The sequence below is a fragment of the Poromitra crassiceps genome, assembly GCF_964638095.1.
Source record: "Poromitra crassiceps genome assembly, chromosome: 3".
Lineage (NCBI taxonomy): Eukaryota > Metazoa > Chordata > Actinopteri > Beryciformes > Melamphaidae > Poromitra > Poromitra crassiceps.
The window spans coordinates 4,968,174-5,106,600 of record NC_139625.1 but is presented as its reverse complement, the minus strand read 5'-3'; the positions used below and the strand labels follow the sequence as shown (position 1 = coordinate 5,106,600).

General features: G+C 45.2%; 2 protein-coding genes across 2 annotated transcripts in view; one reads left to right on the top strand and one right to left on the bottom strand.

Annotated features, from left to right (window-relative positions):
* wdr25 (WD repeat domain 25) overlaps positions 1-10,966 on the top strand; it is a gene marked incomplete at both ends in the record, with an annotated part of 62,429 nt that extends 51,463 nt beyond the window's left edge. Inside the window, 2 exons of the mRNA XM_083634306.1 lie at positions 833-973; positions 10,745-10,966. Of these exons, the coding sequence (XP_083490432.1) occupies positions 833-973; positions 10,745-10,966 (363 nt within the window). The remainder of the gene's footprint in view (positions 1-832; positions 974-10,744) is intronic.
* A 7,122-nt stretch (positions 10,967-18,088) lies between these two features.
* Positions 18,089-74,098, bottom strand: LOC310774174 (brain-enriched guanylate kinase-associated protein-like; the record flags this gene model as incomplete). The annotated part of the gene is made up of 6 exons (XM_083634252.1): positions 18,089-19,705; positions 25,293-25,376; positions 33,450-33,557; positions 57,696-57,762; positions 61,331-61,492; positions 74,028-74,098. The coding sequence occupies 6 exons, from the start codon at positions 74,096-74,098 to the stop codon at positions 18,089-18,091; spliced, it is 2,109 nt and encodes a 702-aa protein (XP_083490378.1).
* Between the last annotated feature and the right edge of the window lie 64,329 nt (positions 74,099-138,427).

The window sequence follows — 138,427 nt, the reverse complement described above, 5'->3', positions numbered from 1 at the left end:
GGACCTTCTAGCTGTGAGGCGCCAGCGCTACCACTGCGCCACCGTGCCCCCCTGAATTCTCATTTCTTAAGCTGCGATCACACCGACCTATTTCGCATCGAGTTTACATACAAAGTCAATGCAACGAGCGATTGAGCGTATATTCGCCCTGGAGAAAAATCGCTGGGCGTCCAAGCGGCAGAGACAGAGCGATAGGGAGAGAATACGCTCGTCGCCCGAGATGAAATATCCCAACTCGAGCGAAAATACGCTGGCATCAGTCGCTCGCTGTTCAATGCTGATTGGCTGCCGTATGAGAGCGAGTCAAGGATCACACTGGCTTGGAACAAACCGCTGGTTTATTGTGTGGCAACAAACCGCATTGACAGCTGACATGAAGTGAAGTCTGTACTACCGGTATGGAGCTCGCATTAGGAGCACGCTGATAGGCTTAGCTTGTAAACAACGACGGGGGCTCGTAGTGGACAAACATCATGACATTGCGTAACGTTATAGCCCCCACATGTCCGTCAATTCGTGTGCCTGTTGATGAGCGATTTAAACAGAGCGACAGAGCGATTCCAAAGGGTTGAATCAAGCGACAGAGCGAAAAATAAATATCTCGGTGTGAACACAGCTTTAGTTGGTATTATTGTAGTTGCATTGAGCATATAGGGCTGCATTTACCATTGATCATGGATAGCATTGATCACACTGTACTATACTGTGCACAAGACTGAGTGCTCCATACATACAGTGCATGTGTGTGTGTACTCTCTCTGTGTAGTCAGTCAGCACCAAGTGAAGTCAACTGAAGTCAAATTGTGAATAATGTCCCCTTCTGGCCGCGCAGGAGCGCTACACGTGCCCCAGCCTGGCTCTCCACCCGCTGGAGGAGTCCTTTGTCGCCCAGACCAATGGGAACTACATGGCGGTGTTCTCCTCCCAGCAGCCCTACAGGATGAACAAGAGGCGGCGCTATGAAGGACACAAGGTCAGTAAAGGTCATGTGACCCCTGGGCTTTTTCTCATCACTATGCAAAAAGCGCTACATGCTGCTCTCTATACACAAGCACAGAGACACACATGTTCAACAGCATGGCACATGCTGCTCTATATACACAAGCACAGAGACACACATGTTCAACAGCATGGCACATGCTGCTCTATATACACAAGCACAGAAACACACATGTTCAACAGCATGGCACATGCTGCTCTATATACACAAGCACAGAGACACACATGTTCAACAGCATGGCACATGCTGCTCTATATACACAAGCACAGAGACACACATGTTCAACAGCATGGCACATGCTGCTCTATATACACAAGCACAGAAACACACATGTTCAACAGCATGGCACATGCTGCTCTCTATACACAAGCACAGAGACACACATGTTCAACAGCATGGCACATGCTGCTCTATATACACAAGCACAGAGACACACATGTTCAACAGCATGGCACATGCTGCTCTATATACACAAGCACAGAAACACACATGTTCAACAGCATGGCACATGCTGCTCTATATACACAAGCACAGAGACACACATGTTCAACAGCATGGCACATGCTGCTCTATATACACAAGCACAGAAACACACATGTTCAACAGCATGGCACATGCTGCTCTATATACACAAGCACAGAAACACACATGTTCAACAGCATGGCACATGCTGCTCTATATACACAAGCACAGAAACACACATGTTCAACAGCATGGCACATGCTGCTCTATATACACAAGCACAGAAACACACATGTTCAACAGCATGGCACATGCTGCTCTATATACACAAGCACAGAGACACACATGTTCAACAGCATGGCACATGCTGCTCTATATACACAAGCACAGAAACACACATGTTCAACAGCATGGCACATGCTGCTCTATATACACAAGCACAGAGACACACATGTTCAACAGCATGGCACATGCTGCTCTATATACACAAGCACGGACACACACATGTTCAACAGCATGGCACATGCTGCTCTATATACACAAGCACAGAGACACACATGTTCAACAGCATGGCACATGCTGCTCTATACACACAAGCACAGAAACACACATGTTCAACAGCATGGCACATGCTGCTCTATATACACAAGTACAGAGACACACATGTTCAACAGCATGGCACATGCTGCTCTATATACACAAGCACAGACACACACATGTTCAACAGCATGGCACATGCTGCTCTATATACACAAGCACAGACACACACATGTTCAACAGCATGGCACATGCACACATCTCTGTGCAAAGGCAGTCACATGACAGCAAGTGTGTGTGGTCAAAATAAGCTACACACAGATGTATAGCACTCTGTCTGTTCCCACTGCAGCCCCCAGCCCCAGAACAAACTACATACTACACATATTCAATACAATACAATACAATACAATACAATACAATACAATGCAATGCAATACAATACAATACAATACAATACAATGCAATGCAATGCAATACAATACAATACAATGCAATGCAATGCAATGCAATACAATACAATACAATGCAATGCAATGCAATGCAATGCAATACAATACAATACAATACAATACAATACAATGCAATGCAATGCAATGCAATGCAATACAATACAATGCAATACAATACAGTGCACTCCTCTTATAGTGATCGCCTTGGACGGGTCTTTATTTTCTCATGCAGATTAGCATCTAATTGTATTGTATTTGTATATTTATGACATGAATACAGTACATGTAAAGTAATGAAATTGACAGTTTGGCTATTTACTGAGTGTTATTGACTTTAAAAATACAGTAAGTTAGGCCTCCAGCTGTTTCAAACGCAGCAGTCTCTCAGAGACAGAGACACTGCCAACTCTCCACAGACAGACAGACAGACAGACAGAGATGCCGTGATCTCTCCATATACAGTACAGAGAGACATGTGCCTAGTACCACTGCTGTATCTCGTTGGCTCATTTTTGGCAGTTTGTAAGTAAATAATAAGAATACAATTAATGTACGGTAGTTTAAAAAAAAAATCCATTGGTCTCAGGTGGGACAAGGCCGAAAATGATCACTATAAGCAGATTATTTAAACAGCATGTGTATAGGAATGATTCGGGACCAAGCTTTCTGATCACTATAAGCGGTTGATCACTATAACCGTGATCACTATAAGCGGTGATCACTATATATCGGACTGACCCATCCTGCCTATTTGCCTTGCTCAGTGGAGTTACAGTGGAATCCGCTTATAGTGATCACGGTTATAGTGATCAACCGCTTATAGTGATCAACCTATAAGCGGTTGATCACTATAAGCGGTTGATCACTATAACCGTGATCACTATAAGCGGATTCCACTGTAACTCCACTGAGCAAGGCAAATAGGCAGGATGGGTCAGTCCGATACGACTCGAGACTTATTTTAACACATTCACTGCCAACAGTTTTTTTTTTACTGTAGGTAGCTTCTGCCAAGGTTTTTTTTTGAGGATTCTGGCTCATCTTTCAAGAGCCGAGGATTATTTTCTGTTAGGATTTTGTGAACACAAAATATCTCAAAAGAACTAATAGAATGTGTGCTTTCTCTGTCTAAAAGAGTTAGTTTGTAGAGTTAGTAGTTATGTAGGCATTAGCAGTTGAATACAGCATGGTTTCAGCATCTGAAAATTTAAGCTGAGATAAATGCCTTTTTGTGAAATTCGATAGAACAGTCACTTTAACCATTTATTTTTGGCATCAGTAAGACGTCAGACATCTAAACAATAGTTTTGAACAGTAATTTCCTCCATAACAGCAGGAAACCCCCCTCTCCTTCAAACTCCTCCCTCCGTGTGTGTTCTCCTCCTCCCTCCGTGGCTGCAGCGGGCGGGTGTGTCACAAGCGAGTTTCTGCTGTCTGTGCTGCCTGGCTGCCCCTCGTCGGGCGAGTCTGGATGGGCTCGCTCGTTTCTTGGGGTTTCGGTTGAGAGATTTGATGAAGCTTTTGCGATTCTGGGCTTATTTATGCTGCGTGTTTCAAAGTGTGTTGCACCCAGTCTATTTTTGGAACCCCCCACCGTTGTGCGACCACCGTTGTGCGCCAGCGCGAAAGCGTTTCCGCCAAACCACTCTACAGTATGAGAATGGTTTCCTCGCGCTTTCCCCTGCAGTTTTGGCTCGGCTTTTTCTAGTCTGGAGAGCACTGTCGCCACTTAGTGGGTCGGTGGAATGGGTTGTACACGTTCGGTGGCTCCCATATTTTTATAGGAGATGTAAAAGGGTTAGATCCACGTCCCACCGTCAAAAATTTATCTCGTCCACGGCAGTCAACCGCTGGTTTCTGCTTGACGAGATATCTCGTCCACGGCAGTGAATGTGTTAAAAGCCGCTGCTGCGTCTGTTGATTTTGTAGGAAAACAAATGTCACTGTCCACCAATCACTAATGAGCTGTGTTTCACTGTCCACCAATCACTAATGAGCTGTGTTTCACTGTCCACCAATCACTAATGACACCTGTGTCAATTATCATTTTCTAGAAGTCTAAAAAGAGAAGATTGGTCATTTTCAGTCGTCGCCATGTCTCCTGTAATTAATACAGTCCGGGTAGTGTAGCGGTAGATTCCCTGCCTGGTACCAACACGAGGGTCGCAGGTTCGCGCCCCTCGTGTTACCTCCGGCTTGGTCGGGCGTCCATACAGGCACGATTGGATGTGTGAAGACGGATTCGGGCTATGTGTCCTGGTCGCTGCACTAGCGCCTTCTCTGGTTGGTCGGGGTGGAAGGGAACTGGTGGGTATAGCGTGATCCTCACGTGAACTCACATTTCATTCTCAAGCTTTCACACAGTAGCCCTGTTCAGGAATCGCTCCCTATGACAGAAATAGTGGACTATTTAGTGTGTCGCCATTTTCTTTATAGTGTCCGAATTCTCAACTGTTAATTTGATTCACTATTTAGTCCACTATAAAATACCCACAATGCACAGCGATTTCTAGTGAACAACGGATGTACCCTACATTTTCACCGGTATACCACAATGCAATGCGGTTGTCTTTACCGAATCTGTGTAGTGTCCGAAACTAATTTTGATCATTCCCCATATAGTTCACTATATGATAAACACTATGGCTCTGTCTGTAACTCAAGTGAGCTTCCTATCACCTAGCTACCTAACTAGATTATTGTTTAATTAGGTATCTCACTTTAATATAGGTGATTAAAAAATAACTTGTTTCAGACATCCTCATTCTTGAAGGTAGCATCGCACGCGACAGGTCACACTGTAGTCCAGGCAAAGTAACTCATTTTGGAACCAAAAAACAAACTAATTGTAAAAGAATTTTTTGCAGCTTAGATCATTTCTATGAGGTGTCCAGAACAACATACTAAAAGTCCTAAGAAATCCTAGTTGAGGAAATATGTTTAATTCTCATCAATCCAAGATGTGTGCCAGTAAGGCCAGACAACAATACACCCCAATGGGGCTATTTTTTTCCTTTACTCCTATCAAAATAAAACTTTATACAATGAAAGTATCCATGAAAAGTAACATTTTTTGTATTACAAGTTGCTTTGAAAATGAATTTGAATATGCAAATGAGCTATACACTAATCGAATATAGGCTATACCCAAAATATACCCGCATAGGAGTAAACGAAAAAATGAAGCCTATCACAATCAAACCTCACACAGTGAAAGTATACATGAAAAGGAACTTTTTTGTTTTACAAGTTTCTTGGAAAAATCTATTTTAAATATGCAAATGAGCTCAACACTAGGCCTAATTGACGTGTCCAATAAGCCATAAAGTCACAAGTAAAACAGGGGCCAAATAACTAACACATTCATGTCCATTCAGTAAGTTAACCTATGCATAAACAAGATAAATTTGAAGTCACTTGCCACACTTACCTGGGTCACTTGCCACAAAAAGACTTATATTGACCTTAAGAATTGATTGCACAATCTTGCCTCCAGTTGCTTTCTAAATTATTATTTTTTATTTACGAACAAGCCTAACCCAATGACATGACAGAAAGTCAGAATAGCCATCTTAGTCATTAGTAACGTGGTGAGCCTACTATTCAGTAAGTTAACCTATGCATAAACAAGATACATTTGAAGTCACTTGCCACACTTACCTGGGTCACTTGCCACAAAAAGACTTATATTGACCTTAAGAATTGATTGCACAATCTTGCCTCCAGTTGCTTTCTAAATTATTATTTTTTATTTGCGAACAAGCCTAACCCAATGACATGACAGAAAGTCAGAATAGCCATCTTAGTCATTAGTAACGTGGTGAGATTACATTTTGGGCTGGTAGATTTACAAATAATTGGTATTGTTGGTAAGATTACGAGATAACAGGCAGAAGTCATTCTTTTTTTTTCTTTTCTTTTTCCCCCCGATTTTTTTATCCCATTTTATTCCCCATTAGTGCTCACTTGATTTCTCAATCCTGGTTGCTACTCCATCCTCTGCCGATCTGGGGAGAGCCGAGACTGGCTCCATGCTTCCTTCGAGACATGGGCAGTTAGCCAGCCGCTTCTTTTCACCTGACAGAGGAAGCTTCACCGGTAGGACATAGCACGTGGGAGGTTCACGCTATTCCAACCAGTTCCCCTCCCTCTGAACAGGCGCCCTTAACGACCAGAGGAGGAACCACATTAGCAACCAGGATATTGCATGTTTTTGTGAAGGGGGTTCCTATATGAAGGAAACCCCCGGGAGGCACGGGGAGAACATGCAAACTCCACACAGAAAGGCCCTTTTGCCGACCCCACCCGGGCGGTGGGCACTCGAGGACATGCGGAAGGGCACGCATTCCTTCAGCGTTCACCTCGTCACCAGGTGGGAATCGAACCCACGACCTTCGAGCTGTGAGGCGATAGTGCTTACCACTGCACCACTGCACCTCCCTAATGGCAGAAGTCATTCTTACCAACTAAACGATTCACTCTCACACAGAAGACAGATGAAAAACCAGATAGACACACTTTCCAGACATTCCAGCTCTTTAAATAATTTTGCCAGACACCAAAACTGCTTCTCTTTTTGTAGTAAGCAAGTATTTCAGACCAGGCGGGCCACACATCAGACTTCCACCGTTTGTAAAGTAGCTTTGCAGTGTTATGAGAAGCTAGCAACAGCAATATCTAGGCTAGAAACCCAATCGGAACATTTTAAGTTACCAACTCCTTTCTAACTAGACATTTTACTGTAGACACATTTTGCTTAAGGTCAAAACTACTTTTCATCTTGAAGTAGCATCGCATTGCCTTTTTGTGGCAAGTGACCCAGGTAAGTGTGGCAAGTGACTTCAAATTTATCTTGTTTATGCATAGGTTAACTTACTGAATAGACATGAATGTGTTAGTTCTTCTTCTTCGAGTCCGTAGCAATCTCAGATGTCGTTCTGCCAATATCGGGCACAGGCCACAGCAGATGGGGAAGGTTCTGCCAGGTCTTCTGGACTGCACTGGGGGGCATCAGCACATTCCAGTAGGTGGGACATTGTCTGCACAGATCCACATCTACACGTGTTAGTTATTTGGCCCCTGTTTTACTTGTGACTTTATGGCTTATTGGACAAGTCAATTAGGCCTAGTGTTGAGTTCATTTGCATATTTAAAATAGATTTTTCCAAGAAACTTGTAAAACATAAAAGTTCCTTTTCATGTATACTTTCACTGTGTGAGGTTTGATTGTGATAGGCTTCATTTTTTCCTTTACTCCTGGGTAGCCTATTCGATTAGTGTATAGCTCATTTGCATATTCAAATTCATTTTCAAAGAAACTTGTAATACAAAAAATGTTACTTTTCATGGATACTTTCATTGTATAAAGTTTTATTTTGATAGGAGTAAAGGAAAAAAATAGCCCCATTGGGGTGTATTGTTGTCTGGCCTTATTGGCACACATCTTGGATTGATGAGAATTAAACATATTTCCTCAACTAGGATTTCTTAGGACTTTTAGTATGTTGTTCTGGACACCTCATAGAAATGATCTAAGCTGCAAAAAATTATTTTACAATTAGTTTGTCGTAAAACGCTACTTTGCCTGGACTACTGGTGCTGTTTCCATTGAATAGACAGACCTTTTCTGACCAAGCTTGATGAAGTTGTTTCCCAAAGCAGTTGGCAATACATTAGTATAAAACTGCATGGCTGATGGCTGTTTTCTCTAACGTTATTATAATCCAAACAGGTCGAAGCTTCACAGGGGAACGTTTCATTGTTTTTACACTTTTAATTTGAAGTCGAAAAAGGGAAATGGTACGTGTGAAATGATAGAATTGACAGACCAGTGTCAATTCAATCTACTCAAACCATTTCCCGTTTCGGCCTTCAAATTAAAAGCGTGAAACCAAGCTAACTTGGAACGTTGCATTTGACAAACAAATTGGTAACGTTAGTTAAGCAATGACAGCTTGTCATTTAATAAAGCACAGTTAAAACGAACTCCACTTACCCTTGAAGGTCTGCCATGCTGCTATCCTCCTGGCTGTACAGTGTAAGTCCTGCTTTGGGGAGCGGGTTTTCTAAAGTAACGTTAACGTTAGCTAGCAACCTAACTAGCCGGCTGCTGTCCACAACAGAGTCAGGTAAGATGCTTCCTACTAATGTTCAAAAGTGACTTTCCTGACACTGTACAAACATCTGACTGCACTGAAATTAAGTAAAGGTTGACGTTATTGACTATTCTAGAATAAAAATTAAAAGAAAGTGACAGATGTTTGTTATTTAGCCAACGTTGTTTCACTTTTTTCTGATGCGGTCGGCTTTGTGGGCGTCGCCATTAGGGGCTTGCTCGGGCTCGCTTCATTCTTCTTCGTCGGTTGTAAGGGGCGCAAGGTATCATGGGATACCCTAACCCACCAAAGTGTGCATGGTATGGTTCCTCGAAAATGATCCATAACTAGGTACCTAGAAAGGTTGCAAATTCAGTTAACTTCTGTATCAAACTGGTTTCAACTACCGTAATAATTACAACTTCTTACCTAGAAATGCCACCTATAAAGCTCGTTCACTTGAGAATCAGACAGGCCCTATATGTGAATAGTGAGTGAGTGAATGAGTGAACGATTTCGAACGCGGCTAGTGTTTGCAGTGAGCGCAAGTCGGGCGGGTGTACTTGCCTTGATAGACAACTCCTTCAGCCAATCAGCTTTGGATCCAGTCAAACCCAAATCCACTCGGGAGAACAAAAACATATTTTCTGCCGAGAAACTCAACTGTTGCAGCGATACTCCTGTACTTGTTTAATTGTTGTTATTAAGTCTATTTCCGCAATAACTGCACTTTATAGCTGTTTAAACTCGACAAACGTTGACGTTACTCCTCGAGGCGGACAGGCATGGAGGCAGCCATTACCGTTTTCCCAGCGGCGTTCCTGATTGGCCGGTTACGATGTCATCTACGAGGCAGGTCGCTGATTGGCTCATATGCTTTGCAGTTTCTGCAAATACCCTCCCAGGGCTTGAGGCCAGACGGTCTGGTAGAACCAAATAAAATGTGAGTTCACGTGACTGGCTGGTTTACCAGGCTATGATGCTACGTCCGGCCGGTGAAGCTCCCCGCTGTCAGGTGAAAAGAAGTGGCTGGCAACTGCGCATGTGTCAGAGGAAGCATGGTGCTAGTCTACGGCTCTTCCCAGATCAGCAGAGGGTGGAACAGTGACCGGGGCAGCAAGTGGAAAGGGGGGGGGGAATCAGAAGGAAAAAAAATCATAATAATACAGTGCGTATTTTGAGCCAAACAGTCTGATTGGTCAAAGATGCGTTCCACCTGTGGCAATATTTCCCATGAGGCACAGCTACTTAGCGATTGATCCTGTTTTCTATGCGTATGCATGTATACTACTTTGAAGAGAACTTTTCAGGCAGTGCAATTGTGTTCGTAACCAGTGTAAAAAAGATATAAAACATAAACCAGGAAACATTGCGGGCATTGTTACTGTGATTATACATACTGTTGTGCTGCCCAAAACTCGTAGAAAAACAAAGGCTTCTCACACTAATAGATGATTGACACTCGCTATTGCAATCAAAGAATAAAAAAAATCATAGTAGATATTTTATTTAATCAGGTAGAGATTGAAATCTCTTTTTGAAGAGAAACCTGAGATTGCTGAATTTTTCTCAACTATCCTCTAAATAAAGATTTTTGGGGGGGGGGGGGACAGGCATAAATGAAAGACAGGAACAGTTCAGTCACACGTTCCAAAAACGTTCCAACAACAAAAAAACGATTATATGATATACTTTGATGAATCAAGGCAAAAATATTAGGGATTAAATCTTTAAAATCAGACTAGATTGAAACAGTTACAGAAATCAAAGCAGACCTCGGAAATGACATTTTTTCTTTTTCTAAGATTTTCATTCTACATACGGTGGTAGGCATCTTGAGGTTTGTCTTTTGGTTTAGTACGTCTGTGCAGCCAGCGTATTAAATCACCATTGTACCCCCCCTAATCACAGTAGGCTATAGGTCTTCTTCATTTCTCCACTGAACAACAGGTACTCACCGCTCGCTTGAGATTCATACGCAGATTGGCCACCGAGGTTAAGCACTTGCCACTTTCATTGAGTGATTTGACAGAGTTACTGCCCTGAAATCTATACATGACTGGCTCACAGTGCTTACAGTACACTATGCTATGCTGATGCTATGCAGCATGACGTATGGCTCTCTCTCCCAGTCTCGTTCCAGGTGGAGGGATACGCGGCGCAAGCTGCCAGTTTTCTAAAATACAGTCTCGTTCCAGGTGGAGGGATACGCGGTGCAGTGCGACTTTTCCCCGGACGGAACTCTCCTGGCCTCGGGCAGCTCCGCCGGCTCCGCGCACTTCTACGACTTCCACAGCGGCCGCACGTTGCACACTCTGCAGGCTCACAGCCAGGCCTGCCTGTGCGTCTCCCTGCATCCCCTTCTGCCCGCCACTGTGGCCACGTGCGACTGGGGCGGCGAGATCAAGGTCTGGCATTGAACACGCGGGATACAGACAGCGGGGAGGAGGAGGGGAGGGGAAGGAGACGAGGAGAGGTCGCGGCGGCCTGGCTGAGAGAAGGAGACAGACTGGGAGCTCCTTCCATCTTTGCAGACTATCTTCCATCATCACACACACGTCACGGCTATGATGAGAACTCGAGGAAAAGTGCCGACAGTCAGCGAATCGACTGATTTTTCTTTCCCCCCGCTGTACTGTACGTCTCGCTATGGTTTCCAAATGATTTCAAACCGCCCACGTCTCTCCATTTCATTCCCCTTCATGTGAGCTCCTACTTAAAGGCAGCGCCGTGAGGATGGCATAACAAAGCAGTGAGTGTGCGTTACATTGCAAAGATCAAAAGAGGAAATTAACATTTCAAAGAGTCGATGGTCTGGGTGTTATCATCTAAAGTGGTAGGCGGTCGGCAAGCAGTCTGCCTCGTCAGCTACACGCACGCACACGCACGCCACCTCATTGCCTTCATAGTCTGCTTTGCACACTCCAAATATAGCTGATACTTTTTGTGTGTTTCGCAAAATCATCTTTTCCAATCGAGAGTGCTTTTAATTCCATGTTTTGTATGCACTATCTTTGCTCCGTGACTTTTTGTCCCATCTGTTCCTAACATGATGTATATATATATATGTATATATCCTGTGAGAATGACAGCTCCAGCTACAACACCGAAAAACAAAAACAGCGAAACTTAAAACGACTAAAAAGTTAAATTCCGCCCGTCAACAAGAAAGCATTGAAGGGCGGTTAGACAGATGCCTGTGATCATTAAAACATCGTATTGAATATCCATTATAACAGTCCTTAAAAAGACACTTTACTGTGTTGCTGCTGAGGGAGATTCTAATGACTCCATGTTTTGTTTTTTTATCGATGCCCTTATTTTCACATCAAGCACTCAGAGTCATTTATACAGTCGTTTTGTTCATAGTTAAAATGATGTCCCTTTTGTCTTGAAAAAGAGAGAGACTAGAAATAAGTAACAGAGAATAATAATAATAATATCCATAGCAGGCTGTGATGTATTGCCCGACACTCATCTTTATTAAGTAAATAAACATACAGCAAAAATATATAACCATGCATCAGACAGACAAACATGTGGACAGTTGGGACAGCTGGCCTGTTGCTCCTGGAAGAGGGCTGGAGGTAGAACAGGACAGAACAACTTCAGCCTCCTCATTCAGGGTCAAAACATTCGATAAATAGAACATCAACTGAAACTGGATAGAAAATAGTCATACTGTAATAACAATCATGTATGTATATTATACTATATCTCTTTTTATACAATACATCCACAACAAAAATACTTTGTCAACTTGAACTGTATATACTCTCAATCCCCTGTACAGTGGGTTAGTTTAACTTCAAGCCATCGCTCCCTTTGAGATAACTATACATTGTAATGCCTAAGCCAGTCATTCCCAAAGTGTGGACCGCGGAGGTACTGCAGGTGGGCCGCCAGGAGCAAACTTTCATTATTATTATTATTATTATTTTTAGGCGGACATTTTTGGATCAATACAACCCACCAAATGGACTGTACTTGACTAGAAAGCTTGAAAGATACAACAAACATACTAGGTTAGACCACCCAAATCACTGTTTTTATTTTACTATACTGTACATCCTGGAGCTTGGCACTAATGGCGTTAGCATACTCCAGCCACATACATGAAACAGTTAGCATTCGAGCTAACGCATTGTAACATTGTAACGGCAACATTACTAATGTGATTTGGGTGATGTACCCCAGCCTGCCAGCTTTCAAATCATGTCAGGCTCATTCGATTTTGAATCTAGCTCAAAGCAAAGACAATTGCAGTGCATTGTTTGGAGAGTTGAAGGAAGTGAAATACATTTTCTTTTCAAAATCGCCCGCCAAATAAAAAATAAAAAAGCATATCGGGAAATACCTCATCTTAGTGTGTTGATCAGAGTTGTGATTAAAGGGTTGGAAGATGTTCAGATTTCAAAGTGGGGCCCCGGCATTCTTACGTTTGGGATCCCTGGCCTAAGCATTATGATTGGGGACCTCTACTGTGGCCTGTGGGGCGGCACAGTAACACCTTCACAAACATGACATGGTCGAATGGAAGAGATGCAGCTTCTTCAACATCTTTAAAACAGCCGTAAGCCATCAACCCCGATTTTGCAGGAACGGGGAGAGGTAGTAGCATGACATTCCCCCCCCCAAAAAAATCTATCTCCGACTACTTAAGCTGTGTTCACACGAGATATTTATTTTTCGCTCTGTCGCTTGATTCAACCCTTTAGAATCGCTCTGTCGCTGTGATTAAATCGCTCGTCAACAGGCACACGAATTGACGGACATCTGGGGGCTATAACGTTGTTACGCAATGTCATGATGTTTGTCCACTACGAGCCACCGTATTGTTTACAAGCTAAGCCTATCAGCGTGCTCCTAACGCGAGCTCTATACCGGTAGTACAGACTTCACTTCATGTCAGCTGTCAATGCGGTTTGTTGGCACACAATAAACCAGCGGTTTGTTCCAAGCCGGTGTGATCCTTGACTCGCTCTCAACACGGCAGCCAATCAGCGTTGAACAGCGAGCGACTGATGCCAGCGTAATTTCGCTCGGGTTGGGATATTTCATCTCGGGCGACGAGCGTATTTTCTCCCCATCGCTCTGTCTCTGTCGCTCGGACGCCCAGCGATTTTTTTCTCCCGGGCGAATATACGCTCAATCGCTCGTTTGCATTGACTTTGTATGTAAACTCGATGCCAGCGAAAAACTTTAATAGGTCGGTGTGAACGCAGCTTTAGAGGGCAAAGCTGTGTTACTTTTATTTAGCTCGTCCCCTTGGTGCCACATTCCTCACAGATCTATTGGTACGCAGGCAGCGAGACGTCCTTCAAATCCCATCCGTCTAGCTCAAATCACGCCAAAGGGCACACAGTGAAGCAGTCTGTCTTCCTCTGTGCCAGCGACAGTAGCAGGTGCTCCAGTGTCTCCAGATGGTCCACACAGCAACAATAGCCCGAGGTCGGCGCAGCGGGGCGGACTCATCGCCGAGGCCGACCGCGGTGCTCCTCATTTTTAGCATAAAGCAAAAAAAAAAAACGGCCCTGATCGGCTCGCCTGGCCTGACTCACCATCAGGACAGGAGGCCTTTGCCTCCCTCTAAACACCGCCTACAGAGTCTACAGAGTATTTGTGTTAGTTATGAGTTGACATTCAACTGTTTAACAGATTAACCCAGGGGTTCCGCAACTTTTTTTTTTGGCCTTGTGGCCCGATTTTGACGTCACAAAAATCTTGGGTAGCCTAGACATTAAAATTCTGGTACACCGTCGATGATGTCATCAGTGACATCGTCAGTGATGTCACATGTCACGGTATGCTTCTTTTCCCCCCTCAGAATTCGGACTTAAATCTGAGAATTCTGACTTTAATCTCAAAATTCTGACTTTATTTTCAGGATTCTGACCTTATTCTCAGAATCCTGATTTAAAGTTATAATCTCAAACATTTTCATCTATTAAAACAAAAAATAAAGTCACTATCTATCTGATAGTCAGCCCATTGACACTGTTTGAATAAACAAATTAAACTTAAAAAAAAATTAAAATCGCAAGTGACCCTAATCATCTTCGCTAGTTTTAAATTATGCGTGGTGTATTTGTATTTGTATTTATTTATTTTTGAATTATTTGTTTAATTTTAGGCGACCCTATTTGAATTCCATGCGACCCTAAGGTTGGGAACCACTGGATGAACCTACATATTAAACTAGGTGCAGCAGGTGTGTGGAACAGAAAGCAAACAGAATCTGGTTGGGATCTCAACTAAGAAGCTATTAAAAACAACACCTACAGACAAAAGACAAAGAGTTGAACTGTTGCATGTCAAATAATGTCAACTAATTAGCTGTTGGAAAGTTACAAATACTCTGTAGAATCTCTGTAGGTGGACTATCCAAACAGTGTTTCCTTTGTGTCTTTCTGTGAGTCATACAGTACCTTTTGAATAAACTTGCCTATAGAGACACTGCATGAAATAGGCCACGCCCATCACGGGGGAAATCGGTCCGTTCACTCCCATACACCAGCGTCATTTTCCTTGAATTAAACATAGCTAAAAGCTGTTGTGTGGTGGGCTGCGCACACAACAAATGTAAAAAATCGCCAATTAAAGTTTTTTTGTGCTCCCGAGCAAAACAAGGAAGCCATTGAGAATTGGCGAGAAGAAAATGTGGATTTAGCTGTCAAGGAAGTAAGTTGGAGTGTTCATCTTCCGTATATACGATCTTTGTGTGCAACTATGTGACATACTGTAGGAGAACGCCAGCGCGTCTGATGCCATCTGTCTGATGTTACACCAGCGTTATTTTCATTCATTTAAACATGCCTAAAAGCTCATGTCATAGTATTTCACTTCAGGCCACTGTGTGGGATCGTTTATCCAGCATTGTTTGGGCAATGAAAAGGGACACTGCTCCAGTCCAACTGAGTTAATTTTCTCAATGTACCTTTCCCTCTCCGTTGGAGGAAGTGTACTGAAATAATCTTTTGACATTATCTAAAAAGAAAACTGTCCGAATCCCTGTAAAACCCCGCAAAACTATTTATATTTGACGAGAGTTCCTCCGTTCGCCCCGGTTTGTTTTGCCAGCTGCAGTCGTCAGGCAGTGCTTCCTTGTATTTTCCCCCGTCTTGGGCGTGGCTTCTGAATGATGACGCGTTTTGCAGTGTCTCTATTGACCCTAATGTGCATACATTGCAAGGTGGGCCAGCTTGGCCCGGAGACTTGTCCAATTCATCTTCTTCCTCAAGACTAGAAGAACAAGCGCTTTAGTTTTGGTTTGTTACAGCGGTGTAGCTAGTGCCAACAATGTTTAAGGTGTTGAAATCAGGAGGTTTGTTACAGCGGTGTAGCTAGTGCCAACAATGTTTAAGGGTTGAGATCAGGAGGTTTGTTACAGCGGTGTAGCTAGTGCCAACAATGTTTAAGGTGTTGAAATCAGGAGGTTTGTTACAGCGGTGTAGCTAGTGCCAACAATGTTTAAGGGTTGAAATCAGGAGGATAGACATTTTGGCTGCTAGTTATGTCTACGTGTGTGTGTATGTTTTGTCTTAACAGGAAGAACACGGTAACAGTAGTGTATACACACGGTAACACAGAAATATACATTATGTTACACCATTGTCAGATGCTGAAAACAAGTCCGTTCCATTCACTGAACAGAATTAAGGCAAAGTCACGAGTGTCCTGGCATGAAGGTAACTTAACTGTGCAATACAGCCCCGGGTTACAACATGTGTTCTTAATGTTCATACAAAAATAAGAAAAACTCCAACTGCAAGTTCACCTTCTGCAGCTCATAGTTCAATCCTCATGGTATATTGTATGTAAATGAATCGTTTGTTTGGGTCAGTTTATGTCTGATTAAGCATCCTACAGACTGAATGTATACATTGTTTCATTTGTTATTTAGTGTTGTATTTAGTGTTTCATCTGGCTATGTATTGTAACGATTATATTGGCTAATATTGGTTTTCCATAGCATTAGCACTGCTTTTTAATTCGCCAGAGTAACCGACGTGAAATCTAGAATCAGGAAGGAATCCTGTTATAAATGGTGTATTTTGCTATTAAGGACATTTTATTGTATGTAAATAAAATACATCTTTTCCATTATCTCTGATTGTATGTAAATAAAATACATATTTTCTATTACCTCTGATTCGACCAATTTTGCAAATGCTTAGAAGAACATTCCCTTCAATGACTGGTGCTTGCAAATATTGCCCCGTTTGAGAAACAATTTAGCTGGGAATGTGTTTTCCCAGCTTATTCATATATGTGTTACACACAGCATGCATTTTCTTCAAGAGAAAATGAAAATGACTATTTAACAGCCTGCAGTCAGCAGGGTCCTCTATACATAATGGATTACCTTCCCTTTCTCAAACACCTTAATGAAGTGGAGATAGTGGAAGGTGTAGGAAGGGAACGTGCTCGGGAGGTTCTGTGCCATTAAGCATTCAACCTATTCCATTATCCATATTGTATACATTAGAGCAGGACTTAATGGTCTTTTGCTGGTTTGACTGACAACACCAGAGACAGTGAAGATAGCAGCACAGTACAATCCAGTCACTGCGTCTCCGTTACGGCTCTATGCTCATGTGGTTATACTTCTTCATTGGTTCAATCCCAATGGCTCTAAAATGTGTCTAAATTAACATCACATAGAGAGGCAAAGTGGAACGTCACTTCCTGCTTCAGCACTGTACCGGGGATTTCCATCCACCATTTATTTTCCTATAGACATTGCGTTAATAATGCTTATAAAAATAGTTGTACTTGTTCAAACCAAACGGTTCAGATATATTTAGAAACAGGAGAGACGAAAACGTTAAAAAAAAGCGGGTTTAACGAAAATATTTTTTCAATATTGTTTTTTGTTTTTTTTTGGTCAGAGTGTAGGGTCATTTGTGATCTGTATGCTCTGATGAAGGTCTTGTCGACCGAAAGCTTATCATAATAAATGTGAAATCTGTACAGATTCAAGTGTGCGGAAATTCCTCTTATATTTGTAACTCTAGTTATTTTTCCAGCACCTTGGCCGAGACTTGGCTGGGTTGAGCGGTGGCCCTCCCTCAGTGTTTTGGTCAGAGTGAAATATTCTATGGTCTCTCCCGATTCTAAATATATAGCTGAACCGTTTGGTTTGACCAAGTCAAACTATTTTATAAGCATTTTACGAAACGTCTATGGGAAAATAAATTGCGGGAGAACATCTCCGGTACAGTGCTGAAGCAGGAAGTGACGTTCACTTTGCCTCTCTATTGAAACAAGAACATATTGAATAGCTGGTTTCGACATAGCGACACTGTACCATGACATACATACATACAGTATCTCAATACAAATCAAAGAAAAAAAGTGTTGCAGACTGCAGGAAACGTGCCTTGGCTAAGATACATGAAACGACGACATCTCAACACCCAAGCACGTCAACTATGTAGTTTGCCTGCAGGGGTGCTTAATCTGGAGACATACGGTACAGTACAGTAAGTTAGGAATCATCATCATGCATAAAATGAAGAGTGGTTTCTGCAGTGTTCCACTCAGTTCAGCAGTGTACCGTACAGCTGTGCCTTGGTCAAGCTGTCCTTCCTCGTCAAGCCCGTGCTACCAAACCTTTGGTATCTTGGAGAGGTCTTCTTGGGGAGTGCGGGGCCGACGCAGAGCGCGGAGGCCGGGCGGGGCCGGGACGTGGGCCTGGGGCACGGGTAGTGCTGAAGACTGGAGGCCTCTAGGGAGCTTTGGTGTAAGGACTCTGCGGAGCTGTTGGCGCTCAGATTCACGTAGTCCTTCTTGGAACCTGCTGCTGTTGCACCTCCGCCGCTCTCCTTCTCCTTCGAGCTCCCCGAGAGGAACAGACTACACTCGGAGTCCCGGCTGTCCGCCTTGGCCCTGTACAGGGCCGCCGGAGGTTTCTCCTGCTTACGATGCCCCAGACCCGGGTGCTTGGAACTGGGACTCGGGCTGCGGCTGGCGGCGGCGGCGGCGGGCGAAGCGGGCCCCACGGCGAAACACTGGTCCAGCACGCGGCGGTGGAAGACGTCGTCCCCTTCTTGGAAGCTGCTGTAGAGGGGCCCCGCTTTGACCTCACCGGGCGGGCCCATGGCGAAGTGGCGCTCGGAGAAGCTGTACGGAGAGACGCGACCGCCCGCCACGTCGCGATAGGAAGACGAGAACGCGTGGAAGTCTTCCACGCTGAGCTGCCTCCAGCGGCCGCTCAGCTCGTCCTCGCCGGAGGCCTGGGCGTCGCCTCTGCCGTCCGCGCCGTCGCGCGCCGCCGCTCGGCCTAACCCCGAGGCGGAGCCCGCGCTGTGCGAGGAGGCCAGGCGAGGGGTGCTGGAGTGGTACGGCTCGCTGAAGCACGACGCCGTGCGCGTGTACGCCGGGGCGCCGCTCTTCTGCGGGCTCCTGGGCGACACCATGTGCTGGATGCTGCGGGACTTGGGGAAGCTCGGGCCGTCTTTATGGTACGTCGAGGACACGCCTTTGCGCTCATACTCCGCGCCGCCGCCGCCGCCGCCGTCTCGCCAGTCCATATAGAGCGCCTGGTGGGAAGAGGATAAGGTGCTGCTGGCGGTGCGGCCGCAGCCTCCGCCGAGCCCCCCCTTGTCGTCCGACGCGATGCTGAAGCTGGAGTAGGAGCTGGAGGCGGGCAGGGAGCCGGTGCCGAAGTCGTCGTCGTCGTCGTCGTCGTGCCGGCTGAACGGGGACGGGGGCTGCTGGCGCGAACTCCCCGAGTGGTAGGCCTCTTCTTCTCCTTCGTCCGGGTTGCTGTCAGTGGAGGTCCGCTGGCCGTGGAGCTGGAGCAGCCCGGTGGTGCCGGCGGCGTGGAGGTCGGCGCTCTGCCTGCGCTCCAGGTCCTGCCACCGCTCGGGGCAGTAGAGGGCGGTGTCGCTGCAGTACAGGTCGGAGGACTTGTACGAGAGGCGGCGGCGGTTCAGGTGATCCGTGCTTCCCGTCCCCGTCGGGAATCCCCCGTCCTCCTCCTCCTCCTCCTCCCGGCGCTGCGGGCTAGGAGAGCGCGTGGCCGGCCGACTGCTCCCCGGCTCGGGCTTTTCCAGGAGCTTGGCGATGACGGCTGTGGGCACGGCATCGGAGCAATCAGAGCGGCGATGTTTCTCCATGTGGGAACTGACGCGCTCCTGGAAATCCGGCGGCAGCTGAGCGAGAGAGAGAGATTGACACACGCGCAGACAAACACACACACACACACGACACACACACACACACAAGGAGCTTGATGAGGATGGGAATTTCTTCAAACAGTCTAAACAGATGTTTTGTAGAAGTGTTGCTCAAAGTGTGGCAGCTGCTGTGTGAGACATTCTCCATATTTAGTCGGTAAAGCCGTCCCTAGACTAGAGTGATAGATTTCTGACAAGTCGTTCGTTCATTATTTCTACAACTCCAATCTTTTCCTCAAACATCTTCTTTTCTCTATGCTTTCTGCATCTGCACTGCTGGTATACTGTATATATACTGTATATATATATGTATTTTTTTTTTTAGCCTGGTTCCCTCAAGGAGCGGTTCTTCAAGGATTCAAATCTATAGTTCTGCTGTATAGAAAGTACAGTAATTCATCCAGCCGGCCTCACACAGTCCAGAGCAGTTCATGGACCCCACGGGACCTGCACTGCTCAGCTCTCCTAATGCACTTGTCAGAAATGTGCTGAACACACACAAGTCGTCATGTGTGTGTGTGTGTGTGTGTCGTGTGTGTGTGTGTGTGTGTGTGTGTGTGTGTGTGTGTGTGTCGTGTGTGTCTTCCTGCTTTGGTCCCAACCTCGTTGGTCTCATTTTCTTCTTACACCTCATTTATTTGTTTGGTTCTCAATCAATAAAAGAGGAACATGAATAATATATTGGACCTTGCGTGGCGTGCTTACATTTTTCTGTTGGACTTAATTCTTTCTTTTGTCATTTCTTCCCATACATGTATTATCTCTATCGTTCTCTCTGTCTCGTTCTCTGTGCCTCTTGGTCTCTCTCCCTCTCGCTTCTCTCTCTCACACACACACACACACACTATATTATATTATGACCACGTTTGATTGGCGCGTGTCTGAGAACGCGCTTCCCGCCAATTACAGGCGGACTCCCTCTCTCTCTCTGCCTGTTAAAAGGAGGTCAGAGTCGCGGGAGGAACTCCTCCCGTCACGCCGAGTTTTCTCTTTTATTTCCTCCGCCCTTTCTTTCTTTTTTCCTTTCATCTTTCTCCTCCGGCGCGTCTGTTTTTTCTCGACCGATACGCCCTCGTGCTATCTCTCTCTCTCTTTCTCCTCCTTTCTTCGCTCCCTCGTTCTTTCTTCTGTCTACCATCAAACGAATAGCTGTTCCCCGCAGGGAGCGACTTAGATTCAAATTAAACCAGTGCTCCGGGTCTCCAGCTGGGAATAGGAAAAAAAAAAGATAACATACTCAGTTGGCTTTGTTAAGCAATAGAAGCTCTGCTCAGGGGAGGGAGGGGGGGGGCAGCATGTTTTTTAGTCTGAGCTATTTTTAGTAGCCGCTGCCTCCCCTCTCTCCCACTAGAGGGGGGAGGCAGGTGAGGCTACAGGGGGGAAACGCAATACAATTATAGCCGACTATGCACTTCCTGTAAGCCAGCTCAGCACCAATTGATATCGGAAGCAAATCTTAATTAACATTCATACTGTATTGATATTAATGTGACAGAATACAGATTATGCAGGTCCCATTGTTCGTTGCTGAAATCAATGCTTGGCTGAGTTATGATGGATTTCACATATATATATATATATATATATATATATATATATATATATATATATATATATATATATATATATACTATTACTGACATTGATCAGCATTGTTTGAGGATTTGATTGTCTTTTTGAGTCTCTCTCCAATATTTCTTTCAAATCATTGCCAATTGTTCAATTCAAATTGCTTGTAAGAGGTTTAAGATTTCCATTTATTATAAATGTAAAAAAACAAACAAAGCTAGACCAGTATACTATGGATGCACCGATATGAAAATCTTGATCGATAACCGATATTTACCCATGTCGATATGATCTGTATAAAAACACATTTCTATGATAATCAAATGTTGTACATACTGAAAAACACATGTAAACACTGTGAATTTGAAAAACTAATACATTTCTTTATTAACAAAACATATGGAAGAGCCCATAAATAATAGATTTACCACATTGTTTCCTCTCAATGGGAAAATGTTGGCTGATACCGATAAGCGTTGTTAATATTGCAACATCGGGCCGATGCCGATATGTTAAAAAATGACTAACATCGGCCGATACCGATATGATTGCCGATATATTGTGCATCCCTAACAGTATACCACCATTCCATGTCTCACTAAATTCATTCACATTATATAGAATTGTAAAATATAACTATATTATATCTCATAAAATATAGACAATTACGATGAATTCTCTGTTGCCCTCATTCTTTTATAATATGGCTGACAATGATGAATGTGTATTTAAAGCTAAAAATGTCTTTGTTCACTTCAGTCGATTATCAACCCTGATAGAGAGTAATATCACTTTTGTTCTTAACTTGTGTGAGTCAGCTGTGGTCTTACTACAGCCTCTCCCTATTCATTATGCACAGACAAAATTAGAAGCCATAACAGACGCTACTTTAGACAGCGTGAGTGAAGAGGCTGTGAGCACCGTGACTCTAACTTAAAGTCGAGCTGAACCCAAAAATGATTTTTATTTTTATTTTAGTCAAAATACCTGGGTATTCAGTGCACCTATTTATTAATGTATGCAAAGAAAATCACAAAAATCAAAATTTCTTTAGTTTTTGTCGCCCCTCGGAGATTCCAGGCGTGCAGGCAGCACTCATGCATCGGATTGTCCGCTCCGCTCCACACAGAACTAGCTGGCTGCCTGGTACTCTGCGGATCCCACTCGCGTAGCACCACAACACGCCGAATCCCACTCGATTTGGGTAGCGGAACACGCCAGGATTGGCCAAAGCCAAATCCTGTCCCCAAAATTGTCAAATCAAATCATCGAGCTACTATGGCCCGCCTTTCAGCCTGTCATCTCAGACAAGTTTAGTTTTTAGGTCTGAAACGTGACTTTGACCCACGCGCCACTTGGGCTCCGTTGGGTTTATCTCGTCTTTAAGGCCTATGTCCACCAGCTGCGGTACGGCTCTGTGCAGCTGCATGAACAGACCCACACCCATGTCGTCTTGTCAGACGCATGCGGGAGCCGACAAGAATAGAACATGTGCGGTTTTTTTTGTTTTGTTTTTTGCCGGATCAGATGCGTTGCCGATCTATTAACTCATTCCCCGCCAGAGGTTCAAAGGAAAAGTCACTAGCCACCGCCAGGGTTTCTGATCATTTTCACTCATTTTCCAAGAGCTACAGAATATTATCTTCTATCACTATGTAAACACTGAATATCCAAAAAGAAAGAAGAGAGCCAGGGGGGGGGGGGGTTGATTCTAGCTTCATCCGTTCTTTAGTTATTGACACATGAATGTAGGTCGTGTTCACTGAAAACGTCCGTCTCTCCACAAAAAGTTGAGAAAAGGGCATTTTTGTAAATGAAGTCATCTTCACAGGCCCTGAACCGAATAAATGTATTTTGATGGCAGATACTGGCCGGTGTTACACTCAACTATGATCCCCATAATGATTTGATTTCCCCTTCCGGTCAAACACGCCCCTGGGCACAGCTTTTACTGTAACACCGGTGTGAGAAAGAGATTCACCCCCTGCTATGGAGAGAGGGGAGCCGGGTCACGCGTTCGTTTTGCAGGGGGGGGGGGGGTTGGACTGGTTGTCTGTGTATAAAGGTCAGGAGAAAATCTACCGGCTGAAATGTGCATGGTGTCAAGAGTTTAGGAACTGGATTACTAATTCCTGAGGACAAGTGACTTGTGGACGTGTTGTCATCGCCAGCAGCGTGGTGAAAAGAAAATCCTTCATGTTTGAGTGACAGACATATTCATTCATTGCGCCCAGCCTTACTACATAATATAAAGACCCAGTGGGAGGAGGATCTGGGTGAGGAGATTTCCGAGGAACTGTGGGAGGACATTCTGCATCGGGTTCACTCCTCATCTATTTGCGCTAGATTCGGTCTGACCCAATGCAAAATCCTTCACCGTGTTCACTTCACTAAGGTCAGACGTTCTAGGATTTATAATGATGTTGACCCTACATGTGACCGATGTCGCCGGGCTCCTGCTACATATATTCACATGTTTTGGACTTGCCCTTCCCTGTACAGTTATTGGCTGGACATTTTTAAATCAATTTCAGACTGTACTGGGACCCAATTTGAACCAACAGCTATTACAGCATTGTTTGGGGTTCTGCCTCACACTCTGCCGCTTCCGAAATATAAAGCAGACTTTGTTGCTTTTGTAACTTTATTAGCTAGACGTCTGATTTTGCTTAGGTGGAAGTCAACTGCACCCCCCTCTCATTCCGCATGGATCAGGGACATTCTTTATTTTGTTAAAGTTGAAAAAATCAGGTGCTCTGTAAATGGCTCACTTGCCAAATTTGATCAAACCTGGGGCCCCTTTTTTACACACGTTAAAAAGTTGGAGTTTACTGCCATTCCAGAGTAACAGTCTTTCATGCACAGATGGTGGGTTTGGAATGTATCATTCTGTATCATGTAAATTTAGTATAGATTTTTTTTTTCTTTTCTTCTTGGTGACCAATATGTACGTTTTGTGTTGTTTGTTTGTGTTGGTGTTGTTTTTTATGTTTCTGTCACCGGATTGTGCAAGATTTCGTTCTTCTGCATACTATATTTGACACAATATCAAAGCGTGACAAATGACCTTTTGAACACCTGTATGTTGTTGAAAAACTAATAAACAAATCTGAGAAGAAGAAAAAAAGACGCCAATGGCGGGGGAATGAGTTAACGGGCGAGAGTCTGTTTCAGCAGCGGTACCGGGTGGTACCGGGCAGCGGTACCGGAGCTGGTGGACATTGGGCTTTACTGTGCAGCAGCCGTACATCAGATCGCGGCAATACGTAATTTTGTAGGCGGCACATGTTCCCGCCCCCTTTTAGAGGGAAAACACAAGCCGTACAAAAGCTGTAAAAAAAAGAACGTCATGTGTGACATGAGTCACATGATTTTAGATGGGTCCAAAGTAATATTTCCGGTGTATCTTGCTCATTCTATGGCCAGACGAGTTGTAATATATTGTCATGTCATGGTGTTTTGGGGTCATTAATAAACGAGATTGATTCTGTTATTTTTCTATACTTTTTTTTTGGTACTGCTATTCTACATTGAAGTCAACGGGGAGAGGCTTGTGTTTCCCCCCTAAAAGGGGGGCGGGGCCTAATTGCCGATCGGATGTATCGTCTGTGACCACTCACTGTGGCTTGTAATGGCTCACAGTGAGCCATTATATTATATAATATATAGATTATAGATTATTATATACAGCACAGGATTATATACAGCACAGGATTATATACAGCACAGGATCTGATTCTCTTTCATCTGATCAATTATTGAATTTGAACTATCTGCAGCATTCTGCTACTGTGAACTTTTTCCACAAATATTTGCAATTCTTTTTTCTCCCCCGCCCCATTCGAATGGTGGAATTTAAAACCCATATCAGCATAGCTTTGAAGAGCAACTGGGTTCATTGCAACACAAATTTGAATTGACAACCTGCCATTGCTATTTATAGCTGGCGCACATTATATGAATGCATTGGTTGCAACGGTGCTGGGGAACTCACCTCAGACATCTTGTGGGCTCTGTAGTGAGACTTGGAGCATTGCAGCAGCTGGGCTGCCAGGTTGCAGTCTTTCCTGTACAAGTCCTGAAAGTGGCAGAAAGATTTTGTCAAAGTGATGGAGGTGGGAGGTGGGTGATGGAGGTGGGTGATGGAGGTGGGAGGTGGGTGATGGTGGTGGGAGGTGGGTGATGGAGGTGGTGGTGATGGAGGTGGGAGGTGGGTGATGGTGGTGGGAGGTGGGTGATGGAGGTGGGAGGTGGGTGATGGTGGTGGGAGGTGGGTGATGGTGGTGGGAGGTGGGTGATGGTGGTGGGAGGTGGGAGGTGGGTGATGGTGGTGGGTGGTGGGAGGTGGGTGATGGTGGTGGGAGGTGGGTGGTGGGAGGTGGGTGATGGAGGTGGGTGATGGTGGTGGAAGGTGGGTGGTGGGAGGTGGGTGATGGTGGTGGGAGGTGGGTGATGGTGGTGGGAGGTGGGAGGTGGGTGATGGTGGTGGGTGATGGTGGTGGGAGGTGGGTGATGGTGGTGGGTGATGGTGGTGGGAGGTGGGTGGTGGGAGGTGGGTGATGGTGGTGGGAGGTGGGTGATGGAGGTGGGTGGTGGAAGGTGGGTGATGGTGGTGGGTGATGGTGGTGGGAGGTGGGTGATGGTGGTGGGTGATGGTGGTGGGAGGTGGGTGATGGTGGTGGGTGATGGTGGTGGGAGGTGGGTGATGGAGGTGGGAGGTGGGTGATGGTGGTGGGAGGTGGGTGATGGTGGTGGGAGGTGGGTGATGGTGGTGGGTGATGGAGGTGGGAGGTGGGTGATGGAGGTGGGTGATGGTGGTGGGAGGTGGGTGATGGTGGTGGGAGGTGGGTGATGGTGGTGGGAGGTGGGAGGTGGGTGATGGTGTTGGGTGGTGGGTGATGGTGGTGGGAGGTGGGTGATGGTGGTGGGAGGTGGGTGATGGTGGTGGGAGGTGGGAGGTGGGTGGTGGGAGGTGGGTGATGGAGGTGGGTGATGGTGGTGGGAGGTGGGTGGTGGGAGGTGGGTGATGGTGGTGGGAGGTGGGTGATGGTGGTGGGAGGTGGGAGGTGGGTGATGGTGGTGGGTGATGGTGGTGGGTGATGGTGGTGGGAGGTGGGTGATGGTGGTGGGTGATGGTGGTGGGTGATGGTGGTGGGAGGTGGGAGGTGGGTGATGGTGGTGGGTGATGGTGGTGGGTGATGGTGGTGGGAGGTGGGAGGTGGGTGATGGTGGTGGGTGATGGTGGTGGGTGATGGTGGTGGGAGGTGGGTGATGGTGGTGGGTGATGGTGGTGGGTGATGGTGGTGGGAGGTGGGTGATGGTGGTGGGTGATGGTGGTGGGTGATGGTGGTGGGAGGTGGGTGATGGTGGTGGGTGATGGTGGTGGGTGATGGTGGTGGGAGGTGGGTGATGGTGGTGGGTGATGGTGGTGGGTGATGGTGGTGGGAGGTGGGTGATGGTGGTGGGTGATGGTGGTGGGAGGTGGGTGATGGTGGTGGGTGATGGTGGTGGGAGGTGGGTGATGGTGGTGGGTGATGGTGGTGGGAGGTGGGTGATGGTGGTGGGTGATGGTGGTGGGTGATGGTGGTGGGTGATGGTGGTGGGTGATGGTGGTGGGTGATGGTGGTGGGTGATGGTGGTGGGTGATGGTGGTGGGTGATGGTGGTGGGTGATGGTGGTGGGAGGTGGGTGATGGTGGTGGGAGGTGGGTGATGGTGGTGGGAGGTGGGTGATGGTGGTGGGAGGTGGGTGATGGTGGTGGGTGATGGTGGTGGGAGGTGGGTGATGGTGGTGGGAGGTGGGTGATGGTGGTGGGTGATGGTGGTGGGAGGTGGGTGATGGTGGTGGGAGGTGGGTGATGGTGGTGGGTGATGGTGGTGGGAGGTGGGTGATGGTGGTCGGAGGTGGGTGATGGTGGTGGGAGGTGGGTGATGGTGGTGGGTGATGGTGGTGGGAGGTGGGTGATGGTGGTGGGTGATGGTGGTGGGTGATGGTGGTGGGTGATGGTGGTGGGTGATGGTGGTGGGTGATGGTGGTGGGTGATGGTGGTGGGTGATGGTGGTGGGTGATGGTGGTGGGTGATGGTGGTGGGAGGTGGGTGATGGTGGTGGGAGGTGGGTGATGGTGGTGGGAGGTGGGTGATGGTGGTGGGAGGTGGGTGATGGTGGTGGGTGATGGTGGTGGGAGGTGGGTGATGGTGGTGGGAGGTGGGTGATGGTGGTGGGTGATGGTGGTGGGAGGTGGGTGATGGTGGTGGGAGGTGGGTGATGGTGGTGGGTGATGGTGGTGGGAGGTGGGTGATGGTGGTCGGAGGTGGGTGATGGTGGTGGGAGGTGGGTGATGGTGGTGGGTGATGGTGGTGGGAGGTGGGTGATGGTGGTGGGTGATGGTGGTGGTAGCCTAATGGCCTAAGAAGCAAGCTTGTGAGCAGTTCAGTTATCACCTACTTTTGTAAACGTAAAAAGAAGAAGAAAAAAAAAGGTACTCTTTGTTACTTTTCGAAAAGAGAACGTGATGTCATCATCATGTGATATTTCCCATGCAATTCAAACTTGAGTTCAAACTCACTTCTTTCAACTAGAAAAATTGGAAATGACAAAATAAAGTGCACATCTTTTCTGATGACTGACCTGTTCACTGTGAATGCCTCCACAATTGGCCAATTTGTCATTGTCCAATTTCTCATACTTTTATTTTATTTTATTTTATTTTATTTTATTGTTACCTTTATTTCTACAGAGGGAGTCTCACTGAGAGCAGCGCTCTCTCTTTCAGCAGATTATGATTATTATTATTAACTCCACAGAACTTTTTCACTATAATACATCTGCTATCTGGCCGGCCACAGTCTCTACTCATTACATTAGACTTGTCTGAAATAGGCCTGCCAGCCACTAATCTGCACCCTCTAGTCTAAGGCCATGTTCACACTACAGGCAAATCCGATTTGCTGCTAAAGTCATTAATCATCATTATCTTGATTGGTTTCCCAAATCTGATTTGGGAGTGTGTCCGCACTGCCACAAATCTGATTTGGGCAAGTGTTCAAGTCGGATCTGTGTGTCCAGACCTCCATATGTGGTTTGGGACAAGTGACACAAATCAGACTTGGAGCGTCCAGACTCATAAAACCAATCTGGATAGAATCATTAATAGGCCATTAAAGTTCACAAATCAGATTTGGCCTAGTCTCGGCTCCCAGACGTTTGGTGAGCTGCGCCACCAAACGTCTGGGAATTTCACTGTCAGAAACTGTCTGTCCGAGCCCGGCGAGAACGGCCGGCAGCAGACACGCCTACATTTATTATTAGAATTTTATTTGGTAGCGGCAATGCAATGTTTCATAGTTCCAATATAGAGCAAGACACCGATGTGCTGCAAAGAGAGTTTATACCTGTTGTTTATTTTACCATAATGTTTCCTACCCGGAAGTGGTCCGCTTGCTACTGTGAGTCATCAACAGGCTCTGGAACGTTAGCCCCGGGAGTCGGGTTTATCGCTGGGGGAAAGACCTCTAGCCGCCGGGGCCGGATGAAACACGTCCTATTAACAGGTTATGTTTGTTTCTAAGTGATTAATATGTTTCTCCGCAAACGCGGCGATGTTTTACGAGACACGGGTTCTGCATGAGCGTCATTGCCCCCAGAAAGCAGGCCCGCCCACAACACTCATGATTGGTTCTCCGATGCAAGGCTTCCAACAGCGCCACCTAACGTTATGCAAAGATTTAAATGGTAATATTCTCAGTCTTACAGGAGTGAAACCGATTAAGACTGAGGGCTGAGTCTAGATTTGGCCTCCTAGTCTGAACATGGCCTAATAAGCTCATGTCGCTTTGTCTCTTTCTCTCTTTCTGTCTTTCTTTCTTCCTTTGGCAACAGCGACTGTAAATGTTATTGTGCTCAGTTTTGTTGTCTGTGTCTTTGTGTGTCTGAGGTGTGTGGGCGTGTGAATGTGTGGTTGGTTGGTAGGTTTTTTTAAGCAGTAAACACCTTTCTTTCTTTCCTTCCTTCCTTCCTTCCTTGCTTGCTTGCTTCCTCCTTTTTTCTATCTTTTTCTGATTCCCTCCCCCATTTTCTCCCCAATTGCACTTGCCCAATTTCCCCCGCTGCTGCCCCGGTCGCTGCTCCACCCTCTGCCGATCTAGGGAGAGCCGTAGACTAGCACCATGCTTCCTCTGACACATGCACAGTTGCCAGCCGCTTCTTTTCACCTGACAGCAGGGAGTTTCACCGGCAGGATGTTTAGCAACGTGGGCGGATCACGCTATTCCCACCAGTTCCCTTCTCTTTCTATCTTTAAAGAGCTTGGTGCAGTTTAGTTGCATTCATATGTGGGGCTTTTATAGAGCAATTAGGATTCTTTTTTGTTTTTTGTTTTTCCCCCACACACATACAGCTGCATCTAGACTGGTTTTTGTGAAGCATCTGGCACGCGCAGATAAAAACTCTTAAATCTAGCAATAACACCTGTGATGTTTTTAATAAACAATAAACGTTCCCTCGGGTCATTACATCCATATGCCGAGCGTCTGTCCATCCGTCTTATCCGCCTGAAACCAGTCTAGAGCCGGGTTAGATGAGCTGAGATGGTCGGTCGGCTGCGGTCTCTGGTTCTCCAAAATGATATTTCCAAATAGGTGTTATTTTGAAAAACCGATATTACTTGGGGTCTACTAGTTTCAGTCCTAGTCATGTTTGACAAACTGAAACTATTAAAACGTCATAAAGTGCCATATTAACCTTAGATAGAGCCCAAGCTAGACAGTTGCCTTCGGGAAAAAATGGCGTCGCGGATTATTCTTCTGCTTGCTTCAGTGCCGAAATGCATTCTGGGCAGTGTTGAATTATCGTACCAGAGGTTCATTGATCAAATACGATCAATACGATAATTATCGTATGTCTGGTGTTTTGGAAAGTTTTCTGCTGTACACATTGACTGTATATTATTATTGTTACAATCAATACAGTAGCCCGAGTGACGTCACAGGTGTTATCTGCCCAGGTGGCGTTTTTGTGTGTGTGCATGTGGCATTATAATGCCACCTTTTTCTCCAGATTTCTGCCATGGGGGCATATTTAAATTTTGTTTTTTGGGGGGTATTTTCATAAGAATCTTGAGTCCTAACTGTATTTTTTTTTTACCTGCACCACATTCTATAAGGTCATTTCTCCCATTTGGTTTATAACACCACCACCCTGACACGACTTCCACTAACATCAAAGCCTGCTCTCCGAGAGGTTCACCTCCCCCCACTACTTATTGACCGCTTTCCAAATCACTTTATTTCTTTTCATTTTGTCACCATGGGACATTTGGGATCCCTGGCGTTTCTTGTGGCTGTTAGGCTACAGTACAAATGGCTCTCTGACTGAGAGTACATTTGGGATCCCTGGTGTTTCTTGTGGCTGGTAGGCTACAGTACAAATGGCTCTCTGACTGAGAGTACATTTGGGGTCCCTGGTGTTTCTTTCTTGTGGCTGGTAGGCTACAGTACAAATGGCTCTCTGACTGAGAGTACATTTGGGATCCCTGGTGTTTCTTGTGGCTGGTAGGCTACAGTACAAATGGCTCTCTGACTGAGAGTACATTTGTGATCCCTGGTGTTTCTTGTGGTTGGTAGGCGGCTACAGTACAAATGGCTCTATGACTGAGAGTACATTTGGGATCCCTGGTGTTTCTTGTGGCTGGTAGGCTACAGTACAAATGGCCGTCTGACTGAGAGCTCGGTGATGTCAGTCACTGCTGGCTGTGCGCCCTTTCTCCCCCGTGAGTGTCAGCCAGAGCGATGTGCTTCCAGCTGGTTCAGAGCCAAACTTAGAGGTCTTATGATGACGTCTTAACATATTGTAGTTCTATATTTGCAGTCAGGGCAAAATGTCAAGTAATTTCTGTCTTGCTTGTGACTATTTGAACAGATGGCGACAGCTCCGTGTGGCCCTGTATCAGACGGGGAGTGTCACACAGTCGAATAAAAATACATATGACTCATTATAGATTTGTTGGATTCGTCATGTCGAGCAACATAGAGTTCATAATACACCTTATTTCGTCTGACTTGTTCATTTCTCCCTCTGAGGCGTCACACATTTAGCGGGTGATTTGATTCATTCCCATGTTATGAGCGGTGAATTCAACGCTTGTTCTCTGGAGGACGCGGCTGCCTTGCTGCCGGCTCCGATGGGGCAAGCTCCCCTCCCACTCACGATGAACCTTGACCCCAATCAGCGTGGCTGGATCTGGAGGGATTGTGAGAATACTCCATGGGTCAGAAGAAGCAGTCCACCTTACCAGAGCCCACAGAGAGAAAGACCCCGAGGTAAAAGCACTTCAAAGAGAGGGAGGCACCAGATTGCCACATGGCCCTGAGCTCACATCCATTGATTTCCAAATAATCCCTCCAAATCTATCTATCTATCTATCTCTCCCTCCGCTGTGCCACCTTGGAGCTCATATAGTGCAGATGTCCCTTACAGAAAACCCCCGTGAACTTCACATGTGCAATTTCACATGGGATCACATGTGAAAACATGTTAAATTTCACACGTGACAACATGTGGAACACATGTGAAACATGCTTTGCCCATGGGAAGTGTGTGGTTTTGGAACGTTTTCACATGTGAAATGTATGAGACCCATGTAAATTCCCATGTGAAACACATGTGAATGTTGTTTTCCACATGTAGAAAACATGTTGCTATACAACATGTGGCCAAACATGTTATCACATGTTATAACATGTGATAACGTGTTTTTCCACATGTGAAAATGTTCCAAAACCACACGCTTCCCATGGGTTTCACATGTGTCCACATGTTCACCACATGTGGACATGATGTGGTGAAACATGGCTTCTTCACATGGCTATCTGTTCTTTGCCATCCCTACCCCAAACCCAAAACCTAACTCTAACCAGCCCACCACCCCTACCCCAACCCAATACCTAACTCTAACCAGCCCACCACCCCTACCCCAAACCCAATACCTAACTGTAACCAGCCCACCACCCCTACCCCAAACCCAATACCTAACTATAACCAGCCCACCACCCCTACCCCAAACCCAATACCTAACTGTAACCAGCCCACCACCCCTACCCCAAACCCAAAACCTAACTCTAACCAGCCCACCACCCCTACCCCAAAACCTAACTCTAACCAGCCCACCACCCCTACCCCAAACCCAATACCTAACTGTAACCAGCCTACCACCCCTACCCCAAACCCAAAACCTAACTCTAACCAGCCCACCACCCCTACCCCAAACCCAATACCAAACTCTAACCAGCCCACCACCCCTACCCCAAACCCAATACCTAACTCTAACCAGCCCACCACCCCTACCCCAAACCCAATACCTAACTGTATCCAGCCCACCACCCCTACCCCAAACCCAATACCTAACTCTAACCAGCCCACCACCCCTACCCGCCTTTCCCCTCACCTTGCCCGGGTCCAAAACACCTCCGGCTGAGCCCTCCTCCAGAACCTCACGCACCAGTCGGACCTGCGCAGCCCACTCTTAATTCTTTGTCAGCTTTTTGCAATAAAATCGATGAAAGTCGCTTTTTCAACTTGCTTCAACTTTCAACTTTCAATTTGCTTTTGTGCGGAAGTAGCGTAGTACTTTTTCTCTGCCACTGAGGGGCGCTGATCTAGCAGACGTGATATGCGGTCGTTTTGCACTGCTACGTGATATTTATGGCCGTATAAGTCGGATGACATGTTGTGGAGGATAGACATTGTGGTGCTGGTATGAAGTTTGAGGGTCTTTGCTTGGTGCGGTGTCACAAGCCAGGGACAATCTGCAATCGCAGATCGCAATACGATTTAATACACGATGTGGCATTCGCTATTCGATACAAGCCACGATACGACGTGATGAACGAAGGTTCAACGTCGACAAAGTGACTGCAGAATTACGCTTATTTCTGAGCCACAAACCTTTCTAGCAATGACATATTTCAAAATGCCAGCTGTCGTTACCAAGTGCATATCATATCACTTCAATGGCTGTGAATGTGAAATTGTGATGGATGAGCCACGATACGTATCGTAAAATGTTTGCATTGCGATCTCTTGAATTTCAATACATTGTCCCTACAAGCCGACTGACGGTATTGGTTGCAAGGCCCGGAGCTGTGCAGACTCACATTGTCCTCTCGGAGCTTCTCAATGGTGATCTTAGCCTCCATCAGGTGGTTGTTGAGGACGATGATCTCCCGGCTGAGGGCTCTCTTCTCCTCCTCGTGGTGCTGCGACTGGAGGGGAGGAAGAGAGAGAATCCAGGGGATGAGGGGAGGAGAAGGGATGATGGCAGAAGAAGACAAGAGTAGACGACCAGGAGATGGGTAGAAGGTACGACGAGGGAGAGGCCAGAGTTGGAGGAGCAAACGAGAGAAGTAAGATGATAGAAGAGGGGAAGAGAAATGAGAGGATGAGAGCCGTAAGTCACTATCAGTGTGAACGCCTGTGCCAGCAGCAGGTCTTAATTAAAAGAAGATTACACTTGCCAGAGCTCATCTAGAATCAATTACTCTCGGAGAGAGAGAGAGAGAGAGAGAGAGATTCCATCTTCAGTGAAAGAAATGCAAGATGACTGCGCTGGAGTGACAGGCATTTTTGACTTGGAAATAGTGATTTCTTCATTACTCTCTCTCTCTCTCTCTCTCTCTCCTGCACACACACATGCATGTACGACAGTAATTGTCAACCCTCTGCCACACAGCACCATGATGACAAATGGTTCAGCTTTTAGGGCGCGCTCTCGCTCGCCCTCGCTCTCGCTCGCCCTCCCCCTCATCCTCTAATCTCCCAATGGCGATGATTGTTTTGAAATACAGGGGGGGGGGGGGGGGGCGCAGCCAATCTAATAGGTGGCAATTAATGTCAGTTTAAGCAATAGGCCAGCATTGATATTCAAATCCAATTGTGTTAGGGTCTCATGAATCAGCTGTCGGGACACGCAGCTCGCTGGCAATCTGTCTCTGGCTCGTTACTCTCAGGTTTGTAGTCTTCACCACATGCCCCATGATATGATATTATCACCATACTTAAAGCCCATCTCCACTCACTTTTCTACCTGTGTGCAGTCCTGCTGTACAGTGGAAATGAAAAACTGCGCGCGCCGTCATCAACTACGTCACCCGTCTTAATCTTTTGCACCAAAGTTCGTCTATTGGTGAGATGTTCCACTGCAACGTCATGTAGGGATGTAACGATAACCGGTTTTAATGACAACCGTGATACAATTCCTTACGATAACCGTACCGTTTCGAATTTTCATTATCATTAAAACGGTGGTACCGTGATTACAGTGCTTTGAAAAACACCGTAAATACCGTCCATCATCAACCAAAGTTGGCAACAGTCTCTCAGATTCAAACGTGCAGCCTTGGAGAAATGATTTCAGTGAGTGTCTCAATCCTTTGTGGGTCTGAGTTTTCAATATGAAGCGTTGCAAAATGATTTCAGTGAGCCTCTCAGTACTTTTTGAACATTTTCAGATTTTTTTTTACGAATACCGTGATAATACGATAGCCGTGATCATTTTGGTCACGATAATCGTGATGTGAAATGTTCATACCGTTACATCTCTAACGTCATGGCTGGAGCAATGTAGTCCAAAAAGGAGAACTCTCTCAGCACGCTCTGCTGCTTCTGCGCTGCGCTTCCGCGTCCTGTGTGCTTTGGCCGAGCCTCGCTCCTACCTTCAATACGATCTCCGTCTCCCTTCCAGCCGGTCAGACAGGAAACAGTATGGCTGCCTCAACTCCGCTAATAGTTCACCCAGAAGCCACATATTGTTATAAATATCAGCATAACCAGCCGACAGATATCAAAGCTGGTGGGCGTATAAGCAAAAGTAATTGACAGAGCGTAACTCGAACTGGTTAAAAGTGACTATCGCGGCGTTTTGAGCCAGAACGAACCAGGTTAGCAAACGTAGCTAAGCCAAGCTAACAGCAGATTGTATTCACTCATGGCTGTATATTATTAATATGACAGGTGACGTGAGCGTTGACAACCACGTCACCTGTCTGATGTCAGCGTCTGATGTCAGCACCCCTTTCTAGCACATGAGCCAATTTAGGAGTTTGAGCCCAAAATAAGGTTATTTGTCAACAAAATACAGCGGCAACACTTTGGCTAATTAGCAGAGCAGGAAAAAACACGGCTACACATGAAATAGCTTAAAAATGACAAAACTGACTGGAGGGGGGCTTTTTTTTCATATTTTATTTTATAATTTTCAGAACATAGAAAACAAAAACAGGCTCAGACAAAAATCAAAAACAAACAAAACATACATATACCAACATTAATATGACAAAATAGCGCTACCAGCCGCATCAAGTTCCCATGTGCTTGTAAGAAATGTGCGTGGAATCCCATGCAAGGGGTCCATGAGAAGTCAGCCAAGCTAGTTGTTATTAGACAAGTTACTTGTCGTTCTTAACCTCATTTAAGTAGTCCAGAAATGGGTCCCAGATGATTGTGAATTTCCTACATGAATTGGTCCTCAGGAACCGAAGTCTTTCCATATGTATAACTGAGACCATGTCTGTCAGCCACAGCTGAAAAGAAGGTGGAGAGGGGGACTTCTACTCCTTCAAAATGAGTCTCTTGGCGATAGTCGTCCCCTGCGTCAGAGACTGTTGTATAGCCGTAGGGAGGAGCAGAGAGGACTCTGAGCAGCCGAAGATGGCGAGTGCAGGGGCTTTAAGTCATGATACGGTAGTATTGCGATATGCTAATATTGCGATATATTGAGTATTGCAATATTGCAATATATTGTGATTTGTTACATTTTTTCTAACTGCAAATGATGTCCCCAAAGGAAAAAACTTTGCCAACATCTGTTTGATCTAATCAGATAAAGTTTCCAGTCTGTTTTTTTTTTACTGCAGCAAAATGGGATTGTCAAGCAGAAAGGCTGACCAACACTGGCAGAAAAATCGTAACGTAAAGGCATGGTGTACCTTGGTTATGTGGGGGGGGATGAGCTAAATGAGCTAAAGATGAGCAAATGAGCTAAACTCCCGAAAAAGTGGTGTATCCCTTTAAGTGGCCCCCAACGATGTGCGTTTTCAAAATAAACTATGACTTAAAAGTACGGCTTAATCCACCCCCCCCCCCCCAACCCACTGTAGCTGCTGACTTTGACAGCGCTCCTATCCTCCAGTCATCTCTTGCATCCTCCATCATATCGATGCTTCGCTCAGACGTGATCGGAGGCCATATTGGAAACAGTGTCGATTCAAATGAACAGAGGGTGTGATCGTAATAGGATTAGCACGGACGTGATCTTCGTCAGTGTTTTGAAGAGAGGGAAGACGTCTAGTTTTAATTACCGGGTTATGGCCAGGGGGACGAGTCCTATAGCTCATCGCCGCTATCTCCTCCAGTCATACTGCACTGGGGATGCACAGGCTGTCACCAGCACATTGTTATCAGTCGGTGCGCATATTGAAACAGCAGCATGGGAGATTAATATGCAAAGCTTCTATCGTGGCATCTTAAGGAGATTGATCCAGTGGACGAGGAGGGATATTATTCTTCACAACATGGCAGTTAAGGCGTCTCTATGTGCCAATTTAAATATCTCTCAGCCTGCCCCGTCCGTCTGTTTTTCCCCACTGGTGCGTTATTTATTCTCGTCTCCAAGACAATTAAAAGTTTCCTCTAATTACTAGGAAACACAGGTAACCATGACCTGAGATCAGGCGTTTGTATTCTGCCTGAGCCAGCGAAGGCACAGTTGATCCCTTCGCTCCTTTATGATGCAGAACCGCAAAGTAAAAACTGTTTCACTTATTGATTTTGGGGGCGAGACTTGTTGACTTGCGAGAGCCGTGTATAAAATGCGAGAAATATGCCCTGAGACTATGTCTAAGAAACGCCAATTCATTTTCTGTAGTCTGCTGGAGATTCTGCCTCTTCACTGGGCAACAAACGAAGATCTCCCATGAGATGCAATTAGCGGAGACTGCGGTTCACAGAGGAGAGCAGAGAACTCCACTCCAGTTGATACCGTCTTCTGGTGGAGGGGGAAACCATGCACTCGGTTTTTCTAGCCTCGTTATAGAATCTTTTCAATTCAACATTCCCAGAGATGACCGCCTTCCTGTACAAAGCCCATTCTAACCCTTGCGAGTAGGGATGCACCGATCCACATTTCTTCACTTCCGATCCGAATACCTGAATTTGGATATCTGCCGGTACCGATATTATGCCGATGCCAATATTTTTCTTGAATATACAGTATAGGCAAAGATTTGGCCAATTCAAGATTAAAAAATATATATATACCTTGCAAAAAGCAGACAAAATTAAGAAAATATACAAGGCAAAGAAGGATACTATTACACATGGGAAAATTGCGGCCCGCGCTGGAATTGCAAAAAAAAAAAATCCCCCCCCTCCCCGATTCCGATCCGATCCGTGAATTAGTGCCACTATCGGCACCCGATACCGATATTGGATCGGATCGGCCCCATCCCTACTTGCGAGATGTCGTGTCTACTAAACTTCTGAATCGGCCGACCATGAGAGCCTAACGTAAACCCGTTATAGTCGACAAGGGAGTCACCACCTCTCTCTTTTTCTTAACACATTTTCCTTAATAAACTGCACTTGCGTAGAACGAAAGGCAGGAGAGCGCGGTCTCTCCCAAAGCCATACCCTGATTCTTATTCAGAGAAAATCCCCACGTGACGCGAGCAATATTCCCGCGCAGCATGTGTATAGGCCTTAGTTGTAGTGCCTGACGGAGAAATCAAGCGTTTATCCGAACATGAACTCATGCGTATCACGGAAAACAGTGCATTCTCCCAAAGAATCGTCAAATCATCTCCAACATGCACGCCAGCAGCAGCAGCAGCCACGGCTCTCCAACCCAGCGGCCGTTTGAACGATGACGTTGGCGTTAGTTGACGTTTTCATTCAAGAGCTTCGACTAACGACTGCACTGCAAATGTCACTAATTGCGTGTCGTTGAAAAGCACGGAGGAACACAGCACAGAGATGGGCACGTACTATACTGTACACACAGACAGAACACACGTTCACAACACATGTCCCTCACTCACCAGGGCTATTTTCTGTCTAGCACCTTCCACACTGCCTGGTATAGGCATCCATGAGAAAGTCATGATCTGCAATTTGGCTGTCCTGGTGAGAATCTGTGACCAATAATAAATGCTTCAGGGCTTTCAGGGTCACCATAATTACTCTATTCACTTATACCTGTAGGAAGCCAGCCAAGCACACATTCCTCACAGAACCAAGGCAATCTATCACCGAACTCGTTCATTTTCTATTGCTATCGTGCCATGATGTCTTTAACATGGATCTTTTTTCCCCTTCTCCTCCTAATTGTACCGATCTCCCTCTCTAAGGCTGCTTTCTCACTGGAGAAACGATTGCTTTCGTTCCGCCGTTCTGTTCCGCACTCGGGAACGATTGCCCCCCCGCCCGCCCCTCTCCCCCGCTGGCCAGCTTTCACATTACAGCATTTCTTCCGCGCTTGGAAACGGGCAACAGAGTGCACTTGCATCATCAACCATGCCTGGAGTTTATCGTCGCCCGTTTGTTGTCTATGTGGTTCGGAACGGTTGGCTTTCACACTCGCAAGTGTTCCGCAAGTGGGTGCGCCAAAGCGCCCCATCAGACCACCTTTTCAAGTGGATCCTGTCACGGTTCCCCGTTGGGCGCCCGGGGGTATAGGACGGAACCGTACGCAACGTTCACACTCGTCAAATGTTCCCAAACTGTGGTCAATTTGGGGACAAGTGTGCTCGGGAACGGTACCGGGGCGCCAGTGAGAAAGCACCCTAAGTGGTCCCGGTCGTCGTTGCTCCGTCCCCTCTGTGATCTGGGGAGGGTCTAGAGTAGACTCTCACATGCCTCCTCCGATACAGTGTCGCCCAGCCACTTCTATTCACCTGACAGTGAGGAGTTTCACCAGCAGCACATAGCGCGTGGGAGGATCACGCTATACCCCCCTCCCCCCCCCCCCCCCCCCCCCCCCCACACACACACACAAACAAAACAGTTATTGGTCGGATATTGTTTTGTGTCCGGCATGATAAACTATGCAGCTGAAGTGAATTGATCCTAAATCAAATATGATCGATCATGTGAATGTTTAGAGGGCTGAGGTCAGGGTGATCTGACCCCAGACTCCTGGGATCAGGCTGTGTTTCAGGAACATGGATGAATCTGATTAGTTATGGCATGATTAATACATGGAGATAGAAATGTATTCCATGTAGGAAGATAAATCGTATTTCTACTCTGGGAGAAGCTCAGAACATTCGTCCATCACCAGAGCAGTGTTTAGCTATAGAGACACTGCGGAGCGCGTCGTCATTCAGAATCCACGCCCAAAACGGGGGGAAACAACCCCCTCCCCGCCAATCCTGGCGTTCTCTTATGTCGCGTGCATGATCGTGTGTTGCACACAAAGATCATATATACGGAAGATGAACACTCCAACTTACTTCATTGAGAGCTAGATCCACATTTTTCTTCTCGCCAATTCTCAATGGCTTCCTTGTTTTGCTCGGGAGTACAAACTTTAATTGGCGATTTTTTTACATTTGTCGTCTGCGCAGCCCCACCACACAACAGCTTTTAGCTATGTTTAATTCAAGGAAAATGACGCTGGTGTGTGGAAGTGAACGGAGCGCTTTCTCCCGTGATGGGCGTGGCCTATTTCATGCAGTGTCTCTATAGGAGCTGTACTCTCACCTTTCCTGTTCCCTAAACCACTGAAAGAGTCTGGCTCTGTTGTGGTTATACGATATTTTTATTGCTTTTTATTGGTTTTATTGCTGCTGTTTCCCATCATTTTGCTGCTGCAACAAACCAATTTCTCCGTAGAGATCAATAAACGTTAAATTGACCCTACTATTTTTCTTTTCTTTTAAATAAAATAACGCGGATCAACAAACAGTTAAGTCACTAACGTTCACATGTACTGTGCTAACATTTCCTGATGAAGGGGACATTGCCCAAAAATTAAAGGTGGGGACAGAAACCACTGGATGATGCAGGGAAGCTGTGGAAGGTCTCCGGTATGCATAATCATAGATATTATATTACTATAGAGACACTGCGTAACACGTCATCATTCAGAAGCCACACCCAAGATGGGGGAAAATACAAGGAAGCACTGCCTGAGGACTGCAGCTAGCAAAACAAACCACGGCTACCCGGGGTGAACGGAGGAACTCTCGTCAGATAGAAATAGTTTTGCGGGGTTTTACAGGGATTTGGACAGTTTTCTTTTTAGATAATGTCAAAAGATTATTTCAGCACTCTTCCTCCAATGGAGAGGGAAAGGTACATCGCTGGTGTAGCGTCAAACAGATGGCATCAGACGCGCTGGCGTTCTCCACGTAGTTGCACACAAAGATCGTATATATGGAAGATGAACACTCCAACTTACTTCCTTGACTGCTAAAACCACATTTTCTTCTCGCCAATTCTCAATGGCTTCCTTGTTTTGCTCAGGAGTACAAAAAAACTTGAATTGGCGATTTTTTACATTTGTTGTCTGCGCAGCCCACCACACAACAGCTTTTAGCTATGTTTAATTCAAGGAAAATGACGCTGGTGAATGGGAGTCAACGTGGCGTGGCCTATTTCATGCAGTGACCCTATAGATGGGTCACCGCAGGCCCCGCCAATTCTAACAAATGGTATAGCAGCAAGTCTCCTAAATGGGCGTGGTCAACCATTGACTCAAACCTGCCGAAACTCTAAGTGGGCGTGTCCGTGGAAAACCATGTGCAAAACCCACGTGACAAAATGACAGGAAGTGAGTTGAAGTTGGGCCGTCTTGCTTGAATCCCATCGTCTTTGGCATAACGCAGCATTACAATAAAGATTTGGAACACAAGAGGCTGTTGTATGGCGCCGCCCACTGATGCAGTGCGTTTTGAGTAAAGCACCCATCAGCAAAAACATGACCTCGTTTAGCTTTAGAGCGGCAGTTTAGTAGGCAACCTTGCACCCTGACCTCTTTGTAGAGAGGTGCAAGCAAATCAAGGATTTCCCTATAATGTGGTTGAATCAGTGTTGTAGTAGTACTCCAGTCCAGACTCGGATTCAGGTCCTACACTTGTTTTCAGCACTCGTGACTCGACTCGGACTTGCAGCACTGATGACTCGGACTCTATTGAGATACTGTACTTTATTCAACCCTTGAATAAATTACTGTATCTCAATAGAGGATACATACAATGATGTTCAGCACCACGGACAGCTCCTTTTGCTGCTTGAGCACCGCACCACAGCATCTTGTGTGCCATCAGTAAAACAACATAACTGTATTTGCTCTATTCATAATGTCCTATTATTCTTTGATGTATGTATGCAATGGCCACATTTATCCATGGGGATTCGCTAATGTACTGTAATCTTACATAGATGTTGTGTACATTAGCCACTTAGACAAAGTAGGCAAATCATTGGACACAAAGTCTTACCTGGTTACAATGACAGTATTCAAATATGTATCTTCAATATGAGATACTGTACTTTATTCAACTGTTGAATAACATACTGTGGGCCCTATCATCCCACTGGCCTTAAATTAGCGTTTAGCGCCAGGCGCAGCCCATATTAGTGGGCGTGGACCGGCGCAGTCTCTATTTTCGTGTCGGCGCTACACGCGGCCTTAAAGGGGGACTAACCCCCCCAGATTTCCTGCAAAACGGCTCTCCACTCGATCTGAAAACCCCGCAGGCAATATGGCCGCCCACACTCCTCTCCTTACCTGGCAGAATTCTTGGCCAATAAGTATGTAACATACAAAATAAAACAACCCGTAATATCTTAATTCTATGTAGAATGCAGAGGACATGTAACGGTTTAGTTAAACTTGCATTCCAGAAATATTGTGCTCTAAAGATGACGATAGTGGCTCGAGACTGTTTCGTCCTGAAACCCACACGCTTTGCGGTGGTGGTTTTAGCGTAACCTATGTGGGATTCGAGACGTAACCTATGTGCGTTTTAGCGTAACTGTGGGATTCGAAATAACGCATCCGAGATATAAACGTTATGAATATAGCCACGTTATAAACAAAAAACTAACGCTGGTGATCCGTATGGAAACAGTGTTACTCAAAATGGTTAAAAGTTCTATCAATTTGGTCATTTAGTGGCGTTTTACTGCCATCAGTAGGGGAGGCCAGCGACACCGGTCGCGCTTACAGAGGGAGAGGAGGCCGCAGCCAGAGGGGCAGAACGTGGTCAACGTTTCCAACAGACACCTGACAACGCAGGAGACATCCATCTTATCTAAAGGTCTTTCTTTTGTTCCTTCTACCAAAGCTGATTCATTTAAGACTAGAGTCGAAATGTTCAAATTCTTAAGAAATGTTAAACTTCGTGCTTTCTTTGACAAGGGCCCCCCTCCTACACAGCCTCACCCCCCACAGACTCCGAGTCAGGGACCCGACTCTACCTCTGGGTCCACAAGACTGAGGGCCAAAAGTACATTTGTACCTCCTATGTTGAACTACTCTGTGGCCACCTTTTGCAGGCTGGTCGAACAAGACACTGTACAGAAGGTACGTCAGTACTATAAGAAGAAACTTTACTCCAACATTGAACTTGATGAAAGAAAAGCCCTACTGTCTCTGTCTAATGATTCTTCCATTGTCATCAAGAATGCTGATAAAGGGGGTGCTATTGTAATACAGAATAAAGAAGCATATAGAACAGAAGTTTTGCGACAACTTGGTATGACTCAGTTTTACACTCCTTTAATAGGAGACCCCACAATTAAATTTATGCAGAAGGTTGACAATTTTTTGAGTAATGCTTTGAGCAATTCTTTGATCAGTCAGGATGAATATAAATTTTTGATACAGAAACATCCTGTACGTCCAGTGTTTTATACACTTCCTAAAATACACAAGAGTTGTATAGAGCCTATACCAGGAAGGCCTATTGTTGCTGGCTGTGGGTCAATCACAGAGCCCATTTCTCAATACATTGATTGCCACATAAAACATAGTGTGACACAACTTCCATCTTACCTTAAAGATACGACTGATTTTTTGAATAAATTAAACTCTTTACAACGTATTGGAGAGAATAGCTTGTTGTGTACGATGGATGTCAACAGTCTATACACCAATGTACCCCATGAGGAGGGTTTGGTGGCCTTATCATATTTTCTAGAGAAAAGATCAGCTCTGACACCCCCTAGTGATTTTCTGGTGGACCTTTCTAAGCTTGTGTTGAATACCAATTATTTTAAGTTTGAAAATGCTTTCTATCTTCAATGCCAAGGTGTGAGTATGGGAAGTCCTTGTTCGCCCAATTACGCTAATCTATTTATGGGGAAGTTTGAAGAAGATTTCGTGTATCACAATAATCCTTTCTCAGAATTGTTACATTGCTGGTTGAGATTCATTGATGACATTTTTTTCATCTTCACGGGGTCTCTCAATGAACTGGAAGAATTCAAGGTATACATTAACTCCAGACTATCCTCTATTTCATTTACTTTAGATCACAGTTTAGAATCAATTTCATTTTTAGATGTTTTGGTGACTAAATCGGAACATCTTATGACCAAGGTATATAGAAAACAAACTGACAGGAACAGCTTCCTGGACTTCTCCAGCTTTCATCCCCCTAGTCTCAAGAAAGGTTTGCCTTACAGCCAGCTTCTGAGAACGAGGAGAATTTGCAGCACTGATAACACTTTTGAGGAACAAGCCTCTGAACTTTGTGAACGGTTCATACTTAAAGGATATGATAACCAAACTCTCAGTAAGAGCTTGCAGAGGGTTAGGGGCCTTAACAGACAGGACCTGCTAACACCAAAAGCCCCCTCTGTAAGGAAGTCCAATATTGTTTGTGCTACTACCTTTTCTCCTGCTTCATTAGACATTAAGAAAACCATTCTCAAACATTGGCACATCCTACACAGTGACCCCTTGGTGGGCCACGTGTTCGAGCAGCCCCCCATTTTTGCACAGAAACGTGCGAGGAACCTGAGAGATGCTCTGGTAAAAGCAGATTGCTACACACGCCCCACACATTTTTTATCACACTTACCAACTGGTAATTTTCCTTGTGGAAATTGTATCCAATGTAATGCTATGATCAGAGGGGAATTTTTTGCCCACCCCCATTCTGGTAAAAAATACCACATTAATAATAGAATCTCTTGTAAAACTAAATTTGTGGTTTATTTGCTTAAGTGTCCATGTTCCAATATTTATGTGGGTAAGACTCAAAGGGAACTCAAAACTCGTATTTGTGAACACAAGTGTAGCATTAGAAACCGTGATGAGAAGTCGTCTGTGGCTAGACATTTTAATTCTATGGGCCATGATGTGTGTTCTCTCAGGTTTCAGGGAATAGAGGTTGTTAACCCTTTAAAAAGAGGTGGTGATAGGGACCGAGCCTTATTACAAAGAGAGGCGTTTTGGATCCACACACTCCAGTCAGAACACCCAAAAGGATTGAATGAAGAGTTACTGTTGGGCTGTTTCCTGTAAAAGCATTTCTTTTTTGGTATTCTGGTTTGTATTTGTAGTGTCATTTGTACTTTCTTAAATTTATAGCCTACATAGGCGTCAGTCTGCCTTGTCACTTTGAAGACAACAAAATGGTTTCTTTGACTGTTTTATTATTTTAATTTTATATAAAGTCCAGTCCTTTTTATTTCTCTCCTGCTGTTACTTTGAAGACAACAGGTCGTTTTCTCGAGGCTGTGGTATGTTTCTAATACGAATTATATATATATACATTTTTTCTATCTTTGTACTCGTATTAATGCTTGTGTACTATGCTGGGTTACATTCTAGTATATCTCATCGATGCATAATGCACTTTTCAAATGTACATATATATATATATATATATATATATTATACCCCTTTTTTTCTACACTAATTGTTTGTACTTCCTGTCTGGCTGTATTTATACGCCCTTTTCCGCCTGACACAGCACAACGCTGACGAAGGCTAACGCTGAAACGCGTACGTTGTGGTGCAACAGGAATAAAAACCCTCAAAAGGATTCTCTGAGTGCTGGCTCCTTCTCTATTGCTTCAAGAAACTCTTGTGCCGTGCACCTTAAGACTTTAAATTATCCGGTGAGTGTGCGGGCTGATAGCTCTCCAGCTATATATCTGGTTTTACTGCCATGTAACATAACTAACTAGAGGCTAACATTAGCCACAGTAGGCATTACCCATGAATGCATTGCTCTTAAAGGGCTCGCGCCACATGAACTACAGTAATAATCAATGGGGGAAAAAAACAATTTTTCACATGAGTGGGGCGCGTGCTAAACCCACCGTTACGTCAGGATGTACCAAATATCCCATTCATTTGAGGGCACAAAAAAAAGCAGTGTTCCACCCATAGAGGGCAATTATGCCAGTTATGCTGCTGAAAAATGATACAAATGGTAGAATGGCAACAGTTTGGTCTCAAATATGGAAATTTTGACCAGAATTCTTCACACACCACCCCCAAAGTCATATATATTGGTTAAAAGCTGAAAAAAAGTGTTTTGGGGGTTAGTTACACTTTAAGTATTATAACCACGCCTTTTAAGCGTAGAATTATTCACAACGTGCTCATTGGAGAAGTGCAGTAAACGAATCACAATGTCCCTTTCATGATCCATTCCACGGAGCGATCCAATCCGGTCAGAAAAGCCCGACCAAAGCGCTCTGAGCTCCGCCCCTCCCTCTTTCATCCCCGTCTGTCTCCATATATATTATTCCATATTATTATGCTTCTCAAACCAATCTCACTGCAGTTTAAATACAGCAAGCATGTAAATACGCTACACTATAGCAAGATCAAAGTGAAAAGAATGTTCTAAATGCATCGGCTAGAAAGATATAGCCTATCCTTGGATGTCATGATGAGATTAGATTGGTGAAAGTTTGGGCAGAATGATATTGTTTTCTCTCGCTACCTTTTCTTCTCCCCCATGTCACTGCACAGGTAGGATGATGCAACAGCCTCTGAATGACAGGGGCTCAAAACTACGGTATAACAACTTTTTTTTCATCGGTCATTGTGCCTGTCTGACGCGCGAGAGAGAGGGAGTGAGAGAGAGAGAGAGGGGGAGAGAGAATGAGATGGCAGAGGAGAGCTGCGCATAATTATTAGGGGTGGGAGAAAAAATCGATTCACTTAAGTATCGCGATTTTTAATGTCACGATTTTTTGAATCGAAAAAAAGCCACTCACTGAACAGCAGGCCAGGCGCCGCCTACTGGTTTACTAGTGGTTTTATTACTTTATTAGTTAGTCTGAAGTAATAATTACACTTCAGGGTTAAAGTGGGTGCATCTCATTGTAAAATTGGACTTGGCCCAAATTGGGCTTCAAACGGACAAATTTCACGCGCGTCGGCCCATATCGGCCTGGCCTGCTTGGTATCTAATGCCCGGCCTGAATTATGATCCCAGTCCGCCCCTGTTTTTAACTATATCGCCCAGCCCTACTCATGATATAATATACAGTCTCTAGTGTATGATTCAACTTTTCCCATGTTCTAATCTAGTGTAAAAAAGCAATTCTACAACAGCATGAGTGAATACTGGATTCTGATTGGCTAGCAACAGTGGTAAATAGGCCAACAATCTACAGTTCGGCTCCAACCGCAGTATCACTCCGCTCCCTGATGCTGACTCCGCTCCCTGTGCTGACTCCGCCCACTGTTAGCCTGTCAGTCTGCAAATCTCTAACAAGGAAATGGCCGATCTCTAACAAGGAAATGTCCGATTTCGTAGTAACGTTTGATTTACTGGGTGGATTGAGTTTTGAGCAGTGGTTAGATGAAGATGAAGGTGAAGTGAACAAAGAATGACATGGTGAAATTGGGGAGAGAGAACTGGCTGAGCTTGAGTTGTCACGAGTTCGGACTAGCGGGAGGTCGGACTAGCGCCCGGACCCCGAACCTGGGACTGTCAAACAAACAAACGCCCTCTGCCGTCACCAGATATCAACACACCACCACCAAAACGGGCTGCTTTAGATAACTGTTTAAATAACTGTACTTTTACAGGCAATGTATCAATAACTGTGAATCCCGTTAAGGAATAGGTTAGTTGTTTTTTGGCTCAAAGGCAACTAAATGTTTAGTGCAATCATTGATCTTGTGTATGGAACTATATTCTGTGGCGGAAGGATAAATGTATTCTGAAACCAGTAATGATTGTAAATAAATGAATTGGATGTTACAATTGTGTATTTTTTATATTATTTGGTAGCTGTTGTAGAAAACAAATTTACCACTCGAGGTCGGGGTTTGTGGCCACATTTACCACTGGTACAGGGTTTATAGCACTCGGCTTCGCCTCGTGCCACAACCCTGTACCAGTGGTAAATGTGGCCACAACCCCATCCCTCTCGTGGTAAATTTGTTAAACAAACTGAAAAAATTAAAGAAAAAATAAACAAAAATCGCAATAAATCGTAATATCGAATCGTAATAATCGTAGAATCGCAATACTTAAGAATCGCAATATATATCGAATCGGCACCCAAGTATCGTGATAGTATCGAATCGGGAGATAAGTGAATCGGCACAGCCCTAGTAATTATGCACACTAATATCCCCGGCGCACTGAATAAGGCCTGGTTTTGAAAAGCGCTAAGCGCTAAATTAACGCCAGGGGGGAAGATAGCGTTATGCCGGTATTTAAGGCTGAAACGCCCATTCTGGCCTATTCTGGCACTGCGCCACGCCTCTTCGGCGTAAAGCACATTTTGGGGCCTAAAAACATGATGCTATCTTCCCGAGTCAGGCGCAAAGCGTGTTTTTTTGTGTTTAACGCCAGTTTAGCGCCTAAGACCGGGAAGATAGGGCCCTGTATCGCACTACAGCATGTTGGAAGTTTCCGTGTACCATGTAAAACAAGAACCAACATAACTGTATTTGCTCTATTCATATCCTATTATTCTTTGATGTATTATACTATGGCCACATTTCTCCATGGGGATTAGCTAATGTACTGTAATCTAACATACATGTTGTGTACATTAGCCACTTAGACAAAGTAGGCAAATAATTCGACAAAAAGTCTACCTGGTTACAATTACAGTATTCAAACATGTATCTTCTGCTGTCTATTCATGTATATGTATATAACATGTATCTTCTTCCTGCACCAGCAGTGCATGTCCTGGAAGATGCTCCAAGATTAATTTGAGCTCTCATAATAACTAACGTTAGTCCAAAACTGGCCACTCCCCTAAATTACATTTCAGCAAAGGGCGATTAAAGACACAAGACAGATATTCATCCGTCCATACATACAACATCCCAACATATCCAGCACTGTACAGTCAATCATAACCAATTCTGTCTCCTCTATATAGAGAGCCAAAGTGACCGCCTACTTCCTGCTTCAGCACTGTACCAGAGATTTTTATCCGCCATTTATTTTCCCATAGACATTTCGTAAAATGCTTATAAAAATAAGCATATATAAATATATAAAAAGAGTTGTACTGGTTCAAACCAAACGGTACAGATATATTTAGAAACAGGAGAGATCGCATAACATTTCACTTGGACCAAAAGGTTAAAAAAAAAATGTGAGTTTGAAGAAAATATTTTTTCGATGTTGTTTTTTAGTTTTGATCCGAGGGAAATATCCTATGGTCTCTCCCGATTATAGCGTTAGCTGAACCGTTTTGGTTTGAACCAGTAAAACAGAAATGTCTATGGGAAAATAAATGGCGGAGGAAAATCTCTGGTACAGTGCTGAAGCAGGAAGTGACGTTCCACTTTGCCTCTCTATAGAATCCAACTACGATGCAATGTCAGCGGCGCACTGTACAGCTACCAGGTCATGTGTTCATCTCTCACTTTGTTGCTTATGAAATAGTGTGATTCCTCTCTGTTTTTCCAGCTGACCTGCCAGTTCCGGCCTCTCAGAACCTTTGAATGACGTGTCCGGTTTGATTGGAGCTGCCTTTGTCACTGACTGCCTGCTTCGGCTAGTCTTTGTCACTGACTGCCTGCTTCGGCTAGTCTTTGTCACTGACTGCCTGCTTCGGCTAGTCTTTGTCACTGACTGCCTGCTTCGGCTAGTCTTTGTCACTGACTGCCTGCCTAGGCTAGTCTTTGTCACTGACTGGCTGCCTAGGCTAGTCTTTGTCACTGACTGCCTGCCTAGGCTAGTCTTTGTCACTGACTGGCTGCCTAGGCTAGTCTTTGTCACTGACTGGCTCCCTAGGCTAGTCTTTGTCACTGACTGCCTGCTTCGGCTAGTCTTTGTCACTGACTGCCTGCCTAGGCTAGTCTTTGTCACTGACTGCCTGCTTCGGCTAGTCTTTGTCACTGACTGCCTGTCTAGGCTAGTCTTTGTCACTGACTGCCTGCCTAGGCTAGTCTTCTTTGTCACTGACTGCCTGTCTTCGGCTAGTCTTTGTCACTGACTACCTGTCTAGGCTAGTCTTTGTCACTGACTGCCTGCCTAGGCTAGTCTTTGTCACTGACTGCCTGCCTAGGCTAGTCTTTGTCACTGATTGCCTGCCTAGGCTAGTCTTTGTCACTGACTGCCTGCCTAGGCTAGTCTTTGTCACTGACTGCCTGCCTAGGCTAGTCTTTGTCACTGACTGCCTGCCTAGGCTAGTCTTTGTCACTGACTGCCTGTCTAGGCTAGTCTTTGTCACTGACTGCCTGCCTAGGCTAGTCTTTGTCACTGACTGCCTGCCTAGGCTAGTCTTTGTCACTGACTGCCTGCCTAGGCTAGTCTTCTACAAAGGAACATATCCCCCCCCTTGAAATGCCATTGCATGACATGACATCAAAAGAGATGGCAATCCCAATGAGACATGCCTCTACAAAAGAAAAACCCCATACTGTCTCCTGCTATGAAGAGCGATTTGCTCCACTAAGGCTCTCGAGACAGACAAAGCCTTTGAAAAGCCAACAGTTTTCACATTCACTCCACATGACTGGAATACATTAGGTGTGTGTGTGCGCGCGTGCGAGTGTGTGGGTGTGCGTGTGTGTGTGTGTGCGTGTGCGTGCCTGTCTGTGTGTGTGTGTGTGTGTGACGTGTGTGTGTGTGCATGCCTGCCTGTCTGTGTGTGTGCGTGTGTGTGTGTTTGTCTGTGTGTGTGCGTGCGTGCGTGCGTGTGTGTGTGCGTGCCTGTCTGTGTGTGTGGTGTGTGTGTGCCTGTCTGTCTGTCTGTGTGTGTGTGTGTGTGTGTGTGTTTGTCTGTCTTTCTGTGTATGTGCGCCTGTCTGTGTTTGTGTGTTTGTCTGTCTTTTGTGTGTATGTGTGCCTGTCTGTGTGTGTGTGTGTGTGTGTGCCTGTGTGTGTGCGCCTGTCTGTGTGTGTGTGTGCGCCTGTCTGTGTGTGTGTGTGTGTGTGTGCCCCTCTGTGTGTGCGCGCCTGTCTCTGTATGTGTGTGTGTGTGTGTGTGTGCGCGCCTGTCTGTGTGTATGTGTGTGTGTGCATGTTAAGGAATGATCCATGATGAGCACACGTTTTAGACTCACTGTCACGGTATGACAAAGCACAGATGATAGGCTGCAGGTACTGCAAGACAGCTGCCGTTACAAATGGCTGACTACCTGCTGCGTTGAATTATTCCACTTTTCAAGCCTCGTTTGTCCGCCAGCATGCGTGAATCCACATATTAAAAAAAAATCCATCCCACACAAAGCTCCATAAGCTAATGATGATCTACCAAATCACCAGTAGTTTTCACTGGCCTCCCTCAGGTACTTTAAAAATAGAATTGTACTGTTTTTTGTGGATATTAAAGTGGAAATATAGTGGAAAGTAAAGTAAAACTCGCTCCCTCGGACCTCAAGAGACTCTAGTGACAGAGCCCATGGGCTTTAGCCTCCTCGCTCCTGTCCACCTCCCACGCCGAAGGTTCCCGGTTCAATCTTCAGCTGCGGGGGAGGCGGGGGGGACTACACAGGGCGGGTTACAAAAGGACAGAAGTAGGAATGGACAGGTGCCTGAAAGTGCACCGCATGCAAACCAGCTGACTGTCAGACACGAACTCACAACGTTAGTCAGGGATTTTCTGAGTTAATAATTACATTACATTACATAATAATCAAGGAACGAGAATGAGAGAGTGGTTCGAAAAATGGGCTGCGCCTCCCGTGTTGTCTGATCGCAAAGTCGTTACTGATTGGGCAGGACTGTATCCATCCCTGGCATATGACTGGCCAAGTGAACGGTTCCCTCCCATTACCAGCCGGCTGGGGGGAAGCGTCCCAGACCCAGAGAGAGCTCTGCAGCATGCAGTAACGTAGTGTATCAGCGTAAGAACTCTCATGGGTCTGGCGTCGAGACTAATAATCAAGGAACTAGCTGCTAGTTCAGTAGGAGTTTCACACAGTCTTCTATAGGCACAGGGATGATGTATGTTTGTAGGCTTCCCCAGAAGTCCCTGCCCTTCCTGGTTCTTACGCATAAAAGTCAATGGGATTTTTGCATGGGAATTTCGGTGAAATACATGAAATACGGTCTGTGGTTAAAGTCAAAAATCCATTTTACTTCTTGTTCCTTTTACTTGTGATCACTTTGTCACGAGTTGAGAGTGAGAATGTGTTGAAAGCCCGTGTTGCTGTGATTGGCTAGTTAGGTTCTAGATCACCCTGATTGGCTTTGGATTTTTAAATGAGGCAGAAGGATGCCATTTTAAGGATTTTAACAACATAATAACCTTTTTTTTGTGGGGCGGGGGGGGAACCATCAGACATAAATGATTATTTTTAGTATTTAGTATATAGGTTTATTATTAGTATGTACAGTATATACATCTTGAAACATGACTTTAGGGTGTCTTTAACAAAAGTTTAATATGAAACAGCGAACTTTGTGCGTTCAGCAAGATAATCTTAACAAATGAGGACCACTTTGATCACTTTTGAAGCGTTTTCTGAAAATCGCGTAAAAAAACACACATTAACGCTTCGAAAAACCATAAAAGTGGTGCTCATTTGTGAAGATGATCTTGCTGAACACAAAGTTCGCTGTTTCATAAACTTGTGTTAACCACAGGCCTTATTTCAAGCATTTTAACCAATACAAAAATCCCATTGACTTCCGGTACTCTATTAGCGCGAGACGAGTACTGCTGGGGCGACGACGGACGGCCCCGCGTGGATCAAACCTCCGATGAGATTAGAATCCAGTGGAATCGAGATAAGTCCTCACTGTCTCGCTAAGGGGCCGGCTCATCCTCTCTGCAGCGCTGCTGGCTGATAACATCCACACTAGCGCTGAGTGAGTGTGAGGGGCTAAAGCGCTAAACCTCTCAACCCGACGCGACCGGGCGGCTGCTGCTGCTGCTGCTGCTGCTGAGCTGAGCCAGAGCTGCGGTGGGACTCGGACTGTAGTCTAATAGTTTTCTAACAAGGTTGCATGACAGGTAAGACCAATCACTCTGGACATTGATTGCGCGCCCTCTGTCTCTGATCATGCAATTGCTTTGAGAGAGAGAGAGGTGAGTGCGGTCCTGCTGCTAAACGGCCGCGTTGAAATCGATTACACTCGATTTCTCATTGCTTAGACCAGACCACATTGTGGATGGGAGGCGAGAGATACAGAGAGAGAGGGGGGGGGGGGGGTATTATGTGTTGGTATTATTAGACCAACTTCAATCATGAACTATGCCATTCATTATCATCACCCTTATAGACCGTTTTCATCAGCTGCAACCCCACAGCACTTCCTTTTTCTCAGCTTCTTCTTCTGTGTTATATGGTGGTTGGCATCCTTAAATGTTGCATTACCGCCGCCTACTGAATTGTATCATCTTCACACAGTGCTACCTATTTACAGTGTCCACTTTCTCAGCTGTTCAGGGGGGAAACACTGACATACATCTATTAATATTTTTTTATTTTTTGCTTTGTAAACGTTTAAATGTAAATATAGGCCTATGCGTGCAATAATGTACTAATAGTCAGTTCACTCTGTAACATGTAGCTTTATTAGCCTCTCAGGCTCTGGACCTGACGACAACGCTTTCTATCTCTGCTACTACCTAGCGTAGTGTGCACGTCTTTCCAACAGAGGTGGTTGTTATGGCAACTATCAACAACAACAACAACAACAACAACAACAACAACAACTACTACTACTACTACTAACTACTACAAGCCATAAAGACCGAAATAGGCTACCGGCTTGTTACTGTGTCTGTCGGAGACACGGCCAAACGTTAACATTTAATATAAGCCGAATATCAGCGCTTAGTATACAGGAAGTAAACCGGATATTCAGGTGGGTTGTGGCCGTTTGTTGTTGTTGTCAAGTTAAAACCGTCTATATTATGTGTTGGTATTATTAGACCAACTTCAATCATTAATTATGCCATTCATTATCATAGCTGTATTTAAGGATATGCAGGCTTGCGTGTTTATCGATATTTTGTCTATCTTCGTCCCTCACAGCTTCTGACTCCAGCCAGTTACATTCCCTTTCAACAGTGGTCAAGGGTCTTGGCTTGGTTTCAAAACACTTAATAAGATCATTGATGTCTTTGCGTGAATATTTGCGTGCATGTATTATGCAGGCATATGTGTGTGTGTGTGTGTGTGTGTGTGTGTGTGTGTGTTTTGTATGCATACACACATACTCTTTGAGGCCATTTACACCTGGTACTAACATGCGTTCTGTTCTGTGATCAGATTGCAATCGGATAGTGCTTGACCACTTGAAAGTACAGGTGTAAACACCCCCAAGACACACTGAAGACGCATTGCGACCTGATCGGCCAAACCAGGTGGTCAGGGGCACATTGTGACCACATTGAACACAAGTGTAAATGCAATGTGTCCTCTCAATCTGCATGCAGCAACTGTATGCGGATTGAGAGGACACCCGTTTTGGGTGATCAGATTGCAATCGGATAGTGCTTGACTACTTAAAAGTACAGGTGTAAACACCCCAAGACACAGTGTGTGCTTATATGTGTCCTCTCAATCTGAATACAGCAACTGTATGCGGATTGAGAGGACACACATACTCTAAGAGGCCATTTACACCTGGCACTAACATGTGTTTTCTGTGATCAGATTGCCTATAATATGAACATATTGATGTACATGTACATGCTACAAGCCTGAGCAGTTCCTCTGCCATGCAACTTTTACAAGCCTTTGTTTGCAACAAATCTGCCTAACCTATCCATTTCCTCTCCATATCCAATCCTTTTTTGATGCGATTTTCTCTCTGAATTTACTGTCAAAAATGACAGTGCATGACTGCCGAGCAAACAATTACTGTCAAGACCTTTTTTATTTTATTTTTTTATTTTTGGGGGGGAGCGGGGGGGTGAATTGGGATTGTGTAAGGGTAATATGGGGTACAGAAACACAAAGGTTCCTCACCTATCGTTTTTCTAACGAGAGAGAGAGAGAGAGCTTCATACAAGAGCAAAGCAACTGGCAGCGGTTTCCCTAGTAACTACACTACTTCATGTTCTCAAATAACTGATTCCAGGTCAAGCAATGGGTGCATGTGCTGTACAGCTGTGTGAGTGTTCACCCACCACCCCCATCACCCTCATGCATATTTTATGAGAGCCCTATAGTGTAGCAGTACTCACACAGACATGTCAATACAAGTATGAGATGATACAAGCAGCGTGAACTCCCTTCACCTTCCAGGTCAGAGAGCGTGAAGAAACGGCCGAGGAGATGGGGAAAAGACAGAAGATGAGGTGGAGGTGTGATAGTGGTGCTGAGGAGATGGAGAAAAGAGAGAAGATGAGGTGGAGGTGATAGTGGTGCTGAGGAGATGGAGAAAAGACAGAAGATGAGGTGGAGGTGATAGTGGTGCTGATGAGATGGAGAAAAGAGAGAAGATGAGGTGGAGGTGATAGTGGTGGTGAGGAGATGGAGAAAAGAGAGAAGATGAGGTGGAGGTGATAGTGGTGGTGAGGAGATGGAGAGAAAAGAGAGAAGATGAGGTGGAGGTGATAGTGGTGGTGAGGAGATGGAGAAAAGAGAGCAAGATGAGGTGGAGGTGATAGTGGTGCGCGGTGCTAGTATGATGTAATGCTGTGTAACTGAAGTCAGTCGTGCAATATGCACAGCTAACCGCCGACGAGAGGGGGTGGAGCCTGGGCAAACGGCAGCAGCAATTAGAAACGTAGGTCTGTGACTAGAAAGTTGCTGGGGGGGGGGGGGGGGGGGGGGGGGGGGAGAAAACATAACTTTACATCCTAAAGCTGTAATATTGTTTCTGTAAAAATATGTTTACTTGACTATGCACCAATGTGGACTGTACTCGCAATAAAATATATATATATAAAAAACAAAAGTTGCTGGTTCAAATCTTGGGATCGATGTGGGGAAATGTGGGTGGGGATAATGAAATGAGTAAGTCTCTCTAACAAACCAGTGATACTCCACCCGAGGCTCTAGGGCCACATGCGGCTCCTTTATGGGTAGTTGTGGCTCTTTTAAATCCTACTTAACACGTTCACTGCCAATGACGTATTAATACGTCAAAAATAATCCAACGGTTGACTGCCAATGACGTATTAATACGTCAAAAAAATGTTTTTTTTTTTTTTGACCGTGGGATGTGCATCTAACCCTTTTACATCTCTTATATAATTATTGGAGCGACCGAACGTTTACAACCCATTCCACCGAGCCAATAAGTGGCGACAGTGCTCTGCTGACTAGAGGAAGGCAAGCAAAAAGCAGCCATTCTCATGAAAATGGATGGGGGAAAACGCTTTCGTTTTCGCGCTGATTGCTGGCGATGCGGGATTGCAAATTTGCATAATAGATTACAGGTGGAACACACTTTGAAACACGCAGCATAAATATGACCAGAATCGCAAAAGCTTCTCTCAACCAAAACTCCAAGAAGCGAGCGAGTCCATCCAGACTTCCTCAAACAGCGGCCGCGCAGACAGGCACAGCAGCAGCAAAGCAATGAGACTGGTGACGCGAGGTTACAGCAGCAGCAACGAGCTTGTGACACGTCCGCTGCGGCCAAGAGGACACACACGGAGGGAGGAGTTGGAAGCGGAGGGGGGTTTCCTGCTGTTATGGAGGAGGTTGCTGTTCAGAACTATTGTTTGGATGTCTGACGTCTTACTGATGCCAGGGATGAATGGTTGAAGTGACTGTTCTATCGAATTTCACAAAAAGCCGTTTATCTCTGAATAATTTTTCTGACGCTGAAACCATGCTGTATTCAACTGCTAATGCTTACATAACTACTAACTCTACAAACTAACTCTTTTAGACAGAGAAAGCACACATTCTATTAGTTCTTTTGAGATATTGTGTGTTCACAAAATCTTAGCAGAAAAGAATCCTCGGGTCTTGAAAGATGAGCCAGAATCCTCAAAAAACCCCTCTGGCAGAAGCTAACTACAGTAAAAAAAAAAAAACGTCTGGCAGTGAATGTGTTAAGATTAAAAATAATAATAATAAATAAATAAATAAATAAAGGGAGGAAAGGGACGTTTTTGGATTGTGGCTCTTGCAAAGATTCTTTTTGGGTCATTGTGGCCACTGAGTAGGGCAAGGTTGCGTACCACTGCAGCCATGTTTCTATGTTCCTTAGAGCAGTGGTTCTCAACATGGTCTAGCCTCACGACCCACATTTTTCCTTAGTTATCAAGTCGCGGCCCAATTTTCAGAATAGAGGAAGAGTTACGTCAATCGAATAAGGTCTATAGGAAGTTTGTAAAGACGACATGTTTTGAAGGTTTATTTGCTGGCGGAGACTCCCATTGCTTCCTGTGGGTGTCGTGTCGGGTGCTTGACAGTAAGCAGAGCGTAACGTAACGCACACAGGATATGAAAGCAACAACCCGGGCAGATGAAATGAAAAAAAAACACATCAAACAGAAACTTTGACAAAACCAAATGAAAGCTTCATGTTCACTGTGATGGAATCTCTTGGCACGGGCACTGTGCCAAGTCTGTGGAAGTTATTTTTCATTCTAGACAAGAACGAATACTGTAGCACTAGGTGACTAAATAAATAATAATATATAATATATATAATAATAAATAGCACTAGGTGGCTGCAGGAAGGAATAGCACCAGGTGACTGCAGGAAGGAAAATGGGCCTTGATATCTCCAACTATGCCAACCGGGAGTAGTAAAGGGGAGGAGCAACCTAGACGGTTTCAGCACAACACATAAAACACCAGTATTAAACCCTAACTGCGGCCAACAGGAGAAGATAGGTTGTACTGTGTGAAATTGTACAAAATGTGAAACAGGGAACTGCACATAAAACAAAATAAAAAATAAATTCCTTTTTAAAATTATATATATATATATATATTTTAAGTTTGTTATAAATAACTTGACACTGGCGTGACAGTTCACAGGGAATTCTATAGGATTGAGAGCTCAGTAGCAGGTGACTCTTACCGTCCTGCGCGTCTTGTCCTCCAAATCCTGGTTGATCCTCTGAAGAGCCGCATAGCTGCTCTGGATCCTACAAGAAAGAGGAGTGATACCCTTTGAAAATGGTCTGAATCTTGAAACGACAAGGTGTAATTACACTGTACATAAACCCGACTAAGCACCAGTCACCTCCACATTAAATTGGAATGGAGGTATAAAATAAACCAGGGCACTGGCTGAGAACCTCGGAGGGGATTTGCAGAATATTTTCAGTATTGACTCAGATTTGAAGATCATTGAGGAGATCAATCTGGCCTGCTAGGTTTTTTGATATGCCTATAAGCCCCACGGGGCTTACTACCAGAATTAAAGAAACCTATGATGTCATAGGCATTGTGACATCATCAGTGACATCATTATTGACCGAAATGATCGTATTATATAAAAAAGACCTTCAATTCTTGAAGGTCCTTTAAAGGAACACTCTGCCCATTTTCAACCAGCTTTGTATCATTAGAACATCAGTAGTATATCAGAAAACTGTAAACTGTTTTGAAGTCTGTCATTTAATTTGACAGTTATTGAGTGTTAAAGTGTGGACCAGTGACATCACTGGTCCACACTAACTCAAATTAATAACTCATTAACTCAAATCAACACTCAATAACTGTCAAATTAAATGACAGACTTCAAAACCGTTTACAGTTTTCTGATATACAACTGATGTTCTAATGATACAAAGCTGGTTGAAAATGGGTGGAGTGTTCCTTTAAGGTTTTCTTCACATGAGGAGAAAACATTAAACGTGCACCTTCAGACCTGTGGCGTGAGCTTGTGACGCGTCACTGAACAGAGCTGAAGACGCTGCTGAGACATTTTCTTTCTGTCTTGTTCTCAAATCCCCTTCCTTCTCTCTCTCTGGTAGACTTGCAGTGCATTAGTGAGCTTAAAGCCCCAATCAGTAAGATTTTTGACATTTTTTACTGAAATATAACAGCTTTTTAGTCACAGGACATGGTAGATTGACTTGGAATAGGGAGACCCTCGTCTTTATTTATCCCACACCGCCCTCCATTGGCCAGCACTGGGACTAAGCAGTTTGTCTGCCACGTCCCGTAGCAAGAAAAAAGAAAAGCATGCGCGCATGCGCTGTACAGCGGAAGCGCTGTGTTCATGAAAACGAGGAAGTAACTCGATTCGGATTTCCTACGAAAATGATGTTTCACGGAACTATGGATTATTATTTCATCACGTGGTGAGTACCCGATGTCACAACATGTACATAGAGCTTTCTGGCGCTGTGTTTTGTTGACTTTGAACGGCGATATCGTTATCGATACTAATGCACGCAGAGGGCGCAGTTTCTCCAACAGTAAAACTGGGGAAACTTACTGAATGGGGCTTTAATGGCTAAAGGATAATTTTCTGTCTTTTCAGCTCTGTTCAGTGTGGCATTATCACTCTTCTCAGGCCTCAGAGGGTGTGGATGAACTCTGGCATTTACTTTTCCATCAGCTAGACAGATATGGAGAGAAGGGCGGTCAAGACGTAAAACAAAAAGCAATCATAAAACAAAGACCTGAGAGCGATGCGAGTCAGGTAAAGGAGGCGTCAAATGAAAATGAAGAATTGGCACTATATGAGAGGGTGGTTCTCATCGGGATCTATCGGAGTTACACTGACGTACTTTCAGGCGTACTTTCTCCAAGTTGTGAAGTAGACCTTCCCTACTCCACCAATAGAGGTGTTGCGCATGTCAATAGAGCAGGCGAGGCCGTGCAGCGGCCGCGCCGCGGGTGAGGCCACACAGCAGCAGAGATGCAGGCGAGCCTAGGAATCGAGCGCGCACGAGATTCCAACTCCATGAAGGCACCGCCATGGCTGCTCGAAGTGACGCAACTCCAAAGCCTAACTTCGTATCACTGATGACACAACAAGTGCTCGAGTGACGTCACTCTGCGCACATTTGTTCAACTTCGGCCTCGCCCGCAGCTCGGCTGCTGCATGGCCTCGCCTGCTCTATTGGCATGCGCAGCGCACAATTGCTCAACTTCGCATCACTAATGACATCACTCGAGCACTTGAGGATGAGCAGAGGTCGTTGTCTAACGCGGGTGTTTGGTCCCAAATTGTGAGATTTCTTCTTCTTCTTCTTCTTCTTTGGTGTTTTATGGCAGTTGGCATCCTTTATGTTGCATTACCGCCTCCTTCTGGATTTATCCATCCACTGTTTCCCTAAATTCTCTCCTTCTGGTCCTCTTAGGTCACTTCTTCTTCTTCCTCCCAAATTGTGAGATTTGGCCCTGTCTCTTTTATATAATGCCTAGTTTACACTACAAGACGTTCCCCCTGATTTTACACAGGATCTCCAGTTGGGCTCCGTCTGTCTTTGTTGACTCTAGTCTGCAGTTGTTGTGCCGGTCGGCAGCACAATCTGTTGGTGTAAACTGGGTACAGATTTCTAATCTGTTAGTGTAAACTGCCTCAAGATTTTCTAGTCTTCAAGGGTAAACTGCCTCCCGACGCCAGTCGGAGCCATAAAGATGATATCAAACGTTTGAAATTCAAATTGAAAAGTCTTGTAGTGTATACCGCCTTGTCTGAGTCAGTTGTGTGTAGTGTATTTCAGTCAGTTTTTTCAGTCGTGATAAAAAATCGTAATGAACCAGTCTTGTAGTGTAAACCCCCCAGTCTAATCTGTTCAGATTTTCAAAGCCTTCTAGTGTATCACAGGCATACGTAAGATGATTTTGGTCAATAATGATGCCACTGATGATGTCACAATGCCTATGACATCATCAGTGATCATCAGTGATGTCACTCGCTGATGACATCATCCAACGTGGGACAGAAATTGAAACAAACAGAGCCCACTTACTCCCTTTTATATGATGATGATGATGATGATGGTGATGATGGCTGTAGCTGTATGTCATCAATTCAGTAGCCTAATGTTACACATAAAAGAAAATTGAATTTTCGATTTCCCCCCTGTTTTTATTATTGTTTTGTTTTTGCTCCAAGTGAAATGTTTTCTGGTCCCTCACGATTCAGTAGCTCACTGCTTGGCTTGGTCCCAACCTTAAAACGTGTTATACAGTATATAAGGATTTTTCTAAATGTCTATATGGAGAAAATGAAAGGGGAATTCTCTTCCGGGGCAAGAGACGTCACGTGACTGTTGAGCTCTATTGTTGCAAGCTCAAGGCCTCTAATGGTAAATGGCCTGCATTTATATAGCGCTTTTATCCAAAGCGCTTTACAGTCAGTAGGTACATTCACCCATTCACACACCGATGGCGGCAGGCTGCCACGCAGGGTGCCGGCACACCAACGGGAGCAATTTGGGGTTCAGTATCTTACCCAAGGACACTTCGACATGCGGAGGCGGGAATCGAACCACCAACCTCTTTTATCCAAAGCGATTAGTGGACGACCCGCTCTACCTCCTGAGCTACAGCCGCCACACCTCTCCCACTATGCAGCAAAGCCCCCATTCATATATCATATACCATCATCTACCATTTCTTTGATACATGTAGGTGAGATATTGATCTGATAGGATAGTTCCTGGTGGGGGGGTCATACATTCAATAATCATGCACAAACACACCCAGGCATGCACACACTGACACACACACACACACACACACACACACCTGCGTAGTTTCTCTGTGAATTTCTCCAGTTCCTCCTGGGCACGGCGCAGCTCTGTCTCCAGGTACTGCCGAGTGGAGTCGAACTCTGACTCCACCATCTCTAGTTTGTGGGTGGTGTACGACAGACGCTTGCGGAGGTCGTCCTTGTGGTCGAGGAAAGAACTGCACAGACAGCAGAGAGAAGTTTAGCTCAGGGTTGAAAGAAAAGACACGGCCACAAACACAGCAGAGTTCATTGCCAATTTGCCATCAACATTTTTCCCTGCTTCATCAGAGTAACAGCCAAGCAGAGAGAGACAGAGAGAGAGAGACTGACAGAAAAGAGAGAGAGAGCAGTAGAGCAAAAGTGTGTGCTAGTGTGTGACAGGGACAGATGTGTGTGTGTGTGTGTGTGTGTGTGTGTGTGTGTGTGTGTGTGTGTGTGTGTGTGTGTGTGTGTGCAGATTATGAAAGTGCAGCTTGTAAGCTTATGATGCGTCATATATTGAAATCTGAAAATAGTTTAAAGGGATACGCCAACATTTTTGAGAGTTTAGGCCATTTGCCATATTGCCAATATTAACACCTTGATTGCCAGCGACGAGTGTACTCGTCAAACACAATCCAGCTGTTAACTGCCAGCGACGAGTGTACTCGTCAAAAAAATCGATTTTTTTTTTTGACGGTAGGTTGTGCATCTAAGCCTTTTACATCTCTTATATAGGTATTGGACGTGTACAACGTGTACAACCCATTCCACCGACCCACTAAGTGGCGACAAGGAAGGAGGAAGGCAAGCAAAAAGCAGTGTGACTGAAGCCATTCTCATGAAGGTGGATTGGCGAAGGCGCTTTCATTTTCGCGCTGATTGCTGGCGGTGCGGGATTGCAGATTTGCATAGTGGATTGCGGGTGGGACACACTTTGAAACACGCAGCATAATATGACCAGAATCGCAAAAGCTTCATCAAAGCCCTCAACCAAAACTCCAAGACGCGAGCGAGTCCAACCAGACTTCCTCAAAGAGCGGCCGCACAGACAGGCACACACCCGCACAGCAGCAGCAAAGCAAACTGGTGACAAGCGGGGACTGCCCCCTAGTCCGACACCAAATTGGAAACAAATCCCATTCTAAAAGGCTTTTAGAATGGGATTTTCAACCCATTCTTTTTTGTTTCTTTTTCGCTATAATTTAGAGTAATTTAATTTCTATTCAGAAATTTATTTGAGAGGTCGAGAGTATGAGAAAGTGCATTTGCAAAGGTAGGAAAGTGCTTGTGACATGGCGCTGCAGCCAAAAAGAACGCCCACAGGAGGGAGGAGTTGAGCAGAGGGAAGTTTACTGCTGTTATGGAGGAAATTACTGTTCAAAACTATTGTTTAGGTCTTACTGATGCCAAAAATGAATGGTTAAAGTGACAGTTCTATCGAATTTCACAAAAAGCCGTTTATCTCTGAATATTTTTTCTGACGCTAAAACCATGCTGTATTCAACTGCTAATGCTTACATAACTACTAACTCTACAAACTAACTCTTTTAGACAGAGAAAGTACACATTCTATTAGTACTTTTGAGATATTGTATGTTCACAAACTCCAAGCAGAAAATAATCCTCGGCTCTTGTAAAATGAGCCACAATCCTCAAAAAACGGCTTGGCAGAAGCTACCTACAGCAAGAAAAAAACGGCTGGCAGTCAATGTGTTAAAACTAGAATGTAAATGCCGTTATTTTCAATCTGCGTGCAGTACAAACTGTAGAGCCCTCCCTGCTACTTAGCTTAGCGCTACAATGGCAGCCTATGGAACAGCTGCCTGCCTATCCCCATTCAGTCGCCCAAAATACACATTCCAACAGAGCCAGAAACACGTGTCGTGTCGTGTGCTCACCACACGATGAAATGATAAGTTAAATATGAATGCAAAGTTACGTGGAATGGTCATTTTTTGTACTAAATCCACACACCGAGAACTAACAAAGAGTAACCAAAGTTACCTCCTTGTTTGCCATGAGGCGCATGCGCTGTACTGATGACTGCACTCAGCGCATGCGCCTCATGGCAAACGAGGATGTAACGAAAATGACAGTTTCGCGTAACTTTGGATGATTATTTCATCGCGTGGTGACTACACGAGTCACAACATGTACAGTGTTTCTGGCTCTGTTGGAATGTGTATTTTGGGGCGACTGCCGGGGATGCAGCTGTTTCGTAGACTGCCATTGTAGCGCTAAGCTAAGTAGCAGTGAGAGAGGGGGAGGGAGAGGGAGAGGGATGAGAGAGGGAGGTATACGGGGGAGAGAGAGAGAGGGAGGTAGGGAGAGAGAGAGAGGGAGAGGGATGCGAGAGGGAGGTAGGGGGAGAGGGAGCGAGGGATTGAGAGAGGGGGAGAGAGGGAGGTAGGGAGAGAGAGAAAGAGAGAGAGGGATTGAGAGAGGGGGGAGGGAGAGAGGGATGAGGTGTAGCTGGAGTGTCATTCAGTATGGAGTGAGTCTTGTCACAGTGTAACTCAGTATGGAGTGTAACTCAGTATGGAGTGAGTCTTGTCACAGTGTAACTCAGTATGGAGTGAGTCTTGTCACAGTGTAACTCAGTATGGAGTGAGTCTTGTCACAGTGTAACTCAGTATGGAGTAGGGATGGGCATCGAATTTCGAATTTTCGAATAATCGTTGTTATTATCAAGGTCGACTTTTATTATTGAAAGTCGAAATTCGAAAAAAAAGTTTTTTTTTTTTTTTGTGAGTGAAATGTTGCATTGTCTCCCCTGATTCTAAGTATAGTCGAATCGCTTGGTTTGAGCAAGTAAAACAATTTTTATGAGCATTTTAAGCAAGGTTTATGGAAAAATGAATGGCTGATGAAATCCCATGAAGAGGGAGAGGGGGTGACTTTGGCACCCCTTTGGCACTCAGACCTGAGCCTACTAAATATTTAATGAACCACTCATGATTGTCAAAACTGTTTTTTATTTTCAAAAATGTCAATGTCATGTAACATGTTCTTTACTTCAGTGGTGCAATGCTTGTTTGAGCTAAAAATCCACAGCAGAAGCTTTTTCTATTAATTAATAAAGCCTTAGACTTAGAATCAGGGGAGACAATGCAACATTTCACTCACCAAAAAAAAAAAAAAAAAAAAAAAAAATTTTTTTTTACATTTTTATTTTTATTTTCGAATTTCGATTAAAAGTCGACTTTGGCCAGCGAATTTCGAATAGTGTTTTTGCTAGAAATGCCCATCCCTAGTATGGAGTGAGTCTGGTCACAGTGTAACTCAGTATGGAGTGAGTCTTGTGTCACAGTGTAACTCAGTATGGAGTGAGTCTTGTGTCACAGTGTAACTCAGTATGGAGTGAGTCTTGTCACAGTGTAACTCAGTATGGAGTGAGTCTGGTCACAATGTAACTCAGTATGGAGTGAGTCTTGTCACAATGTAACTCAGTATGGAGTGAGTCTTGTCACAGTGTAACTCAGTATGGAGTGAGTCTTGTGTCACAGTGTAACTCAGTATGGAGTGAGTCTTGTCACAGTGTAACTCAGTATGGAGTGAGTCTTGTCACAGTGTAACTCAGTATGGAGTGAGTCTTGTCACAGTGTAACTCAGTATGGAGTGAGTCCTGTCACAGTGTAACTCAGTATGGAGTGAGTCTTTGTCACAGTGTAACTCAGTATGGAGTGAGTCTGGTCACAATGTAACTCAGTATAGAGTGAGTCTTGTCACAGTGTAACTCAGTATGGAGTGAGTCTTGTCACAGTGTAACTCAGTATGGAGTGAGTCTTGTCACAGTGTAACTCAGTATGGAGTGAGTCTTGTCACAGTGTAACTCAGTATGGAGTGAGTCCTGTCACAGTGTAACTCAGTATGGAGTGAGTCTTGTCACAGTGTAACTCAGTATGGAGTGAGTCTTGTCACAGTGTAACTCAGTATGGAGTGAGTCTTGTGTCACAGTGTAACTCAATATGGAGTGAGTCTTTGTCACAGTGTAACTCAGTATGGAATGAGTCTTGTCACAGTGTAACTCAGTATGGAGTGAGTCTTGTCACAGTGTAACTCAGTATGGAGTGAGTCTTGTCACAGTGTAACTCAGTATGGAGTGAGTCTGGTCACAGTGTAACTCAGTATGGAGTGAGTCTTGTCACAGTGTAACTCAGTATGGAGTGAGTCTTGTCACAGTGTAACTCAGTATGGAGTGAGTCTTGTCACAGTGTAACTCAGTATGGAGTGAGTCTGGTCACAGTGTAACTCAGTATGGAGTGAGTCTTGTGTCACAGTGTAACTCAGTATGGAGTGAGTCTTGTCACAGTGTAACTCAGTATGGAGTGAGTCTTTGTCACAGTGTAACTCAGTATGGAGTGAGTCTTGTCACAGTGTAACTCAGTATGGAGTGAGTCTGGTCACAGTGTAACTCAGTATAGAGTGAGTCTTGTCACAGTGTAACTCAGTATGGAGTGAGTCTTGTCACAGTGTAACTCAGTATGGAGTGAGTCTGGTCACAGTGTAACTCAGTATGGAGTGAGTCTTGTGTCACAGTGTAACTCAGTATGGAGTGAGTCTTGTCACAGTGTAACTCAGTATGGAGTGAGTCTTGTCACAGTGTAACTCAGTATAGAGTGAGTCTTGTCACAGTGTAACTCAGTATGGAGTGAGTCTTGTGTCACAGTGTAACTCAATATGGAGTGAGTCTGGTCACAGTGTAACTCAGTATGGAGTGAGTCTTGTCACAGTGTAACTCAGTATGGAGTGAGTCTTGTCACAGTGTAACTCAGTATGGAGTGAGTCTTGTGTCACAGTGTAACTCAGTATGGAGTGAGTCTTGTCACAGTGTAACTCAGTATGGAGTGAGTCACAGTGTAACTCAGTATGGAGTGAGTCTTGTCACAATGTAACTCACAATGTAACTCAGTATAGAGTGAGTCTTGTCACAGTGTAACTCAGTATGGAGTGAGTCTTGTCACAGTGTAACTCAGTATGGAGTGAGTCTTGTCACAGTGTAACTCAGTATGGAGTGAGTCCTGTCACAGTGTAACTCAGTATGGAGTGAGTCTTGTCACAGTGTAACTCAGTATGGAGTGAGTCTTGTCACAGTGTAACTCAGTATGGAGTGAGTCTTGTGTCACAGTGTAACTCAATATGGAGTGAGTCTTGTCACAGTGTAACTCAGTATGGAGTGAGTCTTGTCACAGTGTAACTCAGTATGGAGTGAGTCTTGTCACAGTGTAACTCAGTATGGAGTGAGTCTGGTCACAGTGTAACTCAGTATGGAGTGAGTCTTGTGTCACAGTGTAACTCAGTATGGAGTGAGTCTTGTCACAGTGTAACTCAGTATGGAGTGAGTCTTGTCACAGTGTAACTCAGTATGGAGTGAGTCTGGTCACAGTGTAACTCAGTATAGAGTGAGTCTTGTCACAGTGTAACTCAGTATGGAGTGAGTCTTGTCACAGTGTAACTCAGTATGGAGTGAGTCTGGTCACAGTGTAACTCAGTATGGAGTGAGTCTTGTGTCACAGTGTAACTCAGTATGGAGTGAGTCTTGTGTCACAGTGTAACTCAGTATGGAGTGAGTCTTGTCACAGTGTAACTCAGTATGGAGTGAGTCTTGTCACAGTGTAACTCAGTATGGAGTGAGTCTTGTGTCACAGTGTAACTCAATATGGAGTGAGTCTGGTCACAGTGTAACTCAGTATAGAGTGAGTCTTGTCACAGTGTAACTCAGTATGGAGTGAGTCTTGTGTCACAGTGTAACTCAATATGGAGTGAGTCTGGTCACAGTGTAACTCAGTATGGAGTGAGTCTGGTCACAGTGTAACTCAGTATGGAGTGAGTCTTGTGTCACAGTGTAACTCAGTATGGAGTGAGTCTTGTCACAGTGTAACTCAGTATGGAGTGAGTCTTGTCACAGTGTAACTCAGTATGGAGTGAGTCTTGTGTCACAGTGTAACTCAGTATGGAGTGAGTCTTGTGTCACAGTGTAACTCAGTATGGAGTGAGTCTTGTGTCACAGTGTAACTCAGTATGGAGTGAGTCTTGTCACAGTGTAACTCAGTATGGAGTGAGTCTTGTCACAGTGTAACTCAGTATGGAGTGAGTCTTGTGTCACAGTGTAACTCAATATGGAGTGAGTCTGGTCACAGTGTAACTCAGTATGGAGTGAGTCTGGTCACAGTGTAACTCAGTATGGAGTGAGTCTTGTGTCACAGTGTAACTCAGTATGGAGTGAGTCTTGTCACAGTGTAACTCAGTATGGAGTGAGTCTTGTCACAGTGTAACTCAGTATGGAGTGAGTCTTGTCACAGTGTAACTCAGTAGGGAGTGAGTCTGGTCACAGTGTAACTCAGTATGGAGTGAGTCAGTCAGGCCGATGGGGAAGAGGAGATGGATGAGTGAGGAATACTAAACGTTCACCGGGAGCGAGCCGAGCCGGGAAAGCCACTGCCATCACGGTAATGGTGAATCCCATTACGCCTCTCTGTGTGCAATCTCTCTGTATACCCCCACACACACAGCCACGCCATGGCTGATTCATATACGTAGTGCTGAAAATACAGAATGAACCTAGGCCGTGTGTGTGTGTGTGTGTGTGTGTGTGAGAGAGAGAGAGAGAGAGAGAGAGAAAAGGTGAGAGGAAAAAGAGACAGAATAGCATTTCAACACCGTCACCAACCTACTAGATGTTGATACATTGGATGCAGGAGGACAACACACCCAGACAGACAGACAGGAGTGATGGAGGAGGGGATGGATGAGGTAATGAGAGGCTACAGGTGGCAGAGGACAGGAGCACTGTGCCCTCATGGATACTTTAGCATGTTGCTAGCCTGATGGATACTTTAGCATGTTGCTAGCCTGATGGATACTTTAGCATGTTGCTAGCCTGATGGATACTTTAGCATGTTGCTAGCCTGATGGATACTTTAGCATGTTGCTAGCCTGATGGATACTTGGCTCCTGCAGAGGGTCACTGCCTCTTGGCTGCCATGAAGCGCCAGGCAAGAAGAGCACCTCCAAGTTCACCTCCCAAGCCCAAGAGCCTCAGGTAGGCAGCTGGCAGCGGAGGGGGAGAAAATGATGTCCGCAGTAGACACTTAGGCCATGTTCAGACTAGGAGGCCAAATCAGATTGGTGAACTTTAGTGACCTATTAATGATTCTATCCAGATTGCTTTTGTGAGTCTGGACGTTCCAAGTCTGATTTGTGTCACTTGTCTCAAACCACATAATGGAGGTAGTTTCCGATCTGCTTCAAATGTGCTTTTGACTGATGTGACTTCAGTGCGGACGGACGCGCAGATCCACCAAATCTGATTTGAACGTCACTCGCAACTCGTCATCAAATGCTTCTGCGCAGGAAAACCACGTCACCAACGTACGTATTTACTGACGCAAACGTCGTTACCATAGCAACCCATGCAGATAGATAGGCTGTTTAGGTCTGCACACACAGATCCGACTTGAGAATCAGATTTGTGGCAGTGCGGACACACTCCCAAATCAGATTTGGGAAACCAATCAAGATAATGATGATTAATGACTTTATCAGCAAATCGGGTTTGCCTTTAATGTGAACATGGCCTTATTGACCGTGTTTTACGAATATGCGGAGCAATGGACTACCCTGTTCACCTGCGCACACGCCTGATTTACTTCCTCAGAGAATATCGCAACTAACATCAAGTAGTTACAGTACTCTTACTTCAGTAATCTTCCCTTTACCAATAAAAAGGAAAAGTCTGTTAAAAGACTATGCTGAAGAGATAAGAATTAGAACTATAGATATCTCACTCTCCCCATTTCACCCAAATCGAAAGATACTCATTTTAAAGTAATGCATGATATTATCTATCCATGTAACGAGTTTCTGAGACAAAGATTCAACTTTGATATGAAGAATTGCAGATTTTGTGATTCTGATATTGAGACTGTAGAACATTTGTTTTTTGATTGTAATTATTCTAGTTCCGTTTGGGTATTGTTTCAAAATTGGATATATCTGAAAAAGACCCTCAATCGCCCAACTTAGTTCGAATATAACGATATTCAATTTGGAGTTCTAATGAAAGACAAACAAATTTGAATGTACAATCGTTGACTTATTATGGCTAAACAATGTATCCACAGATGCAGATTCCAAAATGCCAGAGCACTGTTTTCAGTCTTCATGAATGAGATGATGAGAAGAAAATGAGAAGAAAGCATTGAAATATGTAAAAGCCAAACAAGCCTTGGGTGTATACCAAAACATCCATCTTTTGATTTCTGATCAGAACTCTTGACTCTTTCTTTTTGTTATTTATTTTATTTATATCTTGTTTTAATTCTACACTTTTTTGTACGTTTGATTCAATTTTGAATTGAAAACCTACGTGTTGTGTCACAGTTGCTCGAAAAAGGTGAAGGTTCAGATAGATTTTAGTGCTGAAAGAATGAGCCAAAATGAAGCTATTATAAGTTTAACAATCGATTAATTTATGAGGTAAAAAAAACACCAAACATTTGCTGGTTAGAGCTTCTCAAATACTAAGATTTGCGGCTTTTCTATGTTGCATCATAAAATGAATACTGGTGGTGGGGGGGTATGCTGCTCAGGCTAAGTAAGTTTATTTGAAGAATCAAAAGTGTTACTTCGTCTGCTGGTCATCTTACAGACTAAATAATTAATCGAGTAATTAAAAAAACATTTGCTGCTGCTGCCCTAAGATAGATAGATAGAGAGATGATAGACAGATCGATAGATAGATAGATAGATAGAGATATAGATAGATAGATAGATAGATAGAGAGAGAGATGGATAGACAGATAGACAGATAGATAGATAGATATATAGATAGATAGATAGATAGATAGATAGATACAGTAGATAGATAGAGAGATAGACAGACCGATAGTTAGACAGACAGATAGATAGAGACATCGATAGATAGATAGACAGATAGATAGATAGATACACAGACAGACTACTACATACTATGTTTCCAATATTATTCGCAGATGACACAAACTTATTGATGTCCAATAAAAATGTAACTGTCCTTATGAATGAGGTAAACATTGGTCTTCTCAGGTATTCCAAATGGTTTCAATCCAATAAATTGGCTTTAAATGTAAAAAAATCTAATTTTATGATATTTGCTGGTAAAATGAATTATAATTCGGAATTATTTAAAATATCTATTGATGGTGTTGAAATTAGTAAAGTCTCATCCACCAGGTTTCTAGGAGTCCTGATTGATGAGAAACTCACCTGGAAAGACCATATCAGCCAGGTCTGTAAGAAGATCACAAAATCCCTTGGAATTATTAGAAGGATTTGTGGACTTCTTAATTTCTCCTGTCTTCTAACTTTATATTACAGTCTAATATTCCCATACCTTTCATATTGTAATATTGTTTGGGCTAGTACCTTCCCCACTCATTTGCATAAACTTTTATTGCTACAAAAACGTTTTGTTAGACTAGCAACATTTTCAAAGCCGTATGCTGAAACTGCCGTGCTCTTTTGTAAATGTGGTGTAATGTCAATTTTTGATATCAACATTTTTCAAACCTGCATTTTCATTTTCAAATTGAAGTACATGAGTACTGACTTACCAGAAAATTGTAAATCATTTTTCATCTGTAATTCACAAATTCATTCTTATCCTACTAGACAAAGCAATAACCTTAATATACCATTGTATCGTACATCCAGAGGTCAATTTTCGTTAAAATATCATGGAGCCAAAATATGGAATTCAAACTTACATTTATTGACTGTTTCTCTATCCCTGTCTGTGTACAAAAAGAAACTAAAAGGTTTTCTAATGTCTGGTAAATTTGGCACTGAGTGAGCTATGGCATTTCTGAGAGAGGTCTAAACCTCATTCTCATTTTTATTTCTCTTTTTATTCCTTTTTTTTTTTTTTTTTTTTTTTTTTTCACTAATCTGAGTTATCATTGCATTGTAATGTTTGTTCAATGTTAATTGAGTACCGTAACTTGTATTATTATGTTTTTCTCTTGAGGTGAGATCTTTATATAAACCCGTAGTGGGTTTCTATCTCACCTGCACATGTTTTTTTCTCCAATGTTGTAAACATTTTTTTTGTTTGTTTCTGTTTTCCTTTAATGTGCAAATAAACATAATAAACATAATAATAAACAGATAGTTAGACAGACAGACAGACAGACAGATAGATAGATAGATAGATAGATAGATAGATAGATAGATATACAGACAGACAGACAGAGAGATAGATAGACAGACAGACAGACAGATTGATAGATAGACAGACAGATAGTTAGATAGATAGATAGATAGATAGATAGATAGAGAGAGAGATTGATAGATAGATAGATAGATAGATTGATAGATAGATAGATAGATAGATAGATAGATAGATAGATAGACAGATAGATAGACAGATAGTTAGACAGACAAACAGATGAAAAATCCACATCACGATACAATGAAAGATTTTAGTTGCTGAGACTGATTTTGCTTCTTTGACATTACAACAACAAAAAACAATCTTCACAGTCTCTCCACTGTCTCACAGTCTGTCTGTCTCACAGCCTGTCTGTCTCACAGTCTGTCTGTCTCACAGCCTGTCTGTCTCACTGTCTGTCTCACAGCCTGTCTGTCTCACTGTCTGTCTCACAGCCTGTCTGTCTCACAGTCTGTCTGTCTCACAGTCTGTCTGTCTCACAGCCTGTCTGTCTCACAGTCTGTCTGTCTCACAGTCTGTCTGTCTCACAGCCTGTCTGTCTCACAGTATGTCTGTCTCACAGTCTGTCTGTCTCACAGTCTGTCTGTCTCACAGTCTGTCTGTCTCACAGTCTGTCTGTCTCACAGCCTGTCTGTCTCACAGCCTGTCTGCCTCACAGTCTGTCTGCCTCACAGCCTGTCTGTCTCACAGCCTGTCTGTCTCACAGCCTGTCTGTCTGTCTCACAGCCTGTCTGTCTGTCTCACAGCCTGTCTGTCTCACAGTCTGTCTGTCTCACAGCCTGTCTGTCTCACAGCCTGTCTGTCTGTCTCACAGCCTGTCTGTCTCACAGCCTGTCTGTCTCACAGCCTGTCTGTCTCACAGTCTGTCTGTCTCACTGTCTGTCTCACAGCCTGTCTGTCTCACAGCCTGTCTGTCTTACAGTCTGTCTGTCTCACAGTCTGTCTGTCTCACAGCCTGTCTGTCTCACAGTATGTCTCTCTCACAGTATGTCTGTCTCACAGTCTGTCTGTCTCACAGTCTGTCTGTCTCACAGCCTGTCTGTCTCACAGCCTGTCTGTCTCACAGCCTGTCTGTCTCACAGTCTGTCTGTCTCACAGCCTGTCTGTCTCACAGTATGTCTCACAGTCTGTCTGTCTCACAGCTTGCAAGTGATGCTGTAAATGACTTGGCATTGCGCCAGGCAACTAAGCACGCGTGGAAATTGCTCTGGGCTCTTATCACCAAGAAATGCCAGTTTAATTAAGTCTGAGCACATAGTTATTGATTTATTCTTCTTCTTCTTTTTATTTTATTTTATTTTTTATTTTTTTTGGTGGGGGGGTATTAGATTTCTCGTCGGCATCCAGATACATAAGTCTAAGACTGTTGTTGGTCAAATGAGCTGCAAAGAAATGCAACTGCTGTTGAATAGAGCTTTTTGCCTCCGATATACGTATGTGTCTGTCAGGCGACACATACAATATAGACATATATATGTATGTATATGTCTGTCAGGTGACACATGCAATATATACATATATTATGTATAAGTCTGTCAGGTGACACATGATATATACATATATATGTATATGTACAGTATATGTCATTATGTCTGTCAGGTGACACATGATATATACAATACATATATATATGTATATGTCCATCAGGTGACATATGTATATGTCTGTCAGGTGACACATGATATATACATATATATGTATCTCTGTCAGGTGACACATGATATATACTGTACATATATATGTATATGTCTGTCAGGTGACACATGATATATACATATATATGTATATGTCTGTCAGGTGACACATGATATATACATATATGTATATGTCTGTCAGGTGACACATGATATATACATATATATGTATATGTCTGTCAGGTGACACATGATATATACATAGGCTATATATGTATATGTCTGTCAGGTGACACATGCAATATAGACATATATATGTATATGTCTGTCAGGTGACACATGATATGTACATATATATGTATATGTCTATCAGGTGACACATGATATATGTATATGTCTATCAGGTGACACATGATATATACATATATATGTATATGTCTGTCAGGTGACACATGATATATACATATATACTGTATGTATATGTCTGTCAGGTGACACATGATATATACATATATATGTATATGTCTGTCAGGTGACACATGATATATACATATGTATATGTCTGTCAGGTGACACATGATATATACATATGTCTATCAGGTGACACATTATGTATATGTCTGTCAGGTGACACATGATATATACATATATATATATATATATATGTCTATCAGGTGACACATGATATATACATATATATGTATATGTCTGTCAGGTGACACATGCAAGGGATCTGAAGATGGCTGATGAAAAAGAATTGACGCCAAACACGACTTTTGTAAAGACTCATGGTTGACTGACCAGCTATTTCCTTTGGTCCAAATGAATGAAATGTTGGAAAGAGACGATGATGAGGGTTTTCACATTTAAACTGCCTTGTCTTACCTTCGTTTCTGATGTTTGCAACCATTTCTCTGGGTTTTGAGGGCAGTTTTGCCAATATATATCTTTTTCATATTTTTCTCTCTGCCTCGGCTCGCATGTGTGTGTGTCGCTGCTGCTGCTGCTGGTCGGCGGAAATGTCGGAGCCAAGTTTGATGTCAAACCACCGCAAACCAACAGTCTGGTCTCTTAAGTCTTGCCTGGGGAGGCAGATAGGAGTTGACTATCTGCGATGACCCTGGCAAGAGAGCAGAGAAACACAGCCTTTGAAGTCCCACACGTTTAGCAGCACATTTAGCTCTTCTGACTGACTCCAGAGGAAAACAGAGATTCTCCGCGGATTTGGAAAGTGAGCCCCCCTTGGTACGATGGAGCAGAGCTGGGGGGGGGGGGGGGGGTTGTTCAATTAAGCTAAATCAATTTGGTAAAGAAACTATAATGGTAATGCAATTGTTTGAATGCTTGCTCTTCCAGTTGAGGGAGCAATGCACAGAGTTTAGAATCTATTTGGTTTTACTCTTCATTCTCTCATTTGAAAAGCACCTCTTGAATTTCCATGTAACAGAGATCCACCACCGCTGGTGAGAGAGTTAAAGATCCACCACCGCTGGTGAGAGAGTTAAAGGCTTAAAGCCACACAGAAAGATGAACACTTCCATCCATTCGGTCCACAGTCTAGGTCACATGACTTTCCTTTTCATCATCTGCTGCTCTCAACGCAGCCACCACAAACCTGACGCTATGGGATATTGAGTTATTGATCAGCTGACCACAAAGGTTATTCCCCAATCAATCAGTGTTATGATGAAATATGTGTGTGTGTGTGTGTGTGTGTGTGTGTGTGTGTGTGTGTGTGTGTGTGTGTGCGCGCGCGCGTGCGTGTGTGTGTGTGTGCGCGCGCACGTGTATGTGTACTGTGCACGCACGTGTTTCCATTTCCATCCTTACTCATTGCTGTCAGGTACAGAGCCTGAACTCCTGTGACATAAGACCTTAATAGCCTGCTATTAGCTTGCTGTTACCTTGCTATTAGCTTGCTGTTACCTTGCTATTAGCTTGCTGTTACCTTGCTATTAGCTTGCTATTACCTTGCTATTAGCTTGCTATTACCTTGCTATTAGCTTACTAGCCAATAAAGTCCATCCAATCCTGTCTGTTTTGACACCAGTGTGTAGTCTCGCAGATATGCAACATACCTACCCATCTGTGATGAATATGATACCATACCATTTTCATAAAGCAATCTGTCAAAAGTGTCACAAATATTCCTGACGCAAATGGAAGAATGCATTGAGTGACAATTGACCTCAACAAAAATATGTCCACTCACAATGGGCAGCTATTAACTGGGGCCCAGACACTTCAATGGGTCCATATTATTTGCCTTTTGAAAAAGCACTCTTTCACTTAGGACTTAGGAGTCAAGGCACCTAGGACTTAGGAGTCAAGGCAGTGCATCAATACAAACAGGGCTTGGAATGTTATCGCTCCCTGCACACTCCAACAGCAAATGAACGTTTTGTGGCCTGCCTCTGTTTCTAAAGGCACCAGTACTTATGGCTTTTTAATCTCCCTGCGACACTGGCACGCCAAACAATGCAAACACTGCAAACACTATGGCTGCTACAGTGTAGCCATTTTCTTATCACAGAGTCACAGAGAGAGAAAGAGAGAAAGAAGACCATACTGTAACTACAGAATTGTGAGGAATTGTGGTTGTACCAAGTCCCTCCCCATACACACACACGCGCGCGCACACACACACACACGCGCACACACACACACACACACGCACGCACACACACACGCACGCACGCACGCACACACACACACACACACACACACCATACATGCAGGCACCTCCAGAGTCCCTATACAGTGACAATATGACAATATGATGTATTGTACACTTCATGAAGCAGAATAGCACTCCACTCCCCGGGGGGACAAACTGCAGCACTTGAGGCCTCAGGTGTTGCTTGGCAGCAGGTAAATATTATCCACAAAATGGTCCCAATCTGAGTCCTCAGAGAAGCTCATGAGTTGCTGCTGTTTGTGCACAAGAAGAAACAGCACAAAAAACAGCACAAGATGTGTCAAACATGCATAAGTGGGGGAGTCTGGGAGGTAAAAGCACTCGCCTACCACCGCGGAGAGTCCAGGGTGGGAATTACATAATTCTTTTCTTTTTTTGGGCATAAGGCCACATGTCAGCACAAAGGTCATTTCTCTATTAACATCGTGAAGAGTGATTTTTCTGAAATGTGTGTTAAAATGAGCCAATGACACATCCTTTGCATAGGGCAGACTACATTAAACTGAGACCACTGATGCTTTTAAAGCACCTGACAGTAGCAGGCTGGTATAGCAGGGCACTGCCATGGTGGCCTTAGGGATCTCAGGGCATCACGGCCAGGGGGAGGGGCAACGGAGGCCGCATGGCCTCCATGTAATTCCCACCCTGGTGGAGACCGGGGTTCGATTCCCGGCAGCGGTACTTCCGGCTTGGTCAGACGTTCCTACAAATACAATTATTGGCTGAGTCTGACGGGTGGGAAGCCAGTGGGGTATGAGTCCTGGTCGCGGCACTAGTGTAAGGTGACCAGACGCCCCCCGATTTCCGGGGACAGTCCCCGTTTTGGGGGACCTGTCCCCAAAAATGTCCCAGATTGTCTAGTCTTCGTCCACGGCCGACATTACGGTCTTTCAGAGGCTCTGCAGGCTCATTTTTAAAGCTATAGTGAATAATACTCAAACTAGAAGACCTAAGGCTTCCATTGGGCCCAACCGTGTCATGCTACAGATGTTAGCCTACTCATTTAGTGCAATCTCATTATGTCAAAGGTTTTTGATATCAAATCACATCATGCATTTTTCTGTGGTGTTCCTTAAGGTCTTAATGTGGTATTTTGGAGGGATATCAGTCGGCCTGCACCATCGTTTATTGCAGTAGCTACAACAGTTGCCATGGTCAAAAGACATGAAACCGGAATTGTCCCCCTTTTTTATTTCATAGACAATAAATGGATATTTTAATGATATATTGACTGCCCAACTGGAAATCTCCCCGATTTCTCATTTCAGAAATCTGGTCACCTTACGCTAGTGCCTCCTCTGGTCGGGCGGGGCGCCTGTTCGGGGAGGAGGGTAACTGGGGGCGAATATAGCGTGATCCTCCCACGTCTTGCCGGTGAAACGCCTCGCTGTCAGGTGAAAAGAAGCAGCAGCTGGCGACTGCACATGTATAGGAGGAAGCATGTGCGAGTCTACGGCTCTCCCCAGATCGGAGTAGAGCAACGGCCGGGAGAGCAGCAGGGGGAATAGGCCGAGTACCATCGCGGAGAAAATGTGATAAAAATCCTAAAAAAAAACGGGCACAAGTCCTTCTCCAGAGCTTTCCCTCATCGTTAGTGAGGAGAGGAAGACGAGTCAACTCTTGTATTTACCTGAGGTACTTTCTCTTGTGTTTACCTGAGGTAGCTTTCTCTTGTGTTTACCTGAGGTACTTCCTCTTGTGTTTACCTGAGGTACTTTCTCTTGTGTTTACCTGAGGTACTTTCCATCATCATTATGGCCCAATGCACCCTACAGGGAGTACAGCAGCTGAATGCAATGCTGCAGTCTGTACTTCAAGTAGACAGTTTACTACAGGGAGTACAGCAGATGAATGTAATGCTGCAGTCTATACTTCAAGTAGACAGTTTACTACAGGGAGTACAGCAGATGAATGTAATGCTGCAGTCTATACTTCAAGTAGACAGTTTACTACAGGGAGTACAGCAGCTGAATGTAATGCTGCAGTCTGTACTTCAAGTAGACATTTTACTACAGGGAGTACAGCAGATAAATGCAATGCTGCAGTCTGTACTTCAAGTAGACAGTTTACTACAGGGAGTACAGCAGATGAATGTAATGCTGCAGTCTATACTTCAAGTAGACAGTTTACTACAGGGAGTACAGCAGATGAATGTAATGCTGCAGTCTATACTTCAAGTAGACAGTTTACTACAGGGAGTAGGCTACAGCAGATGAATGTAATGCTGCAGTCTATACTTCAAGTAGACAGTTTACTACAGGGAGTACAGCAGATGAATGTAATGCTGCAGTCTATACTTCAAGTAGACAGTTTACTACAGGGAGTACAGCAGATTAATGAAATGCTGCAGTCTATACTTCAAGTAGACAGTTTACTACAGGGAGTACAGCAGATTAATGTAATGCTGCGGTCTATACTTCAAGTAGACAGTTTACTACAGGGAGTACAGCGGATTAATGTAAGGCTGCAGTCTATACTTCAAGTAGACAGTTTACTACAGGGAGTACAGCAGATGAATGTAATGCTGCAGTCTGTACTTCAAGTAGACAGTTTACTACAGGGAGTACAGCAGATGAATGTAATGCTGCAGTCTATACTTCAAGTAGACAGTTTACTACAGGGAGTACAGCGGATTAATGTAATGCTGCAGTCTATACTTCAAGTAGACTGTTTACTACAGGGAGTACAGCGGATGAATGTAATGCTGCAGTCTGTAGCCTACTTCAAGTAGACAGCCAGACTGCCTCTGTTTGCTGAGCAGGACTCTCCCAGCAAGTGTCTGTGGTGTAATTCCAGATAAATGGTCTCAATACATACTAAAGGTCACTGCCAGCCAGCATCCATCTTGGATCAGCGATGGGGAGTCCTTATGGCGCCCGCAGCTTGATTTAGCAGCAATGAACCATGGGAGATACTAAGCAAGGTGCTACGGCCTGCCTGCCTGACAGCCACCAAATGAGGACATTAAACTTTAATGCCACAATGTAACTCATCCTCCTGACATCTCCTATTATGTGAACAGCTGATAGAAACATGTACCTCATCTATTGTAAACAGCTGAAAGAAACATGTACCTCATCTATTGTAAACAGCTGATAGAAACATGTACCTCATCTATTGTAAACAGCTGATAGAAACATGTACCTCATCTATTGTAAACAGCTGATAGAAACATGTACCTCATCTATTGTAAACAGTGGCTCTTCACCAAACAGTTCAGCTGCATCTCAACGGCTTTATATGGTATAGCTTATCAAAAAGGCATGGTTGGGGAAAACTACCTTAAAACTGTATAGTTTACCAAACTACTAGGTACATCAATGAAAGGTCTTAAAGATGAGCTGAACCACAAAAAAAAGTGTTATTATTATTATTTTTTTTTAGTTCACATACCTGGGTATTCTTATTTAATAATGTATGCCAAAAGAAATCACAAAAATCAAATTTCTTTAGACTTTTTCACATCAAAAGTTCATTTTTCAGGATTTCATTCATAACTGTAATGTACAGTATGGTGATGAAATGAAGATCTATCAAACTTCTACCCCATTTCAACCAATCATATCACGACATGGCAGCTGTCAATCAATCTTGATTTCGAGGAGAAAATTATGCAGGCAAGATGGCCGCCTAGTGCCTGTAACCTGGCAGAATTTCTAGCCCATAAACTAACTAATAACTTGGCCAATACATATGTAACATACAAAATAAAACAAACTGTAACGTCTTCATTTAATGTAGAATGCAAAGACATGTAACTGGCTCATTAAACTTGCATTCCAGGAATAACATTACTGTAACAACAACAACATATCTTACCCTGGCCCCTCGGATATTCCATTCCATTCCATTACGTCATTTGGCAGACGCGTTTATCCAAAGCGACTTACAATAACACATTTTTGTCAGCAATAGAGCAATCAACTATGCAACACAGTCTATGATAACTATAACTTCTGAAGGAACAGTGGTACAAGTTTAGTTCAGGTTAGGTTAGGTTAGTCGACGGGATGAGCGACTTTTGAGCCCCCAGGTAGTGGAGGAGGGGCGAGGCGTCCTGCGCTGGTGGAGGAGCGGAGGGAACGGTGAGAGATTTGGAGCCTGACCATAGATTGTAAGTACAGAGGGGCCCTGTAGGCCAGAACCAGTGTTTTGAATTTAATGCGTGCCGAGATGGGAAGCCAGTGAAGGTCCCGGAAGAGGGGAGTGACATGAGAGAATTTGGGTTGGTTGAACACCAGACGGGCTGCAGCGTTCTGAATGAGCTGAAGCGGTCGCGGTATACCAGCGGTATTCCAGGCCGACAGGCAGCACATTTGCCGCAGCTTTCAAACAGCAGTACACGCGGAGGCAGCCAGTTCCTTGGTTGTCTGCGGATCCCACTTGCGTAGTGCCAAAACACGCTAAATCCCACTGGATTTGGGGGCAGAACATGCCAGGATTGGCCGACTTGCATTCAGCTCGTCTTTAACTACTCTCTCTCTCTCTCTCTCTCTCTCAATGTTTTTTTTGTCAAACTAAAATTTCAAAAAGTAGGTCAACTACATCACGAAAAAATGTGCACAATCTGAATCTGGAATCTCATATGGTTACACAAACATCCAGTTGAACTGACACTATAGGCAACTTGAGGGTGTGTTTTAAGACGATAGGGAGAAATTGTTGAGGTAAATCAGGAAAAGTGCTAAATTTCTAGGAAAATTCTATCACTGACATCTTGGCTGCAAACCATAGGTGATTTCAATCAAATAGCAGCTGATTGTAGTTAAACTACCACCCAACTACAGTACTGCAAAATGAAGTTAAACAACCGGTACTGTAGTCATAATCAAACTACATGTAGTTACTCCCCAACACTGCGAAAAGGAAATCATTCAAACTCATCTGAAAGCCAGAAGCAACCACATAATGAGCAGATAGTCATCGTCTAATTAGCAACATTACTTTAGATGTCTAACTTCTCGTCCCATGGTATCATCTAACATCATAACAGAGTGGTTAGAGAGAGACACATGTTGTGTATATCCTCTGATGCAAGACTCCAGAAATACAACCCGTCTCCTCCTGTGCACGTCGCACCAGAAAAGAGCTGTTTTCCGCCAGAAAACCGCTCTGTGGATGAAGTCGCCAGAGTAATGATGATGACTCGTCAACACATTCAGCCTGGAGACTGAGGAGGCATCTGCACACGGTTTAGATCTCCCTTCATGTGTGTCGGTATCAGAAGAGACACGAGCCTGTGGCCAAGTGGGTAAGATGATGAAGTCTTTGGCCTTGAGATTCAGAAATGTTGCTTTCAGTCTGGTGTCCACCCGCTATGCCGACCACCCGCAGTGCCGACAGCCCGACAGCCCGCAATGCCAATGTTAGGTTTAGGCGTGGGGGGTGGGAGAGTTTAGGGTTAGGGTCTGCGGGAGGTTAGGTTTAGGCATGGGGGGTGGGAGAGGTTAGGTTTAGACGTGGGGGCTGGGAGAGGTTAGCTCCAGCCGGTCCCCCGACACGCTGCACACCGCCTCGCTCAGCTGGTTCTGCTTGTGGGCTATCGGCATTGCGGACCGTCGGCACTGCGGTCTGTCGGTACATAAACGCGGGACCTTCAGTCTAGGCTAACTGTATCAGTCTTGAGCCACTAAAACGTAGAGCTTAAATGAGATTCTTAGACACGATTACAGATGGATTGATTAACTGTGGTTGTGATTAGAATTTATCGGGGACTCGGCATACAAGAATAGCCCAAACTATTTGAGTCAAGCCTCAATCTAGTCTTCTGTTAATCATGCAAACCTCCATCTGGAATAATACACCACACTTATTTTGTGGAAAAACTAGTATACTGTGTACTGTTAGCTACGTACTGGTTTTTGTCATGGCTACTGTATACGACAGGTCAAGTGAGCACTATCGTACCTAGTCCACAAACAAATTGTATGGTGAAAACTGTTCTTTATATAGAGCTTCTTCTCCCCATCAACATTAGACAGATCTGAAACAGATTTTCTTTCAAAACGTCAGAAAAAAAGAAGAAAAAAATAATCTCAAATAGCTGTTATAGAGACACTGCATGAAATGGGCCACGTCCATCACGGGGGGAAAGCGCTCCATTCACTCCCATAGAGACACTGCATGAAATAGGCCACGCCCATCATGGGGGAAAGCTCTCCATTCACTTCCACACACCAGCATCATTTTCCTTGAATTAAACATATAGCTAAAAGCTGTTGTGTGGTGGGCTGCGCAGACAACAAATGTAAAAAATCACCAATTAAAGTTTTTGTGTACTCCCGAGCAAAACAAGGAAGCCATTGAGAATTGGCGAGAAGAAAAATGTGGATCTAGCTGTCAAGGAAGTAAGTTGGAGTGGTCATCTTCCGTATATATGATCTTTGTGTGCAACACGCGACCATGCAAGCGACATAGAAGAACGCCAGGATTAGTTTTTTTTTTGTTTCCCAACATTTTGGGCGTGGTTTCTGAATGATGACGTGCTCCGCAGTGTCTCTATTGTGTTGTTGCTTCTTTGGGAACCTTCTTTTGTGCCGTGTCACGTGTGTTTGTAACAATTTCGCTTTTGCTTCCATGTTACTGCTATTTTTTGTTTGATGTGTCGTCATTTCAGTTATTTTCTGTTCTTTAGATTTGGTTTCTATGGCATTTTCTTGTTGATAAAGAATCAAAGCCTGACCCAAGCCTGTTCCCTGGAGTGAGGTCAGATACAGGTCAGGGCCAAACAGCTTAGCCTTTCATTGACTGTAGATATATGCAGTATAATGCTCTTTTCCTGACTCGCAAAACTCCCGGGGATAAATTAACTGATAACGAATACTTTCATCCATCTGTTTGCCTGCATGTATGAAGCCTATGCTTGTACTGTAATGTGCTTGCTTGTGCATGCTTCTACTACTGTATGTGCTGCTTATTACTAACTGCCTGTATTTACTGTCTTCCACTTTTTATCTGCTTGCTCGCCTGCATGCATGAAGCCTAACCCTGTGTTGCCTGTGATGTGATGTGCTTTTGTTATGCACTGCTTATTATTAATTGCTTGTCCTTTGTTGTTGTTGTTGTTGTTGTTTTTTACTGTTTCTATCCGGCAATCAACACCTTGCCCAGGGGACTGCAGTTGAAAATTAGCTATCCAGCTAAAACTGGCACATTGTGTGCATTGTCCCTGTACAACTAAACTAATAAACTAAACTAAACGTTCCCTCTTCAGGAAACTCCCCCCAGCCGTCTCATGTATCCTTAAACAGCATGTCAGTCACAACAGTAAGGTGTGTGTGTGTGTGTGTGTGTGTGTGTGTGTGTGTGTGTGTGTGTGTGTTAAGTTAAGTTAAGTTAAGTTATCCTTTATTTATCCCCTTGGGGAAATTCATCCTCTGCATTTGACCCATCCTCTACTAGGAACCTTCCTAGAACTAGGAGCAGTGGGCAGCCACTGTGCAGCGCCCGGGGACCAACTCCAGTTATTTTGCCAGTACCTTGGTCAGGGGCACTGACAGGAGTATTAACCTAACATACATGTCTTTCTTGATGGTGGGAGGAAACCGGAGCACCCGGAGAAAACCCACACGGACACGGGGGAGAACATGCAAACTCCACACAGAAAGGACCTGGGACGGACCGGGGTTCGAACCCGGGACCTTCTTGCTGTGAGGCAAGAGTGTTAACCACTGAGCCACCATGCCGTCTGTGTGTGTGTGTGTGTGTGTGTGTGTGTGTGTGTGTGTGTGTGTGTGTGTGTGTGTGTGTGTGTGTGTGTGTGTGTGTGCACGTGTCGTGCGTGCATGTAACAACAGTCACGGTGGCACAGTGGTAAGCGCTGTCGCCTCACAACTAGAAGGTCCTGGGTTCTATGTCCGCATGTCCTCGAGTGACCACCGCCCGGGTGGGGTCGTCAAAAGGGCCTTTCTGTGTGGAGTTTGCATGTTCTCCCCGTGCCCACCTGGGAGTTTCCTTCATATAGGAACCCCACACCAAAACATGCGATATCCTGGTCGCTGAAGTGGTGCCTCCTCTGGTCGTTAGGGGCGCCTGTTCGGAGGGAGGGGAACTCGTTGGAATAGCGTGATCCTCCCACGTGCTATGTCCTACCGGTGAAGCTTCCCCTGTCAGCTTCCTACTGCCCATGTCTCGGAGGAAGCATGGAGCCAGTTTCGGCTCTCCCCAGATCGGCAGAGGGTGGAGCAGCAACCAGGATAAATAAATTAAAATTAGCACTAATCGGGGATAAAAATGGGATAAAAAATCAGGGGGGAAAAATATATATATTTTAAACAGTCTTCAGAGGAAATAGTTGGTGGCACAATCAATTGTGCCACTTTGAAGGTAGGTTCCACACCATTGCTGATCAGTACCCTATACTACGAAGCTATCTTAACAGACCCGCGATCTGTCACTTTGATCTGGTTTGACTGAACAGGATCAAAGCTATCTAGTTTAAGGATACTACGACGCTGGTTTTCTACTCGATAACTGAAGCTGGGATCTGCCTGTGCACGCGCACGTTTTTCGCTCGTGCACAGGCGCGCGTCCACGCGAAAGAGGTGCGCTAGCCAATCACATTATGAACAGCTGAGTTGATCCACGCCCACACCCATTTCCACACCCATTTCCTCGTTCAATGAAAGCGCACTGTGATCAGAGTTTTAGCGGATATTTAATGTATCCGCTATTTAATGTCAGAATGAAAATCCGCGTTGGATATAATCTGCTGAAGGGCTGTCTAAAGCAGCAGCTTGTATTCACATCAGTCATTTGATTTACTTTGATCAGCGATTTCTGTCTGATACAGCTGCATTGATACAGGCAGCAGCAACAAATGTAAATGTGTAATCTCAGTCTACACATTTCCACAATCTGTAAGCCTATTTAGACCATAGATTTAGAAACGCATGCTCAATGAATATCTCTATCACTCATGTGTGTGGTTGCACTGATCGAATAATTCATATATAAAATAGCCTAGTATAAAGCCTAATAGCCTAATATAAAAGAGAAAACTGCTGAACTGAATTGAGACGATGCGGGCATAGTTTTCATTGATAAAAACTAGCCTTTTTTTGCGCATATATTGGCATACAGCCTACAGGACACAGTTCCAGCTGAAACATGCAAGAGTAGCCTGCATATTGGGGCTATCCCATATTTATCCCATATCTATATTATACTGTATGTATAGGCTTTTCTGGCACGTAGGAGAATATCACCCTCACTCCATTTGAGGCTCCGTTCATGATATGCGCCGCGGTGATTAATAGTGATCATATTTCTCCACGCATCGTTGAGCTGTTAAGACATAAAGTGGTAAGTAGGCTTAATTTAATTATGTAGCCTACAGAGCCACGAATGTTTTTCTTGTTCTATTCTCAGTTGACTGCAATCTATTTTTCATATGGCGATCTTATATGAATGGTGAGTGACTCCAGAGAGCCGATTATATGGGTCTGTCATGGATTTTGATCTTATCCTCTGAAGCTAACCTGGTCGGGACCAGGTTAGCTTTGCAGCGTGAGTTGCCATGTTGATTAGAAGTTAACTTGCTTTGTAGTACGGCTAAACCAGGTTCAAACTCAAACTTACTCGGATAAGGCATTAATCTAGCTACGTAGTACAGGCTACAGATCAGCTCACAACAGGATTCACCACAGGGAGTCCTTTCCACATGATGTTGTTGCATGTCCGTTGTGCAGTTCAGTGCCCGAGGTGAGTTGTGCAGTTCAGTACCAAGGTGCGTTGTGCAGTTCAGTACCGAGGTGCGTTGTGCAGTTCAGTACCGAGGTGCGTTGTGCAGTTCAGTACCGAGGTGCGTTGTGCAGTTCAGTACCGAGGTGCGTTGTGCAGTTCAGTACCGAGGTGTGTTGTGCAGTTCAGTACCGAGGTGAGTTGTGCAGTTCAGTACAGAGGTGCGTTCTGCAGTTCAGTACCGAAGTGAGTTGTGCAGTTCAGTACCAAGGTGCATTGTGCAGTTCAGTACCGAGGTGTGTTGTGCAGTTCAGTACCGAGGTGTGTTGTGCAGTTCAGTACCGAGGTGAGTTGTGCAGTTCAGTACTGAGGTGCGTTGTGCAGTTCAGTACCGAGGTGAGTTGTGCAGTTCAGTACCGAGGTGTGTTGTGCAGTTCAGTAGCGAGGTGCATTGTGCAGTTCAGTACCGAGGTGCGCTGTGCAGTTCAGTACCGAGGTGCGCTGTGCAGTTCAGTACCGAGGTGCGTTGTGCAGTTCAGTACCGAGGTGCGTTCTGCAGTTCAGTACCGAGGTGAGTTGTGCAGTTCAGTACCAAGGTGCATTGTGCAGTTCAGTACCGAGGTGCGTTGTGCAGTTCAGTACCGAGGTGCGTTGTGCAGTTCAGTACCGAGGTGTGTTGTGCAGTTCAGGACCGAGGTGAGTTGTGCAGTTCAGTACTGAGGTGCGTTGTGCAGTTCAGTGCCGAGGTGAGTTGTGCAGTTCAGTACCGAGGTGCGTTCTGCAGTTCAGTACCGAGGTGAGTTGTGCAGTTCAGTACCAAGGTGCATTGTGCAGTTCAGTACCGAGGTGCGCTGTGCAGTTCAGTACCGAGGTGCGCTGTGCAGTTCAGTACCGAGGTGCGCTGTGCAGTTCAGTACCGAGGTGCATTGTGCAGTTCAGTACCGAGGTGTGTTGTGCAGTTCAGTACTGAGGTGCGTTGTGCAGTTCAGTACCGAGGTGTGTTGTGCAGTTCAGTACCGAGGTGAGTTGTGCAGTTCAGTACCAAGGTGCATTGTGCAGTTCAGTACCGAGGTGTGTTGTGCAGTTCAGTACCGAGGTGCGTTGTGCAGTTCAGTACCGAGGTGCGTTGTGCAGTTCAGTACCGAGGTGTGTTGTGCAGTTCAGTACCGAGGTGAGTTGTGCAGTTCAGTACCAAGGTGCATTGTGCAGTTCAGTACCGAGGTGTGTTGTGCAGTTCAGTACCGAGGTGTGTTGTGCAGTTCAGTACCGAGGTGCGTTGTGCAGTTCAGTACCGAGGTGCGTTGTGCAGTTCAGTACCGAGGTGCATTGTGCAGTTCAGTACCGAGGTGCGTTGTGCAGTTCAGTACCGAGGTGAGTTGTGCAGTTCAGTACTGAGGTGCGTTGTGCAGTTCAGTACCGAGGTGAGTTGTGCAGTTCAATACCAAGGTGCATTGTGCAGTTCAGTACCGAGGTGAGTTGTGCAGTTCAGTACAGAGGTGCGCTGTGCAGTTCAGTACCGAGGTGAGCTGTGCAGTTCAGTACCGAGGTGCGTTCTGCAGTTCAGTACCGAGGTGAGTTGTGCAGTTCAGTACCAAGGTGCGTTGTGCAGTTCAGTACCGAGGTGAGTTGTGCAGTTCAGTACCGAGGTGAGTTGTGCTGTTCGGTGCCGACGTGCGTTGTGCAGTTCAGTACTGAGGTGTGTTGTGCTGTTCGGTGCCGACGTGCATTGCGCTATCTGTGCTTTTCTGTGCCCTCTACCAACAAAACAAAAGCCTGTAGTCAACGATATAGGTTTGCTCCAGAAGCTCCTTTACCTTGACGGCCCCCAAAGCAGCGAGTCATTGCAGTCAGACCAGGGAGGTTAGAGGGTCTCCAGGCCATGCTGTGACATAATAAGCAGCCTGCCATGATGGACAGCCTTTGTGCGGCTGGTCACAGCTGAGCAACAGAGAGGCTTTAGGCGATGTGTGTGTGTGTGTGTGTGTGTGTGTGTGTGTGTGTGTGTGTGTGTGTGTGTGTGTGTGTGTGTGTGGGGGGGGGGGGGGGGGGTGTGTGTGTGTGTGTGTGTGTGTGGGTGTGCGTGTGTGGGGTGTAAATTGCAGTCCTGTCTCTAATTCACTCCTGCCTGCACAGTTAGTGTGGTGTGGCACTGGCAGCTCTGGGCCCCTCATAGTCCAATTGAAACCTACTCTGTCATGCCCTAACCCCTAACCCTTAGTGTGTTGCCTCAAATCTAGGCCCTAGCCAGGCCCGGGCCCTACATGTTTGCGCCTGAGCCTGGTGTGAGCCCTACAGCTTATCAGAATTTCAAGAAAGTTCAGTTTTTAAGGTCTCCTTTATTTATCCCCATGGGGAAATTCATCCTCTGCATTTGACCCATCCTCTACTAGGAACCTTCCTAGAACTAGGAGCAGTGGGCAGCCGCAGACAGTGCAGCGCCCGGGGACCAACTCCAGTTCTTTTGCCATTGCCTTGGTCAGGGGCACTGACAGGAGTCTTAACCCTAACATACATGTCTTTTGATGGTGGGAGGAAACCGGAGCACCCGGAGAAAACCCACGCAAACACGGGAAGAACATGCAAACTCCACACAGAAAGGACCTGGGACGGACCGGGGTTTCGAACCCGAGACCTTCTTGCTGTGAGGCAACAGTACTAACCACTGAGCCACCGTGCCGGCCTCAAACCTTACGTGTTTGATCAATTTCGAATAGCCTAAGGCTAAGCCTATCAAATCAACACTATCCAAAAAACGACATTAAAAAACACCACAATGTGTCAGTTCAAACAGTGCAGGGCTCTACCCCATTAGTCCAATTTAAACCTCCTCTGTCATAATGTGTGGAATATATCTTTGCATTGAATAGATGGCCATGTGTCACAGCACAGGATAAGGAGCTGCATCTGATTGGCGAATCATGCCAGACGCTAAACTACAGGTTGGTTTTAGCGGTGGCGACACTTCATGTATTTTAGCAGTGCTGTAGCAATGCTTTGTTCCCCATCAGGAGCTGTCCACACATACTTTACAGAGAATTAGCAGACACTTTCACAGCTTTGGTGAGGCAGCAGCTGTGGCTTACTGTAGCAATGCTATTGTTCCCATGAAAACGTTGCCTAAGGATTAGGGCATCTGCGCTACACCCATCTGAATGCGGTTTTAACTAGTCGTCAAAGTGTTTATTTTGTTCGTTGTTTGTAGACATTCTGGATTGCAAAACGGACAGTGAAACATTGGAGACGGGAACTGATGGAATAGAAAACTAGGAATCCCATTATGAAATCCATAGGAAACACTGGATGCACATGAATGCAATATTGTATGTATTAGTGTGCCCTTGCACAAAGTCTTCCCAGGAATAGCATGCTGATTAAAGCATTTACGACATAATAAAGCCTTTTATAAACCTTTTATAGGGTTTAAACATTTAGAATAGAGTTATAATGCATTAGAAAGTTTATAGGTTTTAAATACTTTGTATAAGATTGAATTATTGTAAAAGCGATACCTATGTCAAGTAATTTGTAAAGTGCTATATAAATAAAGTTTATTATTATTATTTGACATGTTTATAAATGGAGCATTATCACTGTCCTCCTCTCTACGAAATATCCAAAGAAATCATTACCAGGAAATAGAGAGAGGTAGTATTCATGCGAGTTAACGTTATTACGAGTTGTTCTTGTCACTGCAGTCTTTGCCAGACTAATTAAGCTAACAAATGAAATTGATTCAACTTCCGTTTCTATCATTTGCAAGTCGCTGTAGATACCTGGCTAACCCACAACTTCCTCCAACTCAGCAGCGACAAAACTGAACTCCTCCTCATTGGCACCAACTCCACCCTCAATAAAACTGGACCCATCACCCTCACCATTGACGACTCCACCATCACCCCCTCCCCCCTGGCACGCAACCGTTTCATCCTGGACCCCACCCTCACCTTCGATCCCCACGTCAACTCCGCTGTCAAAACTTCATACTTCCATCTCCGCAATATCGCCAAAGTCAGACATTGCCTCTCCCCCCCTGCTGCTCAATCCCTCATCCATGCCTTCATCTCCTCCCGCCTCGACTATTGCAACTCCCTCCTCACCGGCATCACCTCCCGTTCCCTCCATAGACTCCAGATGGTCCAAAACTCAGCTGCCCGCCTGCTCACTCACACCCGGTCCCACGATCACATCACCCCTGTCCTCCACTCTCTCCACTGGCTCCCCGTCAAGCAACGCATCGACTTCAAACTACTCCTCCTCACCTTCAAAGCCCTCCACAGCCTAGCGCCCCCCTACCTGACTGACCTCCTCATCCCCCATCGCCCCTCCCGTACACTCCGATCCTCTTCTACTGCCACCCTCACCGTCCCCCCATCCAGACTCAAAACCTTTGGTGACCGTGCTTTCTCCCGCGCCGCACCCCGACTTTGGAACTCCCTCCCCCAGACCGTCCGAGACTCTCCCTCACTCCCCACTTTCAAAACCCGACTTAAAACCTACCTGTTCTCCCAAGCTTACAACCTCCCCTACCCCTGACCTCCTCCTCCAAACCATCACCCTCCGCCCCCCCATCCCCCCCTGCCCCTCCCTCCTGTTATCTTCCTCTCCTTGCTTCTCCATACAACCTTGCCCTGAACCGCCACTGTTATTTGTACCTGTACCCTGTATCTGTTGCCTGTTACCCGTATCTGTTGCCTGTTGCCTATTTCTGTTGCCTGTTGCTTGTTTTTTGTTTCTCTGTTAAGCGTCTTTGGGTCTTGAAAAGCGCTATATAAAATAAATGAATTATTATTATTATTATTATACTACAGTAAGTCGCTGTAGATACTACAGTAAGTCACTGTAGATGCTACAGTAAGTCACTGTAGATACTACAGTAAGTCGCTGTAGATACTACAGTAAGTCACTGTAGATACTACAGTAAGTCACTGTAGATACTACAGTAAGTCACTGTAGATGCTACAGTAAGTCGCTGTAGATACTACAGTAAGTCACTGTAGAATCTACAGTAAGTCACTGTAGATGCTACAGTAAGTCACTGTAGATACTACAGTAAGTCACTGTAGATACTACAGTAAGTCACTGTAGATACTACAGTAAGTCACTGTAGATACTACAGTAAGTCACTGTAGATACTACAGTAAGTCGCTGTAGATGATACAGTAAGTCACTGTAGATACTACAGTAAGTCGCTGTAGATACTACAGTAAGTCGCTGTAGATACTACAGTAAGTCACTGTAGATACTACAGTAAGTCACTGTAGATGCTACAGTAAGTCGCTGTAGATGCTACAGTGAGTACTCGCTGTAGATACTGCAATGAGTACGTGCACAGAGCATGACGTTGGCTTTTGCCTACAATACCATCTGTCCAACACGTTTTGATTCATTTCATGTATACAATAAAAGCTATGAGAGATGTTTTTGGCAAGACTCTATGGCCAAGAGGAAAGCTCTGAATTGAACACGTGCGTTTTGAGATTTTCATCTGAGCTTCACTTTTTAGCACTTTTTTTTAAGGCGTGTCTGCTTTATTTGGCCAGAGAACAGAAGACAGAGAGAGAGACAGGGATGAGCAGAGGATGACATTTTGACAAAGGTCCCGGGCTGGATTTGAACCCTGGATGTTGCATGTTATGCAGTTTAGCCAGCTGAGCCACCCGGATGCCCTGAAGTTCACTTTGAACCTAATATAACTGAGAGGTTCATGCTGCATTTAATGTTGTCCAAGTTAGGTTCCATCATGGACAACGTCTCCCACCCACTTCATGACATGCTGGTCCAACACAGGAGCACGTTCAGTGCAAGACTGATCCTACCCAGATGCACCACAGAGCACCACAGGAAGCCATTCCTGCCTGTGGCCATCAAACTGTTTAACTCCTCCCTCAGAGCACCAGACAGACAACCTGTGTTACTTAGTCAATTAGATAACCTTGGATTTCATGCCACCTGTCCACAAATCAAAACCGACTTTAATCACCGGCCACGAGACTCCTTAACATACACAAATAGTGTAGTAGCTGTACTGTACCGCACTGTAGATGCTACCATTATGTATGTCTAATCTTTAATTGTATGTTTAATTAGGTATATGCTATTTGCACCTGTATGTCAAATACGTCGAATTTAAAATGTTTAAGTACGTCCAAAGTATGCAGATGACATGTGCACCTATGTGCAGTGAATATGCCACTGTCTCTGACTTGTCTTATCACTCTACTGCCTTATTGCTTGGTGTGTCTCTTGTTGTTTTTGCACTCATATGCCCTGTTATATTTGTACTATGTTGTAAACGGAGTTCACAGCACAATCATTTCACAAGTACCATGGAGTGACAATAAAAATCTTGAATCTTGAATCAAGTATACCTGACTGTGCAATAACACTTTACTGATTGGATGCACCTTACTCGTCATTATGATGATGATGATTATTCGTTTATTATGATTATGATTGTTGTTGTTGTTGTTGCTATCATTACAGTATTATTATTATTATTATTACTATACTCGCTCTGCGGTATATAAGGAAATAGTGTGTACCTCAGATATTTCATTTCACTCTACTAATGGTACTTGAGAATGACTGAGAAGGCACATATTGTGTGACATGTTACTGTACATAGGCTACGTAACTTCTATTTTATTGTTTATGGTACATTCCTATGCCTCTTATAATGTTTGATGTTTATATTTTTCCATACCTGAGTGTTGAGCAACTGTCATGACTCAATTTCATTCATGCCCTGAAGTTCACTTATTAGACTCACAGATTTAGCTACTCCTAATCGCTCCCTGCTAACTTTGAGTTCCTGTTGCCAAATCTCACTAGAGTGTGTGTCAGACTGAGACAGGTCTTGAACAAATGAGATTTTCTCCTGATCTGTCTGTCTGAAAAATGCCAATTCAGTGTCAGAATGTTCAGAAGATACTGTGGCGTTGGAAATGGGACGAATATTTACTTTGACGACTATGAAAGAATCTGTCATAATCTGAGATCACGTTCACTCCTTCCATTGACTCCAATAGAGAGCCGCAGTAACGAGTCCGGAAATCATCGATGCTAACAGCCCTGGTTCTTCACAGTTTTCACCTATGGGAGTTTTGAATGGGGTTTTTGGCGCGATGCTTCTAATAATCTCTCTGGGCAACGCTGGCTTAATCAAACGCGAACCAGTGTTTAGTAATATCATCTTCACACATGAAGACCACTTTTATGAGTTTTGAAGCTTTTATGTGCCGTTAAAAGGGAGGCTAGCTAGCAAACGGCTAAATGAGACTACAATGTCGACGCGGATATTATACGTCATCACGAGTGAACGCGGAAATTCTTTCTCTCGCGCCTTCAATCACAATCAATGCGTGGATGCCTATGCGACATTGTGTGTAGTTCTGGATTAGCTTAGCACGAGCTTTTTACCTCTAGGGCTCGCAGTTATGCTTCAAAACTCATGAAAGTAGTCCTCATGTGTGAAGATTATCCCGCTGAACCTTGGTTCGCGTTTGATTAAACTTGCGTTGCCCACAGACATTATTTGAAGCATCGCGCCAAAAACCCATTCAAAAATCCCATAGACAGAAACAGTGAAGAACCAGGAAGTTCGGGACTGCATTCAGCCTACAAAAATACGTCATCCCTATAGACTCAGACCTGCCGAAAGTCTCCTAAGTCTGTGGTAAACCATGGGCAAAACCCACATGACAAAAATACAGGAAGTGACTTCAAGTTGAAGCGTCTTGCTCTGATATCCCATCATCTTTGGTAGTTGAATCTTCCTGATTGCTGATGGAGCTGCGTTTGCCTGTGCTGTTGGTGTGAACTGCAGGTTGAGTGTTGCTGAGGATTTTGTATGGTTGCTGGTGTGGGAATAGCATGTGCTGTAGGTAGTGCAGGTATAGTGCTTGCTGGTGTGGGAATAGCATGTGCTGTAGGTAGTGCAGGTAGTGCTTGCTGGTGTGGGAATAGCATGTGCTGTAGGTAGTGCAGGTATAGTGCTTGCTGGTGTGGTAATAGCATGTGCTGTAGGTAGTGCAGGTAGTGCTTGCTGGTGTGGTAATAGCATGTGCTGTAGGTAGTGCAGGTAGTGCTTGCTGGTGTGGTAATAGCATGTGCTGTAGGTAGTGCAGGTAGTGCTTGCTGGTGTGGTAATAGCATGTGCTGTAGGTAGTGCAGGCAATGCTTGCTGGTGTGGTAATAGCATGTGCTGTAGGTAGTGCAGGTAGTGCTTGCTGGTGTGGTAATAGCATGTGCTGTAGGTAGTGCAGGTAGTGCTTGCTGGTGTGGTAATAGCATGTGCTGTAGGTAGTGCAGGTAGTGCTTGCTGGTGTGGTAATAGCATGTGCTGTAGGTATAGTGCAGGTAGTGCTTGCTGGTGTGGGAATAGCATGTGCTGTAGGTAGTGCAGGTAGTGCTTGCTGGTGTGGTAATAGCATGTGCTGTAGGTAGTGCAGGCAGTGCTTGCTGGTGTGGTAATAGCATGTGCTGTAGGTAGTGCAGGTAGTGCTTGCTGGTGTGGTAATAGCATGTGCTGTAGGTAGTGCAGGTAGTGCTTGCTGGTGTGGTAATAGCATGTGCTGTAGGTAGTGCAGGCAGTGCTTGCTGGTGTGGTAATAGCATGTGCTGTAGGTAGTGCAGGTAGTGCTTGCTGGTGTGGTAATAGCATGTGCTGTAGGTAGTGCAGGCAGTGCTTGCTGGTGTGGTAATAGCATGTGCTGTAGGTAGTGCAGGTAGTGCTTGCTGGTGTGGGAATAGCATGTGCTGTAGGTAGTGCAGGTAGTGCTTGCTGGTGTGGTAATAGCATGTGCTGTAGGTAGTGCAGGCAGTGCTTGCTGGTGTGGTAATAGCATGTGCTGTAGGTAGTGCAGGTAGTGCTGGCTGGTGTGGGAATATCATGTGCTGTAGGTAGTGCAGGTAGTGCTTGCTGGTGTGGTAATAGCATGTGCTGTAGGTAGTGCAGGTAGTGCTTGCTGGTGTGGTAATAGCATGTGCTGTAGGTAGTGCAGGTAGTGCTTGCTGGTGTGGTAATAGCATGTGCTGTAGGTAGTGCAGGTAGTGCTTGCTGGTGTGGTAATAGCATGTGCTGTAGGTATAGTGCAGGTAGTGCTTGCTGGTGTGGGAATAGCATGTGCTGTAGGTATAGTGCAGGTAGTGCTTGCTGGTGTGGTAATAGCATGTGCTGTAGGTATAGTGCAGGTAGTGCTTGCTGGTGTGGGAATAGCATGTGCTGTAGGTAGTGCAGGTAGTGCTTGCTGGTGTGGGAATAGCATGTGCTGTAGGTAGTGCAGGTAGTGCTTGCTGGTGTGGGAATAGCATGTGCTGTAGGTAGTGCAGGTATAGTGCTTGCTGGTGTGGTAATAGCATGTGCTGTAGGTAGTGCAGGTAGTGCTTGCTGGTGTGGGAATAGCATGTGCTGTAGGTAGTGCAGGTAGTGGTTGCTGGTGTGGGAATAGCATGTGCTGTAGGTAGTGCAGGTATAGTGCTTGCTGGTGTGGGAATAGCATGTGCTGTAGGTAGTGCAGGCAGTGCTTGCTGGTGTGGGAATAGCATGTGCTGTAGGTAGTGCAGGTAGTGCTTGCTGGTGTGGGAATAGCCAACACAGTCTCACAGAAAATTGTATAATAGCAACGATATGGACCAACGTTGCTATTTTACAATTTCGGCTCGAAAATTGTAAAATAGTAACGTTCTGAGATTTTAGGGTTAGGATTAGAGTAGGGGGAGGGGTTAGAAACAGAAAATCTCCGTAAAACACGCCCAAACCACGCCCACCACTGTAGACACGTACGTTCCCATTTTACAATTTCTTAGCCGACATTGTAAAATACCAACGTTTGTCCACAAACGTTGCTATTTTACAATTTTTTGGGAGATCGGGTTGGAATAGCATGTGCTGTAGGTAGTGCAGGTAGTGCTGGCTGGTGTGGGAATAGCATGTGCTGTAGGTAGTGCAGGTAGTGCTGGCTGGTGTGGTAATAGCATGTGCTGTAGGTAGTGCAGGTAGTGCTTGCTGGTGTGGTAATAGCATGTGCTGTAGGTAGTGCAGGTAGTGCTTGCTGGTGTGGTAATAGCATGTGCTGTAGGTAGTGCAGGTAGTGCTTGCTGGTGTGGTAATAGCATGTGCTGTAGGTAGTGCAGGTAGTGCTTGCTGGTGTGGGAATAGCATGTGCTGTAGGTAGTGCAGGTAGTGCTGGCTGGTGTGGTAATAGCATGTGCTGTAGGTATAGTGCAGGTAGTGCTTGCTGGTGTGGTAATAGCATGTGCTGTAGGTAGTGCAGGTAGTGCTTGCTGGTGTGGTAATAGCATGTGCTGTAGGTAGTGCAGGTAGTGCTTGCTGGTGTGGTAATAGCATGTGCTGTAGGTAGTGCAGGTAGTGCTTGCTGGTGTGGTAATAGCATGTGCTGTAGGTAGTGCAGGTAGTGCTTGCTGGTGTGGGAATAGCATGTGCTGTAGGTAGTGCAGGTAGTGCTGGCTGGTGTGGTAATAGCATGTGCTGTAGGTATAGTGCAGGTAGTGCTTGCTGGTGTGGTAATAGCATGTGCTGTAGGTAGTGCAGGTAGTGCTTGCTGGTGTGGTAATAGCATGTGCTGTAGGTAGTGCAGGTAGTGCTTGCTGGTGTGGGAATAGCATGTGCTGTAGGTAGTGCAGGTAGTGCTGGCTGGTGTGGGAATAGCAAGTGCTGTAGGTAGTGCAGGTAGTGCTTGCTGGTGTGGGAATAGCATGTGCTGTAGGTAGTGCAGGTAGTGCTGGCTGGTGTGGTAATAGCATGTACAATGGCCTCTGGTGCAGCTCCATCACACTCAATCTCTCCTGACACACTGTAAAGGGACTTTTCCCACCTGGATGCTGTAGAGCTAAACTGTTGCCCCCCAGGCAGAAAGGATGAGTCACACAATGTGTACATCATGAAGTTTGTAGTGAGTGAGACGCTAGATGAGATTTATCAATTTCTCCATTGTAGAAGAATGTCCTCTGATAGAGAGTGAGTCCAATCCTCACTGAGGTTGCCACGACAACACAGTTGTGATGTCCTCTGATAGAGGGTGAGTCCAGTCCTCACTGAGGTTGCCACGACAACACAGTTGTGATGTCCTCTGATAGAGGGTGAGTCCAGTCCTCACTGAGGTTGCCACGACAACACAGTTGTGATGTCCTCTGATAGAGGGTGAGTCCAGTCCTCACTGAGGTTGCCACGACAACACAGTTGTGATGTCCTCTGATAGAGGGTGAGTCCAGTCCTCACTGAGGTTGCCACGACAACACAGTTGTGATGTCCTCTGATAGAGGGTGAGTTCAGTCCTCACTGAGGTTGCCACGACAACACAGTTGTGATGTCCTCTGATAGAGGGTGAGTCCAGTCCTCACTGAGGTTGCCACGACAACACAGTTGTGATGTCCTCTGATAGAGGGTGAGTTCAGTCCTCACTGAGGTTGCCACGACAACACAGTCGTGATGTCCTCTGATAGAGGGTGAGTCCAGTCCTCACTGAGGTTGCCACGACAACACAGTCGTGATGTCCTCTGATAGAGGGTGAGTTCAGTCCGCACTGAGGTTGCCACGACAACACAGTCATGTGACATACCTGCACTGATAGAGGGTGAGTTCAGTCCTCACTGAGGTTGCCACGACAACACAGTCGTGATGTCCTCTGATAGAGGGTGAGTTCAGTCCTCACTGAGGTTGCCACGACAACACAGTTGTGATGTCCTCTGATAGAGGGTGAGTTCAGTCCGCACTGAGGTTGCCACGACAACACAGTCATGTGACATACCTGCACTCGCAACCCGGCAAAGAACAAAGAGGGGCGTTTGCCTCACTATATTATAAGGTCCAACAGCCATAAGCTGTAACTGCACTACATTGCTCCAGGCGGGGGAATCGATACAGCATTGTATCGTGATATTTTGCGTGGCGATATATCATATCGCACGAATGCCAAGTATCGCAATATTTTATTATGAATTGTCAAGTGCATGCAACGTTTATGACAGGTATTTATGACAGTGTTGGTCAGTCTGTCTGCTTGACAATCCCATGTTGCTGCAATAAAAATGATTGAAACGAGATGAACAGACTGGACACTTTATCTCATTAGATAAAACAGATGTTGACAATGTTTTCTTCCTTTGGGGACATCATTTGCAATTAAAAAAAGGCAATAAATCGCAATATATCACAATATTGCAATGCTCAATATATCGCAATACTAGCATATCGAAATGTCGCAATACTATCGTATGACTTAAGTATCATGATAACGTTGTAATGTGGGGCATCTGGTGGTTCCCACCCCTAATATTTTCCACTGTGAAATGTACAGTATTGGCTGAGCTTTTGATATGGGAAATAAGGATTAACAGTACCGTAAATTCCGGACTATAAGCCGCGGCTTTTTCCCCGTTTTTTGGCCCTGCAGCTTATATAACGGTGCGGCTTATCTATGGATTTTTTCAGAAAAAAAAAAAAAATACAAATAAAATCTCTCTTTTTTAGCACTCTTTCTAACTATAAATCCACTTCTGTTTTAATTTCCTCTCTTGCCCTCTTTTCACCACACCGCGGACACTGTGTGCACTGTAAAAATAAACAAAGGTGGTGTTGTGTTATGTTGTTTTGTTGAAATGTTACGGTAATACGGTAAATGGGAGCTTCCTCAAACAGCCATCTCTTTCCCGACAATCCCCTCTGTGCGTGACCCCTTACATATGGTAATTACGGTAAGCAAACGGCCACTCGGCCAACAACTCCCTCCCCCGACTACCAGGAGAAAATCACAAACTTCGGCGAATTCACACAAAGGAAGATCAAGGAATATTCCATCGAACCGGAGCAGATCATAAATATGGATGAAGTGCCTTTGACGTTCGACCTGCCACTCACTCGGACTGTTAACAAGAAAGGTGAATCGTCGATCACATTGAGAACCACTGGGCACGAGAGAACGAATTTCACTTGTGTTCTGGCCTGCTCTGCATCTGGAGTCAAGCTGCCGCCAATGGTGATTTTTAAGCGGATTACGATGCCGAAAGAGAAAATTCCCAGTGGGATATGCCTCAGAGTCAACAAGAAAGGGTGGATGATGGAAAGTGTCATGAAGGAGTGGCTGGCTGAGTGCTACGTCAAGCGCCCTGGAGGATTCTTTCACCAAAAAAAAGCTTTGCTCGTTCTCGACAGCATGAGGGCTCATATAACAGATTCCGTGAAAGCAGCCATCAAGACCACAAACTCCATTCGGGTTCCGAAAGGCTGGACTGCTGCGTGATGATGACGCCGGCACAGCTGGGCGCCTTCAGAGGCTGTTCGATTCCGACACCGACAGTGACGAAGAGGAGTTCCTTGGTTTTGAGAGTGACAACGAAGGAGAGAGGAGAGTGGTTGACGAAGCCACCCTGAACCTGTTCGTTTCCGACACTGAAGTTGAGGACTTTGCTGGTTTCAGTACGGAGGAAGAAGAGGAAGACGAGGATTAGTGACTTGACTTTGACTCTGACTCTGTTTTTGACGCTGCACCTTCACCTAAAAGATGAAGACAAGGATTACGGTACCTGGTTTGATTGTTGACAGCACCTTTTGTTGAAATGTTAATAAATGGGAGCTTCCCCAAACAGCCATCTCTTTCCCGACATTCCTCTCTGTGCACGAACCCTTACATATGGTAATTAAACATCAAAACACCCGCGGCTTATAGTCCGGTGCGGCTTATATATGTAAAAAACAGTCAATTTTGGTGCTGCGGCTTATATACCGGTGCGCCTTATAGTCCGGAATTTACGGTATGTGTATGTGAATATGAGATCATATCTGCAAAAGGTTTGCTGACTTTTGTAATAACTAGAGGAGAATTACATTAGTTTTTGGAAAGTCCCAAAAAGCTTATTTTATATACTATAAACTTTATAGTATATAAAATAAGCTTTTTGGGAAAAGAAAAAGAAACTGAAAAACAAAAACAAAAAAACGGATTCCCCCATTTCGTTTTTTCAATTTAAAACCATTGAAAATGGGTTATACTTGGGCACCCTGACATGGTCTATTTATTAAAAAAATAAATAAAAATGAATTAATGTTTAATACTAATGTTATGTTAAATTATCTCTGTCTTAACCTGTTGGCACAGGAAAAGAAAATTTGATAACATACAGAAATACCCATTGTAATAGGTCAGCGCATAAATAAACTATGTGTCATATATTTATTTATGTAGAAATTCAATTTTTGATGGCACAAGGGTTTTCTGGTCCAATTTTTTTGCCGCGAAAACTGCCGCGCTTAATATTGTTTGGCCCGCGACTCCTTATATTTTTCTGTATGCGGCCCACAAGCAAAAAAGTTTGGCCACCCCTGCTATAAAGCCTAACTTTTTAAGAGCATGTCATCGCTGTCAGGTCAAAACTTTGTATTTTCCCAATGTCACCTTTTCAGGAACTAAAAACAGCCTTGTTTTCAGCCTAAGGACCATGCATTTCTGAGTTGATCCGATGGCTTTTGAAATTATTTTCAAAGCTAGGATAAAAACAAACAAACAAAACATTTAAATCACCAAACAGTGAAATGTGAATACACCAGATGGTCAAATAAATAGTTGATTGCATCATTAGTTAGTTAATTAATACTAACCACAACTGAATTTAGAGGATCTAGTAGTAGTGCATTCACAGTATATAGGGCAGTGGTTCCCAAACTTAGGGTCGCGACCCTAAGTGGGGTCGCCTGGAATTCAAATAGGGTCGCCTGAAATTTCTCCCCCCCCCCCTTTTTTTTTTAAACACAACAAGCAATTTAATATTATCGAAGATGATTAGGGTCACTTACGATTATATATATATTTTTGTTTGTTTTGAGTTTAAAGTGATATGATCTCTAAGATTTCAGTTTTGTTCTCTTGGGTGACACCTATGGCGGTGGGTGGTAATTGCAGGTGAGATCCAAACAGTGTAATGTCACATAATGTCACTATATACTGCAAAGGCTTCATCCAAATGGACATCGCCTCAATCAACATTGTGAGTGACTATTTTTTTATGAAAATCTTTTAGATTATAACTTTAAATCAGGATTCTGAGAATAAAGTCAGAATTCTGAGATTGAATTCGAAGTTACTGTCAGAATTTTGAGAAAAAAAAGTCAGAATTTTTTGATTAAGGTCAGAGTTTTTTTTGATTAAAGTCAGAATTTTTTGATTAAAGTCAGAATTCTCAGATTAAAGTCAGAATTCTGTGAGGGAAAAGATGCATAATGTGACATCACTGACGATGTCACTGATGATATTATCGATGGTCTACCGGAATTTGAAATGTCTCGGGTCCCTAGGTTTTTGTGATGTCAAAATAGGGTCACAAGCCAAACAAGTGTGGGAACCCCTGGTATAGGAGCTCGTCTGTCCTGTGCAGAATCCAGCCTTTGAAGACAGCATCATCTGCTTTTCACCTTCAGGCCTTTTCTCTTTATCCTCCCAAGCCAGACTGAACATCTGGAAAGGCAGCCTGCTTTACACTGGAGGCTTGGTGGGACTGAGTGTGTTCATGCAGGCTGAACATACAGTACAGCTGCATCATGTACGGCCCTCCAGGGTGTATGCAAGTACTCAATGAGGCGTAATGGCTTCAATCGGTACACAAGTTGTTCAACATCCAGCCTGTGCGAGTGCAGCCGCGTGTGTTGTTCAGTATGTGAGCACGTGGCTGCAACAACTAACGATTATTTTCATGATCAATTAAGCTGTCGATTATTTTCTCCATTAATCGATTCGTTGTTTGGTCTCTGAAAATGGTGAAAAATGTCAATCAGCGTGTTTCCCAAAGCCCAAGATGATGTCCTCAAATGTCTTGTTTTGTCCACAACCCAAAGATAATATCAGTTTACTGTCATACAGGAGTCAGGAAAGCAGAGAATATCCACATTTAAGAAGCTCAGAGAATTGTGACTTGTTTTCTTAAAGCAGCTACGAGCAACTTTTTCGATTGTTATTAAACAGTATAATTACAATATTGATGCATCACATCTTACCTATAATAGTAGCTGAGACCAAAGCCGTGTGAATCGGAGATTGCTCCCTTAGGTGATTATTAAGTCTGTGTCTGTCTAAACTCGCGTCAACAGGGGGCTCTCTCTCTCTCTCTCCTTACCGCCGGACCGGCTAAACCCGGAAGTGAAACCCGGAAGTGAAACGCAGCTGCCTGCCTACCCCGTTCGCGCTGCCTAGCAACATAGCATAAACAATGTGAACGCCACGCATACTCTCGGGAACATCTCTCGTTACATTCTAACAGGTTTTTTGGAAGTTATTTTGTGGTTATGGCTGAAGTGGCTGCTGCAAACCGTTTCATTTTATTTATTTTATTTATTTATTTATTTCAGGGACAGTGCAACATTAATGAACATTTTCATGTAAATGTGCCGGATTATAGCCTTAGCTAATTTCCATCCGCAGTCCCTCGACTGCAGGGACTGCACTTCCTGATCTTCCCTGGCCACAGACAGACTACACTGGCCGATTCACTCGGGGTTCAAGCGAGACTACTCTGCGTTGGTCTCGTCGACTATTAGAGGTAAGATGTGATGCATTGATATTAAATGTATACTGTTTAATAACAATCGAAAAAGTTGCTCGTAGCTGCTTTAAAAAAACAAAAACAAAACTCGAAAAAAAAATCGATTATCAAAATAGTTGACGATTGTTCTGTCGATCGATTACCACATCCACTGCGCGTGTGTGTGTGTGTGTGCGCGCGAGAGAGCGTGTGCGTGTGCGCGCCCGTGTGTGTGTGTGTATGTGTGTGTGTGTGTGTGTGTCCGTACATGTGACAAAAGACTCGTCCGGCACAAGCAATTGTGCTCTGCTGCCAGGCTTCTCATCAGGTCATCACACACTGTACACACCATTATTGATATAACAGAGACAAGCAGCTCCTGCGAGCCATATCAGTGCTGTGCTTAACTCTATTAAGAACGAGAAAGAACAGGAGCAAAGCCAATGCCTTCAAATGAGCTGAAAGAACAAACTGTCCTCAGGACTTCATTCATTCATTCATCATCAGTATTAAAATACACTGTTTCGGCACAGCTATAGGCCAAGTGAAGAACTGTCTTGTTGAGCCGCTTATCCGTCGTTTCTCCCTGTGAGTTTCTGTGGGCAACCATACGCAGTCTCTGTGCAGGGGAAGACAGAAAAGTCCAAGGTCTTTGTGCTCCAGAGGCACATCCTGCTGCACATGGGACAAGCCTGAAGCCTTTCTGTAAGAAAGCCTTTCTGTAAGAGAACAGAGGCATCACCATACAACTCTTCAAACATGTTTCATTGCATTTCTACTTTTTTTTGGTCTTAAGGATCTTGGTTGTTATGGTTCGGATTAGGCAAGCTAAAAAAAAAAAAAGGTTAAAGGGACAGCTCACCCTAAAATCGAAAATACATATTTTCCCTCTCACCTGTAGTGCTATTTATCCATCTATATCGTTTTGTGTTAGTTGCCTGAGTTTTGGAAATATCGGCCGCAGAGTTTCTGCCTTCTCTCCAATACAATGGAACTGGATGGCACTCGGCTTGTGGTGCTCAAAGTGCCAAAGAAATACATTTGATAAACTCAACAGCAATGTCTCTTTCCAGAAATCATGTACCTGTTACTCAAGATAATCCACAGACCTTGTGATGAACAGTTTCATGGAGGAACTATTTTCTTTTGACCGAACTACACCCACTAGCTGCTAGCTAGTTCCTACACGAGACTGCAAAAGAAAATAGTTCCTACATGAAACTACTCACAACAAGGTCTGTGGATTATCTTGAGTAACATCATTTCGGGAAAGAGACAACGTTATCACAATCGAATGTTCGGTACGTCCATCTTTTTTTTTTTCATCAACTCAACCTAACCCTAACCCTAACCCTAACCAAATTATTGTACCGTTGCCTAACCCTAATAAGCGATCTTTGGAACGTAATTTAACATTTTCAAAGTAATTTAACATTTTCAAATAAGAACGTTTGTGTTAAAAAAGGTGTCAGATTGAAAGACAAGCACATCGCCCATTAAGCCAGAACCCCAAGCATACCCTCAGCTGAACATGTTCAACCCCTAACCCTAACTAACCTTAAAGTCGAACTGAACCTGTTCGTCACGTGCATAATGAGTCCGTTTCAGACTGAAAACATAGTTTGTCTAAGATGACAGGTTGAGAGGCGGGTCATAGTATCATGTCGATGATTTTATTTGACAATTCTGGGGACTGGATTGGGCTTTGGCCAATCCTGGCGTGTTCCGCCTCCAAATCGAGTGGGATTCAGTGTGTTGTGGCGCTCCCCTCGGGAAGAGCCTTTTGACGGGAGGAGTGGAGCTCAGCGAGCCACAGGCAGCCAGCTGCCTTCGTGTTGCCGAGCGGAGAGTGCAGCACGTCGGCCTGGAATCTCCGAGGTGCAACCCCTGACAACCAAGCTCTCGGATGCGCGCGCCATTATCGCTGCTGTAACGATACGATATCCCTGGAATGCGCGTTTTAACGAGCCAGTTACATTTCTAGAGATTATAGTTTTTGTTTTTTGTTCATGTTTCTAACAATTGGCCAAGTTAGTAGTTAGTTTATGGGATAGGAATTCTGCCAGATGAGAGGCACTAGGCGCCATTTTCGACTTCATTTGGAAGAGAAAATTATCCAGAAATGAAGATTTGATTGACAGCTGCATGTCGTGATATGATTGGTTGAAATGGGGTAGAAATTTGATAGTACTGGGTGACGTCAGCAAACTGTAAATTACTGTTATCAATGAAATCTTGAAAAACTAACTTTTGATGTGAAAAAGTGTGAAAAACTAAAGAAATTAGATTGTTGTGATTTGTTTTGCATACATTATTAAATAGGTGCACTGCATACCCAGGTATTTGAACTAAAATAAAATAAAAGTCATTCTTGGGTTCAGCTCGACTTTAACACATTTTTCTTTTTACGTGCCTAACCCGAACCATAACAACCAACATCCTTAAAACAAAAATAAAAATGCAATGAAACATGTTTGAAGAGTTCATGTATGGCGATTATTCCTCTGTTCTGCGTCGTGGCTTTCGTACAGAAAGGCTTCAGGGCTAACTTGTCCCATGCTGCTCTGCTGCCTCTGTCCCGCTGGCTCTGACAGAGCACTATAAATGGCCTGTGGCAGACGGGCATGTTTCCAATAGTCCAGGGACTGATGGTGGTGGGGGGGACTGATGATGGAGGGTGGGGGGGGGGGGGGGGAGGGAGTGTCAAACACAGCGTCTTAAGACAGGTGCTTTACAGAGAGCGGCCCGCAGCATGAATGGGTACCCCCCACACAAAACATGCACACACACACACCCCCCACAAACATACACACACACACACACACACATGCACACACACTCTGACACAGGCACACAGCCAAGCCCTCGAGTATGCTCCGAGGCAGACCCCGTCACCGACCACGTCCAGATGCTGCAGCGGTCCACCTTCACAAATGGCTTTTCCATCAATCTGCGAGTCTCACCGACCGTCTCTTGGAGATAATGAGGTGCTAAAGTGTTACGGGGAGCGTTAGCTATAGCATCTGCTCCTGGATGCTACGGGCCTAGCTTAGGGAGGGCTGACGGATGAACAAAGCCTGTTCAGGCATGCTCCTCAAAGTCTGAGTGAACTGGAGTATAGTCATCTCTCAGAGGGAGATAGGTGCTGGAGGCAAAGTGGCTCATGGGTAGATACAGCTGATGAAGGTACGCCGGGACATTTGTTAGTCACCTAATGAAGTCGTGGCAAAGTCAATGTGACTTCTCTCTCCATGCTTTCTGTTGCATCTGCTCTGCCAATTATCAAGCTGCAACTGCTCGTTCATGCGGTTTCAATCTCCCTTTTCTGTCCTTGGTTTATTCAACATCAATCTTAACTGCCGCTAGTCTGCTATCGCAGGGACATCTCTGATTCAAATATTTGTGTTGCTGAATTGTAGTTTTGAATTAGTCCTTCATAACTGGAGATTATAACCTTTGGATCCAGGAAAATGACTCAAAACTCGTTGAGTATTAGGAACACAATGTCCCTTTTCTCGTGCATATAATGTGCCCCTTTGGGGGTGCCAGCATTTTAGTTTTCAGTTTCAGTTTGACAGTGACATTTGTGTTGAACTGCATTCGAGGGTTATACCTCTGACTTTTGGAGCAATATTGAACAGGCTCAACAGATCAGCTCATAAGAAACAAAAACAAAGAAGAAGAAGAAGAAGAACAACAACAACAATATGGCAATCTGCATTACACTGGGCTTGTCAAATGAACACTAGCATGGACATATATTGCAGTAATCTAATATTGCAGCAGACAAGATATTTACGTCAAAAAGTTGAGACAGGTACGGTCTTGCCAAATTCTGCTTTTCCTTTGTCCAATATAACATTACTCAATGTGTGCTCTGAAGTTCATATTGGTCAAATTGCAAGGAGAAGACGGCGTCGGTGAGATTGATGAGTTAGTTAGCAGATTGATCCACAGTCATTTAGATGGAGGGATGATACGTTGTTTGGAAAGCCATCAGAACTTATAAATAATCCTCACTTAAAAATCCATCCTCATCTGGACCTACTGTAGGCCTACTTACTGTAACATCTGGATCTACTGCAGGCCTACTTACTGTAACATCTGGATCTACTGTAGGCCTACTTACTGTAACATCTGGATCTACTGTAGGCCTACTTACTGTAACATCTGGATCTACTGCAGGCCTACTTACTGTAACATCTGGATCTACTGTAAGTAAAGGTAAAGTCCCACTGATTGTCACACAATGTGTGAAATTTGTTCTCCGCATTTGACCCATCCCCTGGGGGAGCGGTGAGCGGCAGCGTGCGCCGCGCTCGGGAATCATATGGTGATCTAACCCCCCAATTCCAACCCTTTGATGCTGAGTGCCAAGCAGGGAGGCAAATGGGTCCCATTTTTATAGTCTTTGGTATGACTCGGCCGGGGATCGAACTCACGACCTCCCAGTCTCAGGGCGGACACTCAGACCACAAGGCCACTGAGCTGGTTATACCTCTGACTAGGCCTACTTACTGTAACATCTGGATCTACTGCAGGCCTACTTACTGTAACATCTGGATCTACTGTAGGCCTACTTACTGTAACATCTGTATCTACTGCAGGCCTACTTACTGTAACATCTGGATCTACTGCAGGCCTACTTACTGTAACATCTGGATCTACTGTAGGCCTACTTACTGTAACATCTGGATCTACTGCAGGCCTACTTACTGTAACATCTGGATCTACTGTAGGCCTACTTACTGTAACATCTGGATCTACTGCAGGCCTACCTACTGTAACATCTGGACCTACTGTAGGCCTACTTACTGTAACATCTGGATCTACTGTAGGCCTACTTACTGTAACATCTGGATCTACTGCAGGCCTACTTACTGTAACATCTGGATCTACTGTAGGCCTACTTACTGTAACATCTGGATCTACTGTAGGCCTACTTACTGTAACATCTGGATCTACTGTAGGTCTACTTACTGTAACATCTGGATCTACTGCAGGCCTACCTACTGTAACATCTGGACCTACTGTAGGCCTACTTACTGTAACATCTGGATCTACTGTAGGCCTACTTACTGTAACATCTGGATCTACTGTAGGCCTACTTACTGTAACATCTGGATCTACTGTAGGCCTACTTACTGTAACATCTGGATCTACTGTAGGTCTACTTACTGTAACATCTGGATCTACTGCAGGCCTACTTACTGTAACATCTGGATCTACTGTAGGCCTACTTACTGTAACATCTGGATCTACTGTAGGCCTACTTACTGTAACATCTGGATCTACTGTAGGTCTACTTACTGTAACATCTGGATCTACTGCAGGCCTACTTACTGTAACATCTGGATCTACTGTAGGCCTACTTACTGTAACATCTGGATCTACTGCACGCCTACTTACTGTAACATCTGGATCTACTGCAGGCCTACTTACTGTAACATCTGGATCTACTGCAGGCCTACTTACTGTAACATCTGGATCTACTGTAGGCCTACTTACTGTAACATCTGGATCTACTGTAGGCCTACTTACTGTAACATCTGGATCTACTGTAGGTCTACTTACTGTAACATCTGGATCTACTGTAGGCCTACTTACTGTAACATCTGGACCTACTGCAGGCCTACTTACTGTAACATCTGGATCTACTGTAGGCCTACTTACTGTAACATCTGGATCTACTGCAGGCCTACTTACTGTAACATCTGGATCTACTGTAGGCCTACTTACTGTAACATCTGGACCTACTGCAGGCCTACTTACTGTAACATCTGGATCTACTGCACGCCTACTTACTGTAACATCTGGATCTACTGTAGGCCTACTTACTGTAACATCTGGATCTACTGCAGGCCTACTTACTGTAACATCTGGACCTACTGTAGGCCTACTTACTGTAACATCTGTATCTACTGTAGGCCTACTTACTGTAACAGTTTTCAGCCATAAAGATGGAGCAACATTTCTGTACATTAGATGTTTTAGTTGCATCACCAAAGGACCTTACACTACAATTACACATCAAAACAAAAGCCAAGCTCCTAAATGGACTTTGCTAACGTGTATTTTTTTAAATAAAACAGATACATCTCAGTCATCTATTCTAACGGCTCTTTCACACCCACATTGCTACTTCTGTTTCCCTAAAGTGTGTTTTCCACTAAGAACAAAATGATCCATGTGTTTTCATTAACTTTGAGTCTAATAATACATCAATTACAGACTGAGCTCAAAAAATAATAATAACGCAGTGCCTAAAGGGATAATACACATGAGGCTCAATTTCTCCATGTACTGTATATAGGCTAGATTAATTAAAATAGTGGAAGTTTGAAAGCCACATCAAAGGGCTAACGTTTCCTTCTGGACAGCACCTTATCTGAGGTGCTGTTTGCTTTAATTAAGTCAGAGCAGGGATCATCTCGACAATCCATTTCTCCACACTCTACTAGAGCCCGGCCGATCTATCGGTCCGCCGATATTATCGGGCGATATTGGCCGATAACCGATATATCCGTATCGGGCGATATGTTGGCCGATATTTGTTTTATTTTGTATCTTTTTTAAGTTATAGACAGCGTGTTGTGTGTACTTGATCTTTTTTCTTAACTCAAGTTATATTTTATATTTGTTACATTTGTGTTTTTCTATTTCTAGTTATTTATCATTATTAAATTCCCAGTTCAGTTTACTGTTTCATTGCATTGATGTCATTTTGGACAATCAAGTTGATTGATAAGCTGTAAAATATCCTGCCTACTGTACATTACATATCTCAAGTCATGTCAAGTCATATCTTTGTCAAGTGTTTGATATTTGAGGGATCATTGCAAAAACATTGTGTAATATAATGTGCATATATATAATATAAGAATATCGGCCGATATATCGATATCGGAATTATTTTCACTCCCTAATATCTGCACCGGCCTCAAAAATCCAGCATCGGTCGGGCTCTACACACTACACGTCAAGACTGGAGGTGAACGCAATTAACTCCTGTTATGGTCACGTTCTGCCGACATGCTTATTATGAAGTCAGGTAAAGGCAACGCGTGGAAGAGAAAGACAGTCATCTCTCTAAACTGGCATAAAAACAATCTTCTTCACTAACAAAGTCAAATATAACCATCTCTCTCTCCCTCTCTCCTCTCTCTCTCACTCTCTCTCTCTCCCTCTCTCTCTCCCTCTCTCTCTCTCCCTCTCTCTCTCCCTCTCTCTCCATACAAAGTGGAGAGTTTGGCGTCATGAGAACAACTTTCTCCCTCATCATGTGCTTGTTCAGCCATAATTGCATAACTCTGCGGTGGCATCGTCTGGCCCGCGGGTCAATGAAGATGACAGTTAATCGAGGGGGGGCAGGTGGAAAACATTTGGCGCTCCGTTATTCTTGCGCCAATCAAATCCAAGCTGAATCAACTGTGGCACAAGCACACTTTCACCAGAACTACACCCAACAGTCATGGAGAATCCTAATAACAGCCGTTCCCCGTGACGGAGAGATGGCACCGACAGTTTACAATATAACATTATCCCTTACTAGTACGCGTACGCCCCTGATAATATAACATTCTCCCTACATGCACGCCCCTGATCTGCCCACATCGCGTCAAAGCACTCCACACACTAATGCACCACATGGACGGAACGGCACAACAGCAAAGCAAGTCGTTCTATATTCTTCTCAAGTGTGACAGAGCATCTCTACACGTATACACACTTATAAGCCAGACATGCATGCAGCCGACCAAACCCCCCCCCACCCCCCACCCCGCCCATTCTCTCCTGCCTTACCGTGTATATGCTTTTCGCCTCATGTTCAGCAGATACCATCACAATATGCCCGTGCCTGCCTGCCTGTGTGCTCCCCCCTCAGAGCAGCGTGTTCATTTAGAGAAAGCCATCCTCCAATTCTGACTGGAGACAGGCTGGGAGGCAGGGAGGGAGGGAGGGAGAGAGAGAGAGAGAGAGAGAGAGAGAGAGAGGGGGGGGGGGCTGAGAACTGAATGAAACAGGAGGAGGTAAGTGGGGAGAGGAGGGGTTGTGAGAGTGACGGAGCGAGCGAGAGGAGGTGTGAGAGAGGGAGAAAGAGGTGTGAGGGGAGTGAGAGAGAGAGAGGAGAGGGAGAAGGAGGTGCGAGGGGAGTGAGAGAGAGAGAGGAGAGGGAGAAGGAGGTGTGAGGGGAGTGAGAGAGAGGGAGAAGGAGGTGTGAGGGGAGTGAGAGAGAGGAGAGGAGGTGTGAGGGGAGTGAGAGAGAGAGAGAGGAGAGGGAGAAGGAGGAGTGAGAGAGAGGGAGAAGGAGGTGTGAGGGGAGTGAGAGAGAGGGAGAGGGAGGTGTGAGGGGAGTGAGAGAGAGAGAGGAGAGGGAGAATGAGGTGCGAGGGGAGTGAGAGAGAGGAGAGGAGAGGGAGAAGGAGGTGTGAGGGGATTGAGAGAGAAGGAGGTGTGAGGGGAGTGAGAGAGAGAGAAGGAGGTGTGAGGGGAGTGAGAGAGAGGGAGAGGGAGGTGTGAGGGGAGTGAGAGAGAGAGAGGAGAGGGAGAATGAGGTGCGAGGGGAGTGAGAGAGAGGAGAGGAGAGGGAGAAGGAGGTGTGAGGGGATTGAGAGAGAAGGAGGTGTGAGGGGAGTGAGAGAGAGAGAAGGAGGTGTGAGGGGAGTGAGAGAGAGAGAGGAGAGGGAGAATGAGGTGCGAGGGGAGTGAGAGAGAGGAGAGGAGAGGGAGAAGGAGGTGTGAGGGGATTGAGAGAGAAGGAGGTGTGAGGGGAGTGAGAGAGAGAGAAGGAGGTGTGAGGGGAGTGAGAGAGAGGGAGAAGGAGGTGTGAGGGGAGTGAGAGAGAGAGAAGGAGGTGTGAGGGGAGTGAGAGAGAGAGAAGGAGGTGTGAGGGGAGTGAGAGAGAGGGAGAAGGAGGTGTGAGGGGAGTGAGAGAGAGAGAGGAGAGGGAGAAGGAGGTGTGAGGGGATTGAGAGAGAAGGAGGTGTGAGGGGAGTGAGAGAGAGAGAAGGAGGTGTGAGGGGAGTGAGAGAGAGGGAGAAGGAGGTGTGAGGGGAGTGAGAGAGAGAGAGGAGAGGGAGAAGGAGGTGCGAGGGGAGTGAGAGAGAGAGAGGAGAGGGAGAAGGAGGTGTGAGGGGAGTGAGAGAGAGAGAAGGAGGTGTGAGGGGAGTGAGAGAGAGGGAGAAGGAGGTGTGAGGGGAGTGAGAGAGAGAGAAGGAGGTGTGAGGGGAGTGAGAGAGAGGGAGAAGGAGGTGTGAGGGGATTGAGAGAGAAGGAGGTGTGAGGGGAGTGAGAGAGAGAGAAGGAGGTGTGAGGGGAGTGAGAGAGAGAGAGGAGAGGGAGAAGGAGGTGTGAGGGGATTGAGAGAGAGAGAAGGAGGTGTGAGGGGAGTGAGAGAGAGAGAGGAGAGGGAGAAGGAGGTGTGAGGGGATTGAGAGAGAAGGAGGTGTGACGGGAGTGAGAGAGAGAGAAGGAGGTGTGAGGGGAGAGAGAGAGAGAGAGGAGAGGGAGAAGGAGGTGTGAGGGGATTGAGAGAGAGAGAAGGAGGTGTGAGGGGAGTGAGAGAGAGGGAGGAGAGGGAGAAGGAGGTGTGAGGGGAGTGAGAGAGAGAGAAGGAGGTGTGAGGGGAGTGAGAGAGAGAGAGGAGAGGGAGAAGGAGGTGTGAGGGGATTGAGAGAGAAGGAGGTGTGACGGGAGTGAGAGAGAGAGAAGGAGGTGTGAGGGGAGAGAGAGAGAGGAGAGGGAGGAGGTGCGAGGGGAGTGAGAGAGAGGGAGGAGGTGTGAGGGGAGTGAGAGAGAGGAGAGGAGGTGTGAGGGGAGTGAGAGAGAGGAGAGGGAGAAGGAGGTGTGAGGGGAGTGAGAGAGAGGAGAGGAGGTGTGAGGGGAGTGAGAGAGAGGAGAGGGAGAAGGAGGTGTCAGGGGAGTGAGAGAGAGAGGAGAGGGAGAAGGAGGTGTGAGGGGAGTGAGAGAGAGAGGAGAAGGATATGTGAGGGGAGTGAGAGAGAGGAGAGCGAGAGGAGGTGTGAGGGGAGAGAGAGGAGAGGGAGAAGGAGGTGTGAGAGGAGTGAGAGAGAGGAGAGGAGGTGTGAGGGGAGTGAGAGAGAGGAGAGGGAGAGGAGGTGTGAGGGGAGTGAGAGAGAGGAGAGCGAGAGGAGGTGTGAGGGGAGTGAGAGAGAGAGGAGAGGGAGAAGGAGGTGTGAGGGGAGTGAGAGAGAGGGAGAAGGAGGTGTGAGGGGAGTGAGAGAGAGGAGAGCGAGAGGAGGTGTGAAGGGAGTGAGAGAGAGGAGAGCGAGAGGAGGTGTGAGGGGAGTGAGAGAGAGGAGAGCGAGAGGAGGTGTGAGGGGAGTGAGAGAGAGGGAGAAGGAGGTGTGAGGGGAGTGAGAGAGAGGGAGAATGAGGTGTGAGGGGAGTGAGAGAGAGAGGAGAAGGAGGTGTGAGGGGAGTGAGAGAGAGAGGAGAAGGATATGTGAGGGGAGTGAGAGAGAGGAGAGCGAGAGGAGGTGTGAGGGGAGAGAGAGGAGAGGGAGAAGGAGGTGTGAGAGGAGTGAGAGAGAGGAGAGGAGGTGTGAGGGGAGTGAGAGAGAGGAGAGGGAGAGGAGGTGTGAGGGGAGTGAGAGAGAGGAGAGCGAGAGGAGGTGTGAGGGGAGTGAGAGAGAGAGGAGAGGGAGAAGGAGGTGTGAGGGGAGTGAGAGAGAGGGAGAAGGAGGTGTGAGGGGAGTGAGAGAGAGGAGAGCGAGAGGAGGTGTGAAGGGAGTGAGAGAGAGGAGAGCGAGAGGAGGTGTGAGGGGAGTGAGAGAGAGGAGAGCGAGAGGAGGTGTGAGGGGAGTGAGAGAGAGGGAGAAGGAGGTGTGAGGGGAGTGAGAGAGAGGGAGAATGAGGTGTGAGGGGAGTGAGAGAGAGGGATGAGGTGTGAGGGGAGTGAGAGAGAGGGAGAAGGAGGTGGTGTGGTGTAGAAAAAGAGGTAAAAGTGAAAGTGCCGAACCTTGTGTCGTACTGCATCTCTCCATCCGAATCCTGGTGAGAAGAGAAGAGAAGAGGAGAGAAGAGAAGAGAAGAGAAGAGAAGAGAAGAGAAGAGAAGAGAAGAGAAGAGAAGAGAAGAGAAGAGGGGATGAGATTTTTATCCCATTTTAGTGCTAATTTAATGTATTTATCCTGGTTGCTGCTCCACCCTCTGTCGATCTGGGGAGAGCCGAAACTGGCTCCATGCTTCCTCCGAGACATGGGCAGTTGGCCAGCCGCTTCTTTTCACCTGACAGAGGAAGCTTCACCGGTAGGACATAGCACGTGGGAGGATCACGCTATTCCAACCAGTTCCCCTCCCTCCGAACAGGCGCCCTTAACGACCAGAGGAGGAACCACATTAGCAACCAGGATATTGCATGTTTTGGTGAAGGGGGTTCCTATATGAAGGAAACCCCCCGGGAGGCACGGGGAGAACATGCAAACTCCACACAGAAAGGCCCTTTTGACGACCGCACCCGGGCGGTGGGCACTCGAGGACATGCGGACGGGCACGCACTCCTTCAGCGTTCACAACGTCCCAGGTGGGAATCGAACCCAGGACCTTATAGCTGTGAGGCGACAGCGCTTACTACTGCACCACCGTACCCCCCCCCCAGAGTCTGCTTTCTAACCAGCTGCCTGAGTGGCTGTGTCTCTGGAAACAAATATCCTATACAGTATATGTGTCTCACTCATTATGTCTCACACATATTACTGTATATGTTGGTATTGAGAGCATTAAGAGCAAGAGGGAGGAGGGAGAGAGAGAGAGAGAGAGAGACAGACTGAATGACAGATCTACGGTGCAAAAGAAAAATGCTGTGCGCTGCAGAAACGGGGAGAAAGTGCCTCAGGCTGCAGGGAGACAGACTTCCTGTCGCTGTGGAAGAGAGAGAAGAAGAACAGAGAAGAAGTATAGCAGGAAAGTTTTGGGAGGAGAAAGTAGGAGCGTAAAATGAACCTGAGGGAGATGGAGTGTCGAGGTGAGATGCAACATGTTTGAAAATATCATATTATAATATATATGATATGTTAGATATCATATATGTAAGGGTTAATGCACGACGAGGTGTCCATTATCAGAAATGAATGGACGACGCGGAGGCGGTTGCTTCCGTGAAGTCGGAATTAATCAGTTCATTTCTGATAATGGACACCTCGAGGTGCATTAACCCGCTTATGCCATGGTCACTTGCCAAAGAAACAAAACAAGACCATTCATTTATATTTTCATGCATTTTGCAATCAAAATCTATTTTCATAACCTTGAATATGAGTTGAGAACCGGCGAGACAAAATAGTCCCGTCGGCTGCTCAAGATTATAGCTATCATTGGATAAAATGGCCGCTTAGTGCCTGCTGCACCTGGCTGAATTTCTAGACCATAAGCTAACTAATAATTTGGCCAATTGTATGTAACATACCAAATAAATCAAACAGCAATGTCTAAGAATGCAACTGGCTCTTAAACTCGCATTCCAGGGAATTACGTTAACGTCTGCGTAGGTAGGGTGTAAGACGTAAAAGGCGCGTGCGTTCAATGATAGACCGCGTGCTCTCTCCCAGAGCACCTGGCTGGCTTGCTGCAGTTGTAAACAGAGGGTTTGACAGATCATTTAGCTGGGGTGTACATTATCACTGTACATTATCACAAATTAATGGACACCCTGGAACCAATCAGAATCGAGTATTCACCCAGACCAATGTATAAATTATATATGATATCTATCATATATGATATATGTTAATATCATATATAATATATAATATATGTTAGATATCATATATATTATATATGATATTAACATATATCATATATAATATATGTTAATATCATATATAATATATATGATATATGTTAATATCATATATAATATATATATATATGTTAGATATCATCCACACTATTTCACTATGTCTTCATACACGAAACGTGAATGGATCTGAATGCGAAAAGGGCTGTTTTGCACACATGTGATTCTTACACATGCATTATGCATGACGTGGCTTACACACAAGAGGACCACTTGGGCTGAGTTCTTGGTGCAGAACCAATTACTCAATGGATCCTCTGGATCAGATTCCACACATGCTGGGAAGGCACATATATATGTGCTGCTGTGTGCCAAGGTAGGCCACAAAGTCACTACACATCTGTGTCACCATCACACTTTCAATATCGCTGCAGCAGGAGCAGCAGCAGCAGCAGCAGCAGCAGGAGCAGCAGCAGCAGCAGGAGTGGCACTATACCGTTTCAAATGTGTTCATAATCATCATCTTTAGGAGTACCGTGTGTGTGTGTGTGTGTGTGTGTGTGTGCAGTAGGTGTGTGTGTGTGTGTGTGTGTGTAGGTGTTTGTGTGTGTATAGGTGTGTGTGTGTGTGTGTGTGTGTGTGTAGGTGTTTGTGTGTGTATAGGTGTGTGTGTGTGTGTGTGTGTGTGTGTGTGTGTGTGTGTGTGTGTGTGTGTGTAGGTGTGTGTGTGTGTGAGTGTGAGTGTGTATGGGGGGGATTGAAGAACAAGACATGGAGATCCAGCTAGCCTCAGGGTTTATAATCAAGGATGCAATTAGGTGTAACGAATCTCAGGTACGCATGATTCAACATATGGTTTGTGACAGTGTGTGTGTGTGTGTGTGTGTGTGCGTGTGTGTGCGCGTGAATGTGTGTGCGTCTGTCTGTCTGTGTGTGTGTGTGTGTGTGTGTGTGTGTGTGTGTGTGTGTGCGTGCGTGCGTGTGTGTGCATGTGCGTGTGTGTGTGTGTGTGTGCGTGTGTGTGTGCGTGTGTGTGCGTGTGTGTGTGTGCGTGTGCGTGCGTGTGTGCGTGTGTGTGTGCTTGTGTGTGTGCGTGTGTGTGTGCCGGGCTCAGGCTTGTGAGTGTTACAAACAGTGCGAGTGATACAGCAGGATGACTCATAGCAGCTGAATGAGACAACGCTCAGTAATCCCCTCTCCCTCCCACCAGCCCTCTGTGAGGGGAGGGAGAGCCTGGAGAGAGGGAGGAGGGTGTGGGGAGGGTGAGCCTGGAGAGAGCCCTCTGTGTGAGGAGGGTGAGCCTGGAGAGAGGGAGGAGGGTGTGGGGATGGCGAGCCTGGAGAGAGCCCTCTGTGTGGGGAGGGTGAGCCTGGAGAGAGGGAGGAGGGTGTGGGGAGGGTGAGCCTGGAGAGAGGGAGAAGGGTGTGGGGAGGGCGAGCCTGGAGAGAGGGAGGAGGGTGTGGGGAGGGCGAGCCTGGAGAGAGCCCTCTGTGTGGGGAGGGTGAGCCTGGAGAGAGGGAGGAGGGTGTGGGGAGGGTGAGCCTGGAGAGAGGGAGGAGGGTGTGGGGAGGGCGAGACTGGAGAGAGCCCTCTGTGTGGAGAGGGTGAGACTGGAGAGAGGGAGGAGGGTGTGGGGAGGGTGAGACTGGAGAGAGGGAGGAGGGTGTTGGGAGGGCGAGACTGGAGAGAGGGAGGAGGGTGTGGGGAGGGCAAGACTGGAGAGAGGGAGGAGGGTGTGGGGAGGGTGAGACTGGAGAGAGGGAGGAGGGTGTGGGGAGGGTGAGACTGGAGAAAGCCCTCTGTGTGGGGAGGGCGAGACTGGAGAGAGGGAGCAGGGTGTGGGGAGGGCGAGAGTGGAGAAAGCCCTCTGTGTGAGGAGGGCGAGACTGGAGAGAGGGAGGAGGGTGTGGAGAGGGTGAGACTGGAGAGAGGGAGGAGGGTGTGGGGAGGGCAAGACTGGAGAGAGGGAGGAGGGTGTGGGGATGGCGAGACTGGAGAAAGCCATGTGTGAGGAGGGCGAGACTGGAGAGATGGAGGAGGGTGTGGGGAGGGTGAGACTGGAGAGAGGGAGGAGGGTGTGGGGAGGGCAAGACTGGAGAGAGGGAGGAGGGTGTGGGGATGGCGAGACTGGAGAAAGCCCTCTGTGTGGGGAGGGCGAGCCTGCAGAAGGAGAAGGAGTGGAAGGGCGTCCCTGGAAGGCAGCAGCGAGTGATGATCTGCAGCCGAGTTAACGTGGATACAGGCTCATTCATGGATAGACATCATATATCGACCTTATGTTTTGTTGCTAAATTAACCTTGATTCAACATCATTATTCAGTGGCCATTTTTATTGCCGTTCTTGAGCTTGTTGTGACGGATACATTAGTGGAAGTCACAGTGTTCACATTGTCTGTGAAACGCATGCTGCTGCTGGCAGCCATGTTTGTCCACACACTGTGACACTGTGTGGACTCTCCATTTAAGCACATACTCTCTTTGTCAGTCAACTAGTCCAGTCTCAATCTCAATCTCCAACTGTGTGAAAATCAATCAATCAATCAATCAATCAATCAAATTCATATTGATATAGCGCCAAATCATAACATGAGTTATCCCAAGGCGCTGTACGTGCAGTCTTCTCTGTTGATGCCACATGTGTTCCTTCAGTGCATACAATACATGTACATACAGTCCATGTACATGTACACCCACTCATGGACTGAACAGTGGGAATTCTAATCAGGAAGCATCAGGAGCTCCATCCCAGCATCACAGTGTTTCCTTCCTGTCTGATATGTGCTCAAGGGTCCATCCATTTACAGCAGCAGCCACATATATATATATATATATATATATATATATATATACTACTACAACAGTGCAAAACAGGCTCAAAAAGCACAGAAATAGATGGAAGAGAGCGTTTAACCATAGAACACTAATGTCGGGTGATTTTCACCCGGACAATTGAATTCACGTGATTTTCATTGTCTTGCTGCTATCTGAGGTGGGCGGGTCCTTAGGTACCTTCAGGATGCTCACTGACGTCATTGAATGTTTGTTTCCCTGCTCCCATTCATCGTTTTTTCTACCGGCTACGTGTTCAGGTGATTTTCACCCGACGTTAGTGATAGAGGGTAAAATATCTTCGGGTTAGGGTTAATGGTATTGTGGTGACTTTTTTTTTTTTTTCACCACACAAGTCCCATGAATGGGTGGACCGAAGGAGAAGTTGGGAGCTCCTGTTTTTTTTTTGGGGGGGGGGGGGGATTTTTTTTATAACGATTAACTCATTTTTCCCGAATTTGACATATTTTTTATAGTGTCCCCCATAATAAACTTTTTTGTGTTTTTTGTGATATTTCCAGTCCCCATTACAGCCAGTCTCTTTTTGAGGCCAATGCGGAAGTTGCCATACTCTCAAATGGCCAGTGGGGGGCGCAGCTTGTGTAACATCATCCCTGAACGTCCATTCAACTCTATGTGAAACGAGCCAACTTCTCTCTCGGTCTCTGTCTTAAATAAACACTTTACAAATGAGTTTATGGTCTGAAAAAACAATTTCAAGTATTTTTCATGCTCTCAAGGCCCCAGTTTTTTTAATTATAGCCCCATTCCGAGGAAAATAGGCGATATACTTTGGATATTGGGAAACAGTAATACTTCCGCCCGTTAGAGGCAGCAATGTGCCGCAAACGCATCTAGTCTGCGGAAAGTACACGAATAAGAAAACCTAGCAAAACAAGGCTAGTATGGCTAGCAGATAGCAAGTCATACTTTAGCAAATTATCAGAAAATAGCGCTACTTTATGATATTTTAATAATGTTAGTAGACACACGTAACTGTATAGATGGCATACATGTAACGTGACGCTCATAACATGGCGGACCATTTAACGTTATCTAACGGTATGTAAAGTAGCCTAACGTTAAATGGTCTGTCCATGTTATACAGTAAGCGTCATAAGGTTATATGTCAACGTGACATAACATCACAAGTTTTTGCAGACATGAATGCTGTTGGTCGTTTGTTCAATTTGCTTTTCTGTATGGTATTGGACATTTAAAAATTATACATACTTGTCTTGAGGCATCCGCCAAGCTCAGCAATTTGTTATCCTTATTTTAAAACATACTTTATCAGATCGATAGAACTCAACATAGCCTAAGGTCTTGCACTAATATGTCTACTGGTAAATTAGGCATATATAGATAATCTACCAAGCAACACTTGATACAAATATAGGTAACCATTTCACAGCAGTACAGCCTACCATGGTGGAAAATTAACCATTCTTTAAGTTTGAATGATATCAAAATATATGTTGCATGGTGTAGCCTTTGTTTATGTCGAATTGTTACAGCTAACCATATTTCAATAAATATAAATCATTCGTTGATTTGAAGCAGTCGGTTGGTTCTCCATCTTCATTCTTCTTCCTGGTCATTTGGTCGAAGCTGGTTCACTCGACATCAAATATCTTTATATCACATCTTATTAACAACCTGCCTGCTCTGACCAGACAACTATAATGGGCTTGTTCTATGAGATTTGCGGTACATTCGGGTACATGATTTAATTAGCACATAGCCTACACAACAAGGTTCTTTGTTGGCAATGTTTATTGACAAAAACACACTGGCAGATACATACCAAATGGTTCAAAGTAAATATATCAAAAGTCTCAAATCTGTCAGCATTTAGCTTATGTTATTGCAATATCTTAGGTTGAACAACTGATGATCAGCAATATTCTCACAGTAATATGCACATGGGAATCAAAACGTAGCATTCATTTTCACAAATAATTTGACCAAGGGACAATGTGCCTCTGTTCTGTTGTGCTGTTCCTGCTCCACCATGGTACTCCGACGGCCATCCCTTGAAGAAACAAACAACACCGTGTTATATTAATTGCTATAACATAACGCCACCAAATTTCAGTTAAAGTAGGCTATAACGGTGCTCACACGTTAGCACAGGATGCTAATCGAGCTAGCGTTAGCTTACAAACATGAGCATCACTCAAACAGTCCAACGAGTCCAACATAGCAGAGCACCAAGTGCGCGACCAAATCCACCTCAGTTATAAATTTTAGAGTTTGCCCAGAGATAAGTATAATAGCAGTTTACCTTGTGGAGGCTTAGCAGCAGCTAGCAGGCTGGAGACTCACACCAGGCACAATGCACCAGGATCACACCACACCATGGTCTCTTGGCCAGGCCTCGGACAAGACGGTGGTCGGCTGGCTGGACTCCTACTCGCCCATACCTTCGGACTAAAAGTTATTATATTTGTTGTCCTGGACCATTTCACCACTGCAACCAGCCAGCCAGCGAGCAAGCTAGCAAACAGAAGCGAACAACAAGATGGCAGTCGTTCAAGCCTGTGAGACAAATTCGGAAACTCCCCCGGCAGCCGCTAGGGGCAGCCGCCCCCTCCTCCTTCTTCTTCTTCTACTAGTGTTTAACAGCCCTCTCTCCCCGTACTTCCGTGTAAAGTTAATCCATTCAACCAATCAACGATGAGCAGGAAGCGGGAGATTCAAGCCTCATTTTCTGCTATCAAAACCCAATGGGTGACGTCACGCTGACATTATCCAGTTCTATTATACAATCTATGGATATTTCACATTTAAAAACAAAAGAAGAGTACCTCAATTTGCCATGTATTGTTGTACTTTAAGATATTTTGATGAGAAGTATGTTTTATGGGGTATATTGCATCGGGTGAAATACACCCGACGTTAGTGATGGTGTGACTTTAAATCACGTTAGTGTTCTAGGGTTAAATTATGGATGTATAAGCTACCTTCACACAGGCAGCAAAGCAGGGTAGTGAAATTGTTTCAAATTCAAGCTGTCGTTCTCTCTTTGACTCGAGGCACTAAATCAGCAGTATAAGAATGGATGTATTTTTAATATGGTGGCCGATGCCAAAGGGGCCAATAGCTTCTTTTTGCTATATCTCTCTGTTGGAGGCTTAGAAGGTAAGTGTGGGGCTAATGCATTTAAATAAGAAGGAATATATATATATCTCTGTTGGAGGCTTAGAAGGTAAGTGTGGGGCTAATGCATTTAAATGAGAAGGAATATATATATCTCTCTGTTGGATGCTTAGAAGGTAAGTGTCTGCCTATTTCTCCTCCATCATCAACGACCCCAGCCGTAATCCCAAAACCCTCTTTTCCACCGTCAACAGCCTCCTCAAGCCCCGTACCGACGCCTTCCCTACCTCCTCATCTGAACAATGCACTGCCTTCCTTCAATTCTACCAATCACTGTCCCCTCTGTCCAGGGCCGATTTTACCAACGGGCTTACCGGGGCTGAAGCCCCGGGGCCCGGGACATCAAGGGGCCCCTTTTTTTTTTTTTTTTCTTTTTTACTTTTTTTTTTTTTTTTTTTTACTAAATAATAATAATACTAAATAATAATAATAAAAGTGCTTGTTGCTACATCTCAGTGGCAATGTTTTCTTTCCAATCAGGCTGTTTATGAAAGAACATGATGGCTAAACCTACAGTTTGTGTTTGTAAGTTAGAATGGGGGTACGGTGGTGCAGTCGGTAGCGCTGTCGCCTCACAGTTAGAAGGTCCTGAGTTCGATTCTCGCCTGGGACACTGTGAGCGCTGTGGTTGTGTTCCCCCCCATATCTTCAGTGCCTACTGCCCAGGTGGGGTATCTCGTCGTAAGGGCCTTTCTCTCTGTGTGGAGTTTGCATGTTCTCCCCGTACCCCCCAGGGGGTTCCTCCGTATATAACCCCCCCACTAAAAACATGCAGAAGATCAGATCGTCATCGTCATCCGACCAGTGACGACAACACCCGAAGTTGGTCCCCGGGCGCTGTACGAGAAAGCGACCACTGCTCCTGGCCTGCCCCTCGGAGGAAAGGACATGCCTGGATGGGTTAAATGCAGAGGACACTTTTCACCGGCCACCGTCAGCATGAGTGTGTTGTGGCCGCATGCATGTATTGTGGTGTTCGTGTGACAATAAAAGACGGGCTTGTCCGTTACGAGAGTTTTTTTTTTTTTTTTTTATGCTGACAGGAGAGCAGGTGGTGACATGAAAGTTAGTGAGAAAAGGAGAATATACTGAATAATGACATCACAACAGTATAATCCTAATGTTGATTTAAAATGAGATATTCCTTTAAATACGGCTAAAAAAGGTTAAAAAAAAACACCCAAATTTTTTTCGGCGGCGCCCACTCCCTTCCACTTGAGGGGGGGGCCCTGCAGAGATGAATAGCCCCAGGGCCCATGAAGTGTAAATCGGCCCTGCCTCTGTCCCCCCCAGCTGCCCCTACCCCTGCTTCTCTCCTCTCCATCCCGCTTGCCTTTCCTAGCCTCCCCCCCACTGCCATCAGCTCATTCAAACCCACAACCTGCTCCCTTGACCCCCTCCCCACCCCCCTTCTTAAATCATGCCTTCCTGTCATCTGCCCCTACCTCACAAACCTCTTCAACTCCTCACTCTCCCATGGCACTGTCCCCTCTGCTTTCAAAACTGCTGCCGTCACTCCCATCCTGAAGAAACCCGGTCTTGACCCATCCTGCCTCAATCACTACCGGCCTATCTCCAACCTCCCCTTCCTCTCAAAAACCCTGGAACGCATAGTAGCCACCCAACTTCAACACCACCTGCACTCCAATGATTTATTCGAACCCCTCCAATCTGGTTTCCGCCCCCTCCACAGCACTGAAACAGCACTCATCAAAGTCTTCAACGACCTCCTCACCTCTGCCGACTCCGGATCCCTCACCATCCTCATCCTCCTCGACCTGAGTGCAGCCTTCGATACCGTGAACCATAACATCCTGCTCTCCAGATTGGAAGATCTCGGTATCGAAGGTACTGCACTCAGGTGGATTCACTCCTACCTCTCCAACCGTTCTCAATTCATTTCCCTACACAACCACTCCTCTGCTCCCTCTATAGTCTCACATGGTGTCCCCCAAGGTTCTGTACTCGGTCCATTTCTGTTCATCACTTACATCCTCCCCCTCGGTCAGATCCTCCGTCACTTCAACCTGGACTTTCACTGTTATGCCGACGACACCCAGATCTACCTCAGCACCACCTCCCCCCACAACCCACCCCTCTCCCACATCAACTCCTGCCTGTCTGCTATCAAATCCTGGATGCAAGAAAACTTTCTACAACTCAACAGTGATAAAACAGAACTTCTCCTCATCGGCTCCAAGTCCACTCTCTCCAAAACCAACAACCCCACCCTCACCATCGATAACACCACTGTTTCCCCTTCCTCCCAGGCACGCAATCTCGGCGTCATCATCGACCCCACCCTTTCCCTTGAACCCCACATCCGTCAAATCGTCAAATCCTCCTTCTACCACCTCCGTAATATTGCCAAAATTCGCCCCTCCCTCTCACACTCCACTGCTGAAACTCTCATTCACGCCTTCATCTCCTCCCGCCTGGACTACTGCAACTCACTCCTTCACGGCATCAACTCCACCCTCATCAACAGACTCCAACTGGTTCAGAATGCAGCAGCTCGACTCCTCACCCACACCAAATCCTGGCACCACATCACCCCTGTCCTCAAAGAACTCCACTGGCTTCCCATCCCCTACCGCATCAACTACAAAATCCTGGTCATCACCTACAAAGCCCTTCATCAACTGGCCCCCCCTTACCTCACAGACCTCCTCTCCCCCTACCAACCCTCCCGGTCCCTCAGATCCTCCTCAGCCGACCTCCTTTCCACCCCCAAGTCCAAACTCCGCAGCTTTGGGGACAGAGCTTTCTCTCGGGCAGCTCCCAGACTCTGGAACGCCCTTCCCCAAGAAATCAGAACCTCAGAGTCCCTCACAGTCTTCCACTCCCGCCTCAAAACCCATCTCTTTTCCACCGCCTTCCCTTAGTCCCTCTGCTCCCTCCCCCCATCCTTGCTTGCTGTCTCTGTCTACTGTCTTGTCTCACCACTATCGCCCCCCCCCCCCACATAGTACTCAGTGTTTAGTGTCATCTCTGTCGTTATATGTTTACTAACGTCACCCCCCGCCCCCCAGTGTTTAGTTTTTGTGTAGCCTATTGTAAAGCGTCTTTGAGCTATGGAAAAGCGCTATATAAGTCCCATCTATTATTATTATTTATTATTAAGTGTGGGGCTAATGCATTTAAATGAGAAGGAATATATATATCTCTCTGTTGGATGCTTAGAAGGTAAGTGTGGGGCTAATGCATTTAAATGAGAAGGAATATATATATCTCTCTGTTGGATGCTTAGAAGGTAAGTGTGGGGCTAATGCATTTAAATGAGAAGGAATATATATATCTCTCTGTTGGATGCTTAGAAGGTAAGTGTGGGGCTAATGCATTTAAATGAGAAGGAATATATACATCTCTCTGTTGGATGCTTAGAAGGTAAGTGTGGGGCTAATGCATTTAAATGAGAAGGAATATATATATCTCTCTGTTGGATGCTTAGAAGGTAAGTGTGGGGCTAATGCATTTAAATGAGAAGGAATATATATATCTCTCTGTTGGATGCTTAGAAGGTAAGTGTGGGGCTAATGCATTTAAATGAGAATGAATATATATATCTCTCTGTTGGATGCTAGAAGGTAAGTGTGGGGCTAATGCATTTAAATGAGAAGGAATATATATATCTCTCTGTTGGATGCTTAGAAGGTAAGTGTGGGGCTAATGCATTTAAATAAGAAGGAATATACTGTATCTCTCTGTTGGATGCTTAGAAGGTAAGTGTGGGGCTAATGCATTTAAATGAGAAGGAATATATACACCTTTATCATTCCTTAAGAGCAAAACCTGGCTATGAAAATGCGTATAGTATTGGAAAAGATTGATTCACACCGTGGGTTTGGGTTATGGTGTGTGTGTGTGTGTGTGTGTGTGTGTATGTGTGTGCGTGCGTGCGTGCGTGCGTGTGTGTGTGTGTGTGTGTGAGAGAGAGAAAGTATGGTCAAAAATACAGTACATATAGCTGCCCATGTGCATACAAAAATACCCTCCCCTCCCTCCCATGCACATCAACTTAATGAATAATCACTTTGTCAGATTCAGTTTTGTACATGGTGAGTGGGTCATCTGTCAGATGCAATTAACACGTTAACTGCCAACGACGTACTGATATGTCAAGCAGAATCCGTTTTTTTTTTTTTGACGGTGGATCGTTGATCTGGCCCTTTTGCATCTTCTATTATACTGTTAGAGCCGCCGGGCGTGTGCAATCCATTCCGCCGACCCACTGAGTGGCGACGGTGCTCAGACTATTGAGTGTTGTTTGGCCAGAAACGCACGCATTCCAGCTGAGCTCAACCGAGGACCCAGAAGCGAACGAGCCTCATTCTCATACTGTAGGCGAAAACCTTTCACACGGGCGCACGGCGGTGGGGGGTTCCAAAGGTGGACTGGGTGGAAAGCACACTTTGAAGCGCGCAGCATAAAGCCTAGAGTCACACAAGGCTTCGTCAAAGCTCTCAACCGAAAATCCAAGAACGGATTAAGCCACATCCACGCTCGCCGACGAGGGGCCGCCAGACAGGGAGGCTGCTGCTCACTGCTCAGACAGGCAGGAGAGACTGGCTTGTGACTGACAAACGCTGCTGAAATCCACCAGACACGCCCACGGAGGGAGGAGTTGTAAGGAGAGGGGGTGCGGGTGCTGCTATGGAGGAAATTACTGTTCAGAACTATATTGTTTATGTCTGATGTCTCACTGATGCCAAAAATAAATGGTTAAAGTGACTGTTTGATATTGAATTTCACAAAACTGCGATTATCTCAGCTTTTTGTCTCAGACGCTGAAACCATGCTGTACTCAACGGCTAATATCTACATAACTACTAACTCTACAAACTAACTCTTTTAGACAGAGAAAGCACACATTCTATTAGTACTTTTGTGAACTTTGTGTTGACAAACTCCAAGCAGAAAATTATCCTTGGCTCTTGTAAAATGAGCCAGAATCCTCAAAAAAACCCTCTGGCAAAAGCTACCTACAGTAAAAAAAAAAAAGGCTGGCAGTGAATGTGTTAAGCAAAAAAAGGAAAAGACTCAAATCAAATTTCATGTGATGTAATATATCAAAGCTTTGAATATGGATAATTTGGCTCCTGGTTTCCAGCAATGTACATCTACTGTTACATCTGGATGAAGGAACAGGTACTGTTACATCTGCTGGATGAAGGAACAGCTACTGTTACATCTGCTGGATGAAGAAACAGCTACTGTTACATCTGCTGGATGAAGGAACAGGTACTGTTACATCTGCTGGATGAAGAAACAGCTACTGTTACATCTGCTGGATGAAGGAACAGGTACTGTTACATCTGCTGGATGAAGAAACAGCTACTGTTACATCTGCTGGATGAAGGAACAGCTACTGTTACATCTGCTGGATGAAGGAACAGCTTACTGTTACATCTGCTGGATGAAGAAACAGCTACTGTTACATCTGCTGGATGAAGGAACAGGTACTGTTACATCTGCTGGATGAAGGAACAGCTACTGTTACATCTGCTGGATGAAGGAACAGCTACTGTTACATCTGCTGGATGAAGGAACAGGTACTGTTACATCTGCTGGATGAAGAAACAGCTACTGTTACATCTGCTGGATGAAGAAACAGGTACTGTTACATCTGCTGGATGAAGAAACAGCTACTGTTACATCTGCTGGATGAAGAAACAGCTACTGTTACATCTGCTGGATGAAGAAACAGCTACTGTTACATCTGCTGGATGAAGAAACAGCTACTGTTACATCTGCTGGATGAACCACGTTTGTCTTTGATATCATTCACTGTAATTATTTACAACAGCATGAATTACACAACTAATACCCAATATTATTTCCAGTCTTAGCCAATGTTCTTTTTTATTTGTGGCTCCAATGCACATTGTTTTAGTCCATTATCATCATCATCATCATCATCATCTATATATATATATATATATATATATATATATATATATATATATAAAAAAAAGGGAGTAAGCCTAACTGTGAGAGGCAGCAATGTGCCGCAAGGCATCCAGTCTGCCGGAAAGCCATAAGAAGAAGAAAAGGAAGTGGGCTCTGTGTGTCTGTTTAAATTTGTGTCCCACTGATGATGTCACAATGTCTATGACATCATCAGTGATGTCACAATGTCTATGACATAATCAGTGATGTCATCAGTGATGGTCACGACACTCTGATGTCACTGTTGTCACAATGGCTGTGTTCGAATACCTCTACTAGCCTACTGTCTACTCTTTCTCAACGACTATCTACTGTATACTAACTACTAAATATGAAATTATGTATGCGAGGTGTTTACACTACAGTCTACAGCATGGTCCCAGAATGCATTTCGCACCAGCTCGGGAGAGTAGAATTCAGCAACATGGCCGCCGACCAGGGCTGAAAATCAGAATGAAAGCTGTTATTCTTTAGCTCTACAAATGTTAATATGGCACGTTAATGAACGTTTAAAAATTATAAGTGGACAAACCTATTCAATGTAGAGTCCCGTAATGATGTCAGTTTATCAAAAATAACGCCTGGTTTTTAAACGTTAACTCTGCACCAGGGGACCCGCAGCTACCCTCACTACTCCGACGGGAGCACCTAGATGATGTTGAGCCGGTGGACAACATATTAAAGTGACGTTTCGAGCTGTAACTGGGCAGACAGCGCTACCTCACTCTGTACACGTATCACATAAAAAAACGCCTGACAACGGGTGAATTGACTTAATTCATTGGTCAAAAATGACGCCTCCTTCTTTCTGCTGCGCCACTATTGGACATTTCGCTCTGTACAAATATCACATTTACAAAAAAATCGCCTGGCAACCGCCTGACAACGGGTGAATTGACTTCATTCATAGGTCAATTGATCAAAAATGACGCCTCCTTCTGTCTGTTGCGCGACCATTGGTTTTCGGAGACTTGAAAGAGCATTTTGAAACAAAACAAGCTGCGTTCCTCTTCTGTACAGTGTGCAGAAGGTCAGACTCCTATCGCCAATATGCCTCGGATTAATGATGGTCTCATCAGACAACGAAGAGCTCGTCGTCATCTGCGGTATATTCAGCTGTACACTATGCTGTTTGGATACCCCCCAGAAGTAAGTGGGATATTATCTAACTAATGTTACTTCAGCTAATGTTTGTTTTGTTTAGCTCACTAGCTCAGACAGCATAATAATGTGATGTTAAGTTGGCGAGAAATCTCTACCATCAGAACACTGACAGACTCATGACTACATTAGCTAAGTGATATTTAAGGCAACCTCATGCTCAGTATGTTTGATCATGGATAGATATGTGATGTGATATATGTATAATTAAACAATAAAGTAATCCTAAATCCTAATAATAATCATAATAATAGTCAGTGAATAGTAATTTGATAAAAACAAGAATAAACAGTCAAATAATTTCATAAATATCATTGCAGGTTGCAAGAGGGCCATACAACAGGCTAAATCCCCATGTTCCCCTGTTGCGGCTGTATTTTGGGGAGGGAGACCTTCGGAAGGACTTCCGACTGTCCAGGCCAACCCTGCAGAACCTGATCCACCTACTGCAGGGGGAGACTGTGACCGACCATGGATGGGGGAAGCCAATGGAGGTCCTGGTCTTCTGCTACTGGCTAGCTAGTGCCACCTCGTACAGGGTTGTGTCAGAGGCATTTGATGTCCCCCGCACCACTGTCCACGACATGGTGCACCGGGTCAGCAGGGGCATCCAGGCCATATTTAGGAGGGTCATCCGCTTCCCCACCTTGGATGAGCTGGAGGAGATTGGGGCTGGTTTCCAGAGGCTGTCTGGTTCCCCAGCATTCAGCCGCGTGGCGGGGAGCATTGATGGGTGCCACGTCCGCATCGTCCCCCCTGCACAGTTTGCAGGGGATTATTTTAATAGGAAACTGTTCCACTCCATCCAGTTTCAGGCGGTGTGTGACCACAAGGAGCGTTTCCTCGACGCCTTTGTTGGCTTCCCTGGCTCTGTGCATGACGCCAGGGTCCTCAAGAACAGCCCTCTGTACGTCCACCAGCTCTTCCCACCTCCTGGATGGTACCTCATCGGTGACGGAGGGTACCCATGCTTGGCGCAACCAATCCCCCTTATGACCCCATTCCGTGAACCTGTCCGGAATGCTGTTGAGGCAAGATTCAACAGAAGCCTGTCCAGGGCAAGGTGTGTGGTGGAGAGGGCATTTGGCATCCTGAAGACCAGGTGGCGCTCCATCTTCCTGAAGGCACTGGAGGTGAAGGTGGATTTTGCCTCAGAGGTGATAATTACCTGTCTGTTCCTCCACAACCTCTGCATCAGCAATGGGGACATTTTGGAGCCAGGGGAAAATGGTGATGATGAAGATGGTGGTGATGAGGGTGAAGAGGCGGATGAGCCAGTCCAGAGGTCTGGGGACACACTGAGAGGCAGGCTTGCAGCTGCGGTGTCTGCGCCGGTGGAGCAGATCCCTGTCCTGCAGGAACATGACTACCTTTGAGGGCAGAGGAAGATGGAGGAGGAAGGGCAGCGGAAGGCATCTGGTGGACAGCAATGTGTTGCTTATGTAAAAAAAAAAAAAAAAAAAAAAAATCTTCCAGTCTACATCCTAGGGATTACTGATGTATTTTTATTTATTTTTCCAGTCTACATCCATAGGGAATACTGCTTTTTTTTTGCCACTACAGTCTAATCCTCGGGATACTGTATGTGAAGCACTTTTTAACTCTGCCATAGCCGGTCCCAAGCCCGGATGAGAAAAGAGGAGGGAAAAGTGTTATCAATTATAGGCACATTTTAAGAACACATTAGCTAACATCAAATAAATTATCAAATGTACTGTCTGTAACTGTGCAAGTCAAATCCCTTGTATGATTACAGACTAACACTACATACTACATAATAACAATAAAGCTGATTCTGAATTCTCTATATGAGTCATGGGTAATTTATATAGTTACCATTTTAGTGATGAATACAGAAAACATGAATAGGCTACTTAAATTAACTTGCTGCTGAAACCTGGGACCCCTTAGCCTTCACAAGTGCACATTGGATTGAATGATTTTTACAACGTTGTCTTCATGTGTTAAATTCCTCACTGCACAGTGCACCTGTGACCTCCAGTGGATCCTACCTAAACCTGCTTGCTCTTTTCCAGAGTAACAGATCAACAGGACTTATCTAGCCTTCTTTAGTGTGTGTAATTATTTTGAAAGACCTGATCATGTTGAAAATCAAGCACTTTTCAGGAGTATATTCTTTTGGAAACGAAAGCAAAACCTGAACATTGTTTAAAAAGAGAGAGAAAGCACTGACAAAGCTATAATATTTTGTTTGTTTCATTTATTTAGAACTGTAATTCTCAATTAACAGTAACAGTAGAGGTATAAACTTATAAAACGAGATTTTTTTCTTTTCCTTTTTCTGCAAAAATATAAAATATGAACATAACTTAACAAATTAACTTAACATAACTTAACAAATGAACAAAATCAGTACAAGTCATTTCTGCAGAAAAAATAAAAAGGGGGAAGCCTTTTTATTTTTTCTGCAGAAATGACTGCATAAACATGAGCAGTCTCTCCTCCCTAGCTTGACTCTCTCTCAGCCTCTCCTCTCTATCGCGCCGTTCTGCTTGCTCTCTCCTTTCAACCCACTCTCTCCACTCTCTCTCCCTCCTCTCATTGTATCTTCTCTCTTCTTCTCTTCTTTCTCTCTCCGTTTCTTCTGCTCTCTCCTGGAACTCCCTCTCTCTCCTCTCATCTCTTTCTTCTGCTCTCCGTTCTTTAGCGTCTTCCCTCTCCTGGAACTCCTGAAGGATGGAGCCCAACTCCAGATCCCGCTTCCTCCTGGCTGGAGTGCAGCTCTCTTCCTGTGGAGGAGAGACCACTGCTACAGCTGTTGTAGCTGATGCGATGAGGTTCGATGGGGCTATGGATGGTCTGTGCCCCATCACCTCGTCCATCGCATCGAACCACTTCCAGCTTGCAGCAGTGGCCTCTCCTCCCTCCGTGCTCACACCCGTGCATGCGTGGTGCCTTCAATTCCTACAAAACAAGACACGGGGTGGGGGGTTGGATATTAGGATAAACATAATGCACCGCTTTAACAACAGGGTTCCCACTGGTCCTTGAAAGTTTGTGAATAAAAAAAAATCAATGCCATAAAGGTTTGTAAAAATGGCTCATTGAAAGTGCTTGAATTTAGGGCAGCTATGTTCCACTCTCTGCAATGTCTTTGTGTCCAGTGATGCACCTGCCTCAGTGGAATGGTCACGTGATGGTTGAAATAGACGCGGAAAAGGAAGTGACGTGGCTTTTCCGTCACTTCTGCTTTCCTTTTCCGCGTCTGTTTCGGCTATTCACTAATAACGTGAACGCATAAGATTCAAGATTCAATCAATTTATTGCCATGTCAACAAAGTTGATAGGAATTTGTCTTGGTTCGCTCTCAGACAAAAAAGACAAGACAGTGCAGCAGCAGCACACCATATACAAACAATAACGCAAGAACAAAATAACATTCAGGAACAGTATCCAGCAGCATCGTAGTCAGCAGTAGTGCATACAGTTTAAAGTGCAATAGGTCAGACATAATCAATGAATCAGTGCAAGTTCAGATGTCTAATGGCTTGGAGGTAGGTGCTATCTCTGAAGCCAGATGTTTTGCTCTTGATGCTTCTGTATCTCCTGCCTGATGGGAGGAGATTAAAGAGGTAGTGTGCCGGATGAGAGTTGTCTGCTATGATTTTTTTTAGCCTTCCTGATTATTCTTGTGGAAAAGAGTGATGTAAGTGAGGGGAGACTACAGTGATGTAAGTGAGGGGAGACTACAGTGATGTAAGTGAGGGGAGACTACAGTGATGTAAGTGAGGGGAGACTACAGCCGATGATTTTAGATGCTCGGCGTACTACTCTTTCCAGCCGAGTCTTGTCCTGAGTAGTTGTGTGACCAAACCAGACAAGCATAGAGAAAGTAAGAACACTCAATAGAGAGTACAGACCTGTAGAAGTGGGTCATTGCAGTTTGACTGACCCTGAACTTTTTGAGCTGCTAAACATCAAGACTGTAGTGCTTTTGATACTTCAGCTCACCTTGTATTTCTGCTTGAGGTTCTCCCACTTCTTTTTCACCCAGCCAGCCTCGACCTTCCCTTCAAGGCTGTACTCCTTGATGAAGACCCTGCAAGCATTGGACAAATTGGCATACACTTTAGATAAGCATTTATATGTGAACATCTACCAGCTAAATAAAGACTGTTCAAATTCACCAGTCACTAAATAGTAAATCATTATATTGTAGCGGGCTAGTATGTTAGATTGTCTGGGGTTCTGTGCATGCTGTTATTGTGTGCCTGAGTGTAATCCTGACAAGTTACAATAGTGTGCCTCAAATCTACCAGCCACTTTAATATATTTGTCTGGTTTTGTTTTCTCATCCTGTGGTGATTGAATTGATCCCTTTAATATAACAACAAACCTAACTGGCCACTAGCAATATGTACAATTAGCTATACATCTCAGGAGAGCAGAACAGTAACGTTGCTTAAATATATAATAATGAACCATGCACATGAAAATTACATGTTCAATGTTCTTACTCAAAGCCTTTTACGGCTGTGTTCCTCATTCGAGTAAACAAGGCTTCGTTATCTCCCCTCCACTTGATGAGGCGCCTGGTGTCTTCATCTCCCCCTGAATAAACAAACGATATGCACGTTATTGATGACACATACAACTTTGGTAACGCTGCTACCGGTGCTACGCTGATGCTAAGCCCTGTTCAACAACACTTACACGTTCATTATTAATTATAACCCTGTCGTTCTATTATTATTTGGTCACATAAGCCACATTACTCACAATTGTAGTTCCTTGTGGTACCATGGCCCTCTGCCATTGTTGTGCAGTCAGTGTGACTGTGAGGGGAGAAAAACAGGCAGGCCTATGTGAGCACCACTACATGGTACTAATCACCGTTAACGTTACACATTCAGTTGCAGTTATCTAACGCCGGTGCCATGTTAGCGAACGTTAACGTATTATGCTAATGTTAGCGTATTACGCTAACGTTTTTCAGTTTACGTTAGCCTGTGTTAACTTAAGGCCAAGGTTAGCTAAGCACCATTGAGCAGACTCGAACGGGGCCATCTACGGGGAACGGGGCCAAGTTATCCGGATAGACGAGCCTTTTTCCCCGCAGACGATGGCTGCTAGCAAGCCGTGTCTGGAGCTTTTTTTTTTTCTTTTTTTGGTAAAGATGCCAAATTATTCATATACACCACTGGTTACCCGCCTCAAATGGTGACAGAAGTGAATTTAGTGATGAAATAGCGTGTGAAAATTGTAAAAACGTACCGTGGTAGGCTGGCAGCAGAAGATCTTTTTCTTCGTTTTTCCCTCCACTGTGAAGTCGCAATGCATTATGGGCGGATGAGTATAGCAGAGTACACACCCACTGTCTACTACGAAATTCTTGCGAATTTAGTATACTTCCGGGAAAATGTCGCCTACACAAAATTTATGTACTGTACAGTGTGAACACACTACCTACTCAATTTGAGTACAAAAAGTAGGCTTAGTAGAGGTATTCGAACACGCCCAATGTCTATGACATCATCAGCGATGTCATAGTGTCCCACAGTGACATGTAAAAGCGCAGGCCTCGCACGCACCAGTGGCAAACTGCAGGCGTCTTCGCCTGCTGAATGGAGCGTTCTAGTGTTTTATACTGATACACTTTGTACACTTCTTGTTTTTTGTTTTCTACACTTCTATTCATCATTGAAGAATCCTTATTATTGTTTTTAGAGTTCCAACAGTCAGTCAGGCCTTGCATACATTTCAATGTCCCTTCAAACATGATAGTGTTAATGACAGGTCTGGGCAGTATACTCAGTGTTAATGACAGGTCTGGGCAGTATACTCAGTGTTAATGACAGGTCTGGGCAGTATACTCAGTGTTAATGACAGGTCTGGGCAGTATACTCAGTGTTAATGACAGGTCTGGGCCATGCGCGTAGCCACGGGTGCGCCTGGGTGTGCAAATGCCACCCACACAGGCAGCTGGCGCACCCAGACAGAAAGGGGGAAAAATTAAGTTTTTTTTGTCTGTCTGCAAAACACATCAGCTGTCATGCACAGCCTGTCGGCCATTGAGACCAAAGCGTTTTTGGAGCTGCCAATGTCTTTCTGCAATTCATTCTCTATGTAAGGACGCGCTAGATGTGCTCCTCTTTTAATGAACGCACCTGGCGTTTCAGCGCTGGTGGCGTCTGTTGTTTTTGGAGGAGCGCTGTGGGCGTTTACTTTTTAAGATGAAAAAATTGAACATTGAGGAAAAGCGTCCTGATCGTCTTTTTCACTCTTCCTACTGTAGCCTACCTTTTCTCCTCCCGAGGGATTTTCAACCTCTGTTGCTGCCAGAATTAGCAATAATCTGGCTTTCATGTGGACAGTGAACAACATCAAACAGACAAAACTAGCTGGCTACCGGCCGTGTGATCGTTGTGTTCTGATCCGTACTGCACGCGACTACAGGGGAAAAACAAACTGAGTAAAAAAAAAACGCTCCGTGCGCTGTGTTTTGTGCACAATGGAAGCGCTCTCAACATGATTTTCATAGCGTTCTGACTGAAAAAAGCGCTTTGGGTGTGAACGCTTGGTGGTGGACAGTGGAGAGACAGACGATGATGAAGATGATGCAGCCGAAACAATGACATTAATAACAGCGGGGGTACGCAGCCAAAAACACACTGATTGTTTGTGCAGCAGCAGTCAGAGGACACTGAGAACGCTACAGATCTCTCTGCAGTAGACGAACCTGCATGCCAACCAAACTTGCGTTCTTTCCCGACTAGAACACTCATTGGAAAAAGTAGGTGAGACTTTTTTGAGATACCAAAGTGGTTTTACATGTTGCCAAAAAATACAATTTAATTGACTGCTTCTACCTGCTAATAATGAGTGCGAAAAGGAGCAAACATTGATGGTTATGGTCATATGGTCCTATCTTAATATTCCTCTAAATCTGGTTTGAAAAGGCCCAAATCTTTTTTTGGCGGCGGCCTTGCGGCCGACCCCCAAATGGTCCGCCCCCTGGCATACCCTGTCTTTCCGTGGCACACCCAATGAGCCAAGTCTGGCTACGCTAGTGGTCTGGGCAGTATACTCAGTGTTAATGACAGGTCTGGGCAGTATACTCAGTGTTAAGGACAGGCCTGGGCAGTATACCCAGTGTGTTAATGACAGGTCTGGACAGTATACTCAGTGTTAATGGCAGGTCTGGGCAGTATACCCAGTGTGTTAATGACAGGTCTGTGCACTATACTCACAGTGTTAATGACAGGTCTGGACAGTGAACTCACAGTGTTAATGACAGGTCTGGACAGTATACTCACAGTGTTAATGACAGGTCTGGGCAGTATACTCACAGTGTTAATGACAGGTCTGGACAGTGAACTCACAGTGTTAATGACAGGTCTGGACAGTGAACTCACAGTGTTAATGACAGGTCTGGGCAGTATACTCACAGTGTTAATGACAGGTCTGGACAGTATACTCACAGTGTTAATGACAGGTCTGGACAGTGAACTCACAGTGTTAATGACAGGTCTGGACAGTGAACTCACAGTGTTAATGACAGGTCTGGGCAGTATACTCACAGTGTTAATGACAGGTCTGGACAGTGAACTCACAGTGTTAATGACAGGTCTGGACAGTATACTCACAGTGTTAATGACAGGTCTGGGCAGTGAACTCACAGTGTTAATGACAGGTCTGGGCAGTGAACTCACAGTGTTAATGACAGGTCTGGACAGTATACTCACAGTGTTAATGACAGGTCTGGACAGTATACTCACAGTGTTAATGACAGGTCTGGGCAGTGAACTCACAGTGTTAATGACAGGTCTGGACAGTATACTCACAGTGTTAATGACAGGTCTGGGCAGTGAACTCACAGTGTTAATGGCAGGTCTGGGCAGTGAACTCGCAGTGTTAATGACAGGTCTGGGCAGTGAACTCACAGTGTTAATGACATGTCTGGGCAGTGAACTCACAGTGTTAATGACAGGTCTGGACAGTGAACTCACATGTTAATGACAGGTCTGGGCAGTGAACTCACAGTGTTAATGACAGGTCTGGGCAGTGAACTCACAGTGTTAATGGCAGGTCTGGGCAGTATACTAACAGTGTTAATGACAGGTCTGGACAGTGAACTCACAGTGTTAATGACAGGTCTGGACAGTATACTCACAGTGTTAATGACAGGTCTGGGCAGTGAACTCACAGTGTTAATGGCAGGTCTGGACAGTATACTCACAGTGTTAATGACAGGTCTGGGCAGTGAACTCACAGTGTTAATGACAGGTCTGGGCAGTGAACTCACAGTGTTAATGACATGTCTGGGCAGTGAACTCACAGTGTTAATGACAGGTCTGGACAGTGAACTCACAGTGTTAATGACAGGTCTGGACAGTATACTCACAGTGTTAATGACAGGTCTGGGCAGTGAGGTCGACCTGGAGGACATTCTGGGAAAGCCCTCTGGCCAGCTGAAGACAGGACAGGGCTTACTCCTCCTCGCCCTGGATGCTGCTTCTTGAGGAGCAGGAAGAGGAGGAGGAAGAAGAGAAGGCTCAGAACTGGCAATTGTCCCTTTCTCCTCCTTCTCCCTCCCTCTTCCCGTCATTCTCTCTCTCTCCCAGGGCCGTTCTTTCCCTTTATCCTTTCCCTTTCTGTCCTGCATTCCTCCGTCTTTCTCCCGGTGGCTTTCCTTTCGCCTCTCCCTCTCCTTCCCTCTCTCACCTCCCATGTCTCCGCCTCTCTCCCGTGGACTCTCCTTCCGGTTGTCCCTCTCCTCTCCTCTCTCCATACTCTTTTTTTCCGTCTCTCTCTCCTTCCTCTCTTTCCCCAGGGTGGCATCGGCTAGCAGCTCATCAAGCCGTCTCACTCTGTCAATGTCCGTCTCCAGATAGAGTCTCCCAGTGGAGGGCTGCGCCTGGATCTTCGTGCATGGTTCCAGGTCGCACGCCGGGTGAGAACCACTCTCCGCCATCACGTCCCTCAACACGTCCCCGGCTCCCAAGACCTTACAGCTGGGTAATGTCTTGCTCCACTCTTGGATGATCCTGGTTAAGTCCTTTGAATCGTACTTCCGGATGGTCTTGAGGTTTGAGCTGGTTGGGCTGCACCACGGTGTTGGGGTTGGTGGAGGTGGAGGCGGAGGCGGAGGCGTTGGTCGGGTTGATAGTGGTGGTGGTGGTGGGGGAGACGGTAACCGGTGTCGGAGGGCGGACAACTGCTGCGGACGGCCTCCATTAGATTTCAGAACCCTGCAGGTCACTTCATTGAGAAACTGAGAGAACTTGAGCCTGTCCTTCGTCTTCTGATCTCTCTGATGGGATGAAGCTGCTGCTGCAACGGTTTTGCTCAGGCAAGACAAAGACACACTCCGGGCTCCAGTGTCTTTCCTTCGCGGTGTGGGGGCACTCTGCACACCACAGTCTCCTTTGCTCTCTGCTTTTACAGCAGGGTGTGAGAAGATCAGATTCTGGTAAATAATTTCAGGCTCAGCCTTGGCAGGAGTGGATGTGTTTGTTTTTCCCCCTGAACCAGAGGGGCCCGGCGATGCTTCATCGGTGTGCTGTCTAGTAGAAGGCCGCAGGAGGCAGGTGGCCCCTGAGCTCCAGCTGTTAGTGTCCCAGCTGGCGTCGTCCTCACTAGAGCTGCCGGTGCCACTCTGCAGGCTGGGGCTGGCACTCCGCTCACTGGGGTTGGGGCTGGGGTTGTCCAGGCTGTCCAGCGACCGCCGCTTGGGTCCGGCGATCAATCCCCTCAGGTTGGGTAGGGAGCCTTGGAAGCTGGGCAGACAACGTCTTTGGAGGCGAGGTAGAGATCCTTGAAGGACAGGGAGAGATCTTTGCAGGCAGGCGGCAGACCCCTGGAGACTGGAGAGGGAACCGTTTGGGCTGGAAGTGGTAGTAGAGTTGTGGAGATTAGAAAGAGAGCCTATCAGTGTAGGAGAGGATAGTCGGCGCAGTGGAGGCTCATCTTCCTGGTCGCTGTACGGCCCAGAGAAGACAGGGCAGGAGGCTGTGGAAGAGCAGGAGCCGCGGTCCTGCCGGGTGGCTGTTCTGGATCTTGGCTGGCGCCGCAGAGTAGCCATATCCATAGCCTCCTTCGCGCCGCCTCGCACACGATTTGGTGATTCTTTCTGTACAGACTCAAGCCTGGGACCATCGTCAGAAATAGACACACACAAGTGAACCATGGCAAGCTGGGTGGAACAGATTTCAATTTGCAGAGCCCAATCGTCTGTTTAGGCAACCCACGGTGCACGGCTCAATGCTCCAGCTCAGTGCACGATGATGTCCCGAGTTAGAAGTTAGCGTCTGGTTGTCGTTTGGGCGTGCACCAACCTACTTTCACTGCCATTCATACAGTGACAGTGTCCATTGTATTTTCCCTCCTTTTTAAAATAGCATTATAGATCAACAACTGCATGGCCAGTGCATTGTCTGTGGGCGTTTTATGTAATGAATATGTGTATTGATAGGGAAGCTGTATGGAAGCGGCGATATTCAGGTCAGAGATATTGACCCACAGATACCACGTGAAATCCACTTTGTGGGCAACAGGAAG